Here is a 144179-nt window from a genome sequence, read left to right on the forward strand (position 1 = left end):
TTTATAAATGTTACTCATAAACTTAATTCTAAAATGCACTTATCTTAAGCATCCAGATAGCTGACCAATATCTTCAACAAACCATTCTTAAATCTTATCACTTGTATATACAATGAAGCTAGAAAATTTTAGGCAATCAATAGGCATGTGGGGATCCTAACAGGATTCCCACAAGCATTTTTATCGATTTTAATTCTGAATTTACTTATATTTCCTTTAAGTTGTTTAATTACTCCTTTTTAAATAGAATTTTGCCTGACATTTTGAAATTATCTTGCGTTATTTTAATATATTAAAATGGTTTAAAAGTCTCATGTACTAACAATAGACCAGTTTCTATTCTCGCTAACATTAGCAATTTTCTTGAAAAACTAATTTATTCTAAATTATACACATTTTTTAATTACTATAATTATTTAAATAAATTTCAGTTTGGTATTCCATTAAAGCACTCTACTTGTCTTGCTTTAATAAGTGTTACCGAAAAAGTTAAAAAGCACTAGATACTGGTCATTTTGTTGTTGGTGTTTTTATTGACTTGCAAAAGCTTTTGATACCGTTAATCATACCATTTTAATTTCTAAACTTGAAAATAATAGAATCAAAGGAGTTGCTTGTAATTGGTTTTAATCTTATCTCCCAAATCGGAAGCTGTTTGTTCGCATTAATGGTTGCAAATCAAATAATAAACACATTGCTTGCGGTGTTCCCCATAGTTTTGTTTTTGGTGTTCTAATATTTTTGATATATATTATTGGCCTAAATAACTCTGTCCACTTCTCATCAGTCCTTTTGTTTGTTGAGGATACTAACATCTTGCTTAATAATAAGCTTTATTGTTCCTTGTGCAAGAATATAAACTTAGATCTAAAAGATGCAGTTTACTGGCTAAATGCAAACTTAATTTCTCTGAACTTGGAATAAACTGAACTAATATTTTTTTCAACTTTAAGACAAAAATGTTTATACAACAATCTTATAACTAAAATCAAAATTAATAATAGACGTTTATATTCAGCACACATTATTATTTAAACTTTTTAAATTTTTCACATAGATGCACTCCATAAAAAATTTAATCGATCTAATGGCATGCTTATACATATATATATACATATATATATAAATATATATGTATATATATACATATATATATATATATATATATATATATATATATATATATGTATATCTATATATATATATTTATATATATATATATATATACAATTATATATGTTTTTATATAATTAAAGTATATATATATATTTATATATATATATATATGTATATATATATATATATGTGTATATATATATATATGTATATATATAAATATATATGTAAATTTGTATATATATATATATATATATATATATATATATATATATATATATATATAGTTAGTTAGTTAGTAGAAAACGCTGTAACTGGCAGAGCCAGTGAGTGTGTTATCAGACACACTTTGACAGCCGAATTGATCAATTGCTGCTCATCCAGCAATCAATTGCTGCTTTAAAGCTGTTGACTGAAGGCGATTTAACAACTTCTTCTGGCAGAGAGTTCCATACATTTGCTACTCGATTAAAAAAGAAGTTTTCTCTGTGCTTATGTTTTGTCATTTCCTTGAAATATTTAAAGCAGTGACCTCTCGTATGATTATTAACTATTGGAAAACGATTGCATTTTTCTAATTTGTCGATATTATACATAATTTTATACATTTGTATTAGATCTCCTCTTTGTCTCCTTTCCACTAGAGTAGTTAGGTTTAATTTTTCAAGTCTTTTTGTATAGGAAAGATTTCTGATTGATGATACTAGTTTAGTAGCTTTGTGCTGGATTTTTTCGATATAGTCACAATCAGATTTATAATATGGAGACCATCCGGAACTGCAAACTCTAGTAATGGGCGAATAAAAGTAACATAAAGCAAATGAAGTAATTTATATCGAAACAGGCAAATGACTTTTTGATACGACCAAGCATTTGATTTGCTTTGTTAGAAGCATTAATCACTTGATTTTTCCATTTTAAATTTGCATTAAAAAGCACTCTAAGATCTCTTTCTGTATCTGACTCTTTCAGTTGAATACTGTTTAAATTATATAAATATTTTTTGTTATTATAACCATAATGCATAACTACACATTTTGATATGTTAAATAAAAGAAGCCAAGTTTGAGACAATTTGTAGACAATATCTAGATCATTTTGAAGATTAGTAGCGCATTGTTCTGAAGATAATTGAGAAAGCACTTTTGTATCATCGGCATATAGTTTGGTTACATTATGCAATTTTTTTGGAAGGTCGTTAATGTATAAAGCAAATAAAAGTGCTGCAATTACAGACCCTTGCGGTACACCACTAAATATATTAACCCAGTCAGAAATAATTTCACCTTGAACAACTCTTTGTCTTCTGTTTTCTAAAAAGGCCTTGATCCATTTAAGTATCAGACCATCAAAGCCGTATGCTTTTAGTTTGGCTAACAGTCTTTTGTGTGGAACGGTGTCAAAGGCTTTAGCAAAATCTAACAAAATTACATCAACTGGAATACCAACATCTAAGCTGGATGAAATGTAGTCTATGCTTTCTAAAAGGTTGGTGGTACATGATTTGTTTCTAACAAAACCATGTTGCGCTTTTGCTAGTAGATTATTTTTATACAGGTACTCTTCCATTTTAGCTCTAATTATACTTTCCATAATTTTACATGGAATAGAAGTCAATGAAACTGGACGATAGTTGCTGGGAAGAGTCTTATCACCTTTTTTGAATAGAGGTGTTACATTCGCTGATTTAAATTGAACTGGAAGCTGACTATTAGTTAAAGATGCCCTAATAATTAATGTTTGAGGAATAGCAAATGCTTCTGCACAGTTTTTTAGAAGAAATGGATGCATATTATAAGGACCACATGCTTTATTTTGATTAAGATTTTTAAGTTTATCTAATATCATTTCGTAGCTGATATCATTTGGTTCTAGATCAACAAACTTTGAATGATTCTCGTTAAATTCAACTGTGAAATGTGGAAGTTCCCCTTCTTCTTCAATTACGAAAACATTTTGGAAACATTTATTGAGTAGATTAGCTATCTCTCTAGGTTCTTGAGTTAGATCACCATTAGTTGTTTTTAATGCTCTGATTGATTCTTTGATTAGTTGTTGGTTGTTCAGGTATTTATACAGAAGCTTCGGGTTTGTTTTGGATCTTTTAACTAAAACATTTTCATATGCAAGACGAGCTATTTTAATTTCTTTTTTCACTAACTTGCAAGTCAGTTTGTACTCTTTAGACAGAGTAAGATCTCTCCATTTACAAGCACAATTCAGGTATCTAAGATTTTGCTTTTTTTTAATTAGAGTTTTAAGATCATTTTTGATCCATGGAGCAATTTGCTTTTTTATTCGAGATACGTCAAGCACTGGAATGAATTGATTACATGGTACATTTGAAAAGTGAATTAGATTGTCATACATTTCCTGAACAGATAAAGTTTCAAACATCATTACCCAATCAATATTTGTAATAAAGTCAGAAATTTTATTGGTCTTTTTGTAATTAAATTTTAAGTAACTGTGCGATAAGTTATTAACCATACTTTTAATAATAAAATCAAAAAAGATGACCAAATGACCTTTATTTATGTTACCAAGGACAGATCTTGGGTCAATAGAGCAGATGCTTCCCGACTGAGTTGTGAAGATTAGATCAAGAGTGTTAGTGGCAGAATTATTTGACATTTGAAATGTCGGAACATTTACATGTTGATACAGATAGGTTCTGGTAAGAGTTTCACTAAAGTTATGCTCGATACCATTTTCATTTTTAATGTTTGCAATGTATCCATTTGACCATAAATTGACGGGAAATTAAAGTCTCCTGTAATAAGTAAGTCTTTGTATCCTTTTATATCAATATAGTCTTTAGTCTTTTTAAAAACCAAATCCAAGTCGCTCATGTCAGCAAAATCGTTGGGTCTGTAGATACAACCAACTAAATATTTATTGTTTTCAAGGTACACTGTAGCCCAGATTTGTTCAATTTTACTTAAATTAAAAACAGCATTGTTTAGCTCTGATGATTTAATAGTTTCAGTAATGTATAGACACACACCACCACCTCTGCGCCCATCATTTCTGTCTCTTCTATATAGATTATAGCCATTTAGATTTACAACCGAGATGCTTTTGAACTGTGTTTCACTAATAGCTATGATTTGTGGACGGTAAGTGTCTACTAATACCTTAAATTCATCAAATTTATTTTCTAAAGAGGTCGCGTTTAAATACATACATTTTAAAGCATTTAGTCTGTTTATAGATAATGGCTGAAAAGATTCTGTTGAGTTAGTACTGTTGAGATTTAATTTTGACGATCTGATTTCCACGAATGCTATATCGAAAGGGCGAGTCTTCAGCAAGTGTACTGTTTGCTTCGTTTCTTTTCTTTCTTAAATCGTAATCAAGACTTCTTTGTGCTTCAGTTAAATCTGGACTTATGTAAATTGATTTGTAACCTTCTTTCTCTCTTAAATTTTTTGCTGCTAGAAGAAGTGGATTTCTTAACGAAACATCACTAAGTTCAACTATTATTGGACCTGGTTATATATACATTATATATAACCAGGTATATAACCAGTATATATAATCATATATTCAGTATATCATAATCATATATATATATATCATTATATCAGTATATCATAATCATATATATATATATATCATATATATCATATATATCATATATATATATATATATATATTATATATATATATATATATATATATATATATATATATATATATATATATATATATATATATATATATATATATATATATATATATATATATATATATATATATATATATATATATATATATACAGTGGTTTTCATAAATTTAGACCCACTCATATTTGAGAATAGAACTTTTTCGTTTTTTAACTATAAAACAATAACGAAAAAAGATTTCGGTTTAGTTTTTTTCTATTTATTTGATAAATACATACAGAATACTAGATTTTATAAAATTTACAAAAAAAAAATTCAAATACTTAATTATAATTAGGTACAACTACATCGTATTAAAAAAATAAGACAAAAAAAATTATTCATAAATTTAGACGCACGCTACATTTGGAGGCGTTTTTTATAAACCAATCAATATTTTGTGTATCCGTCTTTTGCTTTTCTACAACTAAGAGCTCTTCAAGGCATAGACTCAACAAGATTCTTGCACATTACTTCTGGGATGGACTTTAAGGAGAACCTATACCAGGTTTCCTTAAGGAAATCCTTCAGCTGGCCAAGTGTTGAAATTTGAACCTTTGCCAATTCACGGTTAATCCAAGCCCAAATGTTTTCAATCGGGTTCAAATCAGGTGAGTATGGAGGCCACGGTATTGTCTTGATATTAGTATTGTTGAACCACTCCTTTGTATAATATGCAGTATGTGCAGTCGCGCCATTTTGTTGAAGTGTCCATGGTTTATCCTTGATCATAAGCAGGCCAATTGATGGAATTATGTTGTTTTCCAGTACTTCTACGTACATTGTTGAGTTGATTCTTCCGATGTATGTTTGACACATATCAACACATTTGTAATTGAAGCATGACCAGATTCCTATTGAGCCTCCTCCACTTTGTACAGTCGGTTTAATGTACCTGGCGTAATACTTTTCGTATGCCATTCTTTTGACTGTTATGTTAGATTTGCCATTGATGAACTCAAAATTACTCTGATTACTCCACATAATGTTTTTCTATTGTTCTATTGTCCAATACCTTCTTTCACGACACCTTTTTAGTCTCCTTTGTTTATCATATGGACGCAGGAGCGATTTCTTCAAAGCAGTGTAGACTCCAATCTTGTATTTGATACGTATTCGGCGGACTATGAGAAATCGACGTATTTTGCGTTGTATTGAATTCTGTAATCAATTCTTTGTAACTAATTCTTGGATTAGCTTTGATAGCTCTAAAATGGGCACTATTTTCCTTTTTGGTGGTTGACAAGGGTCTACCTGGCATCGTTTTCTCGCTGGCACCACCAATGTAAAGAAAGTTTTGCTTCGTTGTCCGAACGCATTTCTCAGAAACTCCAAGTAACCTGGCAATTTCTCTATTACTTTTGGTTCCTTCTTTGATGTTAGCAATAATTTGACATCTTTCACCAATAGTGATACGTCTTTTGCCCATTTTTCGCGTCTTTTTAGTGCAAAACTAACTTAACTTTTGTTAATTTATTAAATAATGATTAACTAATTCCAGGTAAGTCATATTTATGTAAGGTTTTCCGACAAAATCAATTAATTTATGCCTATTAATAAAAAATAAAGGAAAAAAAATACTAACTAACTATTAATTAAGAATATATAAGACTTTTTCGATTGTGCGTCTAAATTTATGAATAAAATAAAATTAAGCCTATCAATTAACTTTTTGTGTTAATTGGTATAGAATGAGTGATGAACATCGTGTAAAAAAAATTAAGGTACTCTATAATAGAGTTTCACTTCCTTCATCATATTAAATTATATATTAAACTATATATCGAACATAGCGGTAGCACTTTTATTTTACTTTTATTTTAAGCATTTTCTTACATATATGAACAAAAAAAATGAGTGCGCCTAAATTTATAAAAACAACTGTATATATATACATATATATATATATATATATATATATATATATGTATATATATATATATATATATATATATATATATATATATATATATATATATATCTTTCAAAGTTCACCAGACCTACTTGCTCTTTGTGAGACTAATATGACTTCAGCTGTCTAATCATGCGATCTTAGTGTTGATGGTTATCTTCCTTTATTTCGTAAAGACTCCAATAGTCACATACTTGGCCTGGGCAATAACATTCGTAAGAATTCACCTATTTGTCGTGAAACTATTTTTGAATCCACAGACTATTCTTTTATGTGCTTTCGCTTAGCACATTTTCACTCTATTGTCTTTCTCTTTTTTCTATATCGCTCTCCTTCATCTCAAGACTGCACTCTTTTTGATGTTATTTCTGATCAGATTGACTAAGCCCTCTCTTTTTATCCATTAGCTAAAATATTTGTTGTCGGTGACTTTAATGCTCACCACTCTGAATGACTTGGCTCTAGTGTCAGTGATTCTGCAGGCATTAAAGCCCGCAACTTTTGTCTTTCTCAATCCCTAACTCAAATATTCAACTTTCCAACTCGCTTTCCTGACAACCCGAATCATTTACCTGCTCTACTTGACTTGTGTCCTGTTTCTGATCCTTGTCAGTGCTCAGATTCTCCACATTCATCCTTAGGTGCTTCTGATCACAGTTTGATCTCTCTAAAACTAATATCTCATTCTTCTTCATCACCTAAATCCCCCTATTATCGTACCTTTTACAACTACAGTAAAGCTGACAGGGATTCTTTCCGTGATTTTCTTCATGATGGCCCTTGGGTAGAAATCTTTTGTGTTCCTGTAAACAAATGCGCTTCTTACATAACTTCATGGATTCAGGCTGGCATGGAATCTTTTTTTCCTTCCCGACAATTCCAGGTTAAGTCTCACTCTCCTCCTTGGTTTTCCTCACACTGTGCTGCTGCAATTGCCAATTGAAACCGTTACTTCCATATTTATCAGCAAAACAACTCTCCAGAAAAAAGACGTCTGTTTATCACTGTTAGAAGCCATTGTAAAAAGGTTTCGTCCAACGCCCCAGCCCGCTATTCTCAGGTCATGAAATCTCGTATCTTATCTTATAAATTAAGTTCTTGTGACTTTTGGAGAATCTTTAAAAGTATTAATAATAACGGCAAATCTTTAATTCCAACTCTCTTGTATCGTTCAGACTTTGTCACTTCACCTAAAGACAAAGCTGAATTGTTTGCTAAAACTTTTTATCAATATTATCTCTTGATTCCACTAGTTGTGTTCTACCTGATATTGCCAACAAACAGGTTGATCCATTGCTTGACATTCGTATCACTCCAGCTTCTGTATCTAAAGTGATTTCCTGCCTAGACTCTTCTACAGCTTGTGGCCCGGACAACATACCTGTATTTAGTTGTAGTTATAACTACAATAACTACAACTATAAAATAATTATAATTATGAAATATTATTACTACGGTTATGCAAAAAAATAACAATAAGACTTATAACAATACGATTACTTTTGGTTCTTGTGAAAATGAATATATATTTGTATTTATATCAATTTGTTGTTTAGGGTTTGTTTGTTCAAATTGGTTTGTTGAATGTAAGCTAGTTAATACATGTGCATATATTTATATATCTATATCTATATATATATATATATATATATATATATATATATATATATATATATATATATATTTAATATAAAAGTTCATTTATATATATATATATATATTTGTATATGTATATATATATATATATATATATATATATATATACATATATATATATATATATATATATATATATATATATATATATATATATATATATATATATATATATATATATATATATATATATATATATATATATATATATATATATATATATATATATATATATATATATATATGAAAAATGCTGTTTTTTTTAATGAGAGAAAACTTTCTCTCATTACAATGAGCATTTTTCATGGGTTCGTGCAGAGAGTTCATGTGTTTGAGGCAAGTGACTAGTAATTGTGTTTTTTCAGATAAGTAACTAAGAGTCATGTGTCATACTCAAATTTCTTGTATCTTGATACTGGTGTCAAATGAGAATGACTTGCAAAAAGGTTAGGTAATCAGAGCTAACTCAACCTCATTTGACCTCTAATTACCCTTACATATGTAGGCTTGGGGTTGGTAATTAAGGGGTTGTTAACCCTTATGTATTAGCTTGGGGTTGGTAGTTAGAGGTCAAACAATGTTTTAAAGGAGGTAAATATTGTATTTTTTACATATTACCTGCAAATTGATAGCTGCTTTCAAAATATTAGTAGTTGTATTCAATAACTACGTTTTAAGCGTTTTAATACAAAACAGTAGCTTCGACTTGGCTCTCTTAATATTCTCTTATTATTATTTATGTAATTATTTTTATCAAATTTAAAAATTATTTATCATGTTGAAGACTACATCTTTCATGTCGATGAATTTGAGCAAGATATTATTCTGGCTTAGCTATGTATGTCTTTAAAGAAATTGGAGTCCTTTGCCTTCTTTAGCTCGTTGAGTACTGCTCTATATTTTTTAGATAAGTAGAGACTTACGATTTTACGGAATTATGAGACTCTGATCATATTAAAAATTACATTAAGATACATAATTTTTTTTCAAAATCTTTTTGTTTCCTATTGTATTTGGCAGTGGGATTTTCATGAAGGAAATCATAAAAAAACAGCTCAAAGTTGTCTTTGTTTTAGGAAATTATTTTAAACATTGCCTTCCATATGATGCTGCATCAGGTAGCTGCTTTTTTTACCAACTACACATGCATTAAAAATGAAAATGAATGATACAGATTTCATTCTAGAGGGCAAAGTATGCACACAGTAAATCCACTGATAAAGGTCTCCCCTCTCCTTTTGAATGCAACTATATACCTTCAAAGACCCTCTTTGCATACGTACACATTATTTATGTCTCCTCCCCAAAGCATAAATTTTTCAACTCATAAAAAACTTAAAAGATTTTAGTTTATTTGACATATCTATATTCTATAACATTTATTAATTATAATTATAATATTATAACATAACTTTTTTTTTAACTTGTAAATTGTACACCCCCTCCTCTCCTTGTACTTATCGATACAATTAATATTAGGAAGGGGTAACCCTCTCCCCCAATACCTGCCTACGTACTTTATGGAAGACCCCTTATCTAAAATTGTAGATAATAGATTACTTACCTCTTTTTTTCATTTACTCCTAATAACAATTGGAATTTGTCACCATTGATAATTTTCCAATCAGCTTGTTGTTTTCAGTTATATTGAAACCAGATTTCTTACTTTTCCGTCCTCCTTCACTCTTTAGAATGTGTGCAACTTTATTTATCTTACGATTACTCAGAGTTCATAACAAAAAAATTTTTAAATTTGCTTTGAGCTCATACAAAAATTACGTAAAAAATTATTTATAGGCATCAAAACCTTTGTTGGTATGTAGTTTAGTTGAAGCTTGTTTATTTTATCCGAAGAAAAGAAAGGTTACTTAACCTCAGTCTTTTCGACAGAGTCAACAAGTTGCTTTGAATCAAATGTTTTTGGTTCATAGCAACTTGTTGAACCAAAAGCTGAAATGTTATCTGATTCTTTATGCTAAAACCTTTGATAGAACTGGATAAAATTTTTCTTTGCACTGCAAGGGATGTTGATCTTACAATGGCCGTCAAGTTCTTTTGACTTTTTAACTTTTTACACGGATGTGGAATTCTTTGTGACACTTGAACATAGCAAACTGGACAAATAAGTCTTTTTGCAGGTTCAATTAAAACGCATTTATAAAGTTTTCCGAAATACATTCAAACATAAGGCCTAATATTTTTGCCATTTTTGTTTTGCACCAGGTGACACAAAACGTGTTTAAGACATTTGAGACACGTATTATTACGTATTTATACGTCTTAAACGCGTCTTTTACTTATAGGTAGCGATTAGCTAGCTTTTTGCTAGCTTATTTCCCACCGGTGTTGTTTCAACATTATTTAAAGGTCTTAAATCCTTGCTTTTCCCAATGCAGCAAATGCAAAACATTTTAACAAAATCAAAGTGTTTTTTCGCACGATTAGGCATTTTAAATGAATGCTTCAAATAAAAACATCGGATATGCATTTATAATATTGACATGATATATAAGTCTCATTAAATAAATTTCAATGTAATGACCAAAAACAAGTTGTCAGTTCATACGCCAACTAGTGTGAGAAGTTATTATTTCAATTATTAACTATTAGCGACGGCTCGTCGTTGTTAATTGTTAACGTTTGAAATAATAATTGTAATAACTGAATTCGAACAACAGTCATAACTGAAATAGCAATAATATTAATTAGTTAATAAAGTTAATAGTTCAGCATGCTATTTCACGTTTAAAACTCAAAATAAATGCTCGAGGGCATGATTTTTTTGATGCATTTTTGTGGAGTTCGAGACTATCCACCAATACCTGTCCAAGATAATTTGTCCATTTTAGGGGGTAAATGAGAAGAATTTCATACTTGGCATGGTCATAAATCCTAAACGAAATGCAATTTTTAAATGAAATTTAAAATCTGTCGATGAACTTTGATCTAATTTATGACAGAACTTAAAAAAAAAGTTAATGAACTTAATAGTAGTTCTAAGATGGAGGCAATTAGGTCGGGGCGAGGTTGGGTTAACTCCGATTACCTAATCTTTTTGCAAATTATCCACATTTAACACCAGTATCAACATACTAGAAATTTGAGTATGCCGCATGGCTTTTAGTTACCTATCTAGAACAATAAAACTACTGGGCACTCACCTACAGTACGTGATTTCTTTTCATGTCTCCGACAAAAATGTTGTTTTTTACATTTAAGGAATAAGGAAAAGTTTTCTGGTAATAAAGAAAAAAAATATCTGGGAATGTATTGCAAGGTTTTAGAGCATGTTTCTATGCCCCATGTTCACAAACTGGTGTTTAAAATTTTGTCAAAATGAAAATAATTTTAAAACTGACGAAGTAATATATCAAGATTTATGCTAATTGTGATATTTATATTTTTTAGAAATCAGTATGAACCTTATGCTTTGACAAAATAAATTTAATTCAAGGACGTTTATGGCTTTTGGTTACACTTCTTTTTTTATTTTAGTTACTTATTTATAAAATTTCCTTATTTACTTTTTATTTGTTTAATTTTACTTTGTATTTTAAATCTCTTCAGTGCTTTGTAGAGGGGATTAACAACACCCAGGAGTAGATGAAATTTAATTGGAGGAATAACGTCTAAGACAAGCATTCCATCTTCCACAGAGATAAGGGAATCATGAATGACATTTTTGACCTGCTTTGGTTTTTTTAGATCCTTGCCAGCATTTCCAAAGGCTTTGAAATACTTCTGTAGTGTTCCAAATTGCTTTGAAACACTTCCGTAGTGTTCCAAAAGTGAGAAGATTTTGAAGGACAGATTCTTGAAGTCTATATCACACTATGTGCATGGATGGATACTAGCATGTGACTGCAATTCGCACAGGATCTTAGCTACTTTCATGTCACATGAAACAAAGTATTTCACATTGTTTGGTGTAATTAGGTTCAGGATTGTTCTCAGATTTTCATAATTTTCTGGAACATCTTCAGTAATGGCTACAAGAAACTGACGTTTAACACTACTGTCCTTTCCAAGCTGAGAAGTCAATAACTTTCCTTTTAGGTGGACAAAGTGGTTGAGATGATAGATACTCCTGGATTCCAAGAGTGATTTTAAGAAAACCGCCACCTCCATCTATGCCAAGTTTTACAAATGAAAACATAGTTTTACTAAGTGAAAACATGTCTTCTCTTTAAAATTTCATCTGTAAATGCAGAGAGTTCTTTGCAGCGGACCAGTGTTTGATGACTGATTTTAATCTGATCATGATGAAAATCAATTGTTGTTTAGGTGAAGTGATCAGAAAGCTGCTTACTAGGTTGAGAGAATTTCTCACGAAAGTTGGTCTCAACTATTTTGGATTTCGATACTTGATTGAGAGTTGTAACAAGCTTTTTAATTCCTGTATTTGACAAATTGTGTTAAATTGCACATGCACTAAATCTTGACAGTCAATTAAGATTCTTTTTTGAAGAGTTCTTTTTGAAATGCAGGATCTAAAAACGTAGTAGAAGTGAGAAAAATGAGATTTTCTTTAACTTTTCATCAATTTGGTGCAAAGGTAAGTATTCCTTTAAACAAAGGCTTGTCCATGGGAAGTTGATAAAAAATCATAATGCGATTTTTTGTTTAAATTCATTGGTGAAATTACAAATATATCTGTATTATAAAATGTAAAACAAATCTTCCAAAACAATACAATGTGTTATATGCAATGGTCTTCCACCCCCAGATCTTCTTATTTTGATGGATCCATGGGGATATGCATTTTTGAAAAGAATTACAGATGATGAAATCTGCTCTCCAACCTTCAAATCTTTAGATGCAAGCAGCTTCATATTCTCCCTGAAGGTAGATTTACTGCAAGTGTGTGAAAAACCACTTCTAATGATTGTTAAGCAGTCTAAACATCTTTTCTCAGATTTTGATGACGATGATGATGATGATGATGATGATGATGATGATGATGATGATGATGAAGATGATGATGATGATGATGATGATGATGATGATGATGATGATGATGATGATGATGATGATGATGATGATGATGATGATGATGATGATGATGATGATGATGATGATGATGATGATGATGATGATGATGATGATGATGATGATGATGATGATGATGATGATGATGATGATGATGAAAATGATCGAATGCTTGATGTTTCCAAGGGGTGTCTCTCATTTAGCTTGAGGTGCCAATTTTGCAAATGAGACAATCACAGTCCTGGTCTCTTGTTGAGGGACGGGTTTCAATTTAGTAAAAACTAAAAAGACTTTGAAGTGTCACATTTTCGCCGTTGTGCTTTTTTTGAAGGTTAACTCTGCCGCGATTACAAACTCCCAAAGAAACCCTTTGATCGGCAAAATCAATTTCATCAGAAAAATTTCTTTGACTCGCTCAATCAAGAAGGAGGTTAAAACTTTTTCAGACTTTCTCATACAAAGAAAACAAACTTTTTTTTCTGCAATCATCATGGGATTTAGCTGAGTTAGGCATTTTTAATGAAATAACTTGATTTGACACAATTTATATACCAAAGCAACTGAGGGTCAATGCCTTTTCCAGAAAAAAGAGAAAAAAACATTTTGCCACCCTTATTATGACATTGTGCAAACTACAAAGTTAGCATTTTTAGCTTAATTCAAAAAGCATTATTTCTGTCCTGTTATAATTACTTATACTATGAACTTACAAATCAAGTGTTAAGAAATATACATTGAAAATTTAGAATCTTTGAATATATTAACATTCTTATACTAGATTTTTTAGGAATGAGTTAAAATCTTATTAAAAAGAAAGATTTTTATAAACTTTTAAACATAATAACATAAAAGTTAATTTCCAAACACTCAAATACGCTGCATATAGAAACATTTCCAGTTTAGAATGAGTCAAAGTCATTTTTTTCAATAATTATGTCATCCGGCATTTCTTCGTAAAATGTTAAAAATTCAAAATCAATTTTTTTTCTCGGACGAAATAGTTAGACTTCAATTTTTGCATTTATTGAAATAAGAGCATGTGTACTATAATCCCCCCAAAGAGTTTCTTCGGAAACTCAAATTCAAGTTTTGAGCCATTTCGGACTAGTGTGAAGTACTCCAAAGCAAAAATAAAATCATAAAATATTTAAATAAGTTTTTTCTTGAACAGTATCTTGTAGCACAAAGTTTCTCAAGTCTGAGGTCAAATTTTATAAATGAAGTAATTTCAGATTATTGATCTTTAACGTTGTGTTTTCTTTTTAATTTGATGTCAGAGAAATTCAAATAAAAAAAATCGTAATGAACAGTAGGGTCATATCATACTTTTAAAAAACTTGAAAAAAAATGTTTATGGAGTGATTATATCATGAGGTAAGCATTTCTAAGCAACATTGAATTTATTATTTACAAAAATTTTTATGGAATAAAATACTTTTGCCTACTTTTGATTTGTTTTCGAAATTTTTTTTTCTATCAAATTTCTTTTACTTCTATCACACAAAAATTAGAAGAGGTCATCTTTTCAACAGAAAGTATATTTTCCTGTTTTTAGTTCTTTTGTTTTGTATATTTTATCCAGTGTATTTATACTTTGAATGCACAATTATATTTAGTTTATGTTAATTTATTTTTATTGGTTACTTTGACTTTTTTTGTTATTGCTATATTTGATATTGGAAAGGGCTTCATAATAAGATCGCATAATCTTCTGGAAGTCCTCTAGATTATATTTGTAATAAGGTTGTTCTGTAATTATAATTTTTTATTAAAGGCAAATAAATAAAAAATATATGTTTTTAAAGTTTTTAAAACTTTTTTGATTAAAAATAAACTTGTAAATTCTAATATTTTAAATAAACAACATGAAAGTAAAAACATTCAAGGAATACAAAATTGAATTTGCAACATATCAGACAACATAGTTTTATAAAATAAACAAACTTGTTATTCGCTGTATGAAAAAAATTGTTTTTTCGTTAATTAAACATAAATAAACATAGTAAATTAGGTATATAATTTACATAAAATATATACCTAATATACTAAAATTAAACATAAATAAACATAGTAATTTTTGATGCTTCACATTATGGTCAACCAAAATTCTGTTTCGGTATCGGTTTCGGCCAAAATTTTAATTCGAACCGGTACCGAAATTTCGGTTTCGGTACTTTTAATAAATTCGGTAAAAAGTAAAATTTTGGTAAACCATACAAACATACCGAAAATCGAAAAATTAATAAGATTTTAAATTTTTATCTAATTTAGAAAATAGTTGTTTTTGAGGATTTTCGAAAAATACTTTGAAGTTTGCTTTAAATTAGTTTAGATAAGTCCATTTAAGAAAGTGAAAAAAAAAATAACAATAGAGGTTTCTCACCGGTTAACCAGAATTTGTTATCTTCTCTAAATCTTTTTTTGTCATGTTAGTTGTGAAGGTCGACCCCAAGATCTGTTTATTACTCCAGATAATGAGCTCAGGGAGAGACACAGCATCAAAGTGGAGTGTGGATTTTTTTCAGTATTTTATACTTGCATCACCTAACTCGGAACCTTCTCTAACTTACATAACCAAGTTGACTGAAAAAAGATCTATTTTGAATTACCCCATTTTGAAAAGATTTTTAAACAAAATTCCTAACTTTTAATCTGATTGAAGATTTAACTAATTGAAGATAAAGAAATTTTATTATATGTTGGGACCCATCAACAACAGAATGTTTCACCTTGATACTAAACCAAATATGAAAGTGTACTTGAGCAACAAAACATGAAACGTTTAAATAATTGTATTCAATCAAAGCCAACGTATAATCTTTTCCTCCATCTACAAATACACTATTAACAGGTACTTTAATAATTAGTCTTTCTGAAAAAAATCAAAAAGTTTTAATCATAACCTTATGTCTGGCTCTCCAAATTTTATAGGATCACATGCTAAGTTAGCCATTTTTGGAGTAAAACAGGGAAATTTGATCAAATCTTGAAGGAGATCAGATACATTTGCAGATGTAGCTGCAGAAGATAGGTCAAATCGAAGAAATTCTAGTGCTATGTTAGGGATCTTTATATAATTCCGTTTAATACTGCCAAACTAGGAAGTTTGATATTTTTTGTGCAGTCGTCTGAAGTTTTTTTATTTGCGTTCTTATAATATTTAGGTAAATTTTTTAAAAGAATCATTACCTTCTGGTCCATAAACTTCATATTCAACGTTTTTATTCGAATCTATATATAAATATAAGTTTTTATATTGGACTTTTTTCTTTCTTAAAAGATGCAATACCTGTTATTGTACTTTTTCCTGTCTTTCTGTTTCTACCTTGTCCAAATAATACATTTGAAAGCCTGAAAATTCTCCTTGTTATTTGAGCCATATTAAATCAAGTTGTGGCACCTTGGTATATCTCTCGGTGTTGGAACTTCAGTTTCGAGCCAATCTTTTCTGACTCTAAAATATTTGTAGAAAAACTTCTTGTTTGTTTTAATTTTGAACTCTCAAACTTTATTTTGTTTGTTAACTTTTTATAATTAATAAATTTTATTTTTTAAATTTCACATTATTAAAGTGAAAACCTTCTGAAATAAATATGGCGAACAATGTCTTAAAATAATAAATTTTATCCAGAAAATAGACTATCAAAAGTACTAACGCAAAAAGTTTACACTCGTCATTTTGGAGTTAGAAAACTATCGTGTAAGGAGACAATAGTTAACTTAATCCGGCGGATTCAAACTCATGGATCTATGAGTGATTTTAATGACCATACTTTTCCTACCATTCCAGTAAAACAGATTAACTCAATGTTAGACATCCAAATCACTCCAGCTTCCGAAGCTAAAGTAAACTCTCAATTTTTACCTCCTACGGCTTGTGGTTCAGACAACATTTCTATCATAGTCTCCTCAATCCTCCATTGCATAAAGGCATTATCCAAAAGCACATTGTAAATATAGTTGGACCTGCTTTATTTTCCAAGCTTGAGCCACTATCCCATCATTCTAATATTGAATCTCTTTTTTTTTCTACAAATACTGTCACGGTTGCTGCTCAAACGAGCCATCATCTCTAGTTCAATCAACCAAAACTCATTCTTACGAGGCTTGTCATGCAGCAAAGTCGCATCCTTTTATTGCATCTTTCCCTCCATGCCATAAAAATTTTTGTATCATCTAGTTTATTTTCTCTCACATTATCAAAATCAAATCCTTTTCTTCCCCCTCCCCCTTTTTTTGGTTTATTAGATCAGGACTAAAATCTCCTCCTCCCCTTGTATAATGCTTGCGCGAACGCATTGAAAATAAGGCCACGCGGTTAAGGTTTTTTTCGGTTCGGTTTTTTTCGATTCGATTTTAAACTTAAACCCATCGGTTCGGTTTTTTTCCGGTTTGGTTTAAAACAAAATTCGGTTCGGTTTGGTTCGGTTCGATTAAAAACAAAATATGGTTTTAAAGATAATTATTTATATATATATTTTACAACTTTAAAATATAATTTTTTTAAAAATACCCAATTATAAATTAGTTTTTATTTTTTTAATGTTTTCTTTTATGTAAACAATTTTCTCGACATTTTCAATGGCCAATGTGTTTCTTATTGGCGGTTACGACATTACCGGCAGTTGAAAAAACTCTCTCTGATGTTGCAGAAGTTGCTGTTATACATAGGTATTTTCGTGCATAATCAGATAGAATTGGATACTGTAACTTCATTATTTTCCACCATTCTAAAACATTTGTTTTTTCGTCTGCTGTTTCGGCTCCTAAATAATGCTCAATTTCTAAACTCAATTTAGTTGTCGTCGAAGCGCTGCGTGCTGAAATATATTGTTTTAGTCTTTTTTTAAGCAACTCGTGGTGATTAACTTTAGTATTTGGATTGCTTTCATTGTCTATTTTACTACTTGTGATTGGAAGTTTTTCTTTTTTTTTTGCTTTTTCCTGCGTCAATAATGCTTCTTTTATATCATCAATTTTTTTATATTCAATTAAATGCAGGCATTTGTAACGTGGATCTAAAAAATTAGCATAACAATTAATCAGCTGCTCAGCACCATTGAGAGGATATCTTTCCTGTAGTTCACTTATCAGCATTTTTATAAAAATTCTTGTTGCTTTGTCTTTGTGATTTTGCTGGGCAAGTAGTTCTTGGTGCAAGGAATATAATTCAGGTATTACATCTTGGATTGTTGGTCTTTTATCAGCTGATAAACCTACTGAAATGTTGTAAATTTTTTCAAGAAACGGCATGCTGTATTCTAATGTCTTCCATTGATCATCTGAGGGGCATGACCTTTCAAATTCTTCATTTGATTTTCCAAGTGTTTTGATCGCTTCTTTGAGTTGAAGGACTGACTTTATGCACATGTACTCAGAATTCCATCGTGTTGTACACGGAACAATCAATTTCTTGGCCTTAATTCCAAGTTCTTCGCATGCACCTTGAAGCTTAGCAGTAGAGAGATAACTTCTATGTGCGTGTAATGCTAAATCTGTGCAGTTTTTAATTGCTTTTGAAAGTTCAATTGAATTTTTAATTGCTTTAAGAATAACTAGCTGGGTTGTGTGATCGTTGCAGCGCAACTCTGAGTTAATTTCATCACTTTCTTTAGCAGCTAAAACAATGTTGCTGCCATTGTCATTAACGCAGGCTCTGTGCACTTCTTCATTTAAGTTCAAATTAGCAATAAAAGTATCCAGGTTTACTGCGATTGCTACCCCAGTGTGTCTACCAGTAAATGGTGTGCAAGCAATGAGAAAACTCAATAAATTAAAATCTGAATTAATGTAGTGAATTGTAAGACTCATGAAGGAATCATTGTTTCGACTTGTCCAGAGATCTGTTGTAAAACTAACTCCAGTCACATTTGGAAAATCTTTGACAAATTCTAGTTGTAACCCTTCCTTAACTTTGTCATACAACATTGGAAGTTTATGACGTCTAAATGTTGATGCAGATTTGACAGTAAATTTATTATTTACTTCATCGATAAATTCTTGAGCTCCTTTATTATCCAAAACTTCAAAAGGTAGACCTAGAGTGCAGACAAACTTTGTTAAATCTAAATCAAACTTTAATTCCTTTGGATCATTAAACCCATATTTTTGATTTTTTAATATACTACTTTCAATTGTTGTTGTTTTGTCGTCTTTTTTTATATCAAACTTTCGTTTATTAGGTGCCTCTATGGTTTTTAAAAGATGTTCCTTCCAAGATGTTTCATGTTTGGTTTTAACATGGCTGGTTATTGTTGAAGTACTGCCACAGTTTATTTTGTAAGATTTAAAGCAAATTTTACATTTAGCTTCAAATTTATTCAGCTTTTCAAAGAATTGCCAAATACCACTTTCTTTCGGCATCTTCAATTTCAATAAAGTATAAATTGCTTGTATGACCGGACTAAAAAAAAATTAAATAAAATAAACATATATACATATTTGTTTTGGTCAAGTAACAGATAACTAAGTTGATAACAAGTAGTATAAGATTAGAAATTGTTAAAGTTAGATTAAAGACAAAGTAAATCACAAATTATATTTAAAGTATATTCACAAATAAATTTCATTGAAGGCTTATTCAAATTTAAAGTTTACAATTGTTTGTATGTTTGTCAAGCTATTATGAAAAATAAATATATGTTAAACAGTAAAACTTATTTGTTTTATTATTTATCTAAATTAAAAAGCAACGTTCTTATAATAAAAATATTATACAATATATTTTAATTTTTAAGTAAAATAAAAAATTACAACAGATTAGAAAAAAAGTTAAATTTACTCACATGTTACAGTACAATGGTATCAAAACCTGTTAATAGCCAATATTCTTCTTGGTCCGCAACATTTGATATAGTTTTGCGGCAACTGTTTACGACTATTTTGGAGTTATGTTTACAATCTCATCTTTTTGACTTATTTTTTTTCTGTGGTTTAATAATACTAAACTTTCATAAATAAAGTTTATTAAAAAAATATAAAATTAAATTTTATAATTTTAAAAATTTTTATATAGGTTTTTCAGCTTTTTTCGGTTTCGGTTCAGTTCGGTTGATTATTTAAAATATTTTTATCGGTTCGGTTCGATTCGGTTTTCTTAGTTCGGTTTTAACCGAAAGAACGGTTCGGTTCGGTTAACCGCGTGGCCTTAATTGAAAATATTCGTGACGACAAGCCGCAAACATGTTTCTTATCAGACACTGACGTAAAGCTACAAACCTGGTTTCCCTTTTAATCTTATTCGTATTGATTTGAGCTGCACGTGTTGTATCTGTTGATTTAAATTACATATGTATACATAAGTTGTTTTTGTTATATAATATATCAAAGTAATATCTACACGGTTATTCTTTAAATAATAACTGGGTAGTTTATTTTGAGGAATAAGTAAAGGATCAACGAAGTCTTCAAATATTCAAAAGGGCAAGGTTTAGACATTTTTGTACGTTAAAATCATATGAGATTACAAATGCAATTAGTAAGAAATCGTTTTCTAAAGTGAAATATCATCGACTATAACAACTTACTATGAATTTTAAGTTCGTTTTTCAGCGTTTGATTTATAGTAATGGAATGAATCCACTTAAGCATACTGTTGTTTTTGCTTTAACATTCTTATTCGTAAGTTTTTTACTAGTTCTACCTTTTCATTTCTAATAAATATCCTCAATGTATCTTTTATATTTAAATACAGACATGAATAGCTTTTCATTGAAATAGAATGGTAAATTTTAGCCGTAAATTTATGACTTAAAAAACACTTTAAAATAAAAATGTTTTCCTTTAAAGTAATAGACCTAGCTCTATGACTTTATTAATATTTTTTTAGTTTTTATATAAAGTTAATAACTTACTAATGATAATAAAGTGAAGCCTCCTTAATAAGGCTTTTTTTAAAATTTTTTGTTTCTCCCTACAACAAAGTTTTACGCATTAATAATCCTTTTTGTCTAAAGTTATATTAGTCAATGTATATACACTCCACTGCATCAATGGCTATATTAATAGCTATATATAGACACTCTGCTACATAGCTATATCAGTAGTTGTATCTTCATTTAAGTTTAAATAAAAAAAAGATAAAATATAATACCTTTTTGAATTAGTGCATGAGTTTGACATTTAGGTAACATTTTAAAATTGTTTTAAAGTATATATATATATATATATATATATATATATATATATATATATATATATATATATATATATATATATATATATATATATATATATATATATATATACACACACATATGTATATATATATATATATATATATACATATATATATATATATATATATATATAGAGAGAGAGAGAGAGAGAGAGAGAGAGAGAGAGAGAGAGAGAGAGAGAGAGAGAGAGAGATATATATATATATATATATATATATATATATATATATATATATAGATATATATATATATATATATATATATATATATATATATATATATATATATATATACATATACATATACATATACACAATATGTGTATATATATAGAACTCTTATATGTTGTCCGAAAGTTTTTTCCATATTTTGTTGACAAAAAGTAAAAATTAAAATGCAAGACCGGAATTTTTTTTATTAATAATTGATAGACTGCCTGCCCCAACCAAACCCTCAGTCGATGTAGCAGCACTCCCTTGCGGGTCAGGCTATTTATCAGTAGATGTAGCAGCACTCCCTTAAGAGTCAGGCTATAAGATAGTCGATGTAGCAACACTCCGCGCATAATTTATAGTAAAAAAAATAAAAATAAAAACATTTTATTAAAAAAATTAAAAATAAAAACATTGTTTATATTGTTAAAAAACATTCAGAATGTTTTAAAAACATTCAGAATGTTTTTAAAAACATTCAGAATGTTTTTAAAAACATTCAGAATGTTTTTAAAAACATTCTGGTCAATTAAATTTGCGTTTTTGTGGTTTTTTTAAAAAATGATTAATTTGTAATTAAATTAATGGTTTTGACTTTTGTCCAACAGGCAAATGTTGGACGAAAGTTAAAAGTAATTAAAAGTAACGTATGTGTTGGCGTAAGAATCATTTTTTTCCTTCCGTGCTTCCCAAATGCAACAAACTGTATATATATATATATATATATATATATATATATATATATATATATATATATATATATATATATATATATATATATATATATATATATATATATATATATACACACACATATTAGTTTTGTTTATCTTTAAGGCATACAGCTTTTCAGAAAAAGAAGAAAAAAGCACAGATTATTAAAAGAAAAGATTGTTGCCTCATGCCAAACCCTCAGTTAATGAAGTGGCATTCCTATGAGGCAGCAGACTACTAGATAGTCAATACATATAGTAAAGCCCCCACACCAGGCTATATTATATATATATATGTGTGTGTGTGTGTGTGTGTGTGTGTGTGTGTGTGTGTGTGTGTGTGTGTGTGTGTGTGTGTGTGTGTGTGTGTGTGTGTGTGTGTGCGCGTGTGTGTATATATGTATAATATATTTGTGTGTATATATATATATATATATATATATATATATATATATATATATATATATATATATATATATATATATATATATATATATATATGTACATATGTATAAATATATATATATATATACATATATATATATATATATATATATATATATATACATATATATATATATATATATGTATATATATATATATATGTATATATATATATATATATATATATATATATATATATATATATATATATATATACATATATATATATATATATGTGTGTGTGTGTGTGTGAGTGTGTGTATATATATGTATATAGATTGTTGCATTTGTGGGTACAGAAGAAAATAAATGATTTTTTATGCAAACAAATACGTCACTTTAAATCAATTTTGACTTTTGTCCAACATTTGTGTGTTGTCAGAAAGTTAAAACCATTAATTTAATTACAAATTAATTGTTTTTCAAAAAAATCGCAAAAACGCAAATTTAATTGACCAAAATCTTTTTAAAACATTCTGAATGTTTTTAATAATATAAACAATGTTTTTATTTTTTTTAATAAAATGTTTTTATTTTTATTTTTTTTAATAGAATGTTTTTATTTTTATTTTTTTTACTGTAAATCATGCACGGAGTGTTGCTACATCGACTATCTTATAGCCTGACTCGCAACAAAGTGCTGCTACATTGACTGACAAATAGCCTGACTCGCAACAGAGTGCTGCTACATCAACTGACAAATAGCCTGACTCGCAACAGAGTGCTGCTACATCAACTGACAAATAGCCTGACTTGCAACAGAGTGCTGCTAAATCAACTGAGGGTTTGGTTGGGGTAGGCAGTCTACCAAGTAACAAAAAAAAAAATTCTGGTCTTGCATTTTAATTTTTACTCTTTGTCAACAAAACTTTCTGACAACCAGTTAGGAGTTATATATATATATATATATATATATATATATATATATATATATATATATATATATATATATATATATATATATATATATATATATATATATATATATATATATATTAGGGTGATTCAGATTGTAATAGAAAAAAAAAGTTCACAAAAAGCATTCTCCTCAAGGTTGCCTGTGTTCCTTTATCACCTAGGATCATGTGTTCCAAAAATTAGACTAAAAGAAGCAATTTTAGGGGTTGCCATGTTTTATAAGAAGAATTAACTATTGTTAAAATTTTGTGATTCTCTCAAATTTTGCAAATTTGTTTTTTTATTTTATATATATATATATATATGTATATATATATATATATATATATATATATATATATATATATATATATATATATATATATATATACATATATATATATATAACAATATATTTTAAATAGAAATTAATATGGCAACCACTAGATCTTCTGCTGTGGTGTGGCTTATTGGTAAACCTACAAAAACTCTGTCGACTGCCAGACTTCCTTCAAGAGGGGATATTCTTCGGAGTTGCTCTTCCATCATATAGAAGAGAAACAAGAAGTGAAAAAAAGTATTTTGGAGAGAGGAAGAATTCCAACTCAAACAATTGACAATGTAGAAAGAAAGTTAAAAAAACTTTATGATGAATATCTGTTGCTGAAAAAACACCAATGATCAAAATTGGACAGCTGTCAAATGAAAGAAGGACTTTTCCATGCTGACCTTGAAGAACTTTTTGATATATTAACCAAAAATGCATCAGAAGTTATGAAAAACAATGAAGATAAAGCATTTTTACATCAGTAGCAAGAAGATCCATTAAGTTGTAGCATGGCAGGAATTGATTGGAATTTAACAGCTAGGGAGGTACGGAAAAGAGTCCGAGAAACTAAAACGGAATTGAGGCGTCAAAGCAGTAAAGCGGAACTGGTGGGAAAAACAGAACTCATTTCTTCTTCAACAGCAGTTGACATTGTAAGTGAAAGTAACTCAAATTCCTCGGATGATGATGAATATCAGACTCCTTCCGCTTCCAGCACACTGAGCATGAGTGATTCAACAAAAAAGAAGATGAAAGTTCTAACAAATAATGTTGTATCGTCTTTTGATCGTGTTAATATTTCTGATCGCCGTGCACTCTTCGTGGTTGGAACAGATGCTCAGGCTCTTGGTCACTCTAAAAGATTTATCATTGTCGTATGGCACAATCCGCAGAGAAAGGCACTGCATTGGGATGGAAAACTCTTACCTGATATCACTGGTGGTCAAAAAAAAGTGGATAGAATTGCCATCCTTGTGACTGGTAGTGGGGTGGAAAAATTGCTGGGCGCAAAGATTGATCGAGGTACAGGTGAGCAACAGGCTGATGCTTGCATGAAGGCTCTTAAAGATTGGAAATTGGAAGAAATTGTTCAGAGACTGGTTTTTGACACTACCTTATCCAACACTGGGTTTAACATTAGTGCCTGCACAATAATAGAGCAGAATCATGACCGTAATCTTATATGGATAGCATGCAGACACCATGTCTTTGAAGTCATGCTTTCCACCATTTTCATGACTGCATTTGGAAGCAGTGAAGGACCTGAAGTTAGAATTTTTAACCGTTTCCAGAAGCAATGACCAGCAATCAACAAGGAGGTGTTCACTATAGGGTATGAAGAATTGTATAACTGTGATTTTTTTCTCAAACTCCGTGAAGAAATGGTAGTGTATTATGGTGAAGCAATTAAAGGTCAACAACCCAGGGATGATTACTTAGAACTCTTGATATTGTCCCTTATTTTTCTTGGAGGATCAACTGCAACATTGGAGTTGAATGTAAAGTTTTGGGCACCAGGTGCAACACAAAATGCACATTGGAGGCAAAAGCTATATATTGTATGAAGATATTTTTGTTTCAGGATCAATTTGTTATTACTGCAAAGGATAAGAAAGGAATAACAGACATAAGTCTTATTTGTGGCATTTATATACGGACAGTTTTGAAATGAAGCTCTGTTAGCTGAACGAGCACCATTTAATGATGCCAAGCTTCTTCAATGAATTCAAGAATATCCAAATCGTACAATTGCAATTATTGCAGCAAAAGCTTTTCATCGCTATCTGTGGTATTTTTTTGAACATCTAATAGGATTGGCATTTTTTGATTCCCGTGTCGACAAAAACACCAAGAGAGACATGGCAAACAACCTAAAAAGACAGCCAAAACAGAAATATCTCAAAAGACTTGATGCTGCCACATTCAATTGTCACAGTACATTGTCTACCTTCATTACACAACGCACCGCAGAACTTTTCGATCTAATTTTGAAGAATGGCAAAGAAAAAGCTGAATCATTTTTAATGAAAGAATCTTCAGAATGGGAAATGGGTTCAACATATCTTGAAATGAAGTACAAGGTTCGTCAAATGAAGGTCATCAACAATTGCGCGGAACGAAGCATAGCACTTATAACATATCCTTCAACAAAAGTGTTATGAAAGATGAAAACCCAAAGCAGTTTCTTCTTCAATTGGTTGATCTTCACCGGAAGGAATTTCCAGTTGCATCAAAGTCTACCCTGATGAAGATGACTGTTGAATGATGAAAATGATATATATATATATATATGTATATATATATATATATATATATATATATATATATATATATATATATATATATATATATATATATATATGTATATATATATATATATATATATATATATATATATATATATATATATATATATATATATATATATGTGTGTGTGTGTGTGTAATTTATTTGTTATTCTATAAAAAGATCAGGTGCTTGTCCTACCAACTATACAACACCTAATTTTTGATTTCAACTGTTAAGCAATGTCTCAAAATCATGCGTCAAGTGAAAACTGAGTTTTTCTACATTATTATTTAATTGAGACATCTATCTTTTTTTTTTTAAAGAAAGATGTTGGTTCTAACATATCCAATTAAATAATTGATTATGTTAATATTTTCTTTTATTATAACATGTTGCAGCTACAATCTCTAACTTTTTAGTCCACAATATTTAGTGTTGTAGTCTAAGTTATATCCAATTGGTTTTAATGCAAATAAAATATTGTTAATGTCTTGAGGAAATATTAATGTGAAAGTTGGTAGTTTGAGTCTTTTTAATTTTTAAACTCTCAACAAGTAGATTAATCATCAATCTATAATTATGTCAAATTATTGGAAAAAAGTGCCAATAATAAAAGAAGTTTCATTTAAAAAAAAATAATTTTATTCTTATTGAGATTAAATGGATGTTTTTTAACTATTTTTATTATAAATTTGAAGTATGTAATCATGTAAGTCGAACATTTTAAACTTTTTTGAAAATGCAGCATCATATTTTTTTTAAATTAAAGCACATGTTAAGAGTGCATTATATAGTAGTAATGCATTACTAACATGCAAAAAAGTTTCATTCTACCATACTACAAAGATGTTTATTTGGAATTATGTTTATTAGCAATATAAAGCATTTTTAAGCTTTTAATTAATCATAACAAAGATTTTTATAAATATAAGATTTAAATTTTTCAACTATCTGATTATTACTTAGCGTGCAATAAAAACATCTTGTTCTTGTAAATACAAAGGCATTTCTTTTGTGTTATTCTTTTGTATTTAGGTATCTAGATATGCCTAATTATTTAATTTCATTTGGAAAAAAAACTATTTTTCAAGAGCTATTGTTTTCTTTTTCACACTCTTATAAACAGACTTACAATTTATAATAGAGGACATAGGCTGCAATCCATTATTCTCAATGAAGTTTGCTCAAAAGACAAAGGAAAGTTCTATTATTATACGTTTAAAGTGACAAATAGTGACAAAAATTAAATAAAATTTAAAAGTACTATAAAAAGTTAGTTGAAATTAAGAAGATGTAAATATGACTTTGCTTTACAACTCAAAAACTAATTTTTTTTAATCTAATTTGTTAAAATGTACTGCTTAATTGTTATTGTATTTGTCTAATGTGTTGTGTGATAATAGAGTATGTATCTTATCATGATTATTTCTTTTAGTTTAATGATGCCATGACGATGACAACTGTTTTCTCTTACTTGCCAAAACTTGTCAAGGTAATTTCATCTTTTGGTTTAAACTATTTTAAATAGTAAAATAAGTTATTAAATAAATAGAATAACCAGTAAAGTTATAAGTAAAAGATTAAGAAACAGGATTTTCAAAATATGTTTATATATTAATTATATATAAATATTAAATATATTAATTATATATAATATTTCAATATATATAGAAAATAATCAAAAACACATGTCGAATAAAAAATTACTAAATAGTTAACCTTTTTTTAGGCACTATTAAATAGAATTTTAACAGTTTTAGAGTTTTTTAATTTTCAAAATTTATTATTTTTTGAAATTTGTTATACTTATATTTATTTATTTTTTTTTCATTTTAAGTCATTTGGAGCATCAGAAGTTCAAGCAGGTAACTATAAAGTTGTTATATATATTAGTTATTAATTTACTATTTTTATTTAATAATAAAGTTCACTGTTAACTAGATTTAAAATATGCTTAGGCATAATCTATGAATAGCATAATAGTGCTTGTTTTTAAGATATTTGTGCAATAATTAACTAAATAAGTGTAAGCTAGTTAAAATGTGGTAGTGATGTAGTGTAGAGCACTCACTTTGTAAATGAAAAGTTATGAGTTCAATATATGTGTATATATATATATATATATATATATATATATATATATATATATATATATATATATATATATATATATATATATATATATTTATAAATATAAATGAATGAATTATTATTTTTAATTTTTTTCTAATAAAGCTGTATGTTATAAAAATAAGCAAAATAGTAAGCATTTGCTAATCTATATACATATATACTTATTTATAAATCTTAGAGTGAGTCAGAAAATTTTTGAATTTAGGTTTAGTTGGCCATTTTTCATGACATTGAATTTAGGTTTAGTTGGCCATTTTTCATGTCAACATATAATACTGACCATATAATACTGAGAATTGGTCTTCTTTGTTTATACATCTAATGTTTTGGTCAGGTAATTTTGAAATTAAAAATATTGGTTTATCATAAATATATCGATTACATGTAGTTTTCCAATCTGCTTTGTTACTATTCCAATTAAATAAAACAATTCTAAATTGAATCCTCAACCCAAGTTACCCTATGATATATTAAAGTAACCATAAATCACAACTTTATGTTGTTTTTAAGTCGTTTAAATATATTGTTAGCCTGTAATAATGCCTATTAAAAAGTTGAAATATTGGTTACAACATTTTCAATAAATCTTCTGATTGGCACTCATGCTCTCTATGTACCATCAGATCTCTATGTACCAGCCCTTATGAAGCTGCCTTTTCTCTCATCCTCATAGACCAACATTGAAGCCTGGTGACCTTTTTCACAATGCTTTTAATAGATTGACTATTAACAGGAAATTTAGGTACAACTATTGAGCAACAAAGTAAGAACCAAATCACTGATCTTCTCTACTTCCAATTAATTAAATCTAACAGTTTACTTGGTTCAGTATTTATGGTTGGTATTTTTCCACTTCAACATTTTCTGTCTCTTTTGTTTTTATTTTTTCTTATATCAATGATTTTTAGCACAGTAAATCTCCTTTCTTGTTCATCTGAACAACAGAGCATTGTCTGATGAATACATTTGCTATGTTTATTTCAGGCAGATGAGCAGACACACATTAATAAAATATCCTGCACATGTTTGTTCTGGTTTTTAACAAAGGCTAGCTGTTTAAAGATATGACATGGAGCATTATTCCGACTATTTTAAAAAAATAGAATTTATAAATTTATATTCAGTATTTATTTACTAGACTAAGTATATTACCTTAATTTCAAATCACATAACAAAATAAACTCCTATCAATCTTCAAATCATTAAGGAAAACACCTGAAGCTGCTGCATTATATTTTTTGTACAAATACAAATAATCTGTAGACAATGAGACTACAACTTCCTTTTCAAAATAATTTCAAGCTAAGTAGCTCCACAATAATTTCTAGCTAAGTAGTGTGTTTAACAATAGGAAGAAATTTTACTTTGTTAATAAATATTTCCTGTTAATAAATGTTACCTGTGAATCTGTTGTCAGTTAATGTTTTACTGTACAAAGTGGAATAGGAACTTATGGGTATGAAAAGCACAAATAATCCAGATTAGTTTGAAATCTATTTTCTTCTCTAAATATTGAATGACTCCACCCTTCCAACCTATTGTTTTTCAATTTCAGTAAATTCAACATGTAATATATTGTGTAATTATAAAAAATAAAGATAAAGATATATATAAAAATATAAATATATTAAAATATAGTAATGGTGATAAAAGTATTACAATTTAATAAAATAAAAATAAAACTTTTGTTAAAGTTAGTTGACTTTGCTCCAATCGCAACTAATTGGTTTTCAACCCTATGCACAGTGGGCCAGTAGGTGGACAAAATGGGAAAAATTTTAGTTGTCTAATCTTGAAAACCTATTTAATTTTAGTATCTACATATATTAGGAGAAATCTATTGATAATTTATTTATATTAAATCCCTTAGTTACCAGGACTCTAAGCATTTGAATATTGAGATAAAATTAAAAAAAAAAAAATTATAAATAAGTAATTAACAGTGACATCAACGTTGTGTTATATTTCAATTACATCTACGTTTTTGAAACAAAAAATTAGTACATGTTTTGAAACATGTTTTGAAACAAAAAATTAGTACATCTATAGTATTTAGAGATAAAAAAAAACCAATGTGTGAAATAAATTTGTTTTAGCATGTTATCTCAGTTATACTTTGAAAATCACAGATTAAAAAAAAAAATTTCTTAAGAAACTTATTTTTTGCCGCACAATAACTAATAATTACCACAATTTGCCATGTGTTGTCTTATATTTATTTGAGCTATATGATGCTTCAATCGAGTTTTAATTGATTGCTCGTCCCCTTAAATCCCCGTTCAGATTTTATGTATGTTTTAACTTGGTTGCTATGGTACTAAATTTTGCATAGCAACAACTCATTTTTACATTAACGTTGTTTTAACAGTATTTTACTTGCGCTAAATACACAATATTGGGGGTATGTATTAAAATGAGATTCAGAATTCTTATGAGGTTAACTTTTTTTGGTTACTCTGGATACCTTACTTTGCATAACATAGCAACAACATATTTTCGGTAGTTGTTAGTAATTTAATTACTAACACCGACAGTAATTTAATTACTCTTAATTTTAATTACTAACACTTGTAGTAACTTAATTACTAACAAGTATTAGTAGTCCAGGCGGCATATATATTATAACATTTTACTTTTAAATACAAAATACTTGTTACAATAATTATTTAGATATGGTTTTGTTAAACTTAGACATTCATAATTTTCTCCAAAAAAACAATCTTAGTATTTCAAAACAAAATATTACTGAAGATATATTAAAATTTATTCAGCCAAAAATTTGCTGATTTTAAAGACGTTGATTTTAGACATGCTGTTCAACGATTTGTTTACTTGTATAAAAAAAAGTGGAAATCTGCAAACTATACTGTGAAAAATTTTGAAAAGAAGTTTGTGAACTGGCTTAATGAATATTTAATTGTCAGAAAAAAAGACAATGAACCAACTGCAAGTAGACGTGGTCGAAAACCAGTTGCATTTGATAATAGTTCTAATAAAACTAAAAAACGGCGTGTATCTTGTTTAATTGAATCTCATTCATCCAATGAATTATTTTTTGCTGCTAATAAAATATTTAGAGATGAATCTGTTGTTATTGCTGCCAAGAATGTTTTAAATATATCAAATACAGATAAAGCAACTAAATATTCAGCAGACGAAGCACTGGCTTTAATAATTGATGCAAGTCTGACAAAAGCTTCCTATCAATTGATTAGAAGCGGAGCCTTGGAGAAAGAATATAACATCTACCCCGCTTACAATGATGTCAGAGATGCAAAATTGAAATGTTATCCTGCAAACATAACAGTGGAGGACTATTTAGCTTCAGTTCCTTTAAAAGATTTAATGACTCATACTTTGCAAAGAATCTGTGCAGTTCAGGAACCTGTGCTAAGGCACTTGATATTGAACGACAAAGCAATAAAAACAATGACACTAACATGTAAGGCTGGTTTTGATGGTGCTACTGGCCAAAGCATTTACAAACAAGTTTTATCAGAACCCGACATTAACAGAGATTTAAAGCGTGAAGAATCATTATTTATTACTTGTCTTGTCTCATTGGATTTGACTGGATTTAACAACAGCAACGAAAAGGTGCCTATTTGGAGAAATCAAAAGTCGTCCTCCACAGCCTATTGTAGACCCATAAGATTTGCATACAAAATGGAATCCAAGGAATCTGTGATTGAAGAAGATCAGTACATTAAAAGTGAGATAGAAAGCTTGGGTATGATTTTATTAGAGGTTTGCGGATCTTCTATTGAAGTGAATTGTATTATTGAACTTACAATGATTGATGGGAAGGTCCAAACAATACTATCTGAAAAAAATAACTCATACCAATGCTGTTCAGTGTGTGGTGTCTCTCCAAAAAATATGAATAGTCTTGATATCCTTAATATAGATTATACTAACAGAGAGTTCAAATATGGTCTTTCCAGTCTTCATGCATGGATTCGATTTTTTGAGATGTTATTGCACATTGCATATAAAAAAGAAACAAGAAAGTGGCAAGCAAGATCTAAAGAACACAAAGAAAAGGCATCTGTAGCTAAACAAAAGATTCAGACTGATTTTATGAATAAAATGGGACTTGTTGTTGATTTCCCTAAAAGTGGTGGTTCTGGAACAAGTAATGATGGCAATACCTCAAGGCGTGCTTTTGCAGCATATGAACAAACAGCTGAAATTCTAGGTATTGACCAAAACCTTATATTCAGATTTTACATTATCTTGGTAACGCTCTCTTCAGGATATGAAATAGACTGCTTAAAGTTCAAGGATTATTGTTTTGACACTTTTAGACTATATGTGTGCCTTTATCCATGGTATTACATGGCTCAATCAGTTCACAAAGTATTGATACATGGACATGACATAATTAAAAGCCTTACATTACCCATCGGACTTATGTCAGAGGAAGCTCAAGAGGCTAGAAATAAAGACTTTAAATCTTATCGCGAAAATTTCAGCCGAAAAACATCCAGAAAAGCAACAAATACTGATCTTATCAATTGACTCCTAGTTTCCAGTGATCCTGTTATTTCATCATTGCGTAAATCAACATCACACCAAACAAATCATAAAGCATTTCCTTCAGATGTTTTACAATTACTTAAACAATCTTCAAACGATATTATTGTTTTATAATTTTTTGATGTAATTTAAAATTGATAACGTTTTCTTGCACTATTTTTTGCTTTTATTATTCCTAAAACATTATTTACCTAAATACTCAATTTTTATTCAATATATGTGGGTCAAAAATCCGATAAGATATTCAAATATCAATTTACCACTTTGTAACTAAGGAAAGTATCCGGTAACTAAGCAATATAAGTATCCATAACAACTAAATTTAAAAAATTATCACTTTTGTAAGAAGTGTGATCTCATATTGGTACTCACGCCAAATTTAGTGAATATAGCACTTATAAAATATCTGCAGATAACAAAAGTAGGTTGTTGCTAAGCAAAATAAAGGTATCCATAGCAACGAAATTAAAAAATATTACCTTCATAAAAAGCGCAGACATCATATTAGTACTCATACTAATTTTAGTGAATATAGCTCTAATATTAAATTAGTTATGAATTTTGTCCAGTAAAAGTGCATTCTGGCCCACTGTGCTATGTGTTGTTATCCAATCATATAGTTGTTGAGCAATATATTTAGCAGATGTTTAACCTTCTCACTTATCTGAGTCATTCACAACATGAAATGATTTTTTTCCATCAGACTCATCAGACTTTTGATCTCACTTTTGAAATATTTGCCATATTAAATTCATCATATTAAACTGTTTTTGTTAATTTTCTACCATCAAATAAAATACATTGTATATACTTTTCTTTAAATTTCATTCTCTTGTTTTTATTTAACATAATGTATTTATATACTGGTAATATTGTACAGTAAATATGGCTATAATAGGCTGTAAATAAACTTAACTTGATATTGCAGAAGATGTTTACTACATTTCACTCTCAAAATGTTTTTGGAACTTTTTACTTTGATCTATTAATTTTTTATGATACAGAGCAAGACTTGTATTAGGAATTTTAAAACATATTTTTTAAACTACTTTTTTTTGAATGCGTTTTTATTGGCATAAATATTGCATTTATTTATTGGTATAGATTCCTTTATTTTATTTTATTTTTTTGAATGCGTTTTTATAAAATTTTCACTTAAGGTTTTCAATTACAAATGTATACTTGACTGTATAATCATTTGTATTTAGGTAAAGATGCTGGATTAATTGCTTCATCACTATTTTTTTCAAGAATATTTAGCAGGTTTTTATATTTTGTAAAGCATTTTGTTTTTTAACGATAAATTGTGTCTAAAAAAGTTTTTAAATTTTGATAAGTTCCCATTAGCTTTGCAATAATATAGTTATAGCTAATTTTGTTCTTTACACTTTTGTGTTATATTTAATATTCTATATTTAGTGTATGTTCATTTATAGCATTTACAAGTATTTTCTTTATTTATATATATATATATATATATATATATATATATATATATATATATATATATATATATATATGTATATATATATATATATACATACATACATACATACATACATACATACATACATACATACATACATACATACATACATACATACATACATACAGTACTGGTCATAAGTTTAGAGCCACCCCATTTTTTTTAGTTTTTTGCAGATTATAAAGCCATAACCCCAGTGCAACAAAATAATATATTACTGAAACATGCAAAATATATTGTTATAACATTTTAGTACCAAAATGAGTATTAAAATATTATTAATGAGTAAGTCCACCTTTATTTTTAATTACTTCAGCCAACCGGGCTGGCATAGTGTCAACAAGCTTCTTGCAATCAACAGCAGTAATAGTAGTCCTATTTTGATGACGCCAAACAAAAATACGTCAAGAATCATTACCAGCTAAATTAAATTTGGACTCATCAGACCACAACACCGTTTGCCAATCAGTAACAATAAAATGCAAAATTTTTTGTGCAAATTTGAGACGCTTCTGCTGATTAATTTTGGAGATCAAAGGCTTTTTAATAGCAACACGACCATTCAAACCTTGTTTATTCATATGACAACGAACAGATTTTGGAGATATTAAAGGTCCACCAACATCATGCCACGGTTGAGACAAAATTTTGAAAGAAAGGCGACGATTTGTTAGGGCCAGGCGTTTTAAGGTTCTATCTTGACGTAAAGTTGACATTCTAGGACGGCCACATCTGGGTTTGTCTGTGAATGTATTTGATTCCAAATGTTTCTTATATGCATTTTGTACAGCATGGCGACTTTTTTTCAATTTTTTGGCTATATCGTTTAGGCTTAAGCCACTAATTTCATTCAAAGCCACCACCTGGGCCCGAACAGTTGAATCAAGGCTTTTAGCTTTGCCCATTTCAGAAAATATTTTCACTTAAACTCTAAAATAAAAACGAAAATAACATTAAATACATTATCTAACTAGTGTACACATTCCAAAAAGTAGCTTAAATAACAACTGAATTAACCAAAACATTGATACCAATACATCATAAAGTACCAAAATATGTTAAAATGTTCAAAAATTGGCTATAATATTAAAGAACTCATGAAAATCAATATTTATATTTGGTTTAATACTCAATTATTCATGAATATCAATAGATTCGTACCTTGTCAAATTACTATATGCATTGTTATGCTTATAATGTTAACCTCACCATACTTATGCTGCAAAATGATGAAAAAAACAGGTGGCTCTAAACTTATGACAAGTACTGTATATGTGTGTGTTTAAAAAATTTGACAATAAGTATTTAATGTTAAGTTTTTCTATGCTATGACATAAAGGCTCTAAATCTTGCATCACTTTTACTGCACGTTCTGCACATATATTTGACTATTGTGCTGGAATCGGTGTTGGCTCTGTGGACCAAAATGTCTTCAACAATTTTAATGTTTTTGGATGCTCATTGCATGCTTCTAATAAATTAACAAAACCTGCAGGATTGAAGTAGTGATCACCAAACCATTTATCACCCCATAAACCACAGATGAAGTAGCATGCTGCTTGATCAGATTTTGATTCTTGATAGTCTGGTATTAGAATGTAAGCAAGTAGAACAAAAATTGCTCTATTGTTCCATTTTGCATTGCTTATAGCAGGAAGTGATTTGAAATGTACCTGTGATTTTAAACTTTCTATAACAAGCTATTAAGTGATGCAGGAAGTCCGTATTATCTCGCCAGCGTGTCCAATTCACTTTTGTCAAAGGATTTTCAATATTCTGAAATAATAACTTCAGGTTCTTTTACTCTTGTAATAATCTTATCACAAAAGAGTAATAAAGATTTAGTGATGTTGATCTTTTAAAAAGATCATTCATGACATTAAATATGTTGTTGGTATCCTATAAAAGTAGGCTTTTCTAGTCCAATGGTTTTGAAATGTTTCTGTAACAGTGTTACTACACCACTTCTCATTCCTGTATTTGCAGATGTTGTGTCAGATACAATCATTTTTATGGCTGGCCACAGCTCATATACATCCAGCACAAGCTTTATCCCATTAAATATTGTTTCATCTTTTCCATTCATCAGCTCAAGCACATAAAGTCAAACCTCTCTCCTTTTATTTTTCAAAACAACTACTTGGTGTTCCATTTTCTTTATGTGCTTTCCAACAAAGTGTAAAGACCACTTTTCATTTTTTAAGTTCTCCATATAATTTGCTTTCAACTTTTCTCCTTCTTTCATAGCACCTTTGTAGACACCACTTTGAGTTGGAGTAGAAATAAAAATTCCACCTTTTGATAGAGTTTTGCAGACTTTATTTGCTTTTTTTTTATGTGTTTTTTTTTTGGTACTAATCTTCACAGAAATCACTAAATTTACCGCCAAATTTGTTGTTTGTCATTTAGATGATGATGATGAACTTTCAACATCTTCAGCTTCAGTATTACTGCTGGAACACTGCTCTTCAGTTTCTGAATAACCTCCTTCACTAGCTGATTCATCAAAATCTTGGTCTTGACTGATGGATGTTTGTTTCCTTATCAATAATAGTTTTTTTTGGATGAATACCTTCAGTATCTTCTATTGTGGTACAATATCCAACTCTTCCATTTGTTGATATTTGCAGACCATAAAACTCTTTATCTTTCTGATACATACACTCATCTTTCTCATCAGTTATGTTAAACAATTGGTTAAAGTCTTATTCATTTCACTAATATTTTAACAACTGTAGTACACCTTCTTGAAGTCTCAGCTTTTTCAAACCTCACTAAATTTGATTCATTTTTGTATGTCTATTACATTATTTATAACTCATAAAGATAACACTAAAAAGATAGGAAAAATTATTTTAAAAAATTATTTGCATAAGCTATCAACACTAATTGTTCCTTCTTACAAATACTTGTTTTTCGTCAATGCAGAAGATTGCAGTTTTGTTTATTCAGAGATGCGTAGTATGGTAGACCAAATTTTATCTTCTTTAAACAACTGCCTCTTTTAACTCATAAAAGAGTAAAGCTGACCCTGAATTGTATGATTTGCAGGCAGACTTTAAAACAGCTACTACTCCATTGTCTAAGGTTGGCAGTAATTAGACATAAACTTGACAAATACTTGGCACTGCCCATTATAGCATGTGATGCATTGCAATTCTGGAAAGACTATGACCCTTAACATAACCTTCCAGCAACGGCATTGATTACTAGAAAGTTGTTGGCAATTCCAGCTACAAATAATGGGAGTGAAAGAGTGTTTTCAGTATATGTAGTGAAAATTATTGATTGCAGGGCTTGCCAAAACCCATAAACATGCTGATATTTCTCAAATATAACATGCAATCCTGCTTACTAGACTGAATAGACTACTAATGCTACTGTTTACTGTGTTCAGAAAGTTACTGCTTTTATGTTGCGCTCTTTAACTGCAGCGTTCTGTTTTTTGAACTTTTGAAGTTGCAGTAGTTAAAGCATAGCAAATTATTTCAAATAATTTGCTTGAACTTTTTCTAAATGAAAATAAAAAATATGGTATATATATTTTCTACCATTAAAATTAAAAATTTAATTAACTGATTTCTTCAAATAAAAAAGTTATTTTGTGTATAGTTATTAAAAATAATTAAAAGTGAAGTTGAAATAATTATCGAATTTATTGCGCATGCACCCAAATTATGAGAAAGGACAATAAATGACCGGATCTTTTTCCTAAAATTCTCCACAACTAATAAAGTTTTTAAACTGAAATACTCAAGGTACATAAATAAAAGGGCAAAATAACAATCTAAACCTAAAACCTAAAATAAAAAAATATAGTTATTAAAAAAATAAATTATTCTATAATTGGTTATACTAGCCATCAGGCTAAATATATTCGCTTTATTAAATTAGTTCAAATTAAAAAGAGTATTTCTAAAAATCTGCCCTTTAGCAATCGTTACTATACATATTATCTTAAAATAAACAACCATTGTAACCCGAAATAGTTAAAAAAATTACATTTTGAACTTATGCATATATTTTTTTGGTTTCCTCATCATTAAGTTTTTCACTTATTTAATATTGATTTTAATTTATTTGTGTCATTGTGAATGTAACTAATCAAACTAATAAAAAAACAAAGGGTTGATACCGAACCAAACCTAAACTTTAGTTGTTACCAAACCGAACTCGAACTGCGCTTAAGACCTAACCAAACCAAACTTGAACATTATATTTAACTGAACCGAACCGGATCCGAACTTTAAGAAAAGGGTTCAATTTCCATCTCTAGTTGATATATATATATATATATATATATATATATATTTTTTTTTTTTTTTTTTTTTTTTCTTCAAAAAAAGAAGAAACCCAAACCCTCAGTCAATGTAGCAGCACTCCTTTATATAGCTGATGTATATTTATCTATCTATATCTATCTATCTATGGGTATTTACCACCTGAAATTTGACCTAACTGACCGAAACTGACAGTTACAGTGATATTGCAGTATCCACAGCTGTTTCAAAAGAGTTGTAAAATTTGCTGCAAAAATAACTATAGTGGAATTTAGTTTATAATTTAAATACAGATTTCAAATTTCTAAATACAGATGACTATCAGTTCATGAGTTTTATTTTTAACAACAAAATTTTTAACTTTAATATTTTAAATTTTTTTAATTTTATTTTTGTATACTTTTTTATTTTTTATATTTATTATTGACCAGTATTTAAGTAATACAACAAAAATGTTTTTCTGAAATATTTCAATTTTTTTTCAAAAAACTTTACTTAATACTATTAATATAATATAATTTAATATTATTTTTTTATTATCTTGTTAAATAGTTATTGATATAATATATTATTGAATTTAAATTGAAAAACTGACTAAAAAAATAAAAAGAGTTTATCTGAAACAGTAAAATAAAAAAAAAATAATAAAGTGGTGTATCAGTAACAGTAAAATGAAAACATAAAAATGGTGTTTCAGAAACAGTTAAGTGAAGGCATAAAAAAGGCATAAATTGAACTAAAAAAATAAAAAGAGTTTATCAGAAATAAAATAAAATAAACCTAATAAGAAAACCTTATATGAAGTTAATACTAAAGTTTTTATGAAGGAAAAAAAAAAGAAGATAAAAACTATATCAAAAACAAATAATTATGGGCAATGCTCTTCTATTTGCAAAGGTTTATCTAAAATGTAATATTCTTCCCTCTCTCTCATAGGCCTTGATCGACATACCAAATGGGAAATTTACACTGATTAAAGTAACCAATTCATCAACAAAGGAATACATGAAAATGCACTTTTGACCATCAGTTTTTGTTAATTAAGTGAAGTATTACAGGTGTTAGGTGTCCCTTAAAATTATTTTTAGAGAAATAATTCCCTGTTTTATACATTTGTCACATTTGACTTATTTTGCAGATTTACTAATTATTAGATCATATTATATTAACTTTAAAGCAAAAATAATTTAAAAACCCCACCTGAGAAACTGATATTAGAAACTTGATAAGTAGATGCTAGATAAGTGGGTATTTATATATATATTTATATTATATTTATTTTTATATATACTATATATATTTATATATATTACATGTTTTTTCGATATATATATATATATATATATATATATATATATATATATATATATACATATATACATTATAAGGTTTATACTTATATATTTTTTTTATTTTTTAAATGATTTTAAAGCCTTTTCTGGGGTTACTTTGCTGATAAATATGGTAAAAAGAAGTTGTTGATTATATCATCTATTTTTACTGCTATTACTACACTTGCATTTGCTTTCAGTCGTTCATTTATTTGGGCTTTAGTAACGAGATTGTTACAAGGTGCATCAATGGGTTAGAAATTTTTTAATATAACTTTTTATTATTGTTATTTGTACTAACAGTTGTTTCTTATTGTTATTTATATTTCCATTGTAGTGTTTTATCACAATAACATTGATCAAAATTCTATTTTTTCAAATGTAATTATTAAAGTTGTTATTGTTGATTTGTAATGAATAAAATAAATATGAATAAAAAAATGTAAGTGAACCTCAAATTATGAAGTTGAACAGGTATGACTAGTTTTTACAATTGGTATGACTATGACTGACTATTGGTATGACTTGGTATTGGACTGACTATTGGTATGACTGGTACAGGTATGACTAGATTTTACAATTGTTATTAAATTTTACATTTTTCTTTTGTGTTGTTTGTAGGTAGGGGGATTTTTTAAGATATATTAATCTAACTCGTGTTATTCTTCCAATTCTTTTTTGTTACCCATAAATACTTAAGAGCTTGCTCTCAAAATACGTATTTGCAAAAAATTTTACTTATAAATAGAGGACAAAGAGTTGAAAGACTTCAAAAACTGCTTTATCATGCTTAAAATACTTCTTAAAATAGACTAAGAAAGTTATAAGACAAACAACCAACAATAAAAAATTGTTAATTCATTTAAAACTACTAATACTACAATTTGTTTTTGTAACAATAAGAAACCAAAAAGTATATAAGATATGTTTTTAATATATATATATATATATATATATATATATATATATATATATATATATATATATATATATATATATATATATATAATTATTTTTTTGTTAAATAATCTTGATAAACTTAAAAGTTAAACTTCAAAAAAATCAAAACCAAAAATATTAAATTTATAACAAAAATGTAAACACTTTTTAAGCTAAAATGTGGTTCAGTTCAGGTATAGATTAAAAACTACCTGTGCTTAAGTCTATTTTACAGTTCCTTGCTCTGGAACACTCTAAATAATGAGACCATGTCTGCAAAAAGTCTTGACGTGTTCAAAAAACGTTTCAAGAAATGGTATGGTAATAATTGCGTTTGCAAAATTTGTTGTTTTTAAAAATTTTTTTTATTTTATACTGACTTATATCTTTAGTTAAGATTGTATTACTATAAATATATATATATATATATATATATATATATATATATATATATATATATATATATATATATATATATATATATATATATATATATATATTAATATATATATATATATATATATATATATATATATATATATATATATATATAATTTTTAAATTAAAACAATTGTAAATTTTTATATATTTTTTTTTTTATATATTTTTTTTATGTGTGTGTGTACTGTCTATAAAGTTAACTGTGTTGATTTGAATTAGTTTTAGTGTTAACTAAAACTATCTTGTAAAAATCAGTTTGAAATAAAAATTTTAAATTAAATTGAATTAAAGTATTACAGAATCGTAATTAATGACTAACAATAATAACTAAGCACATTCAACATTCACTGTACAAATTATGAAAATGTTTTGATTATTGTGGTTGCATTAGGCACATTTAAATATTTATCTTATATAATTGTTAAGGAGTGGTGGTTATAACAAAAAGTATTTTGGTAGACATTTGTGATGACACAAATATATCTTTGGCTTTTTCAATTTTATTTACTGGTTATTACCTTGGACTAATTATTGGACCAAGTTTATCAGGTAATTTAATTTATTGGTCTAATTTTTTATTTTTTTTTTACTTCCAAATTATGTATTTTTTATACTTTTGAATGAATTCATGAATGAGTTCAAAAAAGTTCTTTTTATACTTTTTTTCTCATTTTTATTATTTATTTTTAGCATGAGAACAAGAAATAAGACATTTCTTTTTTTTTTTTGGTTCTTTATATTTATCTCTATATTTTACTTGTATTTATTTATTTTTCTCATTTCGTACTTTTCTTTATTTGTCATCATGAAATCAAAGTCTAAAAGTATTGAAATTCATTAGTATTGAAATTTAAGTCTTTATATTTTTAATAAAATACATCAGATCATTAATTTATATTAAAAAATTTTTAACTTATTTGAAATTCATAAGTTTTGAAATCCAAGTCTTTTTATTTTACACAAAATACATCAGATCATTAATTTATATCAAAAAGTCTTTCAACTTATTCCAAATTTGTAAGTATTGAATACAAGTCTATATGTTTTTAAATAAAAGGCATTAATTTATATTAAAAAATTAATAGAATTTTAAAAGAAAAAACAGATGCTATTCACCATGAAAATTTCCTTAGAAAAGCTAAGCTTTTAAATCAGAATAATTTCATTTAAGTGATGAACTTTTCTGAAAGTGTTTATAATAGTAAATTTTATTTATGTCTGAACATAAAATTCATCAAAAAAGAAATTGATTAGATTCCCTTAAATTGACCTGGATTAGAAATTAAAGAGCATTTTTTTAAAGGGGAGAAAAAAAGGATTTAGGGAGCTAAAATTTTGATTTTTTCAACATTTGAATTTTTTATTGAAAAATCTAATTATGTTATTATGAAATAAAGCTGTTCATCGTCTTTATTTACAATTACAAAGTTGTTGAGATTCAAAAAATAATTTGTCTTTTTTTTTCTGAAAACATGTAAAGTGCTCCTTTTAGAAAAACTCTTTTCAATTGGAAGAACACACTACTGCTAACTATTTGGATTGTATTACAATTAAGTTTTTCTTTTAATGTTATTCACCTCCCTGTGGTCCAAGAGTCCAGTTCAAGAGGGCCACTACAGTCAAGGAGGCTACTTTATTATGGTTACAAATCTCTCTCGATTCTTTACCTCCTTCTTTTTTTATGAATTCATGTGTTGTCAAACACAGTCACTGTCTCTATATGGTAAGTGTGCCATTTAAAACATCTCTTTCAGATATCATATCATTCAGATATAGAATCACCCAATACTACTCTTTGCTTTCTTTTCCTGAGCCATGCTTCAATCTATGCAATAAGTTGACTTTGTATGCCATGTGTTTTTATTTGATGAGTCGATATTGTTGCACTTTATTAAGTGCTTTCTCCAATTCAGTGTACAGTGTCTAACCAGTAATTGTCTTGTATGGCTTTAGTAAAAATATCCTAAATTTAAAGTAAATAAGTAAGTCAGCCTTCTTTAATTAGTGAAACCATGTTGGGGCTTAAACTAAAAAAACTTGTGAGATAATATTGTTGTAGTTGTGTATTTCTTAATTTTATTTATAAGATTTTTAACACTTTTTACAATCGATGTTAACTGAACCCCTATATAATTATATAATTAGCCACTTTTCAGGAAAAGAGTCTGTCCTCATATGGTAAATGTGCCATATGTTCTCATATGGTAAATGAATGGTTTTTGATTAATCATAAGAACTCAGATACCTATTTTCAAATATGGTGAATTTTTTTGGGATATTGGGTAGATGATAGTTAGCGAAATCACAAAACCTTTTTTATATATTCTTTGAACTTGTGATGAGTTTTGTTGCATCCTATTGAGTTCATTTTTTCAATCTTGAATATTTTCCTTGGTTATTAGTAATTTTGTTTCTGTGTTGAAGCATACTTTTTTTTGTTGGGGAAAGTCTGGTAGAGAACTAGATTGCACTTTTTAATAGATCCTAGATTGCACTTTTTAATAGTCTGGTAGAGAACTAGATTGCACTTTTTAATAGATTAAATAAGTTTGATCTTTCATATTATAAAATAAAATAATAATATGAAAGATCAAACTTATTTAACTGTAATAGCTTTTTAAAACGTTTTTTTTATCTTTTCAAATGTATTAACTTTAATTATTCTTATATTAAAAGTAAAAGTAAAAACAAAACAATTTTTTATTTTTTAATAACGTTTATTATAAATGCACACTTAAACAATTAATATATTATAAATTTAAAAAATATATACAACTGTGATATTATACTTTTAAAAAAAACCATTATCAGTAAATTGTTAATTTAATTAAAAGCATTTTGCTAATATAAAAACATTTGTTAAAAGTTTTGATGTAATTTATTTCACTTAAGGTATAATTCAGAATATTTTTCATTTAGCGTGTTTTTAAAATGTTTTTAAAGGCATGTGATAGCATGTCTTCCTGCGAAAGACTGCTAGCAAACAAAGAATAGTGTTGAAGAGCAAGGAAACGGTTGATAAAAAGCTTAAAAAGTTGAAGATTGTATGAGTTAGAAAAACATGAAGATGTGAGAAGGTTCCAAAACATTGGTTTGCGGGGAAAAAATATGGATGGATAAAAGCTTTTAGAGTTAGAAGAGATAAATACAGTAAAAGAATGCAACTTTGCTGATTGATGAGAAAAGCAAAAATGATTGACGTAACTAAAGATGATAGCTCTTTTGAAGAGTGAGTGTGATAGTAATTGTAGAAAAGAGAAAGAGAGACAATCTTATGACAATGGGACAAATAAGGGATTTGTAGAGGTAGAGAATTGAACGAGAAGTAAGATAATTGTAAGCAAAATAAAGAGAAGTAGCTTTAGGAGATGCTAACTTTGTAATGGGTTGTATATATGGTTTCCATGAGAGGTCAGTAGTAAATAATAATCCAAAAAGACATAACGAAAAGGACTCAGTGAGAGGGTTGCCATACAATATAGGAATGTCAATATTATTGTGCAATAGTTGTTTTCAGTAAATAACTGAGTTTTGTTAGAGTTAAAATTCACAAGCCACTGCAATCTCCAAGCTGTTACAGAAGAGAGATCAGATTCAAGATTGGCTGTTTGTTCTAAGCGATCGAAAAGAGAAATCTTTTTTTGTCAAGATAGTAGTGTAAAGTTAAGTTGTCAGCAAATTTCCTTATCAAGATTCTTTTTAGATGTAAGACTCTCAGGAAGATTGTATAGTGAAGACTAACTTCCTAAACTTTATTGAATGCTTTTGATATGTCGAGGCCATTACTCACTGCCTCGCTACCTTTAACTAATGCACAGTAGAATGATTCCGTTAGAGCAGTTAGCAAGTCAGCCGTAAAATAAGAAGGTTGAAATCTGATTTATTATTAGATTTAAAATGAGATGTTAAAAATCTGTTGATTAAATACTTAAAAACCTTGCTAATAATAGAGAGTAGACTGATCCAGAGTTTTAAAAAATTTTAAACACAGATGTCATTTCCGTCGGGCAGGATAACAAGATTCAGTAAGCACTAAATAAATAGTTTAGAGAGAACTGAAGAAATTTCTGAAGAATATTGTTATAAGACACAAGAACGTTGTCTGAACTACAAGCAGTTGAAGAGTTTTGAAGTGAGAAATGACTTAAGCAACAAAAGCCCTAGTGATTTAGATGTATACCAATGATTTAAGCTGTTTAATTGGAATAGAAGAAAGAGTTTGGTCATTTGATTCAGGAAACGGACTAAAAGGAAAGTTCTTTACAAGTTTTACTTTTATAGTTCTTTCTTAAGTTCAGACCCATGAATTAAAGATGGTTTGTTTGACTTACCTTACACTGTTTAAGATTTTCCAAAAGTCTCTTGAGATTGGGTTAAATAAATAAAAAATTAGGGACTGGCATTCACTTCCATTAGGGGAACAGTCTGCTTCTAGATCTTTATAGATCTTTATTGTTTTTAGTTAAGGTAAATGATCCAGCAGATGCAGATGCTTATAGAGAGATACAAAGAATCTTAGAAAAGATTGTTTACTGTTGATAAAGCCAGTTATTAAAAAAAAAAATTTTTCAAACATGTCAAGAAAAGATTGACCTATTAATTATTACATAAAATAAATTTTTCATAAATGTTGTTGAACTTTAATATAAAATGCTATATATAAAAAATAGAAAAACAAATAAAAATTGCTAATAATAATTATTATTATTATAATTAAAGTATTGGTATAACTTTCGACAAAAAAGTTTGTTTTTCTCATTTTTATTGTTAAAAAAAATTATAAAACATAAATAACAATGTATTAATCTGTTTTGTTTTTTGTTTAATTTTATTTTAGCTATGCTAGTTTTTCCTGCTGAACTATATCCAAAAACATTTAGTAAAGGTTCCTCTTTTTATTTTTAAGTTTAATTTTTAAGTTTAGTTTTAAAGTCGTTGTTTTAGTTGTTTATTTAAGTTATTGTTTTTCCTTTGTGATATAATTGTCAATATGCTTTTGTAAGCAGAGCCTAGTAAATGTTGATTTATTTTGCTTTTTAGTAAAAGCCCTATAAATAAACATCATTCAAATAATATCATTCAAATAATATCATTCAAATCGACTTTAAAGTGCATTTACTGATGTAGTAAATATGATAGGATTTTTAAAAATAATTTAGTAAGGTACAGCTTGATCATAACTGATCAATAAATAAATATATATATATATATATATATATATATATATATATATATATATATATATATATATATATATATATATATATATATATATATATATATATATATATATATATATGAATGTAGACAACATGTATGAGAGTATGTAAATTATTATTTTATAAACATCAATTAACACGAGTTTCTCTCGATACTAAATTTATTTTTTAAAAGAAGTTTCCGCTGGATTGTTGTAAACAGCATCTTCAGCTTTAAAATTTTTTTATTTTTTATTTTTGTTTGTATCTTTAAAACGGCAGTTCTATTTTATGTCAATGGGGTGGCATCATCTTTTTCTGACGTAAGTGCACCATAAATGGTGTCCAAAATTTTGCTGACACATATTTTCCCTCGCCTAAATTGATACCGTGTTGTTGAGGGGCACATTGTGGTACTGTATTTCAAGTGCCTCACGAACTTTCCTAACAAACTTTTTAGCATGAACTTTTAGAGTTTTGCAACTGTCCCATTTGTTGTGCACAATGTCTCATGTGTGTGGCTAATGCAGATTGTTCTGTTTTATTTCCTATTGTACTGTTTTTGTGTTGTTGCATGCGTGTTTTTATTTGCATTTTTGTTTCACCTATATACTTTTTGCTACAATCACATTTAACAAGGTAGACTCTTGGGTGGCTGTTCATTTGTAGTTTGGATTTGTTTCTTGATGATAATATTGCCTCTTGGTTCAGGTTTGATTTGAAGACTGTTTTATATCCTGCCTTTCTAAACACCTTACGTAATATGGGAGACAATATTGGTACCCAAGGTAATGAAACCGTTGGATACGTACTGGTGATGTTTTCAATGTTTTTAGTAGTCATTAGTGATTTTTTGTTCTTTCGTTTTATTTCTTTTATGAATTTTATGAGATTGAGCTGTTTGTAGCCATTTTCGACAAATACTTGAATAAAGAATTTCAGTTCATTTTCTATGTTTTTGACTGCATACATTAAATGCTCTATGTACGAAACCCTTGAATATTCCATTTAAAATTTGTTGGTCATGGTTTGATGTTGCCTTAACTTGAATGTTAGTAATTGCATTTTTTCTGTGTATTTTAAATTCATATTAACCATTTTTGTTATTTATTACGCATATGTCTAGAAAATTTAGTTTTCTTTCGTCATTTTCAAATTCGATAGTATATTGTATTTTTGGATGCTGTTGATTAAGTATTGTCTTAAATTGATCAGCCTGGGCAATGTCAGGGACTCTAGCATGACTGTCATCTACTTATCTATAAAACACGGTTCTTTAAACAAACTTAAGTTAAATTCATTAAAAATAAACTCATGAAAATATTCGAAACATTGGGTTATGAAGCCGTAAAAAGAGTCACTGAAAAAGCACGAGAAAGTATGTTCTTAAAATCCAAAGACAGATTAATCAAAAAATTAAAACTTCTTCAACGCGATAAGCAAACATCTCATTCGACAATCTATACTTAATCAACAGCATCCAAAAATACAATATACTATCGAATTTGAAAATGACGAAAGAAAACTAAATTTTCTAGACATATGCGTAATAAATAACAAAAATGGTTAATATGAATTTAAAATACACAGAAAAAATGCAATTACTAACATTCAAGTTAAGGCAACATCAAACCATGACCAACAAATTTTAAATGGAATATTCAAGGGTTTCGTACATAGAGCATTTAATGTATGCAGTCAAAAACATAGAAAATGAACTGAAATTCTTTATTCAAGTATTTGTCGAAAATGGCTACAAACAGCTCAATCTCATAAAATTCATAAAAGAAATAAAACGAAAGAACAAAAAATCACTAATGACTACTAAAAACATTGAAAACATCACCAGTACGTATCCAACGGTTTCATTACCTTGGGTACCAATATTGTCTCCCATATTACGTAAGGTGTTTAGAAAGGCAGGATATAAAACAGTCTTCAAATCAAACCTGAACCAGGAGGCAATATTATCATCAAGAAACAAATCCAAACTACAAATGAACAGCCACCCAAGAGTCTACCTTGTTAAATGTGATTGTAGCAAAAAGTATATAGGTGAAACAAAAATGCAAATAAAAACACGCATGCAGCAACACAAAAACAGTACAATAGGAAATAAAACAGAACAATCTGCATTAGCCACACACATGAGACATTGTGCACAACAAATGGGACAGTTGCAAAACTCTAAAAGTTCATGCTAAAAAGTTTGTTAGGAATGTTCGTGAGGCACTTGAAATACAGTACCACAATGTGCCCCTCAACAACACGGTATCAATTTAGGCGAGGGAAAATATGTGTCAGCAAAATTTTGGACACCATTTATGGTGCACTTACGTCAGAAAAAGATGATGCCACCCCATTGACATAAAATAGAACTGCCGTTTTAAAAATAAGATACAAACAAAAATAAAAAATAAAAAAATTTTAAAGCTGAAGATGCTGTTTACAACAATCCAGCGGAAACTTCTTTTAAAAAATAAATTTAGTATCAAGAGAAACTCGTGTTAATTGATATTTATAAATTAATAATTTACATACTCTCATACATGTTGTCTACATTCATATATATATATATATATATATATATATATATATATATATATATATATATATATATATATATATATATATATATATATATATATATATATTTATATAGACAGACATAAACTCACAGACACACATATACAAACATAAATATCTGTATAAATACATTGTCTGGCAAAAGTTTTTAGTCACAAATTTATAATTTTTACACAAATTTTGGTCATAAATTTATAATTCATCATTATAATAAATTTGTTCACAAATTTATAATTTTTATACTTTTTGATAAGGAATTTTAAAAATGTTTATAAGACATAAAATAATTCAATTAAAATGTACTAAAATGTTTTTTGAAATTACTAATGCAAAACATGTTTCCTTCATTTTTTATTATAAGCATCCTCAAAAAAATTAAATTCAACTGTTCTTTTCTCAAAACGCAATTTCCTTGTAGTTTTTCTCCAATAATATAATAAACTGAATAAATTTATATTCAAAATACTTACTAAATAAAAATTTATTTAGTATTTTGAAAAAATAATTTTCATTAATTTTATATTTTTTTTTTTAATTTCCCATTTATAAAAATACATTTTGATTATTTTTAGATAATAAAATATTAGAAATTATATATATATTAATTAGGGCTGTACTGATGAATTTTTTTTTGTTCGATTAATCGTCTAAAATTTTAATCGATTAATTTCGATTAATTCTGAAGTCGACAGAATAACCTGCTTTTCACCACTGGTGAGGTGAAGTTGTTATCGGTAAACGTTAGCTAACTACAGTATTCACAAACGTTAACAAACAAGACACTTAATGCCTGCTATACTGTATTCAGTTTAATTGACAAGTACAAGTAGGCATCACTTTAGCCAGTCACGTAAACAAACGAGGACGTTAACGTTTTCTGGAAGTAGACAAGATCGCAGTTTGTTGACAATGTACCCTGATGAACTAAACAGTCTTTCACAAGGAACAGAAGTGGCAGGTACACACAGAATTGTCTGCACAAAACTGCTCAGGTTAGGGTAACGATGCCTGTTCAGTTGCCACCACATGAGGGGATTCTCAGTTTCTGGAATTACACCTTCTTCTTGATATTGTGTAAGCTCAGCCAGTGAGCCATGTACTGTTTGTGATTCATCTGATGAGGATTACGATTCCGAGTCGCTGACCAACAGAGTAAGTTTCAGTTTCTTACGCACAGGTTCTGATGCCTTGCCAGTGCTGGTAGTAGTTTCACATTCAGCTCTCTGTCTTTGGTTACAGTACACCCAAAATGCATTAGAAAGTATTGTCCTAACTGCTTCACGTTTCTCTCTTGAGAGACAGCCGAGTTTCTTGTAACGTGGGTCTAATGCCACAGCCATTTGCAACGTTGGCAATGCATCAATGTTTTCAATGCGACCTGAGAAGTCATTTAGTGTTGCAGATTTGAAACGTGCTATATACCCTGGATCGTCATCATTAACCCGCAGAAGTCTGTGCAAAAATGCTTCTAACGGAAGTACAGCCGAACATGTAGCATACTGTTCACTACCAATATACTCAGTAGCATCTGCAAGTGGACCCAATACCGAGACAAATTTTGACATTTTCTCCCAGTCCAACTCCCTTAGTTTATCTCCAGTGTAATTCTCGGGATGGTCAATATGATACTGCTTAATGGCATCTTTCACTTCCAGCAATCTGGCTAACATTAGGTAGGTACTGTTCCACCGCGTAGCTACATCCTGCTACAATTTGTGAAACTTCACATCGTCAGACCTGTTAGAGGTACTGGCTTGGCTGGCCTTTAGCTCTGATGTATTCCTTGAACTGCGCTTAAAATGTCCAACTAGGTGTCGACATTTAGCCAGAATAGGAGATGAATCAGCTGCTTTCAAACCTGCTAGTATGCTCAGTTGAAGACTGTGCAATACACGGTATATGGCTGTAATCCGTCCGTCCTATAGCAGCAACCATATTTCGTGCACTGTCCGTTACGATACAGCTAATTTTTTCAGCAATATTCCACGTTGCGGCAAACTCTTCATAGAAACTGGCAACATTATCAGCAGTGTGCCTTTCTTCAACATTTATGCAAGCTAAAGCGACAGACGTCAGTTTCCACTCAGAATCAATCCAATGACCTGTTATCCCACAGTACGATTCATTGTTGGTGGAGGTCCAAAAGTCAGTAGTTAGAGCAATACTATAAATGCATTCTAGAGCTTTCTTGTGCTCATTCAACTTCTCATTGTACATCTCTCCAATGACAATGTCGGTTGTACGGCGACTGGGCAAAGTATAGGTCTGGTTTTGAAGGGCAATACGAAGCACCGCCTCTAGTCCAGCATCTTCTACAATTGCTGTTGGACGTCCAGAACTGGCAATCCAATGAGCTATTGCCACCTTCAGGTCGGCTGAGACCTTTTCACTGACAGGCTTGTTTGACTGACACGTAAATAAATTGGTGATTGATTTTATCTGAGGGGTCATCTTACGTTCACTGTCGACAACCTGTTGATATTTTAGAGGATGCTTGTGCTGAAGGTGATAAGTCAGCGATGTGTTTGAGCCACAGAAAGCAAACTGTTTATTGCAGTGAACGCAGTATATTTTGTCACCTTCGTCTACTTTACCATCAGCATTCAACTTGAAAACAAAATGCTTGCTTAACTTTCCAGTTAAATGTTTGACAGAAACGTTGCTTTCATTAGTTGCTGCAGCCATATTTGCAAAACAAACTTTGTTTACTTTAGAAACGGATATAGAAATGTAAGATAATGTTCCCAGGTCAGTAAGTATTTTAAAATATGACAAAATTTTTAGTCGAGATTTTCAAGATACGCGCTTTCAAAATTAATTTTATATTTATCGAATTCTATTGAAAAATTCTAAATTTAATACTCTTTTTCGTCATGGCTAATGACTTTGAAACAATTGATTTTGAAAAGTTTCGTTTAGACGTTTTTAAAACTTTTAAAACTGAAAATAACTTCTTTGCGAATGATTTATATGAAAACGATATATTTTTTTTATAAATTTTTATGCTTAACATTTATCAAATTAACAGATATCAAAATATATTGTTCATGCTAAAATTTAAATTAGGCCAAGTACCATACCACTTCACAAATAATTTCTTTATAAATAACGTTAATAAATATAATACAAGAGAAACAGGTAATCTTGAGTTTATTCTAATTGAAGAATATTAAAGTTAACTTTAATATTCGAGTAGTTTAAATACAACTAGTTGTACTTAATATATAATATATTACCTATATTGAACATAATATATATTATTCACTTGTAAGGGCTTCGTGATAAGATCAGTACGATCTTCTTGAAGTCCTGTCTGTACTATTTTAATTATAATTATAATCTCGTTTATATATTTTGACTAAGGAAACTTGAAAATATTACTATTATAAATTACGAAACTTGTAAATATATATATGTACGGCAAAAAAAAAAAAAAAAAAATAAGTAACGGAAAACCGGCAAAAATTAATCGAAATATTACTGATTAAAGAAATTTTAATCGATTAAATAAATTAGCGATTGATCGATTAATTAATCGTTAATTTCCGCAGCCCTAATATTAATATTTCAATATATTATATTTTAAAAAATTTAAAAATTCCTGCAATCTACAGTTAGTAATACTACTTGTTATTTTAAGTGTTCTGGTACAGCTATAGATAGGAAATAAAAAAGGCGCCCCTGAGCATCAAAAGTAAAATTCACTTTTAAAAGCAATAAATTGAATAAAAAATGCCTTGAATGATTCTAGTACATTAAAATTGGACAGAAATTAAGACTGGCAAATTGTATTGTGGATAAATGAATCCAAATTTCTTGTTTTTGGAACAAAGTGTTGAATTTATGTGCAACAAACAGCTACTAAAAAACTCCATTCACAGTGTATACCTGTCCAACATGGTGAAGGTTTAGTAATGGTGTGAGGTTGTTTTGCTTTTTACCAGGTTGGTAATCTTGTGAAAGCAAATATAGAATTACTTTTAAGAATGGGTATGTAAGATGATATGTATCAATGTCATGCTGTGTGGAAAGCGTCTTATAGGTCTTACAGTTCACCATGCAATAGGATAATGACCTAAAATAAATATCCTAATACTGTACAAACTATTTGCAAAAAAGGAAGCTTGCAAAGAACTCAATATTATGACATGGCCTTCACAATTGCCAGACCTCAACCAAATTGAATTAATATGGGAACAACTAGATTGTAAGTGTCCTACATCAACAACTAATTTGTGATCAATTTAACAAAAAATATAAAATATTTGTATTATTTATTATAATTTAATCAAATATTTGACAAACATTATGTGCAGTAAGGAAAGCAAAATGTAGACAATTGGCTCAACAAAAAAATTTAGTTGGTAATTGTTTGTAATGAAATTTGGTTTATCATAATTAGTTTATTGTTTGTTTGTTTTTTTATACTTTTTTTGTTTACTGAGACAAGAAACTTTAGCCAGGCAGTGATATTTATATATATGTGTGTGAATATATGTATCATATATATCATATACATATATATATATATATATATATATATATATATATATATATATATATATATATATATATATATATATATATATATATATATAAATTTTATATATATAATGACAATCAGATATTTAGTTTTAGTTAAATTATGATATAATTTTTAAGTTTTTATTTAAAAAGATTTTTTTATTAATTTGGTCTAGAATCTTTCTTTGGTAAGTATGAAATAGTTTTGCCTAATTTTATAATTACTATCAGCTTTGTGCTTGCAGTTGTTTGGGGATATTTTACAATTCCTGAAAGTAAAAAGTAAGTCATGCAGTAGTAATACTTTTATATTTTTTTAAAATAATTTTTTAATGATATTTATATGTAATTTTTTAAAGTTGATTTTTTATAATTTTTTTTTTTAATTTTATTTAAGTTATCATGTTTGTTGTTGGTTTTTTTAAATATTAAAAGTCTTTTTTTTTTATATAGTATTTTTAAACCTGAAAAAATATGTTTAATTAATGAAGATATAATTGAACTCAGCGCTAAAAAAAAAGAAGATTGTTTCATGAATCTTTCTCTAAATACTCATGAGAACAAAATGTCAGAAAAATCTGCTCTACTTCCTGAAAGTAAAAATTTTAAATCTTGGCCTCACAGGCTACTTTTTGTGCTGAAGAATTCATCTATTAGCAGGATTTTAAGGTTGGTCACGCATACTTTATCTTAAAACTAGATATATAGCACTAATATTTTACTGAAACCTAACTGAAAATAGCTTTTTATTTACCAAAACTTTAACTAAAAATTTACCCAAACAATAATTGACACCAAAAGTTAAAACAAGTTCATTTTCAATAAACATCAAATATTTACAAAAAAATTGTTCAGAACTCAACAACTGAAAATATCAATTTTTCATACAAGTTTTTTTTTTTTGATTTGTATGATTTTTTGATATCTATAAAGTTTATTGTAGGAAAAGTGTGATGTATAAGAAAAATTCAATCATTAGTAATTATAATAAAAGTAATACAAATATTTTTGACGGTTAAAAATATAAAATTATATTTACGTATAATAATATTATTACATTTTATTTTTATATTCAAGCCACAGGGTTTTAAGTCCGAGTTTTATTCTCCTACTCTTTGTCTAGAACAGGCAGTCCTACAAGGTAGTAGTTTTTTTTATTTTTCAGAATCAAAAATGTTTGATAATGATGGATAAAAAATCATTTACAGAAGGTTTCTGAACAAAATTTTAACGAAATGATTTCTTACAGTTTTAAAAAAATGATTTTTTAAATTTCTTTCTGAGTTGATACAGAATTACTTGAATTACTGAGTTGATACAGAATTATTGTAACTTTTTTTAGTACATATCTTCTCTACTGTGCCCTATAATCAGGCTTAAGTCAGGATCAGAGTCATACCAAGGATCATAACCAAGGTGCTACTGGTAACATGTAATCCAGTACAGCCTATCACATGTCTTGCTGTCTTGTAGGATTTGCTTTTCTAAGCAAACGCTAAAAAAAACCAACTTTCTGTTATTAATACTCTTTAATATCTGTTATATCTATAACAATATCTACTTTTATCTTTTTTTTTAAATATTGTTAAAAATGTCTTAGTTACTGTGTGAGCTTCCCTAAAAGTTACTCTATATATATATATATATATATATATATATATATATATATATATATATATATATATATATATATAAATATATATATATATATATATATATATATATATATATATATATATATATATATATATATATATATTATTGTGTTTTGTCTGAACCTATGATGCGATGTTCACTCACTTGTAAGTTGCTTGGCTTATTACTTGTTATCCAGACAATCTCAAAACAAAACTTGACAAACTTGATTTTTATCTGGCCCCTTACCTTAGCTTTTGTTAAGTTTTTCCTTGTTCTCATTTAGGTGGTTCAGACCATGCTATGATTTCTCTAAAACTTTTAGCTCTTATTTCTTTTTTAGACTTACTCTATCATCATATTACTTACTACTACCATAAAGCTGAATGATATTCTTCAATGATTTTATTTGTGATGGTCTGATGTCTTTTGTGTCTCTGCTGATATCTTTTGTGCCTCTGCTGAAACTGATATCTTTTGTGTCTCTGCTAATAACTGCACCTTCTATGTAAGCTTGCGAATCCAAGCTGGTATAGAAGCTTTTTTTCCTTTTTATTGGTTTCAAGTCAAACCTCATTTTATAAGTTTTAGTTTTTGAGTTTTAAATAAAGTATATTTTAAACATCGCCATTGAAACATGACAAGGGTGGGAATAAAATACTTTAATTGAGTTTTTGAGTAAGATCGACATGAAATACTCAAATTGGGTGTTGGGTAAAGTGAATATGAAATGATTTGATTAAAAGTTATTTTTAATAAGTTATTAAACAAGTTTGCTGAAAAATGATGAATAATTTAAAGGATGGATAATTTAATAAAATTGGTACTGCATTGCTAAATCTGTATTTTATTTATATTCAAAAATTTACCAATAATATACCGGCATACTCGTATTTAAATTTTTATTTATCAAATTAATGGTAAATGAAAAGGCAAGTTTACAAACCCTATTAATCATCATTTTTCCTAGCTTGAGTAAATACAAGTAACCAACAAATATACAAAATTTACAAGTTAACCAACAGTAATCGTTACCATACTTGTTATCATGACAATTTATTTTCATGATTTTTTTTTTTAATTAAAAATAAACTAAATAGTTAATTTTTAAATGAAAAAAACATTACTAATATTAGTTAATATAAAGTTTTATGTGTAATAATAACAATTAACAATAACAATTATTAATTATAATGATGATATTTTTTATTGTTGATATTTTTTTGATATTTGATATTTTTGATATTTAAAATCATCAAAAAAGATGATGCTATTCAAACTATATTAAAAACCTTGTAATTTGTGTAAAACTTTAAATGTGTAAGTGAAATGTTATGATTACTTGTTAATTATTAAGAATTAGTACTTACCAATTCCAAAAATTCCAGAGAGTTTTGCTTATGTCAGTTATGCTTTTAAAATATTTTTATTGTTATTGGTATCATGATATGAGTTATCTTGCAAAGCAGATTCCTCAATTGATTGAAACCATCATTTCTCAACAAATAGCTCAAGATTTGGTTCATTAATTTTAATATAGCATGATAAATACAATAAAATTATTCTTTATAATTTAGATCAAAGGAAAGTTTTTTATGTGTCATACTTTATGGAGTGTTTGGAATTGTTGGTACTGGAATTGGGGAAATTTATCCCATATTTTTAGCAACGTCCTTAGAGTTTGGTAAATTAGTATCAGCATTTTCTTTTAATAATTATTTGATATTATATTTACTTGTTTTAAAATAAAGATTTATCACTAACACAATACACAAAACAAAACAAAAATACATTATAGGGATGAATGGATGAATTGAAGTTTTTCAGTTACAGCAGTTAAAAATTCAGCTGTAGAATGAGAATATCAAAATCCATATTGATTGTCAAAGAAGAAATTATTTGACTCAAGTTAATAGTAATTATATAATTAAAGACCTTGCTAATAATAGAGAAAAAACTGATTGGAAAAAAATATTGGAACCACAGATTCTACTTTTCAGCAGGCAGAAAAATCAGAAGGAGAATATTGAAGATTTGAGTATTGAAGAATATTGGATTATTTTAAATATATGGCAGGAATGTTCCACAAGGTCTGTACCACTAGCAGTATATGAGTTTAGAAGAGAAGTAATTTTAGCAATGGAAGTCAGAGTTATTTCGATGTCTAACAATGGATTAACCTGTTTCTCTGGAATGTCAGGAGGAGTGTGGCCATTCTTTCGGCCAAGAGTCAAATTAGAAGTTAAAAGTTCTTTGAAAAAAGTTCTCCTTAACACTTGTCTAGCATATTTCAAATATGCTAGACAAGTGTTCGAAGTCACCCCGTTTGCGTGATGATAATGACTAGCAATAATGACTAGCATGAAATCAATCATGACTAGCATTATTGACTTTGCAAATTTGGGAAATAAATGGAATTTGACCAGGGTGTGATAACTTTTTGTTATAATTTTTTTGTTTACTCAAGTAACTACTACTCTTCAGTTTAGCGCTATTGCTTTTATATACATTTGCTCAGGAATTTTTTTGTGCGGAATTAATCTACAAAGGAATTTTTGTAGATTAATTCTGCACAAAAGAAAAAGATATATATATATATATGTCTCGTGCATTACTTTATTTAGTTAATTAATTTAAAATGTCATTGTATTAGTTTCATTAAAAATTAAAACGAAACAATCATTTATGAAAACAATTAGTTTTAATTGAAATGTCATCAAATCAAGATTAGTAGCAAGAAAAATTTCGCATTTTCTGGTTGAAAATACAGGTTTATCAACAAAACAATTTCTATAAAGTTGCAGATTGCTTTGAAAACAGTGCTGTGCATTGTGAAACAATTTAAGAACACTGGTACAATCAAAAGGAAATCAGAAAGTGGAAGAAAAAAAGTTTTTGTTCAGTAAGATTTTTATTTATCACTGGTTAAAAAAGTGAAAAATGCCTCAGATAGATTTCGGAGATTTCTGTTCAAACTTTAGCAAATAAATTTAAGACAAGTGCTTCCGCTATACAAAGAGTGAAGAGAAATTGTGGATATAAATCTTATAAAAAGAAAAATGTTTTTCGTCATGAAGAAAAGCAAGAAATTGTTTCAATTTGTTGTTCAAAGTTAAAAAAACAATTTCTATAAAAAATTATGTGCTAAAAAAACCTTGTTACTGATGACTCTAATCTCTTGCAGTACACCAACATTATTCAGCTTAATCGCAAGAAATTAAATTCCAAATATAAATGCATTAGAATGCAAAAATTCGCTGAAAAATTCTTAGTTTAGTAAGCAATTTGTGAGTGTGGTCAAAGTAACTCTTGTTTTGTGACTATGGGAACAATTAACACTAAAATATATATAGAAGAATGCATCAAAAAGCCTTGTTTACTGTAAGATCTCATACTAGTAATCTGTTATTTTGGCCCGATTTAGCACTATGTCACTATAAAGGAAGCTAAAAACATCCAAGACTTCCAAATTAAATGAATTAAGAGCTGCCAAGAAGTTCAGCCAAAGACTGCAAAGGCTAATGTTGAGTGTAAAATGCGAAGTGCATGCATTTTACTTAAGTGAAATTTAAGAATATTATTATATGCATTTTTAATTACATATAACATTCAATATCAAAATATAATAGTTGAATAAATATCATTTAAAATATATACTTATATTTGTATATATATATATATATATATATATATATATATATATATATATATATATATATATATATATATATATATATATATATATATATATATATATATTTATTTAAATTTATTTATATTTATATACACCTTTTTACATTTAAATTTACATAAGTTATAAATGCATTTGTGTTAATATTTTTTGTAATAAATAGATATGTACACTTTTCAAGGGGTACAATAATATTTGAAAAAAAGTATCAATGAAGTTCTTAAGAGTATATTGATTATTTCAGGTGGAGCTGCAATGAAAGTATTCGACATTGGCATTATTTTGTTAATCTCCAGTGTTTTAGTTTTAATTGCACAGCTTGGTACTTCAAAGGTTGGTCATCTTACTATTCTAAAATTGTGCAAACTTTTTTTGCTAAAATCCTTATCCGTTCTTTACAATAAATAAAATTCTACTATAGTTGAACATCTTTTTAATAAGATAAATGTATGTATGGTATATAAGTATGTATCTCCTTTGTCATGTCAGGTTATCCTGCTGCTGGTAACATATAACCCAGTACAATCTGCTTCATGTCCTGCGGCCTTGTAGGATATGGCATTTTAGGCAAAGGTTAGGAGATGCGAACTTCGACTTAGAACACCCCTGCCTTGGGGCTCTTGGTTGAGTAAAGGCTAGAGATGGTGTCTCGATAAAAATACTTATCTTGGGTAGATGTTAAATGCATCCGGCTACTGTCTTGTAGAAGGCCTCCTAGGCAAAGACTTAAGGGGTAAACAGATTCTATCAGTTGACGAGCCTCGCACCCACTCTTCATCTATTAGGCTGGCACAGTTGTATTTTTAATAGATTGTTTCCAGTTTAGGATGTTGAATGCTGGATCTTCTTGACTCAATGCATGGGTTTTGCTTGTGTCTCTGTTTTAATGACTAGGCAACTCATTCCATTATCTCCTAATGAGGGTTCAGCTCTAAAACTCTGGTTTTAGAGCTGTACTCTCTATGGAGATAATGGAATGAGTTTTTATGGTTCTGAGGCCAGCTGGTAGTCAGGTTTCACAAACTCTGTGGTAGCTCTCAGAGAGGCTGATTCCATCAGCAGCTGAAAAATATCAAAGTATTAACAGTGCCATGATGCGCATGGATGGTGTCCTTGTTTGTACTTTCGGTGTGCATTGCCAAGGCCACATTTGGAGACCTTTGTTATGGCTTAGGGTTTATTAATAGTAATGAGGCAATTCCTTGGGCTATTAAACAGTGTACTGAGTACTATCTATGCTTTAAGTCAAGTTCTTTAACTAATTTGAAAATGAATAAAGTACCAAAAACTATATAAAAAACAAAAAACCATCATCATCACGATGTTCTCTAAATCTATCATTCACTAATATTCGTGGTCTTCGAAGTAACTTTTCTTTTGTTGAGTCTTATCTTTTGCAAAGTTTACCAGATCTACTTGCTCTTTGTGAAACTAGTTTGAGCTCTGCTGTATCATCTTGTGATCCAAGTGTTGATGGTTATCTTCCTTTAATTTGTAAAGACTCCAATAGCCACATGCTTGGTCTTGGCATTTCATTCGTAACAATTCACCCATTTTTTGGGAAACTAGGTTTGAATCCACAAACTATTCTTTTATGTGCTTTCGTTTAGCACCATTTCACTCTATCACCTTTCTATTTGTTCTATATTGCTCTCCTTCATCTCAAGACTGCACTCCTTTTGATGTTATTGACCAAGCCCTCTCTCTTTATGTCTTGTTTCTGATCCCATTCAGTGCTCAGTTTCTCTACATTCACCCATAGGTGCTTCTGATCACAGTTTGATCTCACTAAAACAATTATATCATTCTTCTTCATCACCAGAATCACCTTATCATTGTATCTCTTACAACTACCTTAAAGCTAACTGGGACTCTTTCCGTGATTTTCTTTGTGATGGTCCTTGGGTAGAAATCTTTTATCTTTCTGATGACAAATGTTCTTCTTACATAACTTCGTGGATTCAGGCTGGCATGGAATCTTTTTTTTCCCTCTTGACAATTCCAGGTCAAGCCTCACTCTTCTCCATGGTTTTCCTCACATAGTGCTGCAATTGCCAATTGAAACTATTACTTCCATATCTATTAGCAAAACAATTCTCCAGAAAACAGACGTCTGTTCATTACTGCTAGAACCCATTGTAAAGGTTTTGTTTAATGTCAAAGCTTGCCATTCTCAGGTCACGAAATCTCGTATTTCATCACAAAATTAAGGCTCTCTTGACTTCTGGAGAATCTTTAATAGTATCAATAATAATAAGGGCAAATCTGTAATTCCACCTCTCTTGTATGGTTCAGACTTTGTCACCTCACCTAAAGACAAAGCTGAATTATTTGCTAAGAACTTTTCATCAATATCATAAATATCATGATTCCACTAGTTGCGTTCTACCTGATATTGCCTGATATTGCCAACAAACAGGTTGATCCATTGACATTCGTATCACTCCAGCTTCTGTATCTCAAGTGATTTCCTGCTTTGAATCTTCTACAGCTTGTGGCCTGGACAACATACCTGTTATAGCTTTGCAGAAGTGTTCTCTGGAGCTATAGTCTATACTTTCAAAACTATTCAACAGGTGCTTATCAGATGTTTTCCAGCCTGCTGGAAAGCGGCATCTGTTATCTTTATTTTCAAAAGTACTGGAGAGCGATCCGATTTGTCTAACCACCATCCCATTAGTCTTTTTCCTATCATAAGTCTTATCTTGAATCTAATAACTTACTTTCTCATCATAAATATGGACTTTGATCTTCTTGTTCTACAGCTGATTTGCTAACAGTAATAACCGATAGGTTTTATCGTGCATTAGATAAAGATGGAAAGGTTAAGGCCATCGCTCTTGACATTTCAAAAGCTTTTGATAAAGTTTGGCATGTTGGTCTTCTCCATAAGCCTTCTACTTACGATGTATCTGGTAACATCTTAAAGATTATTGAATTCTTTCTTTCCAATCGTAGTATAAAAGTTGTCCTGCAGTTGAACAGCACTCTTCTGCTTATTCTGTAACTTCAGGAGTTTCTCAAGGAACCCCTCAATCCTTGGCTCTATACTCTTTTTAATTTTAAAAGTTTAAAAACCTAATTTTTTTCAGCCAATCATTATTGCAATAATTCAGATATTTCTACATTTATGAACGGTAATGTACTCGATGAGTCATCTACCCTTTATCTTCTAGGATAAACTCTTACTTCTGATCTTTCTTAGAAACCATATATCAATTCCGTTCCAAAATTAGCATCTGCTAAGGTTGCATATCGAGACTTTCTTACTCTGGATTCTATTCTCTATCTCTATAAATCTCAAATCCGGTCTTGTATGGGGAACTGTTGCCATATCTGGGGCGGATCTTCTAATGATGTTCTTTCTCTTTTAGACAAGGTGCAAAAACGCATTGTAAACATTGTTGGACCTGCTCTTGCAGCCAACCTCCAACCATTTTTACATCATCGTAATGTTGCTTCTCTTTCTCTTTTCTACAAATACTATAATGGGCACTGCTCTAACGAGCTGGCGTCTCTTGTGCCATCTACTAAAATTCATTCTCGTGTTACTCATCATTCAATTAAGTCTCTTCCTTTTTCTGTGACAGTTCCTAAGTGCTCCAAAAACTCTTATTCCTCTAGATTTTTTCCTCGAACATCAGCTCTTTGGAATTCGCCTCTTTCATCTTGTATATATCTATATATCTATATATATATATATATATATATATATATATATATATATATATATATATATATATATATATATATATATATATATATATATATATATATATATATCGCCTCTTTCATCTATATATATATATCTATATATCTATATATATATATATATATATCTATATATCTATATATATATATATATATATATATATATATATATATATATATATATATATATATATATATATATATATATATATATATATATATATATATATATATATATATATATATATATATATATATATAGATATAGATATATAGATATATATATATAGATATATAGATATATAGATATATATATATATATATATATATATATATATATATATATATATATATATATATATATATATATATATATATATATATATATATATATATATATATATATATAAGTATATACTGTAGTGTGCAAAAGTATCCGGATAAGAGCATAACTTGAGATAACTTTTAAATGAAAAGTCCAATTTCTTTCAAATTTTCACTGAAATGTCAAAAAATTGATTACAAATCTAAAAACAAATGACTTTTTACTAAATCTAAGCGGATTAATCTTAAAAGTTCATTTAATTAAAATATGCGCCTGCAAAAGTATCCGGACAAAAAAAAAAACTTCAATAAAAAAAAGTTTTTAACATCTTTTAAATTGAAATTGCTTTATTTTAAAGTATTGCTTTACTATTTTGACAGGAAGCCCTTAGCATTAATTACTGCTTGACAGTGACAAGGTATTGAGTCCACAAGTTTCATAGTCACAATAATTTTGATTTTTTCCATTCTTTTTTCAGAGTATTCAATAAATCACTTGTTAGTTTTCGACCTAAAATTTGTCGATCAATGAGCTTTCATAGACATTCAATAGAATTAAGGTCAGGACTTTGCTAATGCTATTCGATTAATCAAATTTTAACGGTTTTGAAAAAGTTTTTTACAAGGGTTGAAGTGTGCTTTGGGTCATTGTCCTTCTAAAACATCCTTCCTCGAGGCATTTTGTCTTTAGCATGTGGTCTTTAGCATAACATTCTTAACTATATATTTGTATATATTTTTGTCCATTATGCCATCAATCAAATGGATTGGACCAATACAATCTTTATTCAAGTTAGCTTAGTTCATAACATTTCGACTTCTGTGCTTTACTGTTGGTAGCTGGTATTTAGGAGTGTTTTTATGGCCTTTTGGTCGACAGACATATCTAATATTATCAGATCCAAATAACCTAAGCTTAAGTTCATCACTAAAAAGTACTTTTAATCACTGTTTTCTTGCCAAATCAAATTTTCATTAGCAAATCTTAAGCGTGCTTTTCGATTCTTTATATAAATAAAAAGTTTCTTTGTAGGACATCTTCCAACTAGATTTACAGACCACAAAAGACGTTTGATTGTGTCAACACCACATTTTTCATTATAAAGTTCTTTACTTTCAGCATTTACCAAGATAGCATTTTGCGTGGAACATTTTTCAGGGCTCGAGGATGGATATTTCAGCTGGATAATGACTCAAAAGACACTTCAACCCTTATAAAAGACTTTTTCAAAAACAAAAAAATTCAATTAATGGAATTGACATAGCAAAGTCCTGATCTTAATTCTATTGAACATCTATGGAAACACATTGATTGAATAATTTCAGGTTGAAAATCAGCCAGTAAATTTGATTTATTGAATATTCTGAAACAAGAATGGCAAAAAATCAAAATTATTGTGATTATGAAATTGGTGGACTCAATTCCATGTCACTGTCAAGCAGTAATTAATGCTAAGGGCTTCCCGACAATGTACTAAAGCAATTTACTTTAAAATAAAGTATTTTCAATTTAAAAAATGTTTAAAAAAAAAAATCTAATTCAAGTTTTTTTTTTCTCTTTTGCATGCGGAAATTTTAATTAAATGAGCTTTTAAGATTAATCTGCTTAGATTTAGTAAAAATTCATTTGTTTTTAGATTTGTAATCAATTTTTTGACATTTCAGTGAAAATTTGAAAGAAATTGGACTTTTCATTCAAAAGTTATATCAAGTTATGCTCTTGTCCGGTTACTTTTGTATGTATTGTATTACTGTATGTATGTATTTATACATATACAAATAATTTTAAATGTATTCTACAAAATAGAGTGCTCAATGTTCATTAAAGAACAGAACAATAATAAATTAGTAGAAAATCACCCCTCATTAAATTTTTTTCATTTTACAGTGTTTTATAAATAAAACAGGGTATCTGCCTACTTTATGTTTCATTTCAATAGGTTTTAGTAAATTTATTAACAATCTATTAAAAATGGTAGCAAAACTTTTTTTAATAGGTTTTAGTAAATTTCAATACGTTTTAGTAAATTTATTAACAAACTATTAAAAATGGTAGCAAAACTTTTTTCAGGGATTTTAGTTAATGATTAAAGTTACTCAAGCTATAAAAAAAAATAAACTCAATAATAATAATATCAATAGTAATATCAATAATAATAATTAACTCAATAATAATAATAATAATAATATCAATAATAATAATTAACTCAATAATAATAATATCAATAATAATAAAAAATTTAAAAACTTTGAAAGATTAAACAAAATAAGAGTAATAAGTAAATGACTCAATAATTTTTTGCTCTCTCCTTTAAATATTTTACTTTATTAAGAAAGAAAAAATTTCTTCAAAAGCATTTAATGCATATAACTAAATTAATTGATTGCATAAAGATAAGCCAATTTATCATAAATAATAATTAAAGAAAGTTTTTTAGATATTTCATGTTTCCAAACTCTGACCTTTCCATTTATTACAAAATAACAAATTTATTTACCATTAAATATATGTTTTTACAAATTTTGTTCTCCTATATCACATAATTATGTGATATGATAAATCTATATAAATCTGTTCAATGATGTTATTTGTTGTTGACTTTAAGTAAACAATTAATTTTGAAGAATTCACAATGGCTTTAAAATGTTATTTATTAGAAAAATTATCAAATGTTTTAAAGAGCAAAACTATGAACAAAACTAAAGATAAAAAATCAAAATGAAATACAAACAGTAATTTTGTCTTTGCTTTTAGTAAATGATTAGAAAAAGTAAGATCCATAAATAGAATTACATTTTTAATGGTATACAAATCATTACAACAATGTTGCAAAGATAACGCACCATTAAAGCACATAACATAAAATATTTGTAAGAAAACATTGCATATTTTTAGTAGACATTAATATTAAGTACACATTAGAATATAAACATATATACAAACTATAAACACACATAACCTTATAAAATATGTTAACTCATTAGTTAACACATATTAACAAACTATATATAACACATGTTAACAAATAATATATAAAACATTTTAACAAATTATATATATATATATATATTTTTTTTATTTTTTCATATTTTCATATTTTATAAAAAGTGCCATTGAATAATGCTAGTTTTTTTTTTCTTTTGATATATTATTTATGTTTTACAGTGAAAATGAGATGATCTTTTTTTAGTCAGTGAGTTGAATTTTTTTAAACGTCTTTTATTTTTTTGGAGCTGTTAAAGAGTTACTTGTAATACTTCTTATAATAATAAATGTTACGTTCTAATGTTAGATAAGTCACTCAATAATTTTTTGCCTCCCTTTCCTTTAATTATTTTACTTTATTAAGAAAGAAACTAGTTTGTTTCTTCAAAAGTGTTTAATGCACATAACTAAATTAATTGATTACATAAAGATAGTCTCTTTATCATAATTGATAATATATTTCAAGGAAAGTTTTTTAGATATTTCATATTTCCAAACTCCCACCTTTCCATTTATTACAAAATAACAATTTTATTTACCATTAAATATATATTTTTTTACAAATTTTGTTTTCTTATATCGCATAATTATGTGATATGATAAATCTATATAAGTCTGTTCAATGATGTTATTTCATGTTGACAATGATGTTATTTCATGTTGACTTTTAGTAAACAATTAATTTTGAAGAATTCACAAATTCACCCTTTAAAATGTTATTTATTAGAAAGCCAATTATAAAATGTTTTAAAGAGCAAAACTATAAACAATACTAAAGAAAAGATAAAAAATCAAATTGAAATATAAACAGATTGTATTTATAGCAACATGTTTTGTCTTTGCTTTTAGTAAATGATTAGAAGAAGTAAGCCCCACAAATAGAGTTACATTTTTAATTGCATACAAATCACTACAACAATGCAAAGATAGCGCACCATTAAAGCACATAACAAACATTGCATATTTTTAAGTACTCATTAGTATTAAGTACACATTAGAATATAAACATAAATACACAAACTATAAATACACATAACCTTATAAATTACAACATTATATAGCACGTATTAACAAACTATATAAAACACATGTTAACAAATTTTATATATATCACATTTTAACAAATTATATTTATCACATCACATATTTGTAAGTACACATGATGCTTATTATTATTTGACATGTTTTTAAAAATTAAAAATAACTAGAAAACACAACCATCAAGTAACAACATCAGTAACATTCCTCAACGATAAATGCTTTCAATTCATACCTCTGCTTTAAGTACACTGCTTAGCTGGCAAGGTTAATTAAAAATAACTAGAAAACACAACCTAGCTACAACAAATCAGTAACATTCCTCAGTGATAAATGCTTTCAAGTCATACCTTTGCTTTAAGTACACTGCTTGGCTGGCAAGGTTAATTATCTTACTCTTCACATTTGCCAAGTCACACCACTTTGAAAACACTTGAAAACAACATAATATAAACATATGTACAATCAATAAGCCCATATACTTTTATAACACATATAACCTTACATAACACATATAAACACATATAACAATTATTATATATAAATGTAAATATTAAGACATTATCAAAACACATATGTGTTTTGATAAGGCATATCAAAAATTATGTAAAAAAGTAAAAATACTAACAGAAATCTCAAAACTTTAAGTTAAAAGCATTAGAAAATATAATATTAATTGTGTAAAATTTTTCACCTACCATACCTTGAATGAGATGTTCACCAATACCTTGAATGATTAATAACACCTATACCTTGAATTTAGCAATCAAATAACTATATGTAAACGTTTTTCCACCAATAGCTGGACTTTCCATGAAAAACAATCAGAAATGCTGGTTTTCTACACTTGGTTTGTCATTCAATGCAACAAGGATAGCATTACATACATTTAGTTGATTTTCCTTTGAGCAGTGGTCTCATTCTATTGGCTTCATCAATTGATTGTTGAACATTTTGATTGAAATTTCCTAGATTATCTAGATTAAAATCTATCAACTCATCAACAGGCAGACTATAATCAGTGTTTTACCACATTGATTAATAATCTTTAGAACTTGACAAAGAGCTTGTTTAGCTATTTAACCCTCAAAATTTGGGTCGGCATTCGGCAATGCCGACCTAACTGCCGACTTAAATGTGTTTGAGGTCGTTTTGATGTTTTATAGTAAGACCTTTGTATCAAATTATTTTTACCGGCCTGATGCCTGATGCCGACCTCTAAAAGATTGAGGTCGGCAAATTATTGCCAACGTCAATTTTTCTAATTCCGAGGGTTGGCTATTACTGCTATTCACGAAAGTTTAAATGATTACAGAATTTTAAGATCTAATCTTCGGTTTTTCTTAAATAAAATTCTAACAGAAATAGATATCAATAATTTTTTTTTCCAAATATGGTAAATAGGTTATTTGTTAATAGAATTAAAAAAAGTAGGTTTCGACTCATTACTGTTTACTCAGAAATTTCATTATAAGGTAGGTGATACAAATTAAGAGGTGTCACAAAAGTTTAAAATATTTTATTTAGGATCAATTATTTGCTAATTAATTGATAAATCCGGTGCGAAAATATTTTTTATATTTAAATAAAGTTAAAATGAGTAGTTTACAATCAAAAAATTCATCACAACATAATCAGGCAGCTTTAATTCATTAAAAATCAACTTGAAATATTGTAAATTTCAAATTAATTTCAATTGTGTGCAAATGGGTTGAAAATCAGTTTCTAGTGAGATCAAGTGGCAAGTTATTGGTATGGCAAGGACAAAAAATCACACAAATGTTCAAATAGGAAAAATACTTCACGTTTCTCAATATTGCGTTAAAAAAACCATCAAAACTTGGGAACTTACCAAGGACGTCTCCGACATGCCGTGTACTGGGAGGCCATCCAAAATAGTCAAAAAATAATCCAAAATTTAGCAGAGACCTCATGAGCTGCTAGAAAACCTATTCTTTCATACACGGATAAATGTAAACGACGAGTGTGGTCCAAAGAAAGGCTGAACTGGTCTGTAGAACAGTGGGCAAAAGTTATTTGGAGTGATGAAGCTAATTTTCAAGTCGTAAACCACAAGGGAAGAATGTCAAAAGATTTGCAACTGAGAAATATTCAGACAGGTTTTTGCAACATCATTGACAAGGCGGTGGCATCTGGGGATGTTTTTCTCACAAAGGTATAGGCTTCTGTGAACTGTACGAAGGCCAAATTAATCAATACACCTACAAGAACACATTGGAAACATGTTTAGTTCCATCAATCAGACACTTGTATGGCAGAATCAGGCAATTCATCATTCAACAAAACGAGGCTTCAGCTCACACAGCTCACTCAATCGAAGAATATTTTTTGAAAAAAAAGTTCAATGTAATGCCCTGGTGCCCTAGATCACCAGATCTCAACCCAATTGAAAATATTTGGTCTTGGATCGACAATCAACTGACATACCATGAAATTCAATCAACTAAGCATTTGAAGCAACTTTTGAATGAGTACTGGCTGAAGGTACCTCGCGTGATGTGCATGAAATTAGTTGAATCAATGCATAAACGAGTTTATCTTTGCTATAAAAACAAAGGAGGACACTTTAAATATTAATTTTGCTTTTTTTTCATTTTTTGTTCGAATGTTGCAATTTGTTTAAACTTTTGTGCTTCTTATTTTTCCTATATGATTTTTTGTAATTTTTTTTTCTAACTAAATATTAAAATTTTTATAATATGTTCATATTCATTTTAAAGCTTATTACTTTTTCTTTAATAAATAAAAAAAGTTAATTCGATGTCATTTTACAGTTTTTTTTAATTAAACAAAAACCAAACATACTTGATAAAAATTCTGCAATCATTTAAACTTTCGTGAATAGCTATACAAGTGAAACTGAATGGTGAATAAAGTCCTCCATCCTTAAAGATTTGTATTTATTCCAATGATATAAAAAATTGTCTGGTTCACAAATAATTGAAAACAACTGTCTAATTTTGTAACAAACAATGTAGAGCGCATGCTCCACAAAATGTTTTAACAACTATACCATTAACAGTATGTACATCCTCCCAAGACTTGGTTCTTTTTGTCTGCAAAAGTAACAATCTAGGAAAAAGTAATTCCATTATGAACTGCTACTGTGTTAGCAATAAATATTTCAGGATATTTTTTGCTGCACTCCCCATCATGCAGGGAGAATATAGATTTAGTATGCCACATAGGCTGTGAATAATGCTTTAATAACATCATAAAGTTCGTAATTAACAACTAGATCCGGAATATCTTCAGATATTAAATTATTGATATTATGTGCTGTTTCAAGCTTATCATTTGCAAAGTAAAGTAAAATATGAACATGTGGCAAACCACACTTTTGGAATTCAATAACCTGAACATGTGTTACATCTTTCCCTAATACGTCGTGCTTAAAAATATCATTGAGGAGGTTATTTAATTTGAGTTTGAATACTCAAGTAACCAAGTCAGGTCTACTATTTGCTGTCTGAACTGGATCTAAATTTCCAATTATCCTGCACGCTTTTGGTTGTAATTAAAAGTAATAAAAAGATCTGGTTTACCATACTTTGTAATTATAGACATAGCCATAGACATCTTTAAAGTTTTATTTTAAAGCTCTTAGACTTCCTACATAAGTTGATTGCAAAACTACAACCCACCCTGGTCTAACATCTTTTACGAGATTGTTTACATGTTCAAGTAAGACATCATACTGTTTGCTTCTCAGTTTATTTTGACATTTTTATGATAAAAGCAAGGTGCTGGTCTTCAATTTGGACAAATGCATCAACAGTATATTGCTGAACTAGTTTCTTGTCATAAAAGATTGAAGAAAAATTGTGAAACTAAAAGTCTATAAATGTAATACTAAGAAAATGTAACATGATTTCTAACCAATGTAGCATGTTCAGAGTTGTGAACAAATCAATTATACATAGGATCCTAAGTTTGCTGACATACTTGATGTTTTTATTAAATGACATACTTGATTGTTTTAAGAAGATGACCTCTTGGTTAAATAACAACTTCCCTGGAAGCAGGTGGAGCATCATCTTTACCAACGAATACAGCCACAACTTCATTATGTGAAGAGAGATTATAACCAGGTCTATCTTGTCCTTTAGTAAAGACATTTTAACTTTCCAAAGTTCTTCATTTCCATTTCAGCCATATTTTTAAATGCAATAGCAAATAGGTTTTCTTCACTAATAATAGTTTGCGATTGAAATATTAAATCATTTAAACAAAGATCATTACTACATTGTTGCATTCTTATATTAACTGCTGCAAGTGGGTCATAGATGTATAGTTGACAATATCTTGGAGGAATATCTTGGCCTAAGATCACCAACACGATGAAAAACCTGACCACATATTCTAGGACATGTGAACCCATTATTAATAGGATAAACTATATTAGCTAATGTAATTGTATTTTGAAGCAAAAGAAAAATAGTCATTATAATTTTTAAAAATTTACATTTTCAATCTAAATAATTTCCTACAAATCTTGTAAATGTTTTGAAAATGGTCAAAATGGAGGCAAAACTACCTTCCCATTGCAACATTTAAAAGGTGCTTCATCAGGAAGTTTCTTAGCACAACATTAACAAATATAATTCATTTCTCCTAAATATTTTTAAACTGGATTAATATTACTTCTTGTTATACAATGCATTCTTTCTTGTCTAGCAGCATATCTAACATTTTGTTGATTATTAAGTTATCTCGCCTTTTTCTTGCATTTCTGCGAAGATTATTTTCAACTTGAGCTGTTATTTGACATTTGTTATGTTAATATTGTATTTTAACAAAAGTATAAAGCATAACCCTACCAGTTGTAGTATTAGCAGACAGCAGGGCTAAAGAAATGGGAAAAAAAAAATGAAGAGTAAAATGAAATAAAAGTTGGACATATTAATATTTGTTTTTTATTGAAAATACCAAGCATAACCTTACCAGTATTCATAGTGTTAGACACTAATAATGACACACACACAAAAAATTGATATTAAAAAAAATTATAAAACATGTTATAGTTTGTTATAAAAAGTATATGCATATAAATAATTTATATGAAATTGGTTGAAAAGTCATTAAAATTTATTTTGGTCAACCTTTTAGAAGTTGGATGAGCAGTGAAAAAGAAAGAGACATTAACTTGAATAAAATATAAAATGCTAAAGGCAGGTAATTGGATGAACTGGTTGACTAAATTTATTAACAGAGCATTTCTTTAACTTTCTTAGACTAGGTTAGAGCCCCTCTTCTTGGATTGATAATTGTTTTTCAAACAATGATTAATTTGAGACACAATGATCAATCCAAGAAGAAGGGCCCTAATCTAGTCTAAGAAAGTGAAAGAAAAATTGAAGGAAGATAAATTATAAGTTATAACAAGATGTTCATCAGCACAAAAATCATCAAAACGTTTATTAAGGAGATGGAAATTGTCCATCACATTTAGTAAACGACCGGGGTTGATATTTGACTGGGGCCGGGTTTGATAAAACATAGCCGGGGCCGAGGCCGGATTTGTGACCGGGGCTGCATTTCTATTGATATTCCTTATATTAAATATTGGTTATTTAAAATTCATGATATATTTTATATTAAGGTATATATATCATCTCATCGTCATCATCATCATCGTCATACTCATCATCATCATACTCATCATCATCATCATCATAATATCATCCTCATCATCATCATCATTATCATCACCATCATCATCATATCATCATCATCATCATCATATTCAACATATTTATGTGATGCCCCTGAAGACTTTACACCACCTAATTCAAAATATTATGATGTCTGGGACACGGAATCATCAGAATCAGAGGAAGAAACTTAAATTATTATAATATGTCTTATTTCTTATTTGTCATTGTAAATATTTATGAATTATATTATATTTTTATAGATTATTTTTGTGACTTTTTCTTATATTTTCTTAAACTTTCATAACAAATTTGAACTTGAACAAAATAAAAAAAAGCAGCAACAACAACAACAAAAATCCAGCCCCGGCTAGTAACCCCTGCAAATTGTGTTTGTTTAGCCGGGGCTGGGGCCGGGTTTGCAAAAACCTCTGTTTTTAGCCGGGCCCCGGTCACTTACTAATCACATTTAAAGTCAGCAATTATAAGAGATTTACTGTTTGTATCTGAAATAATGGGTGATAGACTACCAAATATATTCAATCAATCATTCAACATTTGAAAACTAAAAAATTTGGTTATTGGCGACATCGCATTTGTAATCAAAATGATATAAAAATCAACATTTGCGTCGATGCTGGGCCAACGCCCAACATCGACCGCAAATGTTGTTTTTATATATTTTTTTTTACAAAGGCGATGTCGCCAATAACCAAAAAACAACATTGGCCCAACATTGTACTTTAAGTCAGCATTGCATAATATTTTATAAATAATATTTTAATATTATATTCAACTTTTATTGAAATTAAATTTATTTGTTTTACATTTTATCATATATATATATATATATATATATATATATATATATATATATATATATATATATATATATATATATATATATATATATATATATATACTTATGCATACATTTTCCAACCATTATGATGAATCAACATTACAGATGATGCTTGTTAATACTAATTATAGCTAATGAATAGCATCAGATTAAAGACGCATTAGTCATGTTTGTTTTGCTTATTGCTTGATATTTGATTATATTAGAAAGAGAAAAATATTAACAAAATATTTTTCAATAATCAAATGAAGTATTTAAATGAAAATTAATTTTTATAAATTATACAAATATTTATTCTTATATTTGCATTTTCTTGATACAAACACAACGTTGATCCACTGTATAAAATTCCACGTTATTCCAATGTTTATGGATCAATGTTGCTCAAATGTATATAATTCAATGTTAATCCGTACACATAAGGTTAACATTTCATTATAAACATTTGATTAACATTAATCCTTATACATTGGATCAATGTAGTGTTATAGACATTTGGTCAATGTTGATCCCTATACATTGGATCAATGTTGGAATTAGATTGGAAAAACAACCAGTTTTTGCGAATTTTTTCATACATTGGACCAATGCAATTTTGCTAACTATTTTTATTTACATTGTTATTAAGTTTTTCATTGATATAAATACATTGAATCATTGTATTTGCAGCGGAGATTGATTTCATTGATATAAATACATTGAATCATTGTATTTGCAGCGGAGAAAACAGCCAATGTTCCCGATGTATTTACTAACGTTGGCCCAGCATAAGTGTGCTTATACCTACTTTATGCATATACCTACATTTTGATTTTATTTTTCACTTTTTATATTTAAATTTTTTTATTTTAGTTGCAATTTTGGTTTGGAGCTAAAAAGGTTGGTCTAAAATTGGTCTAAATTTTATTTTCTAAACTTAAAATTTAAGTATTAAATTGCATGTGCTTAATGTGCACATGTGTTAAAGATATTATATTTTACTTAATTTATTGGCAATATAAAATAAAAATCAATTTATCCACACAGAAGATGAGCAGGGTAACAAGTTTCTCGTGTATTTATAATCTGAAAAAAAACATTTAAATAGTAATCGTAATTATAATTTGTATTTTGTAATTTATTTAAATGATTTTTTTATTGTAGTTTGTAATAATTTGATATAAATTTTTAAGGTAACACATCGGTTTTACTTTTATTAATTGAAAAATCTAATTTTTAACAAAAATTATATATATTAAAATTTTATTAATAAACAATTTTTGTTAATATAGACAATTATTGGGTGCACCATTATTTTTGCTTGCATGACTCCATTATTACCATGTTCTGTGTTACCTCAAAACAAGTAAGTTTTTGTACATATTTTTTATTGCTGGAAAAAGAAAAAGAAAAAAAATCAAAAAAGTTTAATTTAGCTTTAAATTTTTTTTTGGAAAATTTCTTCAGTATTTTATTGAATTTTAGTTTTTAATAGGTAATATTTGTTTTTTAATAAAAATACCAAACATAACCCTACCAGTTTTTATAGTGTTAGACACTAATAATGACACACACAAAAAACTAATATTTAAAAAAGTATATAAAACATGTTATAGTTTGTTATAAAAAGTATATGCATATAAATAATTTGTATGAAATTGGTTGAAAAGTCATTAAAATTTATTTTGGTCAACCTTTTAGAAGTTGGATGAGCAGTGAAAAAGGAAGAGACATTACTTTAAATAAATATAAAATGCTAAAGGCAGGTAATTGCATGAACTGGTTGACTAAATTTGTTAATAGAGCATTGCAGACTTTGAGAAACAAAGATTGTTAGAGAAACAATGATCAATCCAACAAGATGGGCTCTAATCTAGTTTAAGAAAGTGGAAGAAAAATTGAAGGAAGGTGAACTATAAGTTATAACAAGATGTTCATTAGCACAAAAATCATCAAAACGTTTATTAAAGAGATGGAAATTGTCCATTACATCTAAAGTCAGTAGTTATAGGAGATTTACTGTTTGTATCTGAAATAATAGCTGATAAACTACCAAATATATTCAATCAATCATTCAACATTTGAAAACTAAAAAATTAAATTAAAAAAAACATTTAGAATTCATCACATTTAATTCAGAGGATGTTCATAACTTTTTGAAATTTTTGAGTAGTGTAAAAATCAGCAAAATCTGAGGCTTAGGATTGTATTTTACAAAGAAAATAGATTTGTTCACATAGGAATTGTCCTGTAGCAATGTCTCAATGATGATTCATACACATTCATATTAGAGAAATTTGTTCTAACAACCATCAACAGGTTTTAAAAGTTATGTTATAACAGCCGAAATTTTCTAGTTTTCTGAACAAGAAAAAAATAATAGTTTTCTGCACAAGACAAGCATATAGTCATGAATTCAAGCATATAGTCATAAATTCAACATTATAGTCAAGTTGAAAATATTTTTCATCATTTTAAAATTAGTAACAGAATTCATAAAAAATGGCATCAAAAATACACAGAGTTTAAATAGAGAGAATGGTTCAGAGGGTTTAACACAGGTGCAGAGTTGATTTGTATATAAAAACAAGTGTTGAGAGCCACCTATTGAAAAAAATTTAGAAAGTCATGCAAAAAGCAGCTCAGCTGAACATTGAAGATTATTTTTGGTGAGCATTTTTCAAAGGTTTAATTGCAAGTTAAAGGTTTTGATCAGAAGGTTGAAAAGCCTGAACTGCAATAGAACAACACTACAAATGGAAGTACCAATTTAATTTGGAATCAAATGGGTGAAGATAGATTACCGGATCTTAGTTCAAATAAAAACATGCATTTAGATGAACATGTTGATGTGTGTCACATTATATATATATATATATATATATATATATATATATATATATATATATATATATATATATATATATATATATAATTTAAGTGACATCTTTAATAGTATGTGTAATAATATTATAAGCATTAAAACATCATATACAGTATCATACTCTTTATTTCTTTTTTTTAAGTAATATTTCGGCTCATATAGTGAGAGCCATTTTCAAACTAATAAAACCATTATAAAAAAAAAACGTTTAAAAATTATAATGAATATAACCAAATGATGTCATTGCAACGCCAGATATTCAATATTATTTAATTTTACAAAAAATGGTTTCCAATAGTGAGTCATCACCAAATTGCCATTGTCATTTTCTTTAGATTTTGAACATTGTTTACATTGTATTTCAATGGCCTCATGAATTTTTCTTGTGTAGTTGTTTGAAATAACAGAAAGCGTTTTTAGGGTTCTCCCAGTTTATTTTACCATTACAATGTTGTGAATGTTCTACTATTCCAGATGTTTTTATAACTCCTGGATGACTATTCGGAGGCAGCTTAGACTTGTTTCGGCAGAGTATATTGATCAAGGGATTACCAAAACAGAAGACTGTTTTAACACTGACTTTACGAAACTTTCTTCTAAGAACAAGACTTAATTTTGGGACCCATGGTAAAATAACAAGATTTTTGATATCAATTTTTTGAGAACAAGATGGATTTGTCGAGTATTTATAATTTTTAGCAATATCTGAATACTGTTTATAGGAATGTCCATTTTCAGTAAAAACCTTTTACTGAAAATGGACATTCCTAATAAAAAAATTAATAAGAAAATTAATTTCATCTTGAATGTTATGTTCTGAACAAATTTTGTATGCTCGAGCTAAAAAAACTTTAGAAATACCAACTGCGATATTCGGTGAAATAGATGATTTCGATTTTATAAGTACGTTTTTAATTGCATCTTTACGGTGTATGGAAAACTCATATTTGTGAAGGGAGTGATTGGTTGAAATACAAATATTTAAAAAATTTAATTGGTGTTGAGCATTTTCATATTCGCATGTATATTGGATTGATTTATCTTGTGAATTTAAAAGTGTTACAAAAGAATTTGCGTCATCAATATTAGTAAATCGAGCATGGCTATCATCATTGTAACGTTTATAAGTCTTTGGTGCAATATTGACATTTAAAGCCTGTTGAATAGCATTAGATTCGATATGTTGTAGATATGCTTCTGACATGACGACCATTATGGATAGACCTATTGGACCAGAGTTTTTTTAAATATATATTTTGTCTTCCCATAAAAAGTAACACTTACTAATACAGAGATCAATTAGTTTATGAATGTCTACTAAAGATAATTTAGTTTGTTGTATTAGATCATCTCTATCTTTGTTTAGCATATCAATAGTTGTAACAGTTGCTTTATCAAGTGGTACTGATGGGTATAAATTAATAACATCAAATGACACTTGAGTTTCGTCGTTAATAAACCATTCTTTTGCTGTTGATACAAACGAAAATGAATTTTTAACACGACATTCTTTTTTATTTAAAGTTGGCTGTATTATCTTATCAAGATGTTGCGAAAGTTTTTGAGGTGTTGTGCCGATTGTCGAAACTATCATTCGCATTGGATAACCTTTTTCACTTTTATGTGCTTTAATACAACCGTACAAACAGGGCAGTATTGCATCTGATGGATATATTTTACCATATGTTTTTTTATCTTTTTTTAATTTACTAAGGGTACTTTACAAACATGACAAATATACATGACATATAAATATGACAAAACAGTAACTTAAGTTTGGGATTAAAGTTCTGTTCCAACTATTTATTGCTGAACTGGTAAAATACCACCCTTAGTATATTAAACCACCATCTTTATATATCCAACTACATCAAAAGGTAGAAAGCCAGGCTTATAAACTCTTATTAGAACACTTTCCTCTACCATTATTTAGCCTTTTGAAAAAATTAATAAAGTTAGAACCATTAAAATCTATAAAATTAAACTATAATAAAATTGAAAATGGTGTTGTGCTACTGATGGATGAAATATATTTGCAGAAAGTAGTGCAATATCAAGGTGATAGAGTGGTAGGAATTTTATATAATGGCATAATCTTCATGATTTTAAATTTAAAAAGTTTAAAAGCGATACCAGAAGTAAAAATTAAAGGTAAATGGCTAGCTGACCAAGTTAATGAGTGCATTACATCTCTACAAGAAAATGGTTTCAAATTATCTTTCAAATTTCAAATCACTTTATCCAGAAGATAATAAACAAAGTGTACCACTTGCACTAGCAATATTTGATCCTATAACTTCTGCAGCTATTAAAGGTTATTTTCCTAAAAGGACTGATGCCTCAAGCTTTATGAAGTTGATAAATATATGGTGGACAATAAGTAACAGTAAGAAAAAATATAACAACAATTTTTGTATTGTAAATGTATTGGGTGGCATGAAACCTTCATTTTTGAGGAAATTATTTGAATGGATTGAAGATTGGCAATTATCAACTCTCAAAAGTTTACATTAAATAAGCAAGCATTAGAAGCTTTAAGGACTACTTTAAGATGCACAGCTTTACTTATTGATGATTCAATTCAAGAATGTTATCATTATTTTTTAGTATCACGCTTGCAAACTGATCCATTAGAGCTAAGATTTTCAAAGTATTGTCAAATGAGTCCGTCAATATCTGGAAGGAAGTGTTAGAAAAGAGAGTTGTAATATATCTTTACTTAAATTATTTGATGAATTGCCATAAATTTTAACAGATATGGAAGAATGCAGCTTAGGTTCAGAGAGCTTTGAAGTTGTTACAATTATTGTTGTTAAAAAGTTTAATAAAAAGATCAAATGTGGTGTTTCCAAAACTTTTTTATTAGCTGAATCTGATGAGGTATATTAGATACTGCCATTTAGCTTATGAGAGATTTAACTCTATGTGATCAATATGCTGCAGAATGAGTACCTAGATTAAATAATTGTGCTACTTCATTCTTATGCAATGAACATCAAATTATTGGTGTAAAATTTGTAAATCGTGCTGTTACAAATATTTATTTAAACAATGAACAAAAACAATTTTCTGATTAAATTTGAAAAACAGTGAAAAAGATTTTAAATGCTGACAAAGAAAAAGATTGAAGCTGGATTAGTTGAACCAATCAATAAAGCTGAACTGAATTAATGCTAAATTATACGGCTGAATTATTATACCTTTAATGTATATTCTTCCTTTATTTTCAGGCTTTTGTTTATCATCTCTCTTATAAGCTTTACGCCATGACTGATAACTTGTCAAAACTCCTTTAATTAACAAAAATGTTGGCAATCAGTGGAAAAAAATCTGCGTATTTAGTGATTGATACAATAAAAAAAAAATTTCCATTTGTTTTTTGTGGTAGTTAAGAAAGCTGCAAATTCAATCAAATCAATTAAAAAAATCAAAAAAAGTCGAATTACTCCATTTTTCAATGTCATAGATTACTAAGAACAAACAAGCAATGTATATTACCCAGAAACAGTCAATGACTATTTTAAGCCAGTGTATTTTGAATCTTTTGACACATTTATTAATGCAATAGAAGATCGATTTGGACAACCAGCATTCAAGAAATTTGTACACATTGAAAAACTGTTTTTGCATCAGTATTTATTGCAGTGATTTTGTTTAATCTTATTGTAGGCACTGTCATATTACTAAAAGAATTAAATTTAAAATTAAAAATCTACTTTTTGATCTTGTTTAATTTTATGCTTTTGAACACTGACTTGTGTTCAAAAACATAAAATATAATTAAATAAATTTTTTGCTATATTTTTAGACCAAAATGTCAAATAAACATTCCAGTGCAATTATCAGTTTGGAACTTTTTTCCCACTCACCCAAAACTGCACATTTATTTAATATAGAGCTTGATTTTCTGCTCGCTGGTAAATAATTTCAAGGATTCACAATTTAATTTTTCAAAAAATGCTCAACCGGTTATTAATTTTATTTACAGGTTATTATTCTTTCCGTTTGTCTGTCACCTTAGAGTAAAACATTGAACTCTATATGAACTACTTTAATTTAATAATGTCAGTTTATTTTATTAATATTCTGTTTACTTGGTACTTAAAATTTTTCTGGTATCAGCTTCGCTGACTTCATATTCATCTAATTTCATCATGGAGTACAATAAATTTTCAGGCAGCAAAGCAAAAGCATTGTGTTGCAAGTTTTTTAACATGATAGTTTTGATTTTGTCAGACTGGTCTTTAATTCCTTTAACCATATTGAAAATGTATAACTGCTGAATATGAAACTTATTATCTATTTTTATTTCAAACTAACTAGCTGCATACACTTGCACAACAAATTTTATAATTAGGTGGAGCTTATCTTATATTTCTGAAAGATAAGCTCACAAAACCTAAAGTCACAATAATTGAATTGCCAAAGTTAACCTTATCTTAAATGTTTAACTATTTTTATATTTACCAACATCAACATTTCCTCTTGAAACTCCAAGAACATATTCTAGAAAAAGTATTTGATCACTACTTAAATTTTTTAATGTTCATGACAATGTATGTTATTTACGCTGCTAATTTTTATTAACTTGAGGGTAGCTACTTATGCAAAGTTTTCCAATTGAACTACTAAAAAGATTAGGGATTTGGTGCTTTTTATATATTAAAAAATAGCTTGAAAGGGAAGCTCATTTTGGTGAAGTGAACAACCAATAATGTGAAATTGGCTATTAACTTTCTTTCCTACAGTTGTTACAAGCCCACTTTTCCAACCAGTGTTAGAAGCAGTATTGTCAAGAAGGATAGCTTTTATAGAATTAGCAATTTTATATTTATTTAGGACACTAGCAACCTTATCTTCCAACAAAAGTCCTGTAGCACCTTTAATTAAAATGGGTCTGTGAGTAAGATATGATCCAATTTCAGACCCAGGCTCTACTGTGAAAGTCAATTGGCGCTGAGTGTTCTTGTTGTCCTAAAATATGTTTAGGAATTAAATAATGATTTATTCATAGAAACTACAGAATACAAGATATGACTGAAAATGAAAAAACTAGTTAGAAAAAAGGAATAAAAAGTTATCATTTAAAAAAGACCATGTATATTACACATCAAATACTCTTTTTTTTTTTTTTTTTTTTTTTTTCTAAATTACTGATTTTTCTAAATAATTTTTTTTTTTTTTTTTTAATTCTTAGGGTTTTTTGCAAAAAAAAAAAAATTTATTCTTTTTGACAAATTTTACCTGAATATATAGAAAGCAATGTTTTATTGTTTCATAATCAAGTTTGTTAATTTCACATGCGTTCAGAAGATGGGGGTATCATTAACTACTAATTTCAGATATATAAAGTTGTTTTAATGGGTATGATTGAATGAGCTTAATTATAATTAGTAAACATAAAACTCAATGCATTATCAAAAATGAAAGCCAGCAGTGATGCCAGCAAATTGATACTAAATAATCAAATTACTGCACTCACTAATAGAATCAACAAAAAAGCTCAAAATGCTTCATCACTAATGACATTTTTACAAATACAAATGTATCAAAAAATGTTAAACAACGCCACTAACCATACTGATTTCAGATATTCGTAGACAAATGCTATCTTTGCAAGGTAGCTACTTTTCCAACTTATTGACCTACATGCAATGTGGCTGCAAAGATATTCTTGATTAAGTAATCACAGACAAGGGAGACAGGATTTTTGAACTTTAGGAAGCTGATTGATTTGGCTATATGTCAAAAGGCATGCAAAGCCTTATGGCATGCAAAGGCAGGAACTCAGAGAACAGCCATTACCTTCTTAATTTTAAGATTATTGGGGCAAATTAAAAGTGATTATTAAACTGGAAAAGATATTTGAAGGTAAATCACTAAACAAGATGTATAAATTGTTCATCGCCTAGTACAATAATTTAGTAAAAATATTTATTCCAACATCCATTAAACGTGGCATAAAGGTTGTGTGTCACTAGAAGTTGTTGAAACTGTTGAAACCAGAAGTGAATTATGCACTACATACATCCAGTCAGGCTGGTTTTTTCATTGTGACAAATTGCAGCATAAAAAAACGTGTAAAAATATAGTCAGTCTTCTAAAAAGAATTCCTAGGAATTTTTCTAGGAAGATTCTTAAGAAATTTTTTAGATAAGTTTAATGAAATTTTTTTAATAAAATTAATTAAATAAAAGTAATGAGAAAAGTTGTTACTAAACAGTGTATCACTGGAAATAGCAAAAAGGTGACTAGAAAAAATAGCTTCTGAAATAAAATAAAAAAAGAAAGGCATAATCTCTCATTCCTGTTAATAATCATACACATTAAATTTGTAATAAAAAGCTTATAATGTTGTTTCAGAAATGGATACCAAGCGCAGGCAACATATTAATACTTAGGCATTATGCAGCTGACAGTATTTAAAATACATGGCACAAGGTTATGCTTTTTAAATACTAGTACCACAATACCAAAAATAACTTTTCAAAGAATATTTAAAAAAAAAAATTCACGATTCTGTAGCAATAAAAAAACAATAAAAAAATAGTAAATATTTAATATTAATAATTTAAATAATTTAATATTAGTTAAAAATATGTACTAGTTTATTAATTACAAATAGTTTAACTAAATGATAACTTATTTTTGTTTTCCGTTTTTTTCAAAATCTAAATTAATTGAAACGTAAATAAAAAAAGAGGAATAATTTTGTGAAAATGTAAATAATTTAATTGTTAGTATAGAAAAATAAAAAATAATTACACAGGCAATAATAACATTTTGCTATTACATATACTGTAATGATCTGTTATGTACACTTTGACTTTTTTAAATGTTGTGATTGCTATGAATAATATATATAATTTATTATATTTTATATTTTGAAAATTATTTAAAGAATTTTCTAAATGCTTTATTATTTTTTTTTTTTACTTTTTACTTTTTTTAAGTTTAATTTTTTAAAACTAGTTTTTGTGTTTTTAGTTTGATTTTTTTTTGTTGTTAATCATCATAATTTTTCTTAGATTTCGGTTTTTTTGAAAATTTTTGAGTTTCTTTAAATATTTTTTCTAATATTTAGTACATTACGATGGATCTTTCTACTGATTGTTCAAGTTCCTATTAATGCTGTAAGTAATGTATGCTTCATCTGCATTAACATATTTTTGGGTAACAGTGTTGAACCTGATCTTTTGGGTACAGTTAATGGTTTGGGAATGTCTGTGTCTTGCATTGGAAGGTAACTAATTTATTTTGAAATCTGTACTTTTTTTACTAATTTATTTTAAAATCTGTACTTTTATAAAATACTTTAATTAAAACTTTTTATGCTTTATGCGGTATTATATAAAAGTTTGCAATGAAAAGGTTTGAGATGCAACTTACCTTCCCCCCCCCCCCTCCCCCGTTCTCCTTTCTTTAAAATTTGATTTTGTATTACTAATAGTATTAGTTTGAAAAGATCTGTTTTGTGGTTCTTCAATAAAAATCTGTTTTGTTTTTTGATTATGCTTTTTTGTAAAAATAAAATATTTTAGTTGATTGAATACAACTTTTAACTATTTTTTGATTTTTCGATTCACATTTTAAATTTTTATTTTTTAGTTTATAATTAACTAAGTTTTTATTTTTTTATGGGAGATAAGTAAAACAACTTTTTTAAAGTAACGAATTTGTAACAAGTTTCTTAAAATTATTTTATTTTTTTTGTTTTTTAGAAAAAAATTATTTTCTTAGGTGATTGGGGAAGGGAGGGAGTGCGACCCCCTTACGACCCCTTTTTTACTTTAAAGTTACGAATGATAATCATAATCCTAACTGTTTTTTTTGCAAAATAATTTTTTGCAAAAATTTAAAAATAATTTCCTTCTTCTGATGGCAAATATTTAAATGACACCTATTCGCTTTTCTCATTTTATCGAAACATTTAAGATATTTGATCTTTTCTTGTTTTGTTAATTACAAAACTTTACTGAAATTCGAAATTTGTAAGTAATCTTTCTACAACATATGCTAAAATTAATGCCTTAATATTAAAATAAGGGTATAAGATTAAGAAATGGCTCATTCATCATTATGTTGCTATGAAACTGAAATAAAATATTTAAAAGGTACTATAAACAAAAAACATTTTGAACCAAACCTGAGTAAAATATTTGATGATTATTTAACTGAGATTTGACTGCTGCATTTCAGCATCAATGGGAATTCCTACCCGTGATCTATGGTTTATTCCTACCAGTAATCAATGGTTTATTCCTACTTGTGATCAAATGTTTGTTCCTACCTGTGACTCATTTCTAATAAAAAAAAACTTTTTACTGGTTGACGAAAGTAAATATCTCTTGTCATAATATAACCTTAAACTGAATTTATCTATTCGTAAAACACGGATATTTCAAGGTGGACTTCTCATGTTCCTTTTTTTGTTTTTTTGAAAAGTTCCAAAAAGTGGGTACCATTAAAACTTATGTAACTTTTTATATATTAGAGATAATTTTATTCTGTAAAACGATTAAAAACACGAATAAAATTTTTTCAGCTTTTAGCATTTAACAAAATATTCAAATATTCTTTAATTATCAAATAAACGCACAGATTTGACGATTTATGTTGAATTTCAATTCTTACACGCTACTTTTTCTATTTTTTACTTTATCTATATTTTCTACTTTATCTATATTTTTAATTTTAATTAATATAAAATTTTAAGATTAATTTAAAAACCAAACTTTACTTAAACCTTTTATAAATAGATTCAGGGATAAATCGTCGGACAAAAAATCTCAAAAAATATTAGACATTTATTTAAAAGGGGTTGATCTGGAAATTAATTTTTACATTTCTACTTTATTGTAGCATATTTACTATGATAAGGTTATCATAAGTAGATAAAAACACAATGAAACAAATTCAATACAACTATGTTATTGAAAAGTTTTTCACTTTTGCTCGCCTTCAATCATAGGATATTATTTAACTTGGATTAAAACATTACTCTGTTATATATATATAAAAATCTCTTTTTATATATACATAACTAAATAAATTCTTAAATACAGAGTTATCCAAATAAACCAAATATCTGTTTTATATTTAGTCATTCATTTACCAATTTTTAAAAATGAAAAAATCTATAATAAAATAATATTTATTAGTAAAATTTATCAAAGTATTATTTAATTGTGCGAAGTTTATTTTATTTGTGTGAAGTTTTGTTTTAAATCCTCGCAATTAATGTTATTTTTAAAAAACTATATTTAAAAAACTATATTTTAAAAAATTATATTTTACAGTGTTATGATAATAGTTTTCTAAAATAAATTTGTGAATGGTGTTCAGACATTTACAAACCTAACGATGATTCTATAATTTTGATAAAGTTATCAAAATGCTTTATTTAATAAAAAAAATTTTTAAAAAGTTTTTTTTTTTTTTTTTTTTTTTTTTCAAATTTTAAGGACGTTGGGACCCGCAATCTTTGGTTATGCTTACAGCTGGTCGCTATTGAATATTGAACTACGTAGACTTGGATTTCCATTTAATCAGTACTTTGTTTTTTTTCTTATATCCATTGGTTGTTTGCTAAATTGCGCGTATATTTACTGGCTTATTCCATCTGCGTTAAATAAAAGAAAAGTGCTTCCAGATAAAAGTGAAGTCGTTATCAGACTAAAAGAATATATTCATTATTAACATACTTATTCAATTTATAGTTATTATTATTTTCAATTTTTTTAACTCTGTAAAGATCATTCGTGATTTTGTTGTAACATATATTTTATATAGCAATAAAGGTATATAATTGTATTATTTGTAATTATTTATAAAGTTACTCATTTAATATCTAGTTTTGTTTTATTAATTTTTTAAACTTGTCTTAGATTCGTTTTTATCTAATGCTTTTTTTTAATTTTTATATTTTTATATTTGAGATTTTTATTAAAGTTCCCACAATCCAGTATTGTTAATACTTTGCCGCCTTATGCACAAAAGCTACTATTCCATTCTGTGCAGAAAAACCTTGTCGTTTTTAAAAGCAAAACATTTTATTTTTTTTAAAAAGTCTTAGTTTATTAAAATCTGAATGCAAATGAAAGAAGAAATAAGTTTATCAAATACTTATAACTAAAGAATAAAAATTTTAAGTTAACTTATAATTATAACTTTTTTTTAAAAAAAAAAGTCGTATGCTTTATTTTATCTTTGCGTGTAGTCTCGGCGTTGTTAAGGTGATAAAAAAAGGTAGTAAAAATGCAGCGGTTTCCATTAAAAAAATTGACTTTTACTTTATTAGCTAACTTTTTATAAAATTTAATTTAACTGGCTTCTCAACCATATATAACATAATATGGTTTTAGTAACAAAAAATAGTTTAAAAATTAATTATATTGATGAGTCCAGAAATTTACTTAGTTACGCCCGTAGCAACCAAACTTTTTATTGATATATTTATCTAAGAACAAGATTTCAAATAATCGTTTTTATTTTTGGTTTTGTATAATTACTGAACTACTTGTAAACGAAAGTTGTAAATCTGATAATGTTGTTAGTTAAAATGAGTGTATGAAATTTTTTACTTTAAATATTATTGTTAAACTTTGGAGCTTTATTGTCTTTTTTTGTTTAAATGCAAACAGCAAATCATTCATATTTTTTTAACTAGATATGCAATTAACTTCAAATTTTCAGAGTTGTTTCTTTATAGATAGAACTGCAATACCTTACTAGAACTAACCTTAAATTTGTTTCCATTTGAATATATTTATATTTTACCAAAGTTTTTTGCATTGAAAATATCCTTTAAAATCAAAAAAGAATTTTAAAAATAATTATTCTTTAAAGTTTTTCTAGTAAGGTTTTGTTTATTACACTATAATCTATCAGTGTGGTAAGTTTTAGCTTTTAATGTCTTAAAAAAGCTGAGAAAATGTAGTTTTCTTTTTTATCGATTTTTCTGCATTTAATGCTGAATCAGCAAAAAAGGGTAAATACATTTTTATTTCAGCATTTTAAATTAAGCGCTATTGAGGCTTGCTACTAATTTTGGTATGTAGAAAAAGTTGAAATCAAAAAAGATATGAAATCTTTAAGAAAGGTTTCGCAAGTTCGCGTTTATGTCCAGAGAATAGAATTCTGCAAGCGTGTTTTTGTAGCCTATGAATTTTTTTTAAGTTTTGCATTTTTGCCCATAATATATTTGCATAGTTTTTTTTTATTATTATTATTTATTTATTTTGCCGTTGATAAATATTACAAAAAAGAAATTACAATAAAAGAAAAATCCTGGCCGGAGCAAGAAGAAGACAGGTTGTCTTATCACCGAGCCCCGTCACACAAAAATTTACATGCACAATAAATGATAAAAGACAAAAAGACAGTATAAATACAAAAACAAATCAAATACTTCAGCAATAAAATAATTTGTTGCTAACAATCTTCCAGCAGAATAATTTTAAAAATAAAAAAGTAAAAACGACAGAAAATCATGAAAGTTATAAAAACACAAAAAAAAAAAAAAAAATGCGTTGTTTAATTAAAAAAAAAAAAGCAATATATGTAAACATAAGTATTTGGGCTGATTATTTAATATCATCAAAAATATGAACGAAAAAGACAATTTTATTTTCGTTATCTTTTATACTAATGGTTAGAAACCATTTTAATAAAAGCTAAAGAAAGTGATAAAGATTTAATTTATTTTCAAGCGATTCAGTCCAAACCTTTAAATTGTTTTCAAAAAAGGTATTTGAAATCTAATATATCGAATTCCATGTTCAGTAAATACCGTTTTGAATCATCCTTAAAACTTTGCAAAGTGCAGTTTAAAACGAAGTTTTGTTTTTTACTAAAGATTGGAAGAAATTTTTTCCAAACTAAAGGTCCCCGATATTAAATTTGGTACGAACTTAATTTAAGAAGGTTTATGGGAACCAAAAAGTTATTCACTGAAAATTTGGTTGGATATTTATGGGAGATTTCATTAAAGTAGGATTGAAATGTTACCGGAGAAAACCCAAGTTTTGCTTTAAACATAAAAAACATTACTTGATGAATATTAAGCTTATAAATATTTAAAGCTCCAAGTTGACGTAAGAGAGGTTCGCATTGTGTTTTTCTATTTGCCCCAAATACTATCCTGCAAGCATGTTTTTGTTTACTATAAATTTTTTTGAGTTTAGTGTGATTAGTGCTACCCCAGGAAATGTTACTGTATGAAAGATAACTGTGTATAAACGAAAAATATAAATTTTTTAAAGACTCGTTATCAAGAAAAGGTTTTGTTTGGTATAACATGGCAATATTTTTTGAGATCTTACCTTCAATATATTTAATATGAAATTTCCATGACAATTTTTCATCTAAGAGCACTCCCAGAAAGTTTGTAGTCAATTCCCTTTTAATTATTTTATTATTGATTAAAAGATTTGGTAGTTTAAGAGGAATATTCTCGGCTTTACTAGGTTTATGGAATAGGAAAAATTTTGTTTTCTCTACATTTAATGATAGTCGGCTACTTATAAACCACTCGTTGATCTTATCTAATTCTTCGTTAAATATTTTAAAAAGAACAGTAATATCCTTGTGAGAATAAAACAAATTAGTGTCATCTGCAAATAAGATAGTATTTAATACTTTTGATGATAAATATAAGTCATTTATATAAAGTAAGAACAATAATGGTCCCAAAATAGAACCTTGGGGTACTCCACAAGTTATTAAGTTATTTTTTGAGTCTTTTGTTTCTTTAAGTGCAAATTGCTTTCTGTTAGTTAAGTATGATTTAAACCAAAGTAAACTTTGATTTTTAACACCATAGTTTTCTAATTTTTTCAAAAGAATTTCATGATTTACTGTGTCGAAAGCTTTGGATAAATCAATAAAAAACCCTATTGTATAGCAATCACTATTAAATCCATTTGATATATGCTTAACCAATACAATTATTGCATGGTTAGTAGAATGATTTTTATATAAAATCTTATTTTCAGATAGATATTTATAAAGTCTGTTGTACATAATGCGTTCAATTAGTTTAGAAAAGCAGGGTAAGACTGAGATTGGTCTGTAGTTTGAAATATTGGTCTCATCGCCAGATTTGAAAATAGGTATAGTTGATGAAATAGTGAGTTAGGGCAAAATATATCAGTTTGTCAATGATCGATGTATTTGAAATAAATATCTATCAGTCTCTCATCTTAATGTATAGATTTTACAACAACCAAACTTTAATAAGATGTTTCAAATAAATTTAAATGCAAAGTATAATCTAAGATCAAATTTAATTAACACTTATGAATTGCCTCAAAAATTTAACAAAATATTAGAATAGTGAATAGCATATTAAAAGCCTTCCATATGAAACTTTATAGTTAATTTGTTTGTTTTTTTTTAATTTATCTTATAATATGATTTTTATAACATATTTTATTTATATTTTACGATATGTTATTTAATTTTTATGTTGACGTGATGTTAGACTTATCTTCTTTGCGCCATCTTCTGCTTTGACATTCTCCTTTAGATTTGAAACTTATTTGAAATTTTCTTTATATATTTAAACGCCTCACTTTAAAAATAAGATTGTAAAGCAATTTTATGTTAAACTGAAAAAAATATAAATAATTAAATAAAAAAGTAAGGAAAATATTAAATTACAAATCTCTCAATTATTGTATGTACTTTTGCAAAAACTTTAGAAAGTTTTGCTCCCAGGCTCTAATAATTGCAAACTTTTGCAAAGTATCCTTATTTGACATAACTTTAAACTAATGTTTGGAGTATGCTTCATGTCTGGAAGCTCAAAGCACCCGCCTTTTATACTACAACTGTTAATGTAAGCTAAAATCAAAATCATCAACACCGAAAAAACAATACTTTAATATTTCATAGAAAATGAAATAACAACAACAACAACAAAAACTCGTGACATTCAGATTTATTATTATCTAAACAGTATAAATAGAACAAGCAATTACAAGAAGAATTATAACCATCAGAGAATACGCGCCTGAGAATATTCTAGAGTATTTTCTTTAAAATATTCGCTTTAGCATTTTGGGTTTGATTTATTGCATATCTTAATTTATTACTTCATTGTATTGACAGTAGAAGCTGCTAAGGGAATGTTCACATGGATAAAAATTATTCCACCAAACTAGGATAAAAATAACAACTGACATCTCATCTCTCTTTTAAAATCTATAATTTCAACATTGCGCTCACATGTAAAAACCAGACCTGGGCGAGATTTAAGTTTGAGTTGTTCAACCACGTGTATGTAAACAAAATCTAAACATGTTTTTGTTTGATTTTTTTTTTCATTTACATACGAGCTTGAACTCATACCGTCTAAACAACACTTAGTTAGGCCGGATGTTTTTTTTCATTCGATTAGCCTCTACTTACGATGATAAAAAGAATTAATAAGTATTTTTTAAGATCGGAATTAGGAGTAACATGTTTTTATAAAAGATTTTCTTGTCTTTACTAAATATATATGTATTTTTTTTTAAACATTATCGCTTCCAACAAGGCTGCAAGCAACCACTAATTAAAGTTGGAAGTTACTGGAAAAGAAAAGATGGACATTTTAGGGCAAGATATCGATTGACGGACGACTTAAAGGATTGCAAATTATATAAATCAGGGAAGCAAGATAAAGTAAGCGAATTCCAACGAACTGATGTTCGAGGAAAAAAACTAGACGAATTAGAGTTTTTGGAGCACATAGGAACAGTCACAGATAAAGAATGAGACTTATTTGAATGACGAGTAACACAAGAATGAATTTTAGTAGATGGCACAAGAGACGCCAGCTCGTTAGAGCAGTGCCCATTATAGTATTTGTAGAAAAGAGAAAGAGAAGCAACATTACGACGATGTAATAATGGTTGGAGGTTGGCTGCAAGAGCAGGTCCAACTATGTTTACAATGCGTTTTTGCACCTTGTCTAAAAGAGAAAGAGCATCATTAGAAGATCCGCCCCAGATATGACAACAGTATTCCATTCAAGGCCGGATTTGAGGTTTATAGAGAAAGAGAATAAAATCCGAAGTAAGAAAGTGCCGAGCTCGATAAAGAGATGCAACCTTAGCAGATGCTAATTTTGCAACTGATTTGATATATGGTTTCCACGAAAGATTGGAAGTAAGAGTTAATCCTAGAAGATGAAGAGTAGATGACTCATCGAGTACATCACCGTTTGTAAATATAGGAAGGTCTAAACTATTACGATAACGATTGGCTGAAAAAAATTGAGTATTATCTGTATTGAAGTTCACCAGCCACTGTGAGCCCCATGCTGTAGCAGAAGTGAGATTCTTTTCAAGCTCAAATTCCCCCTCCAAGCAATCAGAGAGTGTTGGATTCTTATTACATCAAGAATAAATGGTAGTATTATCAGCAAACAATGCCATCTTAGATATGAGAATATCTGGAAGATCGTTAATGTAAATTAAAAAGAGTATAGAGCCAAGGATTGAACCTTAAGGAACCCCTCAAGTTACAGAAGAAGAGTGCTGTCCATCGAGGACAATTTTTATACTACGATTGGAAAGAAAGAATTCAATAATCTTAAAGATATTACCAGATACATCGTAAGAAAAAAGCTTATGGAGAAGACCAGCATGCCAAACTTTATCAAAAGCTTTTGAAATGTCAAGAGCGATGGCCTTAACCTTTCCATCTTTATCTAATGCACGATAAAACCTATCGGTTATTACTGTTAGCAAATCAGCTGTAGAACAAGAAGATCGATGCGCATATTGATGATGAGAAAGTAAGTTGTTAGATTCAAGATAAGACTTATGATAGGAAAAAGACTAATGGGATAGGTAGTCCAGAACTTTTGAAAATAGGGATAACAGATGCCGCTTTCCAGCAGGCTGGAAAATATCTGATAAGCACTTGTTGAATAGTTTTGAAAGTATAGATGATAGCTCCGGAGATCACTTCTGCAAAACTATAACTGGTATGTTGTCCGGGCCACAAGCGGTAGAAGAATCAAAGCAGGAAATCACTTTAGATACAGAAGCTGGAGTGATACGAACGTCAAGCAATGGATCAACTCGTTTGTTGGCAATATCAGGTAGAACGCAACTAGTGGAATCAAGAGATGATATTAAGGAAAAGTTTTTAGCAAACAATTCAGCTTTGTCTTTAGGTGAGGTGACAAAGTCTGAACCATACAAGAGAGGTGGAATTAAAGATTTGCCCTAATTATTAATACTATTAAAGATTCTCCAGAAGTCACGAGAGCCTAATTTTTGAGATGAGATACGAGATTTCATGGCCTGAGAAAAGCGGACTTTGGCGTTAGACAAAACCTTTTTACAATGGTTTCTAGCAGCAATAAACAGACGTCTGTAAGCAAGTACACTAGTGGCCATTGAAATAAAACCAGCAGCAAATTTTTGGAAAATACACAGTTTACTCTAGCAACAAGGACTAGCAGGCATATTATCAAATGCAATTTTAACCTTACAATACACTGAATAAAGTTCTAGCTCAAACGATGAATAAAAGTCAGTAATTCACAGGATATCCTTTATTTTTAAGCACAGCATTAATGCGATCAGGTATGCTATGAACAAGTGTTCTACAGTATTCCGGTGTTATTTCTGTCGTCCACACACGCTTTAAAACCTCTTTCAGGTCTTTTTCTGATGTAGGACGATGTGCAGCAACTTTCCTTTTCATAATTTGCCAACAATTTTCAATCACATTTAGATCAGGTGAATTTGATGGCCAATTGGAAAGAAGTTCAATGTTGTTGTCTGAAAACCACTTTTGGACAATCTTTGCGGTGTGTGACAAGGGGCTGAGTCTTGTTGCATAATTGTTGCTCCTGAGATGTTCATGTGGATTTGAAGCTTACTTTCAAGAACCTCCAAGTACTTTTTGGCATTGACCTTTTCCCCTTTATCGAAGATGTGCAGTCCACACCGACCACTTGCTGTGATGCCACCCCAGATCGTGACGCTTGGTGGATGTTTGACAGTTTTGATGGTGTATTTGGGATTGAATCGCTGAGAGGCAGGACGTCTGACATAATTGTAGCCAGGGCCTCGTAGCTGCTGAAAGGTACTTTCATCTGTGAACATGACTCTCTCCCACCATTCCCTTGACTTGTCTTTCATCGCACGGCGAAACTTCAATCGCTGGAGGAGTTGTTGTTTCGTGATTAGAGGTTTCTTCGCTGGTCTGCGAGCTACAAGACCAAAGTCATTTGATAGACGTCTCCTAACAGTCCTAGCACTCACTTGAATACCCCTGTCACTAGCTAGGCTTGCAACGCGTGCAGAAGAAGTATGCGGACTAGACACAACAATGCTCTTCAAATAACGATCATCACGATGATTTGTTTTTCGTACTCCCTTGCAGTTGGAACGTCGTGAAACACATCCAGATCTTAAAACATTCTCAACGGCACCTCTAGAAATCTTCAGTTTCTTTGCAATATCACGCTGAGAATAACGCTCAGCATTCAATGTTACAATTTGCCCCTTGACAAAATCATTAATATCTGGCTTTTCCCCCATTATCACACTAAAATAAGCAATAACAACATTATAGTTTTTCAGCAAGAAATCATGAAATTTAATTAAATACTAAGCCAAACACGTGTATAATATGCATAACATAAATAATAATGACGTCATATATAAACAAACCGAACGGCATGACGTTGTTCTTACTTTTTTATACATATTTCATTTTAAAGCAAAATCCTCAAGTGGCTTTAATTCAATGGCCACTAGTGTAGGTCTAGTGAACTTTACAAGAGATAAGACAACAGAAGAAAAGTTACTTTGAAGAATATTAGTGAATGATAGGTTTAGAGAACTTCATGATGATGATGGTTTTTTGTGTTTTATAGTTTTTGGTACTTTATATATTATATTTTATTGTACTTTATATTTTAGTTTTTGGTACTTTATATTATATTTATGGTACCTTATATATTATAGTTTTTGGTACTTTATATATTATATATAGAAATTGCATATAAAAATTTCTAGCTTGAAAGGAGTGGAGTGTCAAGCTATCTCATAACTTTTTGCGTAAAAATCAAACTATTTCTAGACCCGGAAATAACTTTTCATAACGCCAATTAAGTTTTTTTTTTGTTTTTTTTAAATCCAATTGTTTCTTATACATACTGTCTATTTATACTAATTATTTCAACCTGATCTATTTATCCATTTCCATACTATTTTTTAATTTCAATCATTTTATTCAAATTTAAAAACTAAATTTTACAATAACAGATATTCATTAATCATGTTTGTACTTGAGATAAATAAAAAGTAGCATTCAACTTGTTTTGTTAAGATGATCAGCTTATTATGATCAAGACTTCAAGGAGTTTTTAGAAGAGGTTTTTGTTTTAAGATATTAATGTAATCACGATCATCGGTCCACCCTATTAATTCTAGTACTGCATAACTAAAGTTGTGCCGTCGTATGCTTTGACGCAACTAAAATTAAAATGAACTCAACTGCATTCGATAGTATATTTAAACAAAATGTTTGTTTTTTAATATTTGACCATATATGGAAAATTTGCTATTCGAATCATGCATTTAAGAGTATTAGCGGTCTCAGTTACAACTGCGTTGCAGCAAAATGCATTAAAGAACTGATGCATAAAAGTTTCAGAAAAATGTTTGAACATGATTTTTTGGTTGATAATTATTTCTGATGTAGTAAAACTTAAAAATCATAAGTTGAAAACTATATTGTATATAATAACATTTAAGTAAAAATTTATAAAATATAAAAATCAAATCATTTTTATAAAACTAATTTGTGGATCTCAGGCAAGTTTTTTAAGAGCACTGTACCAATAAAGATGAGTGTATGGGCCACTTCAGATGTAGGTTATCTTCAACATTCAAATATCTCTGATATTAGAAATTTTTAAAACAAAATTTTTTATACATAGTAATTTGAAAAATAGTTCCTATCAAAGTTATTGATCAGCATCCTTCTTTTCAACTGGAAACGGTTTTTCAACTTCTAATGCACCACAATCTGCTATCGTAATATCTTTTAGAGGTTGGTCTCGATGGTTTGTTTTAGACTTTCCTACTCGCTTAACAACATCCTAAAGTAAACAGTAAAGTCATTAAAATATTTATAACCATAATAAACTGCTCAACTAAATTATTTATTATAATAGGTTAACATAATAAAACACATTAACATTACTATTGTATATTAAGATTTGTTATTACCATTCCTTTGGTTACTTTGCCAAAAACAGTATGACGCCCATCTAACCAAGGTGTCTTGGTAAATGTAATAAAAAATTGTGAACCGTTTGTGTCTGGACCAGCATTTGCCATGGATAACCAACCAGCTCCATAATGATTTAATTTAAAGTTTTCATCAGGAAACCTTTCTCCATATATACTTTTGCCACCTAAATTAATTTTAATAAAACACTTACATATCGTCGCATGAGAATTATAGGGTTCTACCTGCATTTTTTTATGTTGTGAGAACTTAACTTTCGATATTTAATTTTAAAATGTTTTAATGCTATTATTCTTTATAGTTATAAATTACAAGTCGTTTATGTTATTATGGTTTCATTATTAAAAATATATTATTATTCATAATATTTTTAAAGTTGTTTGTTTTTATTATTAATTATTAATTAAAACTTTAATCGCTAGATTTTTTTAACATAAAAAAATGCAGATGGAACCCTATAATTCTCATGTGACGATATATATATATATATATATATATATATATATATATTTTAAGCTCACCTAAATTTATACAGCTTTTTCAGAAAAGAAGAAACATGAAGAATAATGAAATAAAACTTATCCCTGCCCCAACCCTCAGTTGATTAAGCAGCAACTCCCTTGCATGCTCTCCATATATCAGTCGATGTATGCACTAAAGCCCACAGTAGCTCCCTTTTTCAGTATGGCATCATAATACTGACTCAAGTATGCTGTTAGATGTGTGTGTGTGTTTATGTCATTAGATGAATAAATCGTAAGAATAAGAACAACAAAGCGTGTATTGTATGGATGCATGCATGTATGAATATAACGAAAGTAAATTCATACATACATGCATAACAATAAATAATATAACAAAAGTGACAAAGTTAATTATGTATCTAAATAAAAACTTCCGATCAAAAGTACAACAAATGCCTATAAATAAACACTGTAAACAACATAAATTAGCGCAGGCAGATATATATATATATATATATATATATATATATATATATATATATATATATATATATATATATATAGGTATATACAAACTTAAAGCTAAAAAAAATATATAATAGGGATAGGCAAACATGTATCTAATTCTGAAATTTAATTTAGAAAACTTACCAGTTCCGTCACCATTTGTAAAATCACCACCCTGCATCATGAAATTGTCAATTACTCTGTGGAATTTACTACCTTTATATCCGAATCCTTTCTAAAACAACATGTAACAAACAAAACGTCAATCCTTTAGTTAGAGCATAAATATTAAACTTAAGTAACAGATATTTTAAAAATATCGATAATAACTTTGCTTATCATATTTATGAATATTTATTATAACACTTACATTGTGTGTTACTAGTTCATAAAAATTTCTTGTAGTTTTTGGGACAACATCTCCAAATAGTCCTATTTCTATTCGTCCAATCGAAACTCCATCTTCCGCCAAATCAAAATAAACTTTTTTCGTGACTAAGAGATCTTCAGCAGAGCACAACACTACTGCATAAATAAAAACTAGGTAACTAAATACAGCCATAGCAATTGATGAGTAACAGTAGAGATATGTCAAATGATATATTCGTACTGAGCAAAATTCAATTTATACAGTTTCGAATGGTTACACTTGCTACGCCTAAAGTCAGTTAAATATTAATTTAAACATTTTGTACTAATGCGATCACAAGCTACGATCGATCCACGTTGCAAATCTTATTTTAAATTTCGCGGTTTACGCTGTTACGCATGTTTTCTTTACAAATATTGTTCATCATAACTATAAAATTGAAACAACAAAACATGATACTAATCTTAATTAATATTATACATGATAATAATTCAAATCATACACGATTTTAGATTCAATATTAATTGATATTAATATTATAAGCTTTTTGATTTGAAATTTGTTTTATTAAAATTTTTCATTTACAGAATTGACTATTTCAGGGACGGATGAATGTTTTACAAACTGTTTTAGTTTCAAGGATATTTTTGTTTTTTGTTTTTTAATTTTGGTAACATATGTCTAAATTATTAGGAAAAAAAAAAATAAAAAATAAAGAAAGAAAGAATGAAAAGCCACAAATAAACAGACGACGTTTTTTTCAACTCTGATGCGGATTTCTAAACTCCAAACATTTGAAGTGAAAAAACAAACTGAGTTAATGGCATCCGCAGATTAATACCCTTTACCTATTTCTTTAGCTTTACATTTTATTTTTATTTTTTCTTAATAGTAAATTTATCCACTTGATCTATTTTTTTAAGGAGCTATCTTTTTTTTTTAATATACAACGACTAATCAAGATTTAAGTATATATTGACTATATTTATACGCAACTGATATTTTATAAAAAATGTTAGATTTTTTTTTAGGAATTTAAACTTGAAACAATCTGTTTTAAATTTTAAAAAACTATTGTAAAGGAATGTGTCTCATAAGACTTTGGGATCGTCCATAAAATACGTACGTTCGGAGGAAAAGAGGGGTCTGCAAATGACTTATTTGAGATGGGGGGCAGTGGGTCAATTATAAAAATTAGGAGACGCTAAATTAAAAAAAAAAAAATAACATAAAATGTTTTTGTTGGTAGGTTAAAAGCGTATTTACTTTTAGTGAGGTGGAGGGTACTCAAAAAACCGTATGGCTGAATGCGAAGGAGGAGGGGGCGGTTAAAATTAAACCGGACGTACTGGACGTATAAAAAAATAAAACCGGACGTATAAAAAAATAAAACCGGACGTATGGACGACTCCTTAGCCGAAAAAAATATTTTTTTAAAAGCCCGATTTATACAAACTCTTAATTATTTTTGGCTTCTTTTGTGCGTGTGTGCGTTATTGTAATACTAACGTTGTAGTTTTAAGAATTTTCATATTTTTATTACCTATTAATGCCAAACTTCATTACAAAATTTTGGTACTTACATACTTTAACCTCACATACTAAAATATTTAAAATAGATAGACATTTTTGTGAATTTTTTTAAGGATTTACTTTAAAAGTTTATGCACTTATTTACATTAATGACTGTGTTATGCAGCCCATTTAACATAAACCAAGTGGGATTATTGAACAGGTTCTCTGAAATAATTATTAAAAATTCTTTTTATTTTATCTTTCAATAGTGTATACACAAATGATGTCAATCACATCATTTGTGTATACACTAATGACGTGATTGACATTTGACTGACGCAGTTCTATACTAATGATGTGATTGATATATAACTTATGAAGATAACGCAGTGCTATAGTACTGCCTCAGTTATCTTCAATCACGTCATTAATTTAGAACTGCGTCAGTTTTATGTCAATCACATCATTAGTGTAGAACTTCGTCAGTTACCTTCAATCACATCATTAGTGTAAAACTGCTTCAGTTTTCTTCAATCACATCATTAGTGTAGAAATGCGTCAGATAAATAAAGTGCTCTTTTTCCTCCCTGCTTTACTTGTTAAAGTCAAAACGCAATAAGCAACAATGTAAAATGATATGTTTGTGACACTAGGGTTTTCCAGGATATAATATGAAATGGCAAAATTTTGTGAAGAGAAGTTTTTATCATAACCCTATCTAAAAACAGTTTTTTGCTGATTGTTGATAAGAGATCCTGGGGCCCCGCAAAATCTCTGAATGTGAACCGCATTTTAAGGTGAAAAGTTTAAAACTTAGACGTTATAATTTTGATTATTATATAATACTACAACAGAACTTTTTTTTTATTTATTTTTTTTTGGCTATTTTTTATTTTAGGTGCCCCAAGCTTGGGGCAAAGACTCTTTCGAGGTGCTCTGTGACAAGACCTAACGGTTTTGTCACAGTGCACCGCGAAAGAGCTTTTAATGAGTAATTTCACGCCTCCTTCCTATAGTAATGGCGCGAAATATTCCCAGAGCTCGCTTCAAACTCTGGATCTTTTTCTTCTAATGCAAGCGCTCTAACCACTGCGTCACGGCTGCTCATAAAGTTATTTATGATAAAAAATAGATAAATAAATAACAAATAAATGTTTCATTTAACATTTTATTTCAAAAAAGAAGCTTCAAGTCAATTTTATGACGAAATGTAATGATAAATGTAATTCTTTAGACTCTGTAAGACTTTACCGTATTGATACCACGTTGATAATAGTAAGTATCACACTTTTTTAAAGCGTGGCACTTTTTGCTTAAAGATTGAGCATTCTTGTTTGCCGAGTTATAAATCTTTTTATGTCAAAATCATTAAGATTGCAATTTCTATTGATGCTGATATAACAGGTTGAGTTGGACAAATATTCTGTTTTTTCCTTGCATTATGTTGTTGATTAATTTCAGGAAATTAATATACAACAGGATGAAAACCAGGATCAATTTTAGTTCCTTCAGTTTCTCCATTTAATTGTGTTTCAGAGTCATATTCCAGCAAAGCAGCAAATTCTTTGACTTGCTCTTCTCATAAAATTTCAAACCTGAACTGTTCTTTTTCTGTAATTCTTGGATCAAATGCTTGTCAGGCAAGTTTCATTGCATTTTTGGTTTAAAAATTTTATCATACCCATCTATCCATGCTTTCTTTTCCTGTTGTTGGTTCAAAATGGTTTTGGATAATATTTGCAGTACCCTCATTTTCACTGCCATTTTAACATTCTTTGGATCGCTCCTTAAAAATAAGACATAATTCAGAGTTTGTTTACTATCCGTCAGTTTGGCTCCAATTATTGGTGTTGAAAGATGACCAATCAATCAGAAATCAGTTAACTATTTTGTCACAGGTCTTCTTAGAGTTTCTTCATTTGAACTCAAAGTATTAGTATTTACTAAGTTATCTTGAAGAAGTGAATTCTTTTGTTGCACTTTATGCATCTATTCAATATAAACGTTCAGTTCAAAATCTATTCAATATTTCATCCTGTCATTTTTATATCATTATTATTGTAATTTTTAAATCATCAGTTAAATACTTTATAATTGGTGTCTTATAAAAGTTCTTTTATATCAGCCTTTCGTTTTTCGACTGTAAAATTTAAAAAACAGTTATGAAGACTAGCAAAATAGGCTAGTTATGAGTTTATATACATAAATACAAAATACATGTACACACACATCCATACACACAACACACACACACACACACACACACACACACACACACACACACACACACACACACACACACACACACACACACACGTAAACACATATACTTACAAGTATATGTACCTATAGACATATTACGTATATGCACATGAATAAGTGCTTTCATACACACATATTACACATAGATATATATTATATATTTATAATATATATATATATATATATATATATATATATATATATATATATATATATATATATATATATATATATATATATATATATATATATATATATATATATATATATATATATATATATATATATGCGTTAGTATTTTTTCTTGTTTTTTTTTTATACTTATTTTTTTTTGAATTATAATAACAAAAAATATTGAATATGATATGTTTTTATAAAAAAAGTCAGGAAATATGCAACAACAAAAATACAGATTATTCAAATATTTATATAAAACTCTGAGAGTGGGTAGAAAGTTTTTTTGTTCAAAATTTTGCTCAAAATTATACTACTAAAAGATTCATGAAACAAATCTGAAGTTTTTAAAAAAAATGGTTCTTTGATTATAGAGATTCTAGGAAAACAATAAACGTAAATTATTCAAAATTTTTTTAGACATAGTACTTATAGTATAACGGAAAAAACTTCACTTCAAGAAGTTTTGCCACTTCATATTATATCCTGGAGAACCCTAGTGTGATACAAGCGGTTTCCTAGCGGTAATAACCGTGAAGTATCCTACTTCTCTAAATTTTTTTCACAGAGCACATTACAACAATGAAGAGCAATATGAATTCAATTTGTGAAAAACTCATTTATTTTTTCATCAAGATGTTTAGCATCAATATTCTTTGCTTAACTTCCACAGGGTAACAATAGATCATTAATCATTAATCTATCATTGTTTATATCTTATGAAGGCTGTTCCAAAGAATCGGCAATTTCTTTTCTTAGTATACCTGTTATTTTAAAATACCCTCCTATTTATTTTTTATTTTTTCAACTTTTTGCTTTTATAAAATAAAACTTATTTAAAATTAATATTTAAAAAAATGTTTTTACTTTTTTTTTTGAAAACTTCATCCATGTTATATAATGTTATAACTTCATCAAGTTATATAATGTTGAAACTTTATCATATTATTTTATGTTAAAACCTCATCACATTATACAATGTTGAAACCAAATCATGTTACATAACGTTGAAAAGCCAATTAAGTTTTACACAAAATTGAATAATGAACTAAAATTTTATCTTTCTCGGAAGTAGCTAAATATTCAAATATAATATATAGAGCATTATACAGACACTAGAAAACACTGTATAGAAAATCGGAAAATCTTTTATTTTGGAGTCCGGTGCACTCTACCCCATCCTCAATGAAAATAATCTATATTATTATTATTATTATTTATTTTTATTTCAAAATAATTACAGGGTTACTTTTTTTAGTTTTAAATTGGTTCCATCTGATTGATCTATTTTAAAAGTATCATTTATAGCTTAATAAATCAAAATTTGATTTTTGACAGGACCATAAAGTTCTTGGAGCACCCTTATAACTAGAATAAAAAACAAAGAAAAAATTTTTGGAATGTTTAGAATGTTTGGAATATTTGGAATGTTTGGAATTTTTTTCAGCGAAAATAATTCGAATAGAATAAATTGTAAGATTTTGATGCATCAAAGTTGTTTATTGAAATTTATGTAGCATATTTATGTTCTGTTTCTTTACATTATGTTTTGCAGATTTTGCGTGATTTTTTATTGTATACATAAACTGTAAAGTAAGATAGAAGCCTAGTTTGGAAATACGCACCAAATGTAATAAAAGATACAAGACACAGCTCTACTCCAGCTCCAAATACGAGTTGAATTTGGACATCATCTTTGAATTGTATTTGGAACTGATATTTATTTGCTTATTATTAATATAAAAAGTTTGCATGTTACAAATACAAGTCTAACATACAAATTTTTTAAGGACTTTATATTAAAAATTAGATAAAAAATTATTTTATAAATAAAAATTTTTTTCATTTTTTATTAATAAAAAGTTAAATATTTACTTAATACATCTTATTATAACAATATATATATATATATATATATATATATATATATATATATATATATATATATATATATACATATATATATATAACAATATATATATATATATATATATATATATATATATATATATATATATATATATATATATATATATATATATATATATATATATATATATATAATAAATATATATATATATATATATATATATATATATATATATATATATATATATATATATATATATATATATATATATATATATATATATATTATACAATAAAAATATTCATATTAATACAATAAAAATGTTTTATTAATTATAAAATATTGGTAAACACTGATTGGTTAATGATTCCTGTAATGTTTTTTTGTTCAAGTCAAAGAAAAAATTGTTTACATTCAGAATAAACAAATTTAATTATTTATTTATTTTGGCGTCTTCTCTACGATATTTAACATAGTATATTTTGTAAAGGCTTTTATTATATTATTATATCATTTTATATTACTATATATTTAGCATTATTGTACGTCTATTAACTGTCTATGCTATTAAGTCAAATTAAGGAAATTAAACAAAAATTATTTTGTAAGGTTTTATTTAGTTCTAACACAACTTCAACACAAAAAAAATTTAGTTAATTTATTTTAATAATTTTACCAAAAGTCAAATAAAGTTATAAAATCTTTAAATGAATCTTTAAAAGATATAATAAATCAATAAGTAGCTGAGAACAGGCAGATGAACAACCAGTAGGCAAAGATGTCTGTAAAATGTCCTTACCACGCTAAATAAATGTCTCATACCCGTAGAACGTCTAGCAGACGTACTGCTAGACGTTCTACGGATACAAGAAATTTATCTTTGAGTAAAGATGTATTGACGGAATTGACAAGAAAAGCAGTATTATCATCTCAAAAAAACTAAGCTAAAGGATTAGATAACTGCAAATTAGTTGAAGTTAGAAAAAAGAATTGTGAAGTGTAAAAAAAAAAAGACATCTAAATCAGTTATGAAATTAAAACGACATGTCTATCAGGATTTGTAAAACTTAAAGCTAACTAATGGTGAACAACTTCAATTCATACAAGTTTGGATGCATGATGGAGACATGGCACCTAATTATAAAAAAGACAATAAATTTTGTAGTTACTAAGGTTCAGACTTAATAGCCCAGTGGGGAATTAATTTTGTAGTTACTAAGGTTCAGACTTAATAGCCCAGTGGGGAATTAAGAAGAGTCAATGGATTCGTTAAAAAATTAACTTTAATGAAAGAATTCGTGTGACTTGAAGAAAAATAAACAAGAGAAAAAGAATTTTCAATTAAGGAATGTGGGATAAGATTGATAGAAAAAGAGTATACAAGAATAGATGAAATACTTTAGGAGTAGCTGATGTTGCTTTCTTATTTTGCAATGAAAACGGCGAAGTTCCCCTTCGACATTATGCCATTATATAGGCCTATCAAAAAGATAGCTCTATGAGAAGAATACATTGACTCTCACCAGGTAGTGATATATTACAATATCCTATAATCCCAAAACGTCAACTGATGATAAGGAGGAAAAGATTTTTGTCCTGTTGTCAACTGATGAAAACAAGACAAAAGCAACAAAACAACGATAACAATTACAAAGGGATGGGTAACAATTACACCGCACGGAAGCTTTTATCTATTTGAAAGAAATTGAGTTTATTGTTGCATAAAGGAAGATTGTTTTAAAAATATATAAATGCTAAATACCTGGAAAACAATCAAATGACCTGTATAAGTATTACCAGAATCAGAAAAAGCTTGAACTAGAAGTTGATTTGCGGGAGATGTATTGAGTAATGCTTCAGTGTTTTTATTTAGTATTTTTTCACTTTCCATCTTTTGCATCCCGATTTTTTTAATTTGCTTTATTCTATGAATATATCAAAAAAATAAGTTGTGTAAATAGTACATATATATTGCATTTTTTAAAATATGTCAATTTTAGAAATTTCTAATACATGTTTATTAATGGATAACTTTGAATAATTTCATTTTCTTGTCATAAATCACTGTGCTCTCCTGAAACTTCCCAGAAATTACCCAAAAATCACTCTGAAACTACCTTAAAACCACCCCTGAAACCATCCTGAAACTGCCCTGAAACTACACGGGTAAATTTTGATTTAACCTAAATATTTTTGATTAACTCTAACTTTTTTAAATGTTATTGTTCATTTATTACTATTGGGTTTCGAAAAGTGTTTTAAAATTAAGTTAAAGCTAACATTTAAATATTTTCTGATAAAAACGCAAGTTTTTTTTAATATATAACAGCTTTAAGCCATAAAATCACATAAGAGAGATAGGTGGGGAAGGTAATAGTTATCAGGATATTTTCCTTTAGGTTAAAGCTCCTCTGTTAAAGAAACTTCTTATTTTTTAAAGCTCCAAATTTAATCAAGATAATATTCGTACCCCGATACCACAGAAAATTATATAGATTCATCTCCAATCTTCTGTAAATGATCTACAGATTAAATGTCAGTTGTCCTTCTTAAGTCACCTGTAAAAAATAAACTACAAAAAAATTTAAAAATTTTCTCTTAAATTGAAATTAAAATCATCATCATCTTAAAATCGTTGTATAAAAATCTATTCTGAAATATCGTGCAATTCGTTGAAATCTGGATATGAATAACTGAATTTTGGATGACAACTCATGAAATGCCCAGAAACTTAAACTATTACAACAGGAATGTAAGATTTATTTACACCTTCAACTGTTGACTAAACCTGTATTATTGTTCCTGCACCTTCATCAATGCTGTTCAAATCCAGACAAAAAATAGGTTGTTTAATGATATTTTTGTTAACTCAAACGCCGACACGCTTTTCGCTTTTTTCTACCTATGTTATCTCGCGTTCCTTAATTATACATTTTTTATTCCTTGTTATGTTTGTTTCAAGCCTATACAGTAAGCTAAAGTGTTCAACTTACCGTAAATTAACAGTAAGTTCAAATCAAAAGTAAACAATCTTTTCTGCAACTTTCGGGCTGCTTACACAAAAAAAAAAAGAACATCCTGGCTAATCCGTTGTACTCGGTTAGGCGAGTCGAATTTCAGCTAGCTTATAGAGAAAAAACATCTTGCACGAGGCAGACGTTTAAAGGTCATGTGACACTTGTTTACATATAACACTGGTGAAAAATGGGCGATTCCACAAAAAACGTAGCATACATTAAATTTCATTCGTCCTCTTTTTGCCTAAATCAAAACTTTTTAATTTATTTTACTCTACAGAGTTTGAAGAACAAATAGGCTAAAAAATTTTGAGTCTGAAATGAAACTTAAATTGTATGAATTTGTAAATTGGTTCTCCATATTAGAAAATAAAAAGACAAATCAATTATTCAATTCGATATTATTGATTTTTACCCCTAAAAAAAGGTTGATATTTTAGATAAAACAATTGAGTTTAAAAGAATCCCTTGTTCCAGAGTAGACAACTTTTATTATAAACGATTACAGATAAATCTTATTTTTTTTAATAAAGAAACAATTTCTTTTTAAGTGACATGTATTCGACGTATTTTTAAATAGGGTATTTGACAAATAGGCGTGAAATTTTTTTACTGTGTATTTGACGCCTCTATATTAAATCAAACATTTTTTCTTTCTCTAAAAATACGACGTTTGATCTTATTGAAAATTTTTTACGTCAAAGTAAGTCGCGTTTAAAAGTCTAGACGATTTTTAGCGTTTTATATTTTAAAATTTTACTTTAATGCTAACTACAAACAAAACTTCAAAATGAAACCCGCCAAAAACGTCATGTTTTTCACATTTGAATCACAGATTACGTGCTTTATATATTCAGAGAATTGAAATTCGTGATAAAAGACTCACAATATTGTAATGTTTTTAAAGGGAATAGCGGGGTACAGTTTTATTATTTTATTGTAATTATTGCCCTTATAACCTTAACCGCAATATTTTTTTTAAGCGTAAAAAAAACAAACTCTTATTTGTATAAAAAAACTTTAACAACATTTAAAAAAAACCAATTGGTATTTTAAAATACAAGCTATATAAACAGTTTTGTTTCCATTTGTTATTAAATTTTTCTTGTTAGGCTGTTTGATAAAAAGCCCTCATTCCCAAGTGCCATATTGCGCTGTTTTTCTCGATTACTTTCTTAATTCAAATAACACCATGTAACAACATTTTTGTTTATGTTAATTTTTTAATGTTTCTTACATAATTTTTGTATGCTGATTTCAGTGGTACCATTGGTTTTTCTCTATCATCAAGATTTCCTGAGAAAAAGCATAAAGTATATTTCGGAGTTTTCGTATATGTGTAATGCAATTAAAACATTATATATATATGCTGATTTTAACTATATTCGTGTGTTTATTTTCAGTTTAACTAATTACAACTGTTACATGAAGTGGTGAATATGTCTAGTAGATCCTGCAAGCTTTGTCCTGACTCATTCTGTTATGTTTGTGGTTACTATATTAGTCCAACACAAGCTAAACATAAGATTGTCAGTGGTACAAAATTCTTTACTGCATATCATGCTTATTTTGGCATGGCTATGGGAGATCAGGACAAATCGTGGGCACCACACTACAGTTGTGGTAGCTGCAGATCAACTCTGGAAGGATGGCTGCGTGGAATCCGAAAGTCAATGCCCTTTGCGATTCCGAGAATATGGAGAGAACCGACGAACCATCATGATGACTGCTTTTTCTGCATTGTTGACATTTCAAAGTATAAAAAACCGAAAGATAGGCTGACTCTAGTTTATCCAAGTACACCATCTTCTATTGGACCAGTTCCACACAGTGATGAATTGCCTGTTCCTACTCCACCTCAATCCGAAGAAGCAGCTGCATATCATTCTGAAGTAGACTCACCGGATGAACTCAATGATGACTGTGATTTCAGGGAACCGAATGATTCACCTCATTTCCCTATCCAACAAGAACTTGATGACTTAGTACGAGATTTAGGTCTCACTAAATCAAATGCAGAACTTCTGACATCACGTTTGAAAGAATGGAATTTATTAGATCCAAGCTGCAGAACCTCGAAATACCGAAAAAGACATGAAACATTCGCATACTTTTATGTAGTATCAGAATCACTGTGCTATTGTCATGACGTTCGTGGTCTTTTCAATGACATTGGCATTGTTCACAATCCTGAAGAGTGGAGATTATTCATTGACAGCTCAACAAGAAGTCTAAAGGCAGTTTTGCTCCATAACGGAAACCGATTTCCTTCGATTCCAGTAGCTCATTCCGTTCATCTAAAGGAAGACTATAAGAACGTGAAGTTGTTGCTTGAGAAAATCAACTACGACAGTTACAAGTGGGATGTATGTGGAGACTTTAAGATGCTAGCATTTCTTCTCGGTCTGCAAGGAGGATACACAAAGTACTCGTGTTTTCTTTGTTTATGGGATAGCAGGGCTGCAAACCAGCACTTCACAAGACGTGAGTGGCCAGTGAGAGAACATTTACAGCCTGGTTTGCACAATGTTATTAATCAATCTCTGATACCTGTTGAAAAGATCTTACTACCACCCCTTCACATTAAACTTGGTCTTATCAAACAATTTGTCAAAGCATTAAACCCAGATAGTGCAGCATTCCAGCATATTCGGCAGATGTTTCCAAAGGTGTCAGATGCAAAAATTTCAGCAGGTATATTCGTTGGTCCACAGATTAAAGTTATGTTGGCATGTAAGGAGCTTGAGGACAAAATGTCTGCTGTTGAAAAAGAAGCATGGACTGCATTTAGACATGTTGTTCATAGCTTTTTAGGCAACAATAAGAGTGATAACTACAAAGAGATAGTGGAAAACTTAATTGTACGGTACGCAGATATGAAATGCAGAATGTCAATAAAGCTGCATTACCTGCATTCACACTTGGAATTTTTCAGACCAAATTTGGGTGATGTGAGCGAAGAGCACGGGGAACGTTTCCATCAGGATATTCTTGCAATGGAGAAAAGATACCAGGGCAGATGGGATGCAGCTATGATGGGTGACTACATCTGGTGTTTGATACGCGATGACGAGAAACTTCATAAAAGAAAACCTCGTTCTACTGTTCACTTTTAGTGTTTTTTGAGATTGTGAGAGACTGTTACAATACAATATAATGTAACATTATGTAATATATGTAAGAAACATGATGTAACATGAAGTTTTGTAACATAACATAACACTTTTGAATTAGTAAATGTTTTATATTGACTAAAGTAGAATCTAATGCAAAACGATTTATATTAATTATATGTTTAATTGATTTTTTTTTTTTTTACGACCAAACGATTGATGCAATAAAAAATCCAATGTCATATTCAGACTCAGCATACTCAAATTAATTAAGAAACATCAAAAAACTTTGATAAACAGAATTTTTTTTTTTTTTTGTTACATTGTGTAATTCATGAATAATTGTTCATAACTCTATAAGAGTTTATCAATATATTCTTTAAGATAAAATAAAAATAAACTTAAATTCTAAAAATTGTTTATAATTAAAATTGCTTTTTTAAGATTATGATAAAAAATTTAAACATTTAAACAGTTTAAAATTTGAAATGCTGTAAAGGTGTTTAGTAAATTTAGCAATGTAAATATCTTTGTAGAGATTTATCTAAATCAAAAGCAAACACGTGTCAATTTAAAATTGTTTTTTTTTTAATTTGTTTTTAATTGCGTGTCAAGAGCCAATATTGTGACGATTGTGCACGCGACAATATATTTTATATCTATAATTGCTAAGTATTTGAGGTGTCTCTAGTTCATAAATAAGTAGACCAACTCTCCATTAGATCAGCAGTATAAAAACTACGCTTTTTAATTGTTACAGGAACAATTTAGTAAAGTTATTAATTTGGCCTACTGTTGAGTACGTAGGCTTACTTACTTGATAGCTATACTTAACTTAAGGCAATTCTTAACTGACACCTTTACTTAACTGAAAAAATTGCTTCTCCTACGGCTTTGCTCCCGTCAATTTTTTTATCTTTTTATTTAATATCTTCACAAACTATTATGTTTGAATTATAACAACTAGTCGCATAACTGATGCGTAAAGTCCTGCAGCTCCAAATAATATTCCGACAGTAAGTAAAAATATATCCCAGGTTCTTTGACGCAACGATAAAATGTCCCATTTTAGCTTTAAGTGAAAATAGCATGGAAAAATAAATATCAAGCAAGTGCCAATTAAACTTCCGCGTAAACCTAAAACAACTGCAAAGTACGGAACAAATACAGCAACCAGCACAGTTAGTGTTATAAGAATAAAACGGGTGCATGCTATCCATAAATAGAAAAATGGCACGCTTGATTTGATTTTTGTATTTTTTATAAAATTATCAATGAACTCACTTATAATAAACATATTCAGGGGGTAATTTAAAATTGCATATAGTAACGTAGTAAGTGAACAAACTACATGAGCTGAGCGATTGATAGTTGCCACATTTAGGGTGACAATACTTTGAGTTGTTGAACCATATGTTAGGGAACCTAAAAGTGCTACTAAAAATTTTACTAATGCTGTTCCTATAAATGAACGATGAAGAACAAAGTTTATTTTTGAACTTTTTCTCATAATACCTTCTGCGTGTGGAATAACGGAATGCACTTCGCATGAAAGCATTATTATTCCTGAAGCTAACGACAACCCGTTTGCGTTTATTAGTGAAATTTCATCAATATTATTTTTCCAGTTTTCAAGCTCCAAGAAAAATGCTAATATAATCGTAAAAATTCCAACAAGAACAGAAAATACCGCCGCCATGCTGAGATACGCCAAAACTGTAAGTTTTTTTATAAATAATGTGGGATATATTAACACTGAAAACAAGGTTGTCAATAATCCAAAAGAAAATTTTGTACTAGAATGGAGCAAATCATGAATACTTTTTCCTAACAATATAACGTTTACTACGCAACCAGAAAATAAATAAAACACTAAAAAAGCATTGAAAATATGGCCACCAACTACACCCCATACACATCTGGCTATATCAACATAATTTGAATTCACTTTTTTACGCTGCTTAGTCTTGTGTGATGCTGCATATAAACAATCAACTAACAGAATTCCTGTTGCGTCGGCCATAGCACTAATAATAAAAATTAAAGGAAGTACAAAATAACCACCAGCAATAACGCAGTAAGGTAAGCTGAATATAGATGCTCCTAAAGGTAATATATTCCACATTGCATGAACCATAGACACGCCTAAGAAAAAAATAAAGTAACACTAATTTTTATATATATTTGATAATATTAACTTGATAAAGTTTGACCAGAATTAATAAATGCAAGATTTAATTATTAGTTGCTATTTTTAATTCAAACAAACAAAGTTGTCTTTATTGCTTATTATGTCATCATTATTATGTCATCATTAAACGGTTTAGAAACTTGATTATACTTAAAAATTACTTAAAAATTATAATTATAATTATAATTATAAATATAATTACAAATATACAATTAAAAAGATTTTAAAAGCAACTAATTACCTTTGTCAACAGATTTCTTTTCAACTAGATTATCTAGAATTGAGCTGTTTGAAGATAAAATACTCTCTTGATGAGAGTTTACTTGCATTTGGTAGTTTTCAAAAATTGTTCTTGTACTTTGATGGTAACTAACTAGCATAGATGGAAGAAGTGAAGTTGAAGTCTTATCATCAGAAGTTGATTCTTTAAAATTGAAACCTGTAAAAACATAGAACGTTTAGTATTAAAAACTTACTTGAAAATTTAAAATGATAAAATTGTTGGTTTCTAAATGTAAAATTAGTTCTACTAATAAAAACACTGAATAAACATTAGGTGTGTGCGAAAATTATATAATATCTCCTAGCAGAGTTCTAATAACTTTTGCCAGTTGATTTTGAATTACATGGCTGAGCGTTGTCACGAAAAAAATTTGTGTTGCTTTGGACAATCGGTTAAAAGTTTTAGCAAGTGCTCTGTGCTCTGCTCAATATTATTATTGAGCAGCCGTGAAACTCTGAGGATGTTTAGATCTGGGTTTATCTTCCAACTTGCAGTTATATATATATATATATATATATATATATATATATATATATATATATATATATATATATATATATATATATATATATATATATGCAGGATATTGAGATAATTGATTACATGTGCAAATAATACAGTATTTCGTTAAAAATTTAAAATTTCTTTTGATAGTTTGACCAGGTACAGTTTCGCTTGCAAGATTTTCTCTAAGATTTCAATTTTATGTAATAAAATTTTGAATATAACTTACATTCTTCTGAAACAAATGCTGTTGTAGAATCAGTTTTTTCCTGAAGACATAGAAGCTGATTGATATCATCAGAAGGAAGAAATGGATCGTTACAAGGCACCATTTTGTTTCGAAGTAGAAGATTTCAGTTTCTTTCTATTAAATTTGAAGAATTTCATAGACTAATTTTAAACAAAATGTATTTTTTTTTTATCTTTTAATCATCCTTTCCTTGCAGGTAAGACGAACTTCGAAGAGTTTATTCATACTAAAACCTTTTAAACATAAACCTCATCAATAACTTACTAAGTATTGAATTATTTACAACAAAATATAGAAACATTTATTAAAAATACAAATAGAAAGAATTTAAAGCAAAAGAAACTATTTCAGAATTTTATAAAGCCCAAATATTTATAATTTAAAAGAACGAAAATACGATTTAAGATTTTGATTTTAGATTTCATCTTGTTTAAAGGACGAAACAAATTTTTAACAATAATTAAAAATTAAAAAAAGTTTATAACAATTATTAAATAAAAAATAATCTTAAAAATAAATTATTGAAATTCTTTTATAAATTATCCCAATGTTTTCTCTGATTTTCAATTGGGAGATTGCGAGTCGGCCGAATCCAAACTGGCATAGCGGCATGTTTATATTAAAACGAAACAGTTAAAAACCGAGATTTTTGATGCGTCATATTAAACTGTATTTTCAAGTAAGCTTAAAGTATATTATTAAAAGCTTACAAAAAAAAAAATAATAATAATAAAAAAAAAAAATTGAATAACTTTTTTTTTGCCGACTTATTCACTACATAATATATAATAGAAATTATATTTGCGTGTGGTCAATTTCTGAAATAAATTCTTGCATGTAACTACAAAGTGGAAAAATGTGTATAAAAATAAGTCTTGCAAAAAAAAAAAAGAAAAAGAGGAATTACGGTTTATTTGAAAATCAAAATACCTCAAGGGTTAATTTTTGAAGCTTTGAGAAATCGAGGTTAAACCTAATATATTTTGTTTTTAAGCAACGAACTCTAAGTATTAACTTAGTATTTATTGTTTTTATTTTCAGCTCATACTTAGAATAAAATATTTATACATAATTTTTAAACAAGTTTAAAACATGTTTAAAAACAGTTTTAAACTTGTTTAAAAACAGTTATTTGTCGATGTATTTCAAGAAATTGAGTGGATTCAGTTATATTTTATCAAAGTTAGCAGTTAGAAAGTTATTATTCAAATTAGTGGGTACAAAACCCTAAGGATCCCTAATGATAATTTTCCAAATCAATCTTCTCGTAGTAATGCTTGTAAGTGGCTCATCAGCAGAGTCAGCATCATTTGTGCGGCCGTGGCGCAGTGGTTAGAACGCTTGCTTTACGCAAGAGATCCGGGTTCGAAACGAGCTCTGGACATATTTTCGCGTCACGGTAAGGAAGGAGGCGTGAACTTCCTGGTTAAATGCACTTCCGCGGTGCTCTGTGACAAGACCGTTAGGACTTCTTGGGGCACCTAAAAAAAAAAAAAAAAAAAAAAAAATATTTGTTTTTTCGTCATTTGATTCTTTTACTTCAGACTCATTTTCAGAAGCTTCCGTGGTTGAGTTTCCAAATCTTCAATCTTGTAATCTTCAGCGAAATTATCAGATACTTCACACAATTTAGAATCATCTACAGCTATAGTAGCAATTAATGATATGCAGCCGCTGGAGTATCTAAAATATTGAAACAACCACATAAAATTTAAGCATATCAAACTGCTACAGAAAATACAGAGAATACAGAAACACAATACAAAATATCCAATACAAATACGTAAAGCTAAAACAAAAAAACTAAAAAAAAATTATAAAAATATAGAAACAGTTCAAAATTAACATGCAACATAAAAACCATTATGTGCCACGGCCGCTAAACTGATTGAACTTCATTGTAAATGAAGTTCAATAAGTTTAGCGGCCGTGGCGCAGTGGTTATAGCGCTTGCATTAGAAGCAGGAGATCCAGGTTCTGGACATATTTTCGCGTCAGAAGAAAGCGTGAACTTCCTAGTTAAATGCACTTCCCTGGTGCTCTGTGACAAGACCGTTAGGTCTTCTTGGGGCTTCTAAATAAATCAATTAAAAAAAAAAAAGTTTACCAAAGTGACGGACGTCACATAGTATTAATGGCCAACTTAACATTTATTGATGATGAGTTAGACGTTAAAACAACAAAATAGTTATCTTGGACAGTTCCATAAACCTATTAGTACCAAAATATATCAACTATATATATATATATACAAAAAATTCTTACTTCTGTGTTGAGATCTGACCGTATTCATATTGATGTACGCCATTTTGATAATAAAATCGATCGAAAAAGTTTTTTTTTTATTATCGTCAGTTGTAAGCACATTATAAAAACTAGATAAAATAAGCTAATAACAAATCGTTTTAGTAAAATGTATAAAAACCAATAACTAAAATTCAAAAGCAAAACTAAAAAAACTTGATATGTCTTTAATGAGCTAATTGATAAAAAAATTAGAAACTAATTGCGATTCAAAAATCAACTTTAATAATATATTTAGTGAATCAATAGTTGCAAAAACGTTCAATCAAGTTTTTTTTGTGCAGGATCAAATGTAGCAATAAAACTAAAACCTTGTAAATATTTAACAGCTAACAAATCAATAATGAATAACAATAAACTAACTAAAAATGCGTTATTATGTGCTTTTTTATTTGTTGAATCCGAACAAACAACTGAATGTAGATAAAATAAGCAGCAACGTTGAAATAAAATCTATACATAATTTAGCAATACCATTATCACATAACTTTCATGAGGACTAAGGACATTGAGTATTTCCAATCAGATTAAAATTGCAAGAGTTATACCAGTTCAGGGGCGGATGCAGTATTTTTTGATGTTTGAGCTAACTTTTAGACATGAAGCAAACATTTATATGTTTATAATTGTGTCAAATAAGGATGGTTTAAAAAAAATTGCGATGATTAGAGCCTCAAATTCAAAATTCAAATTCAAAACAACAAGTGAAAACAACATGAAGAACTATATTAAGTTGATCATTAGCGACAGCTTAAAGCCAGGGTCGGACTGGCCAGGAAGGCTGGGGGGATTTTCCCCTGGCCCTTACCATATCTGAAGTTCCTGGGCCTCACTATAAATTAAGATGCACAAGTAAAACACACAAATATACAATTTAATAATAACTATATATTGTTTATATGCATCATTTTTGCAAATAAAATGAATATGTTATTTATTTCTACGATTAAAATATGAAATGTTTAATAAAATATACAAAGACATTGTAAAGCAGTCTTATATAAATATTTATTAGCGGTAGAGTAAGTTATTAAGTGACTAAAAAATCAATTTATTACAAAAAACCATTAAATTTCGTATTTTTGTTGAGTCATGCGTATTTATTTTATATAAACCCAGGGCCCTGGAGAGGATAAAAATATGTTGGCACAAAAGTATTTTTGGACCTCCTCTTTACGACAATTATTTTATAAAGATGATTTTATAAAGACATTTAAAACGTAATAATAATTATAATAATAGGCGCTACATATATAGTTACAAGAAGCCAGCCAGAGAGGCTCAGAAATATTTAATCGGGCCGGAGATTTTATTGTTTAAAATATTATTATTTCTTAGTAAACATTATATTTTAGCTTTTTGTATTTATAAAAATATATAATGAAATACAATTAGAGTTTAGCTTTAAATACGGTAAAATGGGTAAATCTAAAAAATCTCATTTTCCAAGAAAAACAATTTTTCAGAAAATTTTTTTAAATATAGTTAAAAAAAAATTTATAATATAATAAAATATTATAAAACTAAAATTAAAACCTTTGATTTTTAACTTTGTATTAGTGGCTATTTTCTTTAAACAATAAAATACAAATCGTATTTGGTTATCATAACTTAGCAGATAATTTGTATTTTAAGGAAAAACATAAACGTGATCGCTGCACGAAGTAACCTCCTTTATTTTTTGGTAAATACGCTGCTTGCGCAATCTTATACACAATATATTCACACCAGTTTCAAAGTATTTACAAACAGATGGCTGGGAACTTCTTGTTGCTATGAAGATTATAGAAACCACTTCAAACTGCCTCATTGCAGTCGTGAAAATACCCTGATATCCTCATGAAAGCTGAATGATTTGCAAAATTATATCTGAAGCTAACAAAGATATAAAAGATACATTTGAAACTAAGCTCCCACAAAAATAGCTTGACAACGAAAGCAGATGTCTGGTGAAAATACGAGTGATGAAAGCAGACAAGAATTTTAGGACCCAGCAAGGTGGTTTAGGGTTAATATATTGTACGTTATTGTGGATATTGCCAATACAGCAACCAAAGACCGTTTAAAAGAAAATGATGGTGGTACTTTATGAGATATAGCTTGTCTGGAACCTTAAAACTTTCCATCTTTGCGTGAACATATTGAAGGTTATATTTTTCATGATTTAGCAAATCTTTCTGGCATACAGAGGGAAACACTGTGCACAGAGGTGGCATCATTTGCAACTAATTTTCCATTAGTTAATAAGGCTGATAAAACTGAATCAGAGAAACGGAGCTCCGAAAAAGATATTAACAGATATTTGAGTTGCGTCCATCATTATTTCCATATTCTAATATGTATGCTGCATATAAAACGGCATTATGTCTCCATTGCACGCAATTGTGAGCAAAGTCAAGTGTGAAAGTTTCCAAAGTTGAAAATTGTGAAAAACCGCCTTCATATTCTATAGGGTGAAAAGCACCTCGAATCATTTATTTTAATGAATGTTGAGAATGACATAAAAATTGATTACAAAGAGGTTGTCCACAGTTTGGCAAAATCATCAAAACTTCTTACGGATTACTTGCGGTAGTATAATTGCGCAAATACATATCTTTTTCTTATAATTTGATTATGAATTTTTTATGTTAATAATTAAAAAACTTGATAAACTTATTGGGAAAATCCATTTTAGTATGGCAATAATGTGCAGAAAATTAAGTGGTGCGACGTCACTATTGAGAATTAGTAGATTTTTAAAACCTTGCCTATAGGTTTATTTTTTTAAACGTGCCGAATAAATTGATAGACGGAGTGCATGATCAAAGATATAGAAATTTGCATGCACATCATTAAAATTGCCTATACCCTTATAACAAAAAAACTATGTGATTAAGGGTTTATCTCCCCCTCCTCCCCGGGCTCCTGTCCAATGTGTGCCAGTCCGACCCTGCCTAAAGCCATCAAAAAAAATTATTGAAAAAAGACTCAATAGTGAAAGAGTGAAAGTTTTTATTTTGCTCATGCTTCTTTTCATAATATAATCAAGTTTTAGTTTTTTGTATTTTTCTCAAATATTCATTATTAACAAATGTCTTAATTTTAAAACATGATTTTTTTAGTTTGGAACGATTTGGTTGACTTTTCACGATGCTGCTGTTATTATTTAACTTTTCATAATGAACCAGAATTACAAATGAAAATAGTTTCAAAGTATGTTTAATATCTTTTTTTTGTTATTGTTTTTTTTATTACAAAACTTTAAAAATTATCTATGCATTTAAAATCCACAATTTTGGTTTTTAACTTTTTTTATACCTTTTAGGAACATAAAGTAAAAACTTCAGAACTTAAAAAATGATTAAAATAGAGATATTTTGTTTTAAATTATTCCTACTTGTTTCAACTAGTGTCATACTTTTTTAATTTTGTTTTTATAAATTTGAAGAAAGTTTTTTGAAAGATGGTGTAAAGAGTTAATCAAAGCTGAAACCACTGATCATATGAGACTTGTTTTTTATTTGATTTTATTTTAAAATTTTAAATGAAGAAAGGGAAAAAAAATATAACCTGTTTTTAATTAACCTTTTTTTAAAAAATTTAATTTTTAATTTTTCCATTAACTTTTTTTATCAAATGCCCAAACAGATTAGTATTACTGAACACTTTTTTGTTTTGTTTTTAACAAAATTTTGAAATGTAAGTGGAAAAGGAACGAAATTCAAAGAGCTTTTAATGATTGCATTTAATGAAAGCCTTTGATAACCCACAATCTTTAAGAGTACAGAAAAAATGTTTTTTTTTAAAATAATTTATATTTTAAATTATTTTTTAAAAAACATTTTTTTTGTACCCTCAAAATGATAATTCAATATAATATTAGAAGTTTTAGCACTTTATCATATCTGAAGCATTAAAGTGAAGAAACTGAAGAAACTTTTTAACAACAAAAGCATGTAATTAGGATTTGCATCAAGTATGCAATAAGAACAACGCAATTAGAAAAAAAACAAAACAAAAAAAACACGCAATTAGGATTAAACGCCTAACAGTCTCTTACATTCACAACCATTGTTTAATTATTTAAAAATTTAGAAAACTTACATATAAATATTTAACTCTTTTTTTTAATGTACAAAATTATTAAGGAAACGACCCCAAACTTTTTTTTAAACACAATAAGTAATTTAATCACACAGTGTGTTTTCTTTTTATTGGCAAAGAATTAATTTCTTTAACAAATCCTAAAGATATATTTTATATTTTCTCAATATACATAAAAATAAATTTCGTAAATTATTTTATTCTTGATATTATAATTCTTAATATTTATAATTGTAATAATTAAAATTTATATAAATCTATATATTTATGTACTTTTTGTTTTCCTCTGTGTTCGTTTATTGTTTAAAATATATTTCAATTTTTTAAATTATTTTTCGCTTTTTAGGTATGATGTTTAATTGCATATTTGTGTGTTTCTATATTTCTATATGTAAATATATATTATTAACAGATTAATAGGGCTTAAAGATAAGACCATCATTTATCTTTTTCTTACTTGGTTATTTGTATATTTTACGAACACAAAATAACAAACAAATAAGCTTAAATAATTCAATAACGGCAAACCTAAAGACAAAAAAGAAGATAAATAAATAATTGAACTTTCAAATTCAAATTTTAATAAAAATTGATTATTTTTTTAAACGAGAGTAATTTTTCTATACTATAATGTTCTATATAAAATAATTTTCTGAGCTAAATTTGGTTTTCGTATCTTTCTGTCTATTTCTCTATTTATGAGTAGATTCTGTATCCTTTGTCTATTCTGCACTTTTTTAGCTGGAAAAGGAGGGAGTTTATATAAAAAATGTTAATATGTATTAGCTTTTAACTGTTCTTAGTTACCTTAGCATCAATGTATTTAAAATTGTCTTTAAAGCAGATACGTAACTTTATAAATTTGTTTTGTGGTCATTTAGGTTTCCCAAGAGTTTCCTGCCGTCTTGTCAAAGGACACCACAGAAGAGCTTTTAACTAGGAAGTTCACACCTCCTTCCTTCCCATTGATGCAAATGCTGCCATACCAGACAGACCTCTTGGTTCTTAGCCATAACTCTAACCACTGCGCCACGGCTTCTTTTTTTTTTTTTTTTTTTAATATATATTTGCTGTTTATATAATAAGAAAATATAGTTACAAAGAAACATTTACATACAAAAAAAGTTGATTTATAAAAAACAGGCAGGGGCTCAAAGAAGATATGGATGACTAAAGTCACCACAATCTTTTCATAGAGCCCCTATGTGGGCTTTACAAGTTTAAAATAGAATAAGATTGTTAAAAATACTATGTACAGTTCCAATATAATAAAAAGATAAAAACTTTCATAAATATTTACATTTAAAGAAAGAAAGTAAATAGTATCAATATAATTTTAACGATAGTCATTTAAAATACTGACAAATTATTTTAAAGATAAAAATAAGAGACAATCAAACAAAAAAAATAAAAATAGAAAAAACTAAGAATAATGGAATTCGATGTTCATTTAGAAAAATTAAAAAATTATTTATAATGTTTAAAAATTTCATTTTTTATTAGAAACTTAAAGGAGTTTAGTGATTTTACCGTATTTAAATGTTTAGTTTTTTGAAATGTGTTCCATAGTTCCGGTCCACGGTATGCTATTCCATATTCAGAATACCTGCTCCTAATTCTAGGCAATTTATAAGTATTCCATTGATTTATTCTAAGAGAGTAATTATTGTTAACATTTTTTGTAAATTTATTATTAAAGGTTTTTGGAATCAGGCTGTTATTATATTTATACATAAAAATTAAGTGTTGGTAAATATTAACTTCATATATACTCATCATTTGCATGTCTTTCATTAGTGGTTTTGCATGTTCATATTTTTTTTTGTTATATATAAGTCTGCATGCATGTTTTTGTAGAGAAAATATTTTTTTAAGTTTTGTTGGTTGAGTACTAGCCCATGTAATATTGGAATAGTAAATAAAACAATGTATTAGGCCAAAATATATTAGTTTCAGACTTTCTGATGTTACATATGGGCGAATACGGTACATCAAACCAATTGTTTTACTAATTTTTGATTGGATATAATTTATGTGAGGAAGCCATAATAAATTTTCATCAATAAGAATTCCTAAGAATTTTATTGACTCATTTTTTTCGATTAGTTTATCATCTAAAATTAAATTTGGTAATTTTAAGGGAAGGTTTTCCTGTTGTGATTTTTTATGGAATAGAGTATACTTTGTTTTATCTACATTGAGTGACAGTTTATTAGCCTTAAACCATTCACTGACATTCCTTAATTCATAGTTCATGTCAGAGTAAAGTTGCCTAATGTCACTGTTCGATAAGAAAAGATTTGTGTCGTCAGCAAACATTATCGCGTTAAGTTTTGCTGAAGCATTATGCAAATCGTTTACATAGATCAAGAACAGCAAGGGACCAAGAATTGACCCTTGCGGAACTCCACACATAATTTTTAGTTCACCTGATTCCTTATTAATAACATATTGTTTTCTTTCAGTGAGATAGCTTTTTAACCAATCATAGATTTTATTTATTACTCCATAGTGTTTAATTTTTTCTAAAAGAATGAGGTGATCAACCGTATCAAATGCTTTTGATAGGTCAATAAATAATCCTAGAGTAAAGTTATTGTTTTCGAATCCTTTAGTAATTTGGTCTACTATTTCAATTATTGCGTGTTCAGTTGAATGGGTTTTTCGAAAACCAAACTGTTTTGTGTAAAATAAATTATTTTCATTAAAATGGTTATAAATTCTATTATAGATTACACGTTCAAATATTTTGGAAAATACAGAAAGTACTGATACAGGTCTATAATTAGAGATTTCTGACTGATCATTGTTTTTGTAAATTGGGCATACTTTTGCCAACTTTAGTGCTTCAGGAAAAATACCTTCATTAATTGAAAGTTTTATAATATGAATCAAAGGTCTGGAAATGTAATTTTTGTTTAAAATAACTATATTACTAGAAACGTCATCAAAGCCAGGTGATTTATTTTTTTTAAGAAAAGAAAAGGCTGTTTCATATTCTTTAAGAGAAAAGTCGCTATCGTAAAGTATTACGTCATTTAACGATTTAAGATATAATTGAAATGAGTTGGGTGTGGTTATAATTTTTTTAGCAAGGTTCGGGCCAATATTTGTAAAGTATTTATTTAACTCATTCGAGATTTTTAAAGGACAATAAGTAACAGTTTTATTGATATTTATTCTTTGAGGCAGTAAAGCCGTAGTTATTTTGTTTCTTCCCATTATACTATTAATTACATCCCATGTTTTTTTTACATCGAATTTGTTTTTTGTAAGTTCTTCACTATAATAGTTTTTTTTAGCTTTCATGAGAAGATTTTCGTAAAACCGTTTATATTTTTTGTATATCTTTTCATTATCTTCACTTCTGTCTTTCAAAAATTTATTGTAAAGTTTTCGTTTATTTTTTGAACATTTTATGAGAGTTTTATTCATCCATGGATTTAGTATTGTTTTTTTTTTAATTATTTTTAATTCATATGGGCAGGTTTTGTTATATATATCAAGAAATATTTGTAGAAAAATATTAAAAGCTTCATCTGTATTATCACATTTAAAAACCTGATTCCACGTCTCTTGCTTTAGTTTATTAGAAAGATTATTCTTATTAATTGTTGATAGGTTGCGTTTTTTTAGAGTTATAATTTTAGAATCCCCTTTGGATGTGACATTTAAAAGATTTATTTTAATGTATATTGGGAAGTGATCACTAATGTCAGTTTTAAAAATACCTGTCTCAAATGACGTTTCTATATAATTATTAATAAAAATATTATCGATTGCAGTTGCAGAGCTTTTTGTTACCCTAGTTGGTTTATTTATAACTGGTAAAATATTATATTTGAAAAGCATATCAAAAAAAGATTTTGTTTTTGGAAATTTTTTATAAGTCAGAGCGTTCAAATTTATGTCACCAGCAATATACAAACTTTTTTTTTCTTTATTTGTATTTAGGACCGTATTTTTAATAAATTCTTCAAAACATTCAATTTTACCACTCGGCGGTCGGTATACGCACCCAATTACAATGTTTTTGTTTTTGTCACTAATTATTTCAATGAATAGACTTTCATAATTAAGATTTGATGAGCATAATTTATTTTTTATTTTGTATGAATATAACTCTAAAACATATATACCAACGCCTCCTCCGTTTTTATTACTTCCTCGCGGTTGACTAATTAGCTTATAATTAGGTAATTTGTAATTAGAATTAGAATCAAGTGTATTTTCATGCCAAGTCTCTGTAAGGGATATGACATCAAACGTGTAATTTATAATATTTAAAAATTCCTTAAACTTGTCAAAGTTTTGATTTATGCTCCTAATATTTACATGTAATATAGAAAATGAATTTATTTCTTTTTCCCCCTTAAATTCATAAGGATCAAAATACGGTGTTTTCATTAAATTCCTTTGAATTTCTTGAAAAATATTTGTGTTATTTAATAAATTGTCTTCAAAAGGGTCAAAATTTATATTTTCAAAACCTTGTTCAGAAACATTATTCGAATCCATTTTTAAATATAGTAAATATGAATGAATTTAACTATTAATATATTAATAAATAAACTATTCACCTTGAAATATTAAATTTTCTGTTCTTTCAGAGTTTTTTTGTTGAAATTCATGGACAATTAGTTTATTATACACAACTTTAGCATAATAACCATTTTGTCTATGAATTTTTGCCTTAGCAAATAACTCTTTTCTTCTAATTTTTCTAATTTTTATTTGGAATATTTTTTTCTCTAAAGAGCAACCAATAAAACAATATCTGATCTTCGCAATATGCGACAAAAAAAAAGTTATTTTTTTAACCTGAACAACGCTCTACGAAAACAAGTTATCAAGTTTTCGTTAATTTTATAAATTGTTCTAGAAAATGCATATTGCGAGAAATAAAAAAAGTTTATATAAATGTAATTAAAAATTAAATTTAGTAAAACATCATACTTCTTTAATTAATAGACAGCATGATTTTCTAAACAACGGTTGTTATATAAAGACCGCGAATATACCGGGTGCGGAAAAAGTTTCCGTACAAAAGTATAATTTAAAAAAATTATCTGTAGGGGAGACCGGGGCTAGTTGGCTCAGTTTTTACTCTATGAGCTCTGTAGCCCTAAAAGTACACTTTTTTGAAAATATTAAAGTGTAGTCTTAAAGAGTATGAAATTGGGTAACTTATAAAATTTGCATTCATTTACAAAAAAATTCTTGGAGCCTTTCCCAAAAAAAAATTGCACCTACTTACCCCACCACGGGGTAAGTTGGCGCAAACTATAAAAATGATTAATAATGTACTATTAAGCGCAAAATTAATATAAATTTTTTATCTATTAATTTGGACAACAATTTTATCCCAAAATTTATTATTATTTCTAGCTGATACCAAATATTAGTTCGTATAACAGCCAAAACAGCAGCCCACTTTTTATCTATGAAAAAAAAAAACTTAAAAAAAAGATTTTTTTAATTTTTTTTTTAAGAATATTTTTTCAATATTGTTAAAAATTAAAAAAAAAAAAAATTAATTTTATAAAGATATTTTTTTTTCCATAGGCTATGAGCCAACTTACCCCGTGAAAATTTTGCCAACTTACTCCGAAAGCCTTTTTTTCAATAAACAGTCTATAGATCCTGAAAAACGTCAACTTTGTGAAAAAGTCTGACTGGATTTAGTAAACCATTTGTGACTGGAACTTTTACAATAATTCTTTTTTCATACGACTCACTATTTTCTTTGTTAAGTAAAAAGGAAGCGATGTTCCAAAAGTTACGTTTGGTCCAAAAAACGCATAAATCTTAATATCTCCAATGCGCATGAGCAAATCCTGACAATACTAGTGAATGATGAAATGGTCAATTAGGAAGGTTCTGTGTAATTTTTATCACTTTCTGATGAAAGGCTTTGAAGATAAACGTAGTTGTCAACTTACCCCTGCGGCTAATTAGCCCCGGTCTCCGCTATGGTGTTTTCTTTCAATAGGGTAGGGTGGGGTAATCTGAGTTTATTTTTACCTATTTCTGACATTGAGTTAAAAAAAAAAAATGTTTAGATATCGGCTTTCTGACAAAAGATATCTTAAAATCATAATTGGACATCCTACTAAACAAATTTAACAAAAAAACTGTTACTTAAAATACTATCAATAGGTCTAGGGAGCCTTTATTTGAAGATGCCTATATAGACCCACATTACCCCACGTAGTGGGGTATTGTGGGTCTACATAAAATGTTCGTAGTTCTGGTTTAAAATACTACTGCTTTTGAAAAATCTGACATACATTCTATATGCACACACCTTTTTTATAATATATATACAAGGTTTTATTTTAAAAAGTAGTCTTAAGATATTTTTGTTGAAAAAGAAAGTGCATATATACACACCACAACAATAAAAATTAAAAACTCGGAAAATAAAAGTAAAAAAATGGTGATTTAAAACAGAAATAATAATGTTTTAATAGAGTGTTTTAAAAAAATAACTATTTTTTTGATCAATGCACTTTTAAGGTAACATTCTGCTATTTTGGGCAATTCTTAGATCTTTTTGGGTATTTCTTTGATACTTCAATAGAGGTAAAAGTTTTTTTTGTATATTTTTTTTAACTTGGTTTTTTTCCTCTCAAACTTTTTGTTCCTCAAGTAACCGCCGTTTGACTTTCTCTTTTGTAAGGAGTTCTTCACATTTTTCTTATACTCTCTTCCTTTTTTGTTTTTGTTGTTCTATTATTGCTGCTGTTTCTGCAGATACATTAGGACATATGAGTGACCTTAAAGCTTCTGGCATAGCTGATCTTGGTGTTTGTAATCTTGGAGATTTAGGGCTATAACGTTCAGGTGATTGATTGAGAAAATTAATACCTGTTATTCTTCTTTCCGTCTTTTCTTTACTTAATGGTGAGATACCTGTACCACGAAATCCTGCTATAGTATTTGCTGGAGAGAGTCTCTGACACAATTGTTTCAATAACCCTGTAAAAGCTGTCTTATCAATCTTTTTGATTTTTTTCTCTTGCAAACCGCTTTAAAATTTTTCTCCACTCATTCTTTAATGGTCCGAAGACAACCACAAGTAACGGTTGTAATGCGTGTGAGCAACTTGACGGAAGTCAAACAATTTGGATATGGTTATCCGTGGCCGCTTTTATGGTACAAGTCTTTTTTGGTACATGGCTTTTATGGCGCATGACTTTTTTGGATGTACAAATGCTCTCTTCGTTAAGTGATTTGTGGAGTGCCCAGTCTCGCCAAGGTTGTATATACTACTCTGTACAATGTTATTATTATGAATTACATCAGATAAAATAAAATTTATCTACAACTTCACGTGTTAAACTTTTAGCTCTTAAAAATGTAAGTATTTTAGGTTTACGTAATCGAAGTTTATCAACATGACGCTTCTTAAAAGAAATTATCCAATTTTTCCCAGAAATTCCATTTTTCAAAGGAGTTTCCATCCTCATCGTTGTGCAAAATTGAGCAATTAAATTACAAATGTCAAGACTATCTGATGGAAGACCATATCTTTGACAATACTGCACTGCAGCTACAATCATAGTTTCATCATTGTCACTAAGCACACTTTTTTAACTTTCACGTTTGTTTGCATTAAATTCTTATTGTTTTATTCTTTGTCTCAATGTTTCTTTAGGAACAGAACATTCTTTTGCAGCATGGTAAATAGTCTTTTTTCCTCACATATTAACATAGTTGCTCTTTCCAAACCATCCGCATTGTACTTGGGTTCGATTTTTTTATTGTATCATCTTGGCATTTTTTAAATTTCCAAAGTAATATTTATGAAAAATCTGTTAAACTTTTAGTGAAATAAATCAGCATAAATCATAACATATCACCAAAAAAAATATTTTACCACCGAATAGGTCTTGTAATAGATTTTATTTGACCTAGCCTAGGTCCTTGGTGATCATATTGTTTTATACAAATAAATACACATGTTTCGTAATATAATCTTCAAAGATATAAACTTCAAACATAAGTGTTTAATAGTTCTAAAGAACTATTAACACGAAAATAGTTAGGTCTGATGAAACTGATAGATTTATAATGTTACTAACAAAAACTTCAACAATATAATTACTTATCATAATATTTTACATACATAGACCCACTTTACCCCACTTGATTAAATTTCAAATTTTAAACAAACCATGTGCGTTAGTGTCTTACAGGTATACTACCCTTAAAATATCGTAATTTAACTTTCAAAATAACTATTTTTCATACGCTTATGCCTTATTTGAATATATTTCTCTGAAGTTTAAAAACGGAGAATAAAATGACTTTGTTTATGTATCCAGCATTTTAGCTAAAAAAGTGCCGTTTCTTACAACATAGCTAGGTTATATTTCTAAATTAATTAGCCTAATATGTTATAACAACGTGGTAAAAATTTCAACTTTATACCTAAAGCCATTATCAATATAACAAATAAATATGAATTAGACCTAGATTACCCCGTAAACCCAAATTTCCCCACCCTACCCTACTTTATCCTACCTATTTCTGAGATAAAATTAATGTAATAATTTAAAGAAAACTAATTTTTTTTGATAGACATCTTTTGGTAAAATCTAGTCGCTTAAAAAAATGTTTTTACATCGCATTTATAAACAACTATTATATGGTGACCAGACGTCCCGGTTTTCCGGGATTGCCTCAATCTTAGGTACTATGTCCCGGCGTCCTGGTTATTGTCATCGGGACAGTCAACTGTCCCTGTTTTGAAACTGTTATGCTTTTGAAAAATAAAATCAAAAAATAATTATTGAATTTTTATTCACCAACGTGTTAGCTGTACTGGCCGGCGTAACTGTACAAACCACAGGGCCGACGACGCCGGGACGCCGGGGCAGGACACGTCCTCCCCCTCCCCCGACTTTTTTTCTTTTTTTTTTTAGAAAAATCAGGATATAGAGGACTTTTTAGAAATTGACTATTGTGCCCCTTCCGCAATTAAATTTTAGTTTCGAATTTTATTGCCTTCGCATGTTCTACTTTAACTTTGCAAAATCGGTGAAATAAAATTTTCTTGATAAAACGACTTTAAATACGTATTTATTATTTTATGTGCTTTCTTTAAACTTTAAATACTTTAAAAGCGCATTTATTTATTTTAAAATGTCGATCATTAACGAGAGACAATATATTTCTTGATTTTAAATTAAAATACGTCCTAAAAAACTAAAAGATGAAATATCACAAATTATTTTGTCAAATTTAATCGTGAAATTGGCGATTTTAACACAATTGCATACGTTTATCTTTATACGTGGAAGAAAACAATTTCAAGTACTACGGTATTTTCATGGATGCTACTTTTAGAAATACTTGCGTGGGAAAAAGTTAAAATTACTTGAAAGTTTTTCCAGGATAGAAGAGTTGAATTAAATGACTCATTTATCTTTAATCAAATAAGTATTAAAAAAAAGTAGCGATAGAAAAATCGGCAGAATGGTGAAAATGCTTTCAAATGAAAAATGGTATGTCATTTTTAACTTTGAGAAAATATTGAAGAGTATTTTGTAACTTTAAACGGGTTTTCTCTTAACGAGTGCACAGTGGACGGATGAAAAAAATCGATTGGACCTACTGTAGAATCCTTAGTTTTAGAGTTAACGGATTATAATTTTAGTCACCTGGAATTTTATGAATATGCTATTTCGGAAAAAAATGTTGCTAAAGCAAGTCGGATTAAGCAAAAAATATGCTTGATGAATTTGATCCATAACAATCCGCTAACATTACAAACAATATACAAAATTCATATTAATTTCCCGAGTCTAGACTGGTTATATTATAATAATGAGGAACTTATATATAATATATTATATTAATTAAATCTTTTCATACTTTTTTGGGGTATATACAAAGTATAACTGACTAATATTTCATGGTTATAAATGTTTTAAACAGATCAGCTTATATAACTCTTCTACTGGAAGATGTTGATGTTGTTATCCTTATTTTTAGTGGTGCATTTGGTACAATCTGTTGAACCTGAACATTTTGAAATATAAATTCTTACCATCGACATTTACTTTTGTTTCAAGCTCAGAACTTACAACAGCATATTTTTAGTATCAGAAATATTACTTATTGGAATAGCAAATAACCATTTTCTCCTGGATCGTTTAGTTATCTGTAAACATTATTATCGGGATCCAGTGGTTAGTTAGGTTGCATTTGGCACATATTCTCATAGAAGACGGAAAACTTAAATGTTTTAAAATCTCAAACGGTAGGCAATGATTTCATCACGTAAACAATCTTTGTTTATAATATATCTGTTATAATTTTAACATTTTTAAAGCCTTTTATAATTAAATTATTATAAAATTTTAATACTGCTCATAATTTATAACTGACCAATAAAATGATTTAATAAAAAAGACAAATTTCAAAAATTCAAAAAAATGCTTTTAACTTTTGATTTGCAATGCAATGTTTTTTGTTCGAAACTTTTTCACCAATAAAAAGTATATTTTTTTAATCTACAAAACTTTTTAATTTAACTTTATTTTCAAACTTTTGGTCAAAAGATTTTCTGTTTTCAGATTTAAGGTAAAAAAAATTAAATTTATAACTTTTTAAAACTTTTGTTGTGAAAAGCAAGAAATACGATAATGTTTCATATCTGAGTTAAACCAACCTATTGTTTCTACTTTATTACTAGACACTTCATCACATGAGAATTATAGGGTTCTATCTGCCTTTTTAAAATATTTTTAATCAAAACTTAACTTTTGATATTTAATCATTAAAATATTTAAATGTTTTTACAATAATACGTTAAAAGTCGTTTATGTTTTTTATGTTTCATTTTTAAACATATATTGTTTATATCATTTTTTAAGTAATTTGTTTTTATTGTTAGTTATTAATTAAAGCTTTGGTTGATAAGTTTTTTTTAATTATAAAAACGGGCAGGTAGAACCCTTTTATTCTCATGCGACGACCTGTGTACAACTTTAATTATTGCTTATTGATTCACAGTAGCATTCTTTATTTAGCGCATTCTTTATTTATCGCGGTCTTGTCGACGACACCCCCCAACATGAATTTTTGAACACTTCACTTTGCTGTAATTTTATTGATTATATCTAAATTTTACAAATTCTTTAACACATTATTTTATTGCAATATTTATTCTCATTGTCATGTTCTGGTGATGAAAGCAATGATTTGGTTGAATTGAATCCAATTCAACCAAATCATCGCTTTTATCATTAGAATTCTCGACAAAGTCGAAAATATTTGCTATAGCATCTTCTGCGGAAATACACAATCGTTTGCTCATATTTTATCCATATACTTTTTATTGTATTCAGTTTTTTCTATTATTTGTGAACATGACAATCGGAATAAACATTGCAATAAAACAAAGTGTTGAAGAAGTTGTAAAATTTAGTTATAACAAAAATTTGTTGCAAAGTGGAGTTTTTAAAAATTCATGTTGGACTGTGTCATTGAAAAGACCGCGATAAGAAAACTGTGAGACCCCTTCAGTCACGCGGTAATGTTGGAAATGGTGTAGCATCGTATATTATGAAAAGTCAAAAAGTTTAAGCGAAAGCGGTTAACTGCGAGAAAAATTATAGTGGTTTAAATTTAAAAGGTTAAAATTATTGATAGTGATAACCCTAATTGATATCCAGTATGAAAAAGGTTAACATCATCAATACATTATCAAACATATGATAAACAATGAAAGTTTTTTTTTTGCTCCTTAAATTATTTTGGCAATCCTTTAACCGTTTGCGCTCGGGGCAAAAGCCTCTTGGACCCCGTCTCGCTACACTACATAAATTAAAAGTAAACAAATGTTGTCAAAAGTTATACTGATCTCTATAGATTTATTTTTTGGGTTGTTTTTCTTTTAAATGATAAGTAATTTCGTAAATAGAAAGAAAAATCAAAATATTTCAAAACTATTATATTTCAAAGAGAAACGAAATGTGAAATTTTATTTCAAAGAGAAACTTAGTGTGTTTCATTTTTTAAAGTAGATTATTTTTTATTTTTTTCGATATATAAATTATGAGAGGAAACCGGGTAGTTCAGTTCACATGTATATATAAAAAAAAAACAAAAAAATAAAAACAACTGTGACTTGAAATAGGAGAGGCTTGGCATTAGATAAGACAAAAAAAATATTTCTGATAACTTTTTTTTTAAAGAAACATTTTTAGCGTAGTATATATATATATATATATATATATATATATATATATATATATATATATATATATATATATATATATATATATATATGTATATATATATATATATATATATATACATATATACAGTACTGTGAATAAGTTTTAGACCACTTACATTTTTTCAAAAAATCCCGGAGAATTCTTCTCTAATATTTAAGTTTGTAGTTCTAAATTATAAACTTATTAAAACACATGTATTTCACACTAAATATGGAACAACTAATGACAAACTTCATAAAAAACTCTTAATATTTACTATGTCCTCCTTTTGCCTCAATCCCATCCAATATTCGCCAGGGAATAGATTCATGCAAGTTAGTTATAAAACCCTGGGGTATGTTCATCAAGGCCAGGTCATCAATTCCAGTACTCCTTCCTCTGCCATTTCATTTAAATAATTTTTTGCCACTGGGGAACAACGTTTTGGGTCATTGTTATGCTGCAGTATAAAATTATGACCTATTAGTCTCGTTCCGGATGATACAGCATGGTGCCTTTGGATATCCACATAATATGTGGATATCCTGTTTTGGATGTAGTTGTTATGACACATCGTTTTAATAAATAAACAAACAAATCCCTCATGTTTCCTCATCAATTTTGTTTATTTATTCAAAATAATAAATTCTTTCAACTTTTCTTATATATTATTAAACTTAAGCACGCTTTAAAAAAATTACATAGGAAAAAAATTGTAAAACGTCTAATTATACAAGTGGTCTAAAACTTATTCACAGTACTGTATATATATATATATATATATATATATATATATATATATATATATATATATATATATATATATATATATATATATATATACAGCAGTGGCCAAAAATTAAAGACCCCTCATTTTTTTTTCAAAATTTATTTTTAACCTTAGTATAATTTTATTTTGGAAAAAGGTATCAAAAAAAGAAAAACATTTTTAGAAAGAATTTTTATTGTATTTTATATTTATTATAAAAGAATTTATAATTTTTTTACAAAATAATGTTAAAAAATTAAAAAACTGACTAGTAAAAAATATAAATGGGAAAAAAAATTGGACAAAATTTTAAGACCAGTTTCAAAAATATTTCAAAAAGCAATAAAAAAATAATTTAGAAACGTGTTGTTACTCCATTTGTTTTCAAGCACTCTTGTACTCGTTCTGGCATTGAATTCATTGATTACTTCATCAGGCACATTTTTCAAATGATGAGAGATAGAAGATTTCAAATCTTCCAAATTGTAAAGTTGTTCTTTACCAAGCTTGTGATCAAGCCACGACCATAAAATCTCTATTGGATTCAAGTCTGGACTATTGGCAGGCCATGGAAGCACTTGAACTTTATTAGAATTGAACCAATCGCTAACAACATGCGCTTTATGGCACGGCGCATTATCTTGCTGGAAAATAAATTCATCTTGCAACTGCCATAAATAAATGCTAGGAATAAGCGAGTTTTCCAAAATTTCAATGTACCTTTCTTTGTTGAGTCTACCATCGAATAAATGAAAAACGCCAACTCCACAGGCACTCATACAGGCCCAAATGCCTATTGAACCACTGCTTTGTTTTGTTCGTTTCAAAATGCATGATTCATCGATCCGTTTGCTTGGATGTCTACGCAACATTGCGCGACCTTTTCTGTTGTCTACCTCAACGTTCATTTCATCACTAAAGACCACACGGCTTTACTGATCTGTTGACCAATTTTTATGTAGTTTGCACCACTCTTTCCTGGCAAATTTTTGTTTTTTATTTAAGCGTGGTTTTTTTGCAGCAGCACGCCATAAATAATTTAAATTGTGGAGGACCCTTCGCACAGTTCTAGGGCTTGCTTTCAGACCATTTGACAGTGTCCATTTCGTAGACAAGTCTGTAGATGATGCTTGTCTGTTTTCTTTCATTAATCTCACTAACGAGCGAACATCACGGTCATTTGAAAATGACCGGGTCTCTTTGTATCGTTAAATTATGTTAATAATGCAAGAGTGAGACCTTCCGAGCTTTTCTGCTATTTGTCTGATGCTATAGCCTTCTTCTTTTAATACAAGAGCCGCGTATCTGTCTTTTTCTTCGATCTTTGCACGCATTTTTGCAATATTTTTATATCCTTATTGCAATTCAAAAAATAAATGTTTATTTGATATCGAAACTCAGGTTTCGACATTTTATTTTATAGCCAACGTAATAAGTAATTAAGACAGTTTCTTAAAAAAAAGTTATTAGAAGCATTTTTTTAGTCTTATCTATTGTCTAATACAATAAGAAATATTTACAAATTAAGATTTTTAAAAACAAAAGAAAAAAAAAATAATTAAAGAACGCGAAAGCTCAAAGAAGACCTATAGGTCTTGTCACCGAGAATTTGTAACCCCCTCAATTTGAGGGGGTTACAAATTTTATATGGTCATAATTTTTGAACGCTGAGAGATAATACTAGGAAACTTTAAATTTATCGATGAAACTAAATTGTCTAGTATAAAATAATACAGAAAAAATTAACTAGTTTCCTCTCACATTTGAAGTAAGGGGAGGGGATGAAGTCAAAGGGCTTTTTCGTTCCGAGCTTCCAACCATTGCAACTTTTTGCAAAGCAAAACACTGACACTGATGTTTTTTAGTTGACATAATAGTTTGTTTTGAATTATATTAGCTGAAATAATTGATAGTTTTCTAAATTTAATAAATCTTGTAAAAGAAAACGCAATGAAAATCATCTTGCATGTTCAAAATTTGTTCAGGTAATGAATCGTTATAACAAAACAAAGACACTGAAAAAATATTTTCAAAGCGTTTGTAATTTTGCCTCTAGTTTCCCAATATATTGTTGCTTTTTTGATTTTTATTACAATTTATTATACATTGCATACACTGTAATTTGTTATACGTCGAGCATTTTTTATATATTATTTATATATATACACTTTGACTTTATTCTTTAGTAAAGTGTTTGTTTTAGAAAATAAATTCAGTTTATAAAATGGAACACGAGAAAAAGATGGATGTGTCATTTTCTAAAACTGAATCAATAAGCATAATTGAGTTTTCTAAACCAAACGATGACGATTCGGAAAAAATCTCAAAGCAAGAAATATCTTTGGTATCTTTAAGTAAGTATTTATGATCACAAAAAAGTATGGGAACAAAGAAAATTTAAGTTTGGCTTAGATAAATATTGATCATAATTCTAATTTTATTCTACTAATTTATAATTCAATACGCCAAGCTAAGAAAAATGGCTCTGTGTATTGAATTACATTTTTACTCTTTATTTTTTCACATTAAGAAAATCAGTACCTCAGTGTCAATAACGCTGATTGCGAGTCATAAACGACCAAACAAACAAAATTGTTTTTATAACTGGTCTCTACAAACTATCTTATGGTAATTTTGACGCATTTGAAAAACAATGGCGATTTTGCGGGTGTGTGACACACACCCCTTCCCCCCAAAGAAGGCTACTTTCAACTTATAGTCGGTTTTTTAACATAGTTGTCTAGTCGGCATTTGACACATTTCAGTCAGCAATTTTTTAGTTTTGCAAGCTTTTTTTTTCAAAGAAAGCAGTCGGCTGTTTATAAGGATCCCCCCCCCTCCCCTTCAGACTTAATATATATATATATATTTTTTTTACTCTTTAAGTTTGCCGTCAATACATATTTATAAATTCGTATTTAAAATTTAACAATGGCTGGGGCAAGAAGAAGACACAATTGTCTTGTCACCAAGCCCCTAAAATTCCGTAAATAATATTTTTGTTTTTTGTTTTTTTTTATTTAGTTGCCCCAAGAAGACCTAACGGTCTTGTCACAGAGCACCGCGGAGGTGCATTTTAACCAGGAAGTTCACGCCTCCTTCCTTACCGTGACGCAAAAATACATCCAAAGCTTGTTTCGAACCTAGATCTCCTGCTTTTAAAGCAAGCGCGCTCTAACCACTGCGCCACGGCCGCGCATATTCTCATTTTATACACACATACAGTTATGCAAATATATGTCACTAAATATTATAAAAATTAAAAAAAATAAATAACACACAAAAAAAAAAAAAAAATAAGCAATTCCGATATTAATATCGATATAAAAGATCACAAAAAAGTAGAAAGTAAAATAAAAAATGTTTCAAATAAATTTGAAAAACAAATAAAAATAGAATATTGTATTAAGAAATATATTATTAAGAATTTAAAAGAATTTAAAAAAACATATGTACATTTTTGTATTGCAATAAAAATGAAAAGTAGAATAAGTAACAATTCATAAACTCCATATAACATGAAAATATACAACATAATCTATTTTGATGACCCATTTATAAATATAGCTCTAGAAAAAGTCTTCTATGTTTACATTAAATAAAATTAACTCTTTTAATTTTAATTTGAAATTGTTTAGAATTTCAAGCGTTTTAATCTCGTTATTAATTAGTATATTCCATACTTGAGGCCCCCTAGTGGTAATAGAAAACTTGGTGGCTTCATAATAATTTTTATCATGAATATAATTGATTGAATATTTAGTAGGGTATTTGTGCTGTTTTTTTTTAAATAAGGTTTTGAATATATTTGGGATCGTTTCATTATTGACTTTGCACATAAAAATTAAAATGTGATAGATATTCATTTGATAATCATTCAGTATTTTGAGATTTTTAAACAATAGTTGTGAAGACGATGTGCATTGGATATTATTCTAATTGCATATTTTTGTTTGTTGAGAAGTTTTTTAATTTTTGTTTTATTGGTGCTGCACCAAACAATATTTGCATAATTGAGAAAACAATGAATAAAAGAGAAATAGATGTATTTTAAGCATATTTGGTTCAGGTAAGGTTTTACCTTATAAAGTATACCAATATTTTTAGAAATTTTATTTTCGATTAAGTTTATATGATTATATTGACAAAGCATTAAAAGTGCACATCTACTCAAATGATAGCTGTAACATTTAAAAAAAAAGGTTATAGTTTTCTACACTAAACGGTTTGTAAATAGTATGTTTTTTCAATACAAAAGTAGCTTAATAAAATCCGATATTAGCGACCGATTTCCAACTTTTCTTGTTATTTATTATTTAATTCCTACATATGTATAATAAACAAAAGATCCTCCAAAGGTTAAAAACTATTAATTCGAAAAACTTTAATAAACCGCAGTTGACAAATTATCTTTAAAAATGATCAAGTAAATAACAAAGACTTTATAATAGTTTTTGAAAAATAAAACTTGCATCAATTAAATAAAATACAAAAAATATATAATTTTTTTTGAAAGATTAAAACAATAAATAGAAAAAAAGATATTATTCGAACATCCAATAGGAAATACTAGAAAGATATGGGAAGTATTTAAAGAAGTTTCAAAATGAAAATAAATATGAAAGAAGAAATGTTTGATAAGAAACAGATGAAAACCATATAAGTTCTTTACAAACATAGGGACAAATTTAGCAGTAGATATAACTCTTGAAAAAAAAACATACTAATCCTATTTAAAAAAAAAATCCCTGTGTAATGGATAAGTTAGAACATTTTATAAATGAGCTTCAAGCACCTTCTAATTTTAAAGAAAAAAGAGCGCAGTGTTTGACGATATCAACGCTCCAGTTGTTCCAGTGTTTGACGATATCAACGCTCTAAAAGTTGTTTTGATGTTACTGAAATACATCTTTTTTTAACTTTCAATCTGGCACCAACAAATGGTGTTTTTACTTTTCAATCAAAAATAACGAGTCTATAAATATAGTCTCTATCTATAAAATTGGCGATGATTTTATACCATCTAACTACAGACATATATCAATTCTTTACTGTTTATCAAAACTGTTCAAACGTATTATGTTTAACTGACTATATGACTATCTTGAAAAACATAATATCTTGTTTATCAAACAGTTTGATTTTCGAAAAAGGTATCAACTCATGCAATAACTGATTTAGTCACTTAAATTAGAGACTGGTTTGCTAACAAAATTTATACTCTCTGTTTGTTCATCAACTTTATTATAAGCTTTTGATAAGGTTGACTATGAAATCCTTTTGCACAAGATAAAAACATATAGAGTAATAAATAGCAACCTAAATTGGCGACAAAGTTATCTTAAAAACAGAAGACAAGGAGCATCTTGATTCAACATGTAAAAGTTTAAAAACAATAAGCTGTGGAGTTTCCTTTAGACTCTAATATTGGACCCTTATTGTTTGAAGTTTATGTTAATAATATCTAACTATCCTCAAATAAGCTAATTCCCGTTACAAAATAAAAGCTACAATAATTTGTGTGCGGGAAAACCTTAATGACTGGTTCAAATCAAACCAATTCTCTTTTAATATTCTTAAAACTCAATACAATTTATTTCATTACCAAAAATTTTTAGCTCTGCGAGTTAACAGTTTTAATTAATTGAATCTAATTTAATGTCTATGAGCTAAACCTGTTCTAAACGTATTGTTATGTTTAAATAACAAAATGACTTATGACATGCTTCCAAAAATCTTTAATATAAATTTTAAAAAATTATTCATAAAAGCTTAATGGGGTGCTCTATCCAAAACTTTAACACACCTAAGTTAACTCTTAAAAAAAATTACTAAATTTCATAAAAAGGGCCTTGTCTATTGTACATAGTTCTTTATGAAAATATGAAAAGTATAACCTTAATAAACTCTTTTAAAAATATATTTAAACAGTACTTGCTTTACTTAACAGACATACTTTTGTAATTTAACTCAAAAAAAAAAGTAAAAATAACAGTCTTGCTATATTTCTTACTTAAACTATTAATTCTATTGTTGAAATTTTATCTTATTTTATTGTAGTGATTTAATTACTTGCTTTATATGAGTACTTGTTAATTTATATAAGGAGAAATTTAAAAAAAAATCTTGACGTTTTCTATAGGAGCTTTTGTCTTCTGCTTGTTACTTTTGTTGTGAATTATTTAGAAACCTATAATAAATTAATCTTAGAGAACAAAAAGCTATAATAAATGCAGCAATTTTACTTATCCAAACAGCCATACTCTAAACAGCAACGTTTAAGGAGAAATGGTATTCTTTTTTTTCGGCAAGGTTAGTGTACTCTAAGCTTATCTAAAGACTATATTTTTTTAGACTTCTTTTATGTCGGTTTATTGAACAAATAATAGTAACTGATATCTTGTTATATACTTGCAGTAGTAGTCAATATGTTTTGAGACGAGATTTTGTACTAAACAGAGAAAAACCGAGAAAGTAAAAAAATATAGAAATAATCTGAAATTTTATTATTAGCCAGGGGCTATTCTAGACTGTTTTCGCCAGCGTTGACCGTTTTTGGGCGGCGCCCGAATTCAGATATTGAGGACCAAAGGCGTTGGGACGGGGGGTACCACCCCCTAAATTATTTTTCTAGAATAGATCCTGTTAGCTATGAATCGTAAATTTTTTTTCAATTATAAAATTAATGTTTTTTTTTAACTAAACTTTGTTTTCAACTAAACTTTTAACTTGTTGGTGATTCTTTGGGCTTCGGTACAAAGTTTGAAGTCGTTCGGCATTTGAGGGAAGAGAGAAGACGTAACTTCGGATCATTGGAAGCTTACTCGACTGTTTGCTGAGCTTCAAATACTGTCATCATTGCTGCCATCATTACTGGACGGAATAATTTTTTTATTTGCTAAGAGCAAAAATGGGGACACTCTCAGCTCTTCAAGAACTTCCGGATTGTTGAGAAATTTTAACAGACTGACTGTTAGGATTGGACGCCTTTTAAGAATATCTTATACAACTTTTTCAAACAAACAACCACAAATAAAACTTTCCTCTATTTGCATTTCCTCCAATAAAAATTCCAATGCTCCTTCTGCAATGTTTAAGTTAGAGTCATTGTTGCCCATGGTAACTACAGTAATTTTACATAGTTGAATTGCTTTTGTTAAAAGAGCGTAAGTCAAGTACTTTGTCAAAATAAATTTGATTTGGTTTTTTATTGTTTGAAGATAGACTCAATGATTTGTGTTAACACGAAGTTTCTAAGTGTATCCATAACGACACAATAAACTAGCAAACGTCTATAGTTTTTGTTAAAGAAACGTAAATCAGTTTTTTTTTTAATTTTTTAAAAGTTTGTGTTAGGCGACTTACACCCTTTAAACAAAAACCGGCTTATGTAAAGTAGTGCAAAAAATTCAGGAACGCTCGTCTTTAAAAGTTAGCTCAATCATGTTTAAATGCTTGAAGAGTCTTTTTGATAGCTGGCATCATGTCATTGAAAGTCTTCAACATTTTCAATGCGCTGTTTCATCGAGTTCTGACATTGAGAACCAGAAATTTGAATTTGATTACAAGACATTAAGCATTTTCTTTAATTTCTCTAACTAATTTAAGGTTATGCTTGAATTTTTTTTACTATAATTTGCGCATCTTAGAGAGTTTTAGTGCTAGACAAAGCAGAGTCGTACTCAAGTGGTTCCTTTATTTGAATAATGTTAAAATGGAAAATGTTGCAATTTTTTCTATTTTAATATTTGAATCTGTTTAAGTTAAAAAATCACATAAGTTGCATTTGCTATTCCAAATGTCGTAAATTAAATTATACTTCCTTTTTGGTTTATTACAATACGTTTATTGTTATTTGTGATTTATTAATTTTATACTTTTATGAGAAAAATCATATCATAAACACAATCAAAAATGAGCAAAAAAGTTGCAAATGCTTTTAAAAATATTAAAATCGAGATTACTGAAAAGTATTGATAAACCTTCAAAATTGGCGCTTTTTATTTTTTTATTTTTTATGTATTTCTTGTATTATTCTTGTGAGACAATTTATGCTGAAGACTCTTCTTTAATCAAAAGTATTTGAAAGTATTTAATTTGTGCATTTTTAAATAAATTTGACATACTCAAAGTACCAGCAAAATTATTAACTGTAGATGTTGATTAAGTAATATGGAGATTTTTTGCAGTTTTTTATTTTTAATTTTTTTTTAAGCTAATAATATCATTATTTATACAAACTTTATTTGCTCAAAAACTTTTTCGTTTCCTTAGAAATCTATGTTTGTTGCTTTACTCCACATGTCAAAAGTAAACAGTTTAAAAAACTTTTTCTAAAGTAATTTTAACTTTAAAATAGTTTTTTTTAACGCGTATAAATTTTGCAACAATTAAGCCAAAAGTTTCCGCAAAAAACAATTTTTCATGAATTTTGCAAGAAGTAAGCCCCACCAAGTTTTCAGAATGTAGTTTTGCTACTCAAAAGTATAATCTAAAGTTATGCACTTATTCTATTCAGTACCGGGAACCTATTATGTAGAGCATATTGGTAATGTTAAAGAAAAAACATTTCCGCAATTTAAATCTAAATCGAGACGTTATTTAGTACTTACAGATTTCAAAAGAGTAGACTTTGTCTGTCTGTTTAGAAGTTATTAAACTGAATTAGCACCATAAATTTAAAAATCTGGATCATTTAACAAAATCATTTAATATTAAGAATTTCAATGTCTTTATCAAAAATACCATTGAAAATTTTTACTTTTTAATTTACCTAGAAAATTATTAATGCTTTATAGTCATTTACGCAAACATACAGACTTTGTAAATTATCTTATATTTACTTTAATATATTTTATGATATTGCAACAAAAATTTAATTTATTTTAATTTCGAATTACGTTCTGTATATAACCCAAAATGGAAAATTTTGTCACTTATTACTATATTACAACAATTTTTTTTCTTTTTTTTTTTAACTATTTTATTACTTTTTTCGTTTTTTAACATTTTTTAAAATACGATAGTGGTGTAGTGGTAGAGCGCTCGCTTCATAAGCGAGAGGTTCCGAGTTCGATCCCCACCACGTTTCTGGTAGTACCGCGCTCAACTTGTTTCTCCGCGCAGCAGCCTTGTTTATCAAGGTTCGTGTTTCGGAGTTATAGGGTTAAGAGAGGGTTATAACCATAATTAAGTAGCCTCCTCGTCTGTAGTGGCCTTCTGGGCCTTGGGGAGGTGAATTTGAAAAAAAAATCTTAAAATTGTCTTTCTTTTAAATGCTGTTGCTTATATGATACGGATATTTAGAAGCGTTACTATTGGAGCTCGGTGATAAGGCTGATTTATGCCTTCTTCTTGCTCCAGCCATTTGTATATTTTTTATATTTTTGTACATTGTAAACATTTTTAAACGACGAAATAAACTAAACAAATAATATGTAACAACCACGTGTACAATCCAAAACACATCCAGCTTATGTGCAATTGACATTTAGAAAATTGAAAAATTACACGTTAAAGTAATTTTATCACTAAACAATACAATGCCATAGGCATAAAAATTAGGCATTTTAAATTTGCATAAATAAATAAAATATAAATAATAAACCTTAAGAACTAAAAAACCTGGAAAAATATACAATATAACTAGTAACAAATAGTATATTATAACGTTTAAAAAAATTTTAAACGTTATAATATACTTTTATGTTTAGACAGATAGCTAACAAGAAGCATAGTTTCTGAGCAATTATTGTATTTTATTTTTGTTATTTTTGTCTTTTTTTTTCAATAAATGAATTATATTGACAGATGATGCTCGCGCTTCTGTGTTTCTACCAACCGTTTCACTTAGCAACCGTAAAGTTACACGTTCTCTTTTTGAAGCTTGTCGATCTCAGATGATTAGTAAAGCTTTTCTTCCAGTGAATTCAAAATTTAGCTTTGTTGAAAAGTTGTCTAACGACAGAGGTAATTTTTAAAACAATCAATTTTAATAAATAATTATGATTTTAAACATTATATATATATATATATATATGTATATATATATATATATATATATATATATATATATATATATATATATATATATATATATATATATATATATATATATATATATATATATATATATGTATATATATATATACACCGGGCCGGATTAAACGATTGTGTGGCCCTGGGGCACTGAAAATTGTGGGGGCCCTCGAGAAAGATTTTCAAGCAAGCATAGCTAACGTTTAGTACCGTTTACCGGTACTACAATTGTATTGTAATGTAATGTGTTAAAATCTATAGTAACTCCGCATAAGGTTTGGCCATCATATAAATTGGGGGTAATGCTAAAGCAATGTTTGGACAAATAAAAACAATCAATAGACATGAAACATATAATGATATTAACATGTATTTTGTTCAACTTTGTAAAAATTTGTAAGATTATAAAGAAATGTAAGCCTTTCTAGCTTTTTGCAAAACAAATGTTTTCACAATATCTGAGAAATTAATCTCCCGTAGTAAATCGGATTCTATGCTCATTAGTGTCAAATAAGAAAGTCGATTTTGGCTCATGTTGGTCCTTAGTCTGTTTTTGATAAGTTTCAATTTGGAAAATGATCGTTCTCCCGAACAATTAGAGACCATTAGGACCAAGTACATCCTTAATAGGATTTCTACATTTCGAAAACTTGAGATGAAGTTATTCGCATTTAAAAAGAAAAGTTCTTTGGGCACATTTGCATTAACAAATAGTCATCCATATAAAGCTTGAGAAGGGCTGAAAATTGAACAAGCTCATTTCCGAGACTTTCTTCAAGGTCAGGCTTGTACTTGTTAACCAAATTGTTCGCAGACATCATTATTTCGTTTGGTTTCATTTCATCAAGGCAATTCAGAAAGCTAAAGTACTCACATACATTCTTGTAAGCATTTATTCTGTCTTTAAGCGAGACATTAAATTGGTCAATCACCGGGATAAAACTTGTTGTGCGAAACTGATCACTTGGGGATTGCTGAACTTCATCTCCAGTTTCATAACCTAATGAATTGAGGCGAACATTTCTATTCCCCTGACGACGTTGAGCTTGGGAATACTCGGTTGAGCCAGATAATTTCTTTGCACGTTCTTCATATTAAGCAAAATATTCTCGTTTTGATTCCACGAATGCTTTCAGTGAAGTAAGGGCATCTACTGCAGACTGCAATACCATTTCAGGACTCTGGAGTATCTTGTTTGTGGCATTGAATCGCTCCAATATCTCATTTCAAAATAATGAATATGGCGCAATTTCAATCTTGCACATTTGTTTGTGAAGACCAGTAGCAGCATTGCGAACAATATCCTTTTCCTCCTTGTTAATTGAAATTTTTTCCAAAGCCACCTTAAACTTGTCATATCCAACAACAAGTGCCTTAACTGCATCATGTCTGCATGACCAACGAGTATCACTCAATCCTTTAGGTGTCAACAGTTTTTTCTTGTTTGTCTTTTCTTGAGAGCTAGACAGTGCTTCTGTTAGGATTTGGTAACGTGAAGGTGATGTTGTGAAAAAAAGACATGAACAAAGTCAAAGAATTTCACTGCTACAGAACATGTATTTGCTGCTGCCTTACCAACTAAATTCAGCGAATGTGCACAACATGGGACATAAATGCATAGGTCATTTTGTTCCTTTATCAAAGCTTGCATACCGCAATATTTACCGCTCATGTTGGCAGCATTGTCATATGATTGACCTCGACAGTCATGTAAACTAATTCCATTAGATTCCAGATATTTCAATAATGCCTCTGTCATTTCACGACCAGTGTGACCTGTATTAGGGATAAAAGTTAGGAATCTCTCATTCGGTATTAGCTTTTCCATATCCATGTAACGAATTATAATAGTTAACTGATCAATATGAGCCTCATCTGGTGTAGAATCGACAGACACCGAGAAATACTTTGATTTTTTGATAGAACAGAAAATGTACTTTAAAATTTATAATTTCTTCACAAACAGTGGAAGACAGATAACTGGTATGGCCTCTTCCTTTATTCGCATGCATCTTAATGTGAGCAGCAAGAAAAGTGTCATATTCACTCAGCAGTTCTAAAATTCCTAGATAATTCCCATTGTGTGGTGATCCAACAATTACATTATCACCTCGAAAAGCTAACCCTCGTTCTGCAATGAACTTTATAGTACTTATTACACGTTGCAGTATTTGATTCCAGTTGCAGTATCAGATTCCTGCTTTGCTAGCTCATGGTAAATTCCTCCAGACTTTTTGCCACGCTGTGCCAAAGTTACAACTGCTTCTAAATGGTCTTTAGATGATTCATGTTCACTGACACGCACTGAGGCATGTTTCCA

The 144179-nt window shown here is 28.3% G+C and overlaps 4 protein-coding genes across 7 annotated transcripts in view; 2 read left to right on the forward strand and 2 right to left on the reverse strand.

Annotated features, from left to right (window-relative positions):
- Positions 1-20517: 20517 nt before the first annotated feature.
- On the forward strand, positions 20518-86496 carry LOC136090264 (uncharacterized). Of its 4 annotated transcripts, none has more exons than XM_065816525.1 (15): positions 20518-20961; positions 27837-27893; positions 28239-28266; positions 34282-34336; positions 40272-40423; positions 41977-42099; positions 46388-46435; positions 54035-54140; positions 54312-54527; positions 57071-57177; positions 59429-59517; positions 74633-74659; positions 75052-75125; positions 83728-83886; positions 86108-86496. In XM_065816525.1, exons 1-15 carry the CDS (start codon positions 20869-20871, stop codon positions 86340-86342), a joined length of 1569 nt encoding a protein of 522 aa, XP_065672597.1. In that variant the 5' UTR covers positions 20518-20868; the 3' UTR covers positions 86343-86496. The 4 variants fall into 4 exon arrangements, with proteins under 4 accessions (XP_065672597.1, XP_065672598.1, XP_065672599.1 ...); XM_065816526.1 differs by having other exon boundaries at positions 20710-20768; XM_065816527.1 differs by lacking the exon at positions 20518-20961 and adding an exon at positions 27514-27673.
- Positions 86497-95553: 9057 nt separating this feature from the next.
- Positions 95554-97552, reverse strand: LOC100198023 (peptidyl-prolyl cis-trans isomerase B). Its single transcript, XM_065816700.1, has 4 exons — positions 97251-97552; positions 97025-97115; positions 95888-96075; positions 95554-95757 (listed from the first exon to the last, which is right to left on the reverse strand). The coding sequence occupies exons 1-4, from the start codon at positions 97440-97442 to the stop codon at positions 95623-95625; spliced, it is 606 nt and encodes a 201-aa protein (XP_065672772.1). The 5' UTR covers positions 97443-97552; the 3' UTR covers positions 95554-95622.
- Positions 97553-109440: 11888 nt separating this feature from the next.
- LOC100202665 (vesicular inhibitory amino acid transporter) lies at positions 109441-112722 on the reverse strand. The gene is made up of 3 exons (XM_065816793.1): positions 112409-112722; positions 111634-111831; positions 109441-111346 (listed from the first exon to the last, which is right to left on the reverse strand). The coding sequence occupies exons 1-3, from the start codon at positions 112509-112511 to the stop codon at positions 110145-110147; spliced, it is 1503 nt and encodes a 500-aa protein (XP_065672865.1). The 5' UTR covers positions 112512-112722; the 3' UTR covers positions 109441-110144.
- A 16609-nt stretch (positions 112723-129331) lies between these two features.
- LOC100214701 (vesicular inhibitory amino acid transporter) overlaps positions 129332-144179 on the forward strand; it is a 34150-nt gene continuing 19302 nt past the window's right edge. The window contains exons 1-3 of the mRNA XM_065815466.1: positions 129332-129412; positions 134025-134175; positions 141632-141790. Coding sequence (XP_065671538.1) covers positions 134046-134175; positions 141632-141790 — 289 coding nt within the window. The 5' untranslated portion in view covers positions 129332-129412; positions 134025-134045. The remainder of the gene's footprint in view (positions 129413-134024; positions 134176-141631; positions 141791-144179) is intronic.

Source organism: Hydra vulgaris, chromosome 13, assembly GCF_038396675.1.
Source record: "Hydra vulgaris chromosome 13, alternate assembly HydraT2T_AEP".
Lineage (NCBI taxonomy): Eukaryota > Metazoa > Cnidaria > Hydrozoa > Anthoathecata > Hydridae > Hydra > Hydra vulgaris.

Bases quoted from the DNA above. Each gene is read 5' to 3' on its own strand.
- LOC136090264 (XM_065816525.1), top strand. From the start codon at position 20,869: ATGAATTTTAAGTTCGTTTTTCAGCGTTTGATTTATAGTAATGGAATG. The intron at 27,894-28,238 runs GTAATTTCATCT...TTTCATTTTAAG, and splicing joins ACTTGCCAAAACTTGTCAAG to TCATTTGGAGCATCAGAAGT. The intron at 75,126-83,727 runs GTAAGTTTTTGT...TCTAATATTTAG, and splicing joins TCTGTGTTACCTCAAAACAA to TACATTACGATGGATCTTTC.
- LOC100198023 (XM_065816700.1), bottom strand. From the start codon at position 97,442: ATGGCTGTATTTAGTTACCTAGTTTTTATTTATGCAGTAGTGTTGTGC. The intron at 97,116-97,250 runs GTAAGTGTTATA...ATGTTGTTTTAG, and splicing joins ATGAACTAGTAACACACAAT to AAAGGATTCGGATATAAAGG. The intron at 95,758-95,887 runs GTAATAACAAAT...TGTTTACTTTAG, and splicing joins GCAAAGTAACCAAAGGAATG to GATGTTGTTAAGCGAGTAGG.
- LOC100202665 (XM_065816793.1), bottom strand. From the start codon at position 112,511: ATGGTGCCTTGTAACGATCCATTTCTTCCTTCTGATGATATCAATCAG. The intron at 111,832-112,408 runs GTAAGTTATATT...ATGTTTTTACAG, and splicing joins AGCATTTGTTTCAGAAGAAT to GTTTCAATTTTAAAGAATCA. The intron at 111,347-111,633 runs GTAATTAGTTGC...TTTTTTTCTTAG, and splicing joins AAAGAAATCTGTTGACAAAG to GCGTGTCTATGGTTCATGCA.